General features: G+C 34.4%; 9 protein-coding genes and 1 long non-coding RNA gene across 15 annotated transcripts; 5 read left to right on the forward strand and 5 right to left on the reverse strand.

Moving 5' to 3' along the window:
* Window positions 1-5,082: 5,082 nt before the first annotated feature.
* LOC113494193 (WW domain-containing protein C660.06) lies at window positions 5,083-11,338 on the reverse strand. Of its 2 annotated transcripts, none has more exons than XM_026872402.1 (3): window positions 11,177-11,338; window positions 6,149-6,380; window positions 5,083-5,602 (listed from the first exon to the last, which is right to left on the reverse strand). In XM_026872402.1, exons 1-3 carry the CDS (start codon window positions 11,306-11,308, stop codon window positions 5,445-5,447), a joined length of 522 nt encoding a protein of 173 aa, XP_026728203.1. In that variant the 5' UTR covers window positions 11,309-11,338; the 3' UTR covers window positions 5,083-5,444. The 2 variants fall into 2 exon arrangements, with proteins under 2 accessions (XP_026728203.1, XP_026728204.1); XM_026872403.1 differs by lacking the exon at window positions 11,177-11,338 and adding an exon at window positions 7,794-8,266.
* A 10,239-nt stretch (window positions 11,339-21,577) lies between these two features.
* On the forward strand, window positions 21,578-30,593 carry LOC113494071. Of its 2 annotated transcripts, none has more exons than XM_026872209.1 (3): window positions 21,578-21,587; window positions 26,732-26,784; window positions 27,499-30,593. In XM_026872209.1, the coding sequence occupies exons 1-3, from the start codon at window positions 21,585-21,587 to the stop codon at window positions 29,624-29,626; spliced, it is 2,184 nt and encodes a 727-aa protein (XP_026728010.1). In that variant the 5' UTR covers window positions 21,578-21,584; the 3' UTR covers window positions 29,627-30,593. The 2 variants fall into 2 exon arrangements, with proteins under 2 accessions (XP_026728010.1, XP_026728008.1); XM_026872207.1 differs by lacking the exon at window positions 21,578-21,587 and adding an exon at window positions 25,751-25,907.
* Window positions 30,594-33,029: 2,436 nt separating this feature from the next.
* On the reverse strand, window positions 33,030-34,494 carry LOC113493860 (glycine-rich cell wall structural protein-like; the record flags this gene model as incomplete). Its single annotated transcript, XM_026871891.1, has 1 exon — window positions 33,030-34,494. A coding segment is annotated over one exon (1,308 nt), but the record flags the coding sequence as incomplete, so codon positions are not given.
* Window positions 34,495-46,343: 11,849 nt separating this feature from the next.
* Window positions 46,344-47,349, forward strand: LOC113493923 (phospholipid phosphatase 5-like). The gene has a single exon (XM_026871957.1). The coding sequence runs from the start codon at window positions 46,476-46,478 to the stop codon at window positions 47,343-47,345; it is 870 nt and encodes a 289-aa protein (XP_026727758.1). The 5' UTR covers window positions 46,344-46,475; the 3' UTR covers window positions 47,346-47,349.
* Window positions 47,350-48,029: 680 nt separating this feature from the next.
* LOC113493919 (protein disulfide-isomerase A5) lies at window positions 48,030-60,231 on the reverse strand. The gene is made up of 12 exons (XM_026871951.1): window positions 60,005-60,231; window positions 58,113-58,357; window positions 57,331-57,538; window positions 54,936-55,064; window positions 54,613-54,713; window positions 54,186-54,337; window positions 53,102-53,232; window positions 52,528-52,689; window positions 51,956-52,097; window positions 51,345-51,547; window positions 50,955-51,129; window positions 48,030-50,440 (listed from the first exon to the last, which is right to left on the reverse strand). Exons 1-12 carry the CDS (start codon window positions 60,035-60,037, stop codon window positions 50,187-50,189), a joined length of 1,935 nt encoding a protein of 644 aa, XP_026727752.1. The 5' UTR covers window positions 60,038-60,231; the 3' UTR covers window positions 48,030-50,186.
* A 561-nt stretch (window positions 60,232-60,792) lies between these two features.
* LOC113493924 (triosephosphate isomerase) lies at window positions 60,793-63,550 on the forward strand. 2 transcript variants are annotated; one of them, XM_026871958.1, is made up of 6 exons: window positions 60,793-60,889; window positions 61,389-61,524; window positions 61,724-61,835; window positions 62,252-62,361; window positions 62,451-62,657; window positions 62,957-63,550. In XM_026871958.1, the coding sequence occupies exons 2-6, from the start codon at window positions 61,414-61,416 to the stop codon at window positions 63,161-63,163; spliced, it is 747 nt and encodes a 248-aa protein (XP_026727759.1). In that variant the 5' UTR covers window positions 60,793-60,889; window positions 61,389-61,413; the 3' UTR covers window positions 63,164-63,550. The 2 variants fall into 2 exon arrangements, with proteins under 2 accessions (XP_026727759.1, XP_026727760.1); XM_026871959.1 differs by having other exon boundaries at window positions 60,802-60,894; window positions 61,394-61,524.
* LOC113493922 (putative fatty acyl-CoA reductase CG5065) lies at window positions 63,443-85,970 on the reverse strand. The gene is made up of 8 exons (XM_026871955.1): window positions 85,371-85,970; window positions 67,525-67,721; window positions 66,832-67,140; window positions 66,558-66,753; window positions 66,144-66,342; window positions 65,571-65,810; window positions 65,039-65,296; window positions 63,443-64,576 (listed from the first exon to the last, which is right to left on the reverse strand). Exons 2-8 carry the CDS (start codon window positions 67,717-67,719, stop codon window positions 64,405-64,407), a joined length of 1,569 nt encoding a protein of 522 aa, XP_026727756.1. The 5' UTR covers window positions 67,720-67,721; window positions 85,371-85,970; the 3' UTR covers window positions 63,443-64,404.
* Window positions 85,971-87,014: 1,044 nt separating this feature from the next.
* Window positions 87,015-98,866, reverse strand: LOC113493925. The gene is made up of 6 exons (XM_026871960.1): window positions 98,643-98,866; window positions 91,738-91,938; window positions 91,459-91,521; window positions 89,257-89,385; window positions 88,555-88,628; window positions 87,015-87,518 (listed from the first exon to the last, which is right to left on the reverse strand). Exons 1-6 carry the CDS (start codon window positions 98,667-98,669, stop codon window positions 87,425-87,427), a joined length of 588 nt encoding a protein of 195 aa, XP_026727761.1. The 5' UTR covers window positions 98,670-98,866; the 3' UTR covers window positions 87,015-87,424.
* Window positions 94,277-117,412, forward strand: LOC113493921 (serine/threonine-protein kinase OSR1-like). Of its 3 annotated transcripts, none has more exons than XM_026871953.1 (14): window positions 94,277-94,503; window positions 97,470-97,568; window positions 101,200-101,251; window positions 103,204-103,390; window positions 103,755-103,879; window positions 104,120-104,213; window positions 104,493-104,637; window positions 106,020-106,185; window positions 106,464-106,611; window positions 107,060-107,262; window positions 109,411-109,614; window positions 111,348-111,436; window positions 111,910-112,114; window positions 112,465-117,412. In XM_026871953.1, the coding sequence occupies exons 1-14, from the start codon at window positions 94,418-94,420 to the stop codon at window positions 112,537-112,539; spliced, it is 1,878 nt and encodes a 625-aa protein (XP_026727754.1). In that variant the 5' UTR covers window positions 94,277-94,417; the 3' UTR covers window positions 112,540-117,412. The 3 variants fall into 3 exon arrangements, with proteins under 3 accessions (XP_026727754.1, XP_026727753.1, XP_026727755.1); XM_026871952.1 differs by lacking the exon at window positions 94,277-94,503 and adding an exon at window positions 95,225-95,340; XM_026871954.1 differs by lacking the exon at window positions 94,277-94,503 and adding an exon at window positions 95,824-95,997.
* A 7,094-nt stretch (window positions 117,413-124,506) lies between these two features.
* On the forward strand, window positions 124,507-130,731 carry LOC113493926. Its single transcript, XR_003400614.1, has 3 exons — window positions 124,507-124,768; window positions 129,050-129,186; window positions 130,530-130,731. It is a non-coding gene; the product is annotated as an uncharacterized LOC113493926 (long non-coding RNA).
* The last annotated feature ends 1,578 nt before the right edge of the window (window positions 130,732-132,309 follow it).

Consider the following 132,309-nt stretch of genomic DNA (forward strand, 5'->3'; position numbering starts at 1 on the left):
TTCACATCAGTGAACCAACTACAGAACAGATTCCCGGCTACGTTTGGGTATGTTCGGAGTGCGGCATCGGAACCGACAAACGATCCGTTCACGGTAATTAACTCCCATGGTCCAATACCAACGCATTTTGCAGCAGCACCCGATCCTACGTCAGCGCTATCAGACGGAATCGAGACTTTCGGTGGAAACATTCAGAGTGAACCATTCGCTGCATCTGATCCGACTCAAAGTATTGGCCTGCCGAGCGCTCAGCCATCAGCTGAATATCCAGTTACATTCCAAGCTGATGGCTTCGATGGACAACTGAACTCGTTCACAGGTACGGATGGCACAGACGCATCATTCATTTCGAATGAAGAGAACGGTTTGTCAGATGACACACCAATATCATTCACAAGGGAGGCTGGGATACAACAGACAACAAAAACTGGTAACGTAGAATCATTAGTATATTGAAACCACAAAACACGTGAGGCTATGAAGTGAAAGAATACTTAAGAATTTACTCACCCACGTATTTACCAAATATTTTTAATCCATATTATTCACTAGAGAAAATATGTATCATGTTATTGGTTTAAGATAGTAACTAGTTTTAGGTGTTATGTAGTTTTAATCAAACATTGTTAACTAGTTGTAATACGACCCAATATCTCAACAAGTGTGTTTACTGTAATTGTAATTTTCGTGTAATCCATCATACCTAATTATTTTATGCTACTTACGCTAAACTATATCTTGATATCACCCGACTAGTTTTGGACTCAATAGTAATAGTAAAGTAGTGCTAGGCTTGTTCCCATGGAAGGGAAGGCTTGTTTGACTACCACGCTAGCTTACGAGTCTAACCCAATAGAATAAAATAAGTTACGGACTCCTCAACTCTATGAGTGAAAATCTCAAAAACGTGACCAATAATTAAGTATACTTACTTCTTTAGGTTTACATTGTTATGTATAAGTTTTATAACTATCTATTCAGTTATCGAAAGCTCTTATGTCACCAAGCCACTACATTGTAATTTACTACACCCCAAATAGTAAACGACATCGGTTAGATTCGACATGCCCCAGATCCGGAATTGCGCAAGAACTTGAAAAAAAGACTGTTAGAGTGTCAACGTAACTGTAACTGAGTAATTTAATAAGAAAAAAGCAATCCTTACTTAAGTGTTGTGCAATCAATAAGAAACTATTCAATAATTGTATCCGGTGAATACAGTGGGTCGAATTCCATTATTACTTGTACGAATAACAATAGTTTGTAATAGAATTTCAGGTGGAACCACTTCCTTGTTGGGAGCCTTTGTTTCTCTCTTCTTTAATCTTTCCAAATTTATAAAACTTTTGTTTGTTTTCATTTATGTATAGTAATGTTGTGATTCTGTTAAAATAAATAGTGATAAAATGGTTTTGTTTATTTATTTAACAATGAACATTGTTTTTAAGAGTTTCACCGAAACCGAATTATGACGGGTTTGGCTTCTAATATAATCACAGACAGATGCGATGAGAATGTTCAGGATTCTGTGAGCGTCTTTATTCACAGTCAAAAACAGCGAGTAGTTGAGTAAGTATATAACTTACCCTTTAATATAATTATAAAAGCTAGGTTTTTCTAATAACACACTCGCATCACGCGACTAAACTGCCGTACTGTAGCTCGCTTTAGCCCGCCCATATATTCCTTTGTTTCACAAAAACGTAAAAAATAATCCCAATGAATGAAGATAATGAAAACTGACATAAAACAAAACCCGCTCACAGATGTCATCGACATTTCTCACGCTCCAAGGGAACGGAAAACTATTGGAGAAATTGCCACAAAACATGTTCGGACGTTTCCAATGATTTGTTTCTAAAATAAAGCATTATTATAACTTAATGTTTTGTTATGTAATTTGTATTTTCGTTGCATATTATTAAGGTACAATTGAAATAGGAGAATTTGTTGTTAAATTTCAAAATATGCAATTTGTAGCTGATGAGTTACGGAAACACAAGTCTGGCGGGATGAATGAAGACATCGTCTTTGACGGAGGAAATTGCTTGCGGATGCTCTGCGCGCCTCTAGTAAATTTTATAGACTTACAAAAAACTGTTTGCAAAAGACCCGTCCTACATGAATGAACCTTCCAAATGCCATTAGTGTTTAATAATCAAGTTTGATATCGTCAATGTATGACTCGAAAGTTTTGAGAAGTTAATTCAAGCCCACACAGGATTGCCTTAATAAATTATGTTTTTTCTTTAATCAAATGTCATATCCAAAGCACTATAAGTACTTAGTACGAATTTCCATGATTTTGAAGGGCTTGGTGCCAAGAAGATGTCTTATTTCCGACGCCTTGCGTTCGTCTACGTAAGGCCTTACTATACCTAGTAACTCATTTACTACGATAATGCCTAGCAAAAAGGAAAGTGAAGTAATTCAACCTACTTTATTTTTGATGGCAATTTATACTTTTTTATTCACCAGATATTATTTATTCCTAAATAAATGCATAAGACACTAACAATCGACTTCCACAAAGAAGGCAATAAAAGTGAAAACAGAAATGGTTTATTGCGTTTAAGTAAAAAAGGAAATAGAACATAATGTTATGTTACTACGAATCTGTATAATATACTGCTGACTATCGAGCGTCCTTAACTGACAAAAACCATATTATTAATGAGGATCACAGGCTTACTAATTATGAACTATAATTATAAGTCCACACGAAGAAACCGCCAGGAAATACTAAGGGAAAAAACTGTGGTAACTAATTTAGTACGTGATCAAATAATTGGCTTGAAATAAACAAAGCGGCGACAGCTAATTAGAAAATTAATATCGAACGGCTATTATTCCCGGTTAACGATATTATAAATCAGTGCATGAAGACCGAAGCGTAATCAATCGCTGTTGTGTGACTAAGCGTGGACTCTGATGACTAACATTCGAAAATAATATCTCAATCCGTAAGACAGCATATTTTACTATTATTCAAAATTTAGAAACTTGCACTCAGGTAGTTATAACCAGGATTAACACATAGGATAGCTTTTATCCCGATTTTGTGCTGCCGAGGGTATTGTTTTATTGGTAGCGGGCAGGCTTGCTCACTAGCCTGCGGGCAGTAGCTAGTTTTCCATAAAGGTTAAGAGAAGTTTAGTGTAATTTCCCTTTAAGGACGTAGTACCACCTCTTAAAGTAATATAAGCAAAGAGACGTTGCTCTACTTTATGTGGCGCACTGCCACGGTTCAACAACTGCAATTGTTGCAGTACTTGAGAAGGTTGTAGTAGATCATCTGCCATCGCTATAATCTTTACAGAGTCAACTATCCTGAAACTTTGGCAAATGCAAAGGCAGAGAAGAGCTGTTTTTGGTTAGTACAAGCCCGATATATCTTGGCAGATATCATTTCAGCTCAAATGAAAAACATTAGATTAAGTGAAACTTCTCTTCAGAATTTTGAGTAAATATGGTTTAAAAAAGCAAATTGTAGATCACATATGATATGAGTGTTTTGTAAGGATGATAAGGAAAAGAGAGACCTGCAATAATGATATAATTCAATTGGTAAATTAAAAAATAAAAGTCATGAAAATGTATTTTATTGGCTGCTCTTGTATTATAACATGTTGAGTAGTTAACTAGAATTTTGTGTTTTTATTTGACTAGACCGTTTCATTGCGTCGATGAGCTAATTTGTTCCTGAAATAATTAACGATTTATATATGTTACAAAAACTTATTTGAGTATGAATTATGTCTTTGATGTATTTGGCCAGAATACATGTATAAAAAATTCCGAATGTTTAAAAATATGGTTGTATTTCGATCACAGAACTAATTGAGATTAAGAATATAATATGTCTGGTTAAAGAAGCAACATAACAAATTATGCCATTATCACACTTTCCCGGTTAACAGTTCAAGGATCGAAGTTGAAGAATCAAAGCTTCTGAGTATTTTTTATTAAAATCTATCTGTCCGATTGATAAATACAATAACTACTAACGCAATGACCTCAAATATTTTTATGACTCTATGTCCTGGACTACATGGAACCTGACCACGTGGAACCAACCAACCATATCTCACATTATAGAGTGGTGATATTTACCAATCCGTTTCTCATTTTTCTTCATTCGGTACAGTTTCAGAATCTACTAACGTTTTATGTTAACGGTGGGACATTTTATATATTTTATGCCCTTTTTTACGTCAAACCCTGTGAAAAATTTTCTCAAACAAAACAGCAAAATGCTTAGTTAGTTTATAAAAATGTCTCTAATTTCTAGTCAACTGTTACCCATTCAATCCAAAATGATACTCCTTAGTCGGACTGGTTGTCTGGCTTTCCTGCTTCTGTCTACCTGTAAGGACTGTCAAAGAGATGTATATAACAGCCGGGACCCACAATTTAACGTGCCTTTCGACATGAAGGAACTCGGTACGACATAAATGGTCACCCACCCACGGATCGTCCGTATCAAGTGTAACGTAACCTGTGATAGTACAACTAGTGCAACTGAAACATGAATTCTTCAGAGTCGTTACATTGTTACGAATAAGCTTACCAAAATTTTATGGATATCATAGACAACAGTTGCCTAAGTAATAGTTGTTTGCTGCTAAATGCTACGAAAATAATGTAAAACGTTATGCAATCAAACGAATACGTCTTGTAAAAATAAGATAAAAAATCATGTAGCAGCACGCGTGCAACTTCCGCATCTTGCTTCATAATATATGAACGTAATAGAAATAAAACAACTAACGCACTTAAGGTTCCGGAACTAATTCTATGTAGGAAAGAAAAAAGAAATAGTTTTTATTAGCTTTGTGAATCCGGGCGCGGAAAATCACAAAACGAACAAAGATATGCTACGATAGAAAGTGACTGTCACTGTTTACTTTTTATTGCAAATACCAAACACTGTTCGTTTATTTTTATAGTGTAACATTGATACTTCTGTAGAACTTATTAACTATAGTTCAACACACTTTGTCATTTCAAGAATAGCTTTGCAAAAGTTACAACTTAGTATTAACGGACGCGTAAAATAAATAGGGAAAATAATACACAATGCAGATGATAATACTTTAAATAAACATCGAATATAATATTAATAACAATGCCCCTTTTACATGGGATATACTTCACAACAATAGTTTCTTAAATCTAGATATGGGCTAAAGCTAATACACAATCAGACGGATTATAGGCTACAGTCTCACTGTAAAACGAACATAACAAACTTACACAACGATGTAAATATAATGAGGATTATGCATAGGATCCAGTCCTCCTACATCGAGTTAATACTAAATTCGAAATCACAAAATCTGTTATCATTTGTACTGATTTAATGTACCCAAAATGTGACAGCGCTTGGAGCTTGCCTGATCAACACTTTGGTACAACTTGCTATAAATATACTGTGTTTTTGTTTAGTAGCCCCCAAGACCTTCATCCCCTCCAAAATGTTCATCCTCTCCGCCTGATAGTGCATACCCTGTGTGGTCTCCAGCTCCACCTTCGAAGCTTACAGGGGAGTCCCCATATCCACCTTCCGCTTGTGTTTCCTCAGCAGCACCCCAACCGTGACCTGCAACCATTACCACTTTAGTTCCCAATCAAGTTACACATCTATATTTCACTGTCCCGGCACGTCATTACAAATACATTAAGAACATTCTCGTTATTTGTAATGTTGCAATTGTTTTCCACTATAAATTGCTTTCCTTGGTCCCACGATTTAAATGTGCTTTTCATTTTATCTGTCCCTCATCAACAGGTAGCCAATTAAAATAAATTGTAAACGTTTATGTAGCTACGTGTTCAGGTTTAAAAATATGGCACTTATTAGCTCTGATAACTCCTTAATGTAGAGGTAGTTTTAGCACATCGCTTTTTGAAGAGTCGAAATGCCTCCATCCAAATTTGACTAGATAGCTGGAACTTCTAATATTTCCTTCTAAATTTACGTTTCCTCTTCGCTTATAGGACTTGCATTTATTCTATGAGTATACAAAATAGCACTTTCGACATTGATAAATGGCGAGACGGCACCCTCAACTGGGCGTATCGGCGTCTCGCTTTCGCGTCTACAATCTTACGATATCCTGGTGAAGAATATGGAATAAAATCGTACCTCCTCCGAAATGAGGAGCTGGTTTCGGTTCCCCGTAGGTGTATCCGAGGACCTCATAGTGGTCATCACCACCGCCGCCGCCGCTCTTGTGGTGAATGTGCTTCACAATGGTGTGCTTGTGATGATGGTGCTTCACGAACAGCGGAACGTGAATGATGACCTTCTTGTGGCCGCCGCCACCACCACCGGCTGCGATCAACGCTACCAGCTCGGACACACAGACAAGAGCCACCTGGAAGGTTGAAATAAGGTTGTGATGAATGAGACAGAAATGTAAGGATTTTTATGAGAGTATATGATCAATTGTTCAACCTCACTTTAAAAAGGTATACCGCCTAAACTTTAGAATTGACGTATCTCGTCATAGCGACTATAAAATCATGAATTTTGAAATGGATTGGAAGTAAATAACACCGAGAGAGTGATTATTTTACTGAAATGTAGAGCAAAATCGATAGTTAAGGCGAATAATTTATTAACATTTCCTTCCTCAAAATTGATAGAAAAGCGATTTAGTATATTTAGCACCATCTGAGGCAAACCGATACTCGTTACAAAGTATTGTTAAGCGTTTTTAATTTATACAAGAGGCATGAAGTTTTATTTAAGGTAATAAAACTTCATGCCTCTTGCATATTGTTCACACGTTTTATACCATAGCATGTGTTAATCGTGGACAATAAATATAAACGAACTAGACTTGGAATATTAAAACAAAATCGCAGAAGCAAATCTTAGTAAACATCGCAAGGCAAAAAGGCAAAGCTTTTTGAATAACAATTATTAGTAAAACACAAAATTAACACAATATCGTAATGAAGTAATAACAAATAAATATCAGTCGAATAAAAACAAAATATTGAATAGAACGTGACATTCGAGACAACTTTCTAACTTACCGAGTATCGGTTGTACCTCAGTCAACAACACTGAATACATATCCCCTTTTCTAGCTCTTTTCACAATAGAAAATAGGACGAACCAAAACGACATCGATTGTTTACTCGATAATTTATGCCCTCGAGTATTTGCTACGATTACAATCATAAACGCTACCCGCTTTTTACATCATAAAGATTAATCGATTAATGGAAATTAGCATCGAGATATAATGAATCGATAAGTTTTTTGACACCTACTCAACTACAATAGATGGGAAATTACTGAGATGATGATGGTGAGAGAAATTGTGTCGAAGTTCTTAATAAGATATCGACAGGTTTCTATATAGATCACAATTCACAAGTGAAGCAATGCTGATTGGATCGCAATCAGCTGTTGTTTCTCTAATATTTTTTTTTGGTTTATTTTTAATAATGTTGGGACATAGCTGTCAATGTTAACGTTTTCTATTTCAACGAACTGTTTGTTAAATTTGTTACAAAGGATTTCAAATAATTTTAGTTCTGCAAAACAGAACCTAAAACAAAATTTTTTGCCAATATGTTTAAATTAAATTGTACACTTTTGCAGAAAGACGATTTTTTGATGAATGGTTCACACACGCATTATTATATTATATTATACGTAATAATATGATACAAACGTAACGGATTTTGAATGTAAATATTTTGGGGGGTAGTTATGAATGGGGATGATTGATGAATATATGATTTATGATTGTAAATAAAAAAGTATAACTCACCAATAATCGGGCAGACATTGTGTAAGATAGACCGGTGAGTGTCCGAGCGCGAGTGCAGGCAGTTGGTGTGTGATAAAGAAATTTTAACAAAACTCCTTTTATATCGCAACGTGGTCGCGTTTCGCGACACTGCCTCTCTGCGACTGCGATCTAATGCGCGCGCGATTCCAACCAAGCCATTTTCGATTCTATTACAATCAATCAGAATTCGAAAATTGTAGTGCACCATACTTTTATAGCACGGAAACAGATTTTATGCAATTCAACTCGTAATCCCCAGCATTAAGATTCATATTTGTGTAGCGGATACGATGCGATGATATTATATCGTCAAAACTGTATTATTAGAGTAAAAAGTAATTTTACATTGTGGAAGTAGAGTAGATATTCGTTTGTGTTGGGCAGATAAAAATGTTTGAGATTCGTATCGAGCTAACGCGTTTGTGTGAAGGGTGAGGTGCGTCTTGTACTAATTAAAGAATCTGTGTCAAAGATATGGAACTTCCGAAAGTAAAATCAGGGATTGATGCATCAATTGAATGTAATCTTTAGTGCTATTAGAATATAGGTCTTATTTGGATGCAACAATCATAATAGTTAGCCAAGGTCTAAAGAATGAAGCCAGGGCCTTGGATCGGTCACAGAGGGCGTGGGTAGCTGGTACACACTAGGGGAGCTATCCAACAGGATCCCGTTGATTGACACTCCCCTAGTGAGCTGGATTAAAATTGCACACTCAATTGTCCCTATAGATACATGCATCTTTAGTACAGCACCACTAAAGGCTCGTTAAAACAATATTATCAAATTTTGATAAAAATACTATGAGAAAACCTTATTTGCTGCTGTACTTAAATTGTGTTGCTCTAAAAGCGAAAATGTTTTTGTTTAGTTTTTTGATGATGAAATAACACTTTTCAGGTTAAGAACGTTTAAGTTTTCAGTTCTTTTCTCAAGAAGAAGAGTAAATTAGTTAAAATGTTGTATGTATGAATTTGTATGCGCGAGATGCTGATTCGAGCCCTAACTACCACTGGACTTTTCAAAAGTTATATACACTTTCTTCTTTATTCTAAGATACCAAACTACCGTTGAAGGACAATCGTGGGGAAACCATTATTCCAAAATTCGAATCTGCTATCGCTAACCCATACGGGAAGACGTCTGCACCCAAAAGTGGAACGGAGCAACACATACAAACATATTCTCTCTATTATTCAATGTTGTATCCCATAAATCTTCTCAACAGATTGCATTCCCAAAACGTGATTTATTGCGTGATCAGTCTGCATGCAGCCTATGCTCTATATTTGCGTCATACAATCGGACCCCAACTGATTGGATTCGCTCCATCCTTCTCAAGTCTGACATTGACACCCTATCAAGCAAACAGCTCTGGAATATTCCAGATACCTTTTATCCTGCTATCAAAATAATAAAAATCTAAATTTATATCGTGAATACTACCAAATTAATTACTGTTAAGTTATCCGAGAGTGACGTAAAAATAAAACACAATCCTTTCATAAAGTTATAAGATGATTAAAATGAATAAATGGAAGAAAAAATAAGGAAGCGCAGTATGTTGTAGTAAGCTTGCAGTATAGGCGCGAGCGTGCCGGCGAATGGCACTCGAGACACTTTTACTATCATTACAACGAGAGGGAATCTGATGACTTTATTAAGACAGCCATATAATATTGCGATTATCATTCTAGAACATCTTGCACATCGCAATTAGCGGTAGTAACATAAAGGGACATTTTTAACATGGAATGGTTTGTTTTGACAAATCACCGATTTGGTTGACAGGTACCTACGACCAATATTCATTAAATACGCTGATGCCGTAAGAAAAAGAACATCTCTTTGAACAAAATTATTTCATATACTGACTCTTCTAAAAACGGCTATTCTAACAATAAAATTAAGTAGTTCGTTTCGGAAACTACTATTCAATTCGTTCTATCTCAAGAAGCTTCTTGCTAAGCTTTTGAAAAATAATATTTAATTTTTGGTTTAAAGTCCTTGAAATCCAGCGTAAGGCAGTGTCCGATTTTTACTGACTAAACCTACCCATGTTCCTTTCCTTGCCCATTGTGTAGCGAAGCCATCAAGCATTTTAGACTGACTGAATGACGTTGATATGTTTTACTGCAGATGAGTATACGTCTAAGGAACCTTATAATAATATTAATACTTATAACCTTTATACGTCCCACTGCTGGCACTGTTTTCCTTCACCGTTAGTCAGCAGTATCTTAAAGTAATTAAGAAGAAATACGTATAACTTTAAAAAGTTGCACTGTTACTTAGCTCGCGTTGGGATCGAACCTGCACATAGTGCAAAGAACCGCAAGGCCACCACGACACCTTATACAGCTAACTTTTTGCAAGAATTTCTACCAATACCTACTTATTTATGCATGTTGCAAGAAACTTTAAAACCAAATAAAGATCTGTCGCAAGTCCGCTATTGAACGACAGACCTATTAGCATTGTAATAGCAAGTTAATAATGTAATTTAGTTAGTATATGCTCATGAATGGTGATATCGAGTATTATCGAGCCCACGGCGCAGTCACTCAGCCGAAACGTCTGAAGCATTCGACTCGAAAGAGTTTCCTATGTCCATTTAGAAGGTCAATTGAGGAAATACCCATGTTTCCTAACCTAACCTCACAAAAATAGTTTCACTAGCCTGAGCACCTGTTTTATGAACACACGTAGAGAGTAGAGCCAGCGACGCGTTACTTCGATACATAGATAAGATCGTTATCGCCGGGTAAGCATGAATTTACATACATATTGTACGATAAAGTAAAATATATGTTTTATGAAAAGGAAGTGCCTTCGTAAACGCTTCCTCCTCAAATGTAAGTCGTGATCGCTGTCAGTGACACTTGCTATGTAATCTGAGGGAATTTTCCTTAGTGTTTAGGTATTACGCATTGTCACGTATAGTGTTAGCGCATCAATTTTATGTCGGTCAATGGTTTTACACTATTGTTGACGACAGCAAGAACATGAAAGCAATCGTCTATTTCGATTAAAGGGTTTTCGAAAAACCTTCATGGCTAGCTTAAAGCTTCAGACTTAAATGAAACGAAAGAATCCGCATAAGTTGAATATAAGATAAACTATTAATTTATTTAAAAAAATGGCTTCTAAATTACATAAAATTATAGACACAGTCCCGAAATCTACAATTTCGGACGTCAGATTTCTACAATCCGCCTTGTGAATATATTTTAAACATAGAAATAAATATAGAACACTTGCCATGAAAACAAAAAATACTGAATTATTGAACTGCTAACAACTGCGAATATACTAGTATGCTAGAAGAAAAAAAGAGAAATAGTAGTGATTGTAATACCTACCGATGTTGATACGATAATTACACGGCATTTTGAACTTGCAACGCATAATGTATATTCATGAACTAAAATAAAACTAATTGAATAAATACATGCGCTACTTATGTATGCTCCAGTTATGTAACAAACTTTCATTGTAGCTTTGTTGTCAATGGTTGACAGATACCTGATACACAGATCAAAACTGAAATAGGTAGGCTACTTTCAGTATTAATACTATTAATATAACGAAGATGAAAACTTTATATGGTTGGACATATTAATCTCAAATTATACTTGGTTCGAGTTGAAAATCATTTTTGTGCTGTCGTTTATAGAGGAAGGCTATACGTAAAATTTATCACCTGCAAGAGCAGCTTTAGATCTTTAATATTTAGTCAATTTATTGATCAAGAGCATTTTCCAGAAAAAAACAACAAAATCAGGCCGCGACGTAGGTAGTAAGCTTAAATTATAAAGCAAAAGTAATAATTTTATTTTATTATACATAAGTTATTTAAAACAGAATGCAGTGAATTTAACATTAATTAAAATTCATGCACTAGGAATTCCGCTACCGGCTACCTAAATAATAAATTGCTTTTTAGTTACATCACACATCTAGATTTAACTGATGCACTCTCTAAATGTTGGCTAGTGCACAACAATATTAATTGTGAAGGTAAGTAGAAGCAATACGCAAAATCATCATAATAATATGCATTATTGAAATGCTGGTTAAAACTGAGCTTGGATCCTGGCTCCAGTTGTCAGATATTACAAAAATATTAGGGTTTAGTTCAATAAAATAAGGTACTCTTTTTATATGAGGTACATTATGATAGACTATGTTACTTTAATTTGCCTTGTAGTGCCTAACATCTCTATAAATCTTAAATACTTATTACGGTTTAAGGTAGCAATCTAAGGTACTATCGCACAATTTCTCGCTCGATAAGAGTTATTTAGTGTAAAATGTAGAGGTACTTATGCTTTATGTAAGAACCTTCTTTAATAAAATAATAAAGGGCCGTATGTTTAGGTTTACCGGCCGAATTGAGTACCTCCTTATATTGAAATCGGTTAAAAATAGTTTGTAACAGTGCGATATGCTGTCTACTTCAAATGAGTATTGTAAAATCTAGTCGTTGACTTCTTATGGTCCGATACATATCTCAACTAAAATATATATAAGTAGTTTGTTATCGAAACTATTCTGTCTATTTAAACGCAATACTAGTAACACTGAACAAGCATGCCCGAGCAAATTTTATAATTGATAATCAAAAAACATATGACAACTTCACAAGAAAGAGCCCAGTAGGTACGTTTTTCAGAAGTGCCTGATGTTTCACAAAGTCGTGTATTTTTATACAGAGTAGCATCTTTTTTAATAATTATTACTTTTAAAACCCGCTATACCAGGTCTACCTATAAATAAGTGTGACAATGGACACTGACTTACGAAAACAAATGCAATACACCATGAATACTGGACTCTACATTTCTGCAACATAACATTGTCATCACAGAAACTAGTACAACAAATCATCATTACAAGGATATCCTCCGGTACACACTAGTAGCCAACTTACATAATAAGAGTGTTAGGTAATGCTGACCACGTCCCATTACAAACAATTATAAGCAGAGCATTCACCGCTCTGACTGATGCATCGTTTTGTCCACACATACAAATAAATGCTTAGTGTGTGTTATAATTTCGTTTAATGCGCTCACTGCGTACATCCATTCACTAATCGTTTAAAATAGATAATTCCGGAACGGAATTAAAAATCGCCAACCTTAAGCTTAAATTTCCAAATTATTTAAAATCAAAATTGATGGCTATAGAAAGAAAATGGGTTGTTTAGGACAAAATTGCAGACAAAAGAAACGAAAAAAATCTTAAGATGGAAAAATTAAGTATAATGTTTTCAAACTGTGACACTTTTAAAGACCTAAATTTAAAATTCATTTCTTAACGTATACAAGTCTTATATTTCTATCATGTCATGTTTATTTAACATACTAATTTATTTTCTCAAACTTTACCTAATTTAGTTTTAAAGCAGTAACTTAATATTGAATTCATAACAAAAATCTCTATACTTAAAAGAAACAAAATACATCTCGATATGATAAGTAGATTTCATCACTTGATAACGCGAAGGGTATCAATTACCCTTTCTTTAGAAGAGCGCATTATTATGAGTAGTCTTTTTAAACACACGGTATTTAAAGTACACAGCGTCCTGCATACCAATATAATCAATAGTCAGATTAACATGGCCGGCAACCGTTGAACCCGTGAGAGTCGACACAGGCTCCGGTTTTTGGGATAATGTGGATGTGGCATCTGGGGGTTTTAGATAATCTCGGGCATTCTGACAAATTGTTTTCTTATCCACTCTTCTATAGTACATTCTTCAAGAATTTTACTATTCCGTTTAAGCTAAGAGTAGCATTTTGATGTTTTCTGCAGCATGTTTGACCTATAACTTAGGGAGTGAATGTGACATATTTCATCAATTGTTTAAGTTTTAACGACATTTAACGCAAAGGTAATTGGACAAACTTTTACGATTTTCTGATTGTCTTCTGTACTATTAAGGCAATACTATCCTGAAATTTAATAAATTTCGTATTTGTGTTCACATCGTTGCCTTAAAAATATGACTTTAGGTAAAACTACTCCTATTTCAACTTAATTATATATGGTGTTGCAGTGGACCCCAAAGTAAGCTTAACTTAACTTTCCGCTACATCCTAAAGTTATATTATTACTGGTGTAGGAAAGAGATGCCGCTCTACATTGTGTATTGCGCTCTCGCGCTTCAACTATCATAATAAATGGATCTTACTTTATACTATATGTGATCTATTTTGTAACTTTAAATCTTTTTAAAAATTATCACAAGTTACGTATTAAGTATTTGAGGAAGCCAAACTGTGTCATTGGTACAAAACGGTTCATGTTTTACTTTTAACTATCGCCGAAGAATGCATTGAGCTTGGGATTATTGTAATATTTGACACGGCAGTAAATTTTAATAACAGTTAATGTCAGTAGGTCATAAAACAGGTATAAACTTAAGAGGAGTTAAAAAAATATTGTTTGTTAAATATACACTGCTCAGATTTATTATTATTATATTTCTGTTCATATACGTAATACGAGTATAACTAAAACTAGACCATGTAGAGATAAAAAAAAACAAGTGCACAGGTTAAGCTACACTTTGTGGGTCCGTGGATGGGTGACCATCTATTTCATAAATACTTATGAAATAGATGGTCACCACAAGGATACCCTTGTTTTGGAAGTCAGTACAAAGTTAGAACGACTGACTACCAATCATAAGGAGTAAAGGAGGGCATAAACCTAAGGGGTATTGCGTTGCCCAGTTAACAGAGGTTGAGGGGGTCAGATAGGCTGTCGCTCCTTGTAAAACACTAGTTGATTGGAAACCGGCATCAACATTTTAGAGAAACATTTTCGTTGTGAATTTCACGTATATGAACTCTCTATTCAACCTCATATTTACAACGAGAGGTAGCCTTATTAAGAATTCGAACGACCAACATTTTCAAACAATTCTAACAATAAAAGTATCTTCAATTAAATAAAATAAGTGGGTCTTAAAACTGTATATTACTTCCATATATTCCGTTTATGACGCGAGGTGGGTGGTATATTGTTATTCGAACCCGTAGTGGGTCGTAGTCGGTACCCCCCGTGAGGTCCAGGTCTCTAGTGTAACGTATAATATCGTCCGATCTCTCAAAACTATTATAATTAATTAAGCCACGAATACGGCTGACGGTAGTCATTTGTTGAATGGCAATGACAGTTTTATTACTTCATAAGGAATGTCTTTTCTAACGGTACTGGTCAGGCGTGTTTTCTTTTCGGGAACCTTTGGATACAGACATTAAAGTGATGTCGATTTAAGCCGATTATATAAGGATGTACGAGTATGAAGAATTTATTGTAATTCGTTTGGTTTCGTGGTTCTTGTGGTCTTAGATGAGATTCCTACGAAACATCGACGGACCGATGAAATCAGCTGTTTTAAGGAATTTGAAAAGCAAAATAGTGATTATTTATCATCTGAATTTTGAATGTGAAGCTTAAGATTTTTAATCCATTTTCACAGTTTAACTGTATGGATTAAAAGTGCTTCAATAACCCAATGACCAGTATACAAGTAGATACAGTTAAAACAAGGCTCTAAAACTGAAAATAGCTCCACCTATAGTTTCTCCAGCAAAGTACAGCGAATGCTTGCAAAGCGAAGAAATCGAGAGTTAGTAACACAGTTGGCAAGCGAAAGTATCGGTATAATTTATAGCAGTGTTCATAGATGGCACCTGTATCGTTTTGCGCAAGAGTAGTTAGAGTTTTTAACGTATATCTGTGATCATTTAACACCAAAAGAAGCATATCTAAAGCTTTTATTAGTATGTTCATTGAACGATTAGGAAGTAATATGTATCTTTAAGTAGGTATTTCAAACACGGGCTTATTCGTTAAGGCGTTAAGTTATTCATCGTTGAATTATTATACTCACAAGAAATACGTAAACAAGATTAATCTAGTAATATTAAATGTTTTATAGTATAATGCAGACTTTTTGTACCAATTCAGTAGACAGCAGATATGCACAATATACTGTTAGAACGTTATACGTGCGGTAGTGTCCGGCCCTTACACCCGCTCGACGCGGCTGGGAGAGTCGGCGGCGCGGCGGCGGCGTCGCGGGCGCAGCCGGCTCCGCTGGAACGGGCAACCTAAGGAAACGACCGACAACCCGATTTACCGTAACACAAAAAATGTTCAGATAAGCCGACTTTCTAATAAACCCTACTAGACAAGCGAGCCTTTTTCCTTATACATAATAAATCTTAAGGAGTCCTTCTTAAATGAAGCGGTTCCCAATGTTTGATAATTGTGTTGAGATAAAGTATTATAAATTGTATTCTCGGTTTCATTATAATAAATATAAATTGTGGTGTAAAAAATATCAAGACATTTATAACTGTACAGGATTGGGGAGAGACGATCATTTATAAGCCGATGTTTATAAATATTCCGGGCGTTGTGTTTTGTTACTGTCGTTTAAAATCATTTAAAAGTAGATACTCTTTACTGAGAACATTAAACACTTCTGAATGTGCAACGTATATTTTAGGTACCACTAAATATTAGGCTATTTAATAAAAAAAACAACATCTAAAACATACTTATGATCGTACCCACGCTCTCAACAACAGAGCACTTAGAACGAAAGTTTTATATTCACTGGCTGACATTTTAATGTGGCCTAATAATCAGAAAAAAAAGTAAAAAACGCATGGAGTGTGCCGGTGGGCTTCAGCATGGGCCCAGATTGATGCCTCTCGTACTGCGTAGGCAACTCTTATCGAACCTTTTTTACCTTTTTATCTTTAGTTTGAATATTGCCTCTCGTAATAAGGGCTCAGGACCGTTAAAAGTTGGGGAATGCGCGACCCAGTGAATGAACTCCAATATCCACGTGTTTCGATTATGGATACGGTTTTTTTAATGAGTGTTTGTTTCTAAGATGGAATGCGTCGACGCTGTTACCTCCGTTATTCTTCCTGGAATCGATACGTATCTACGTAGTTTTAGGTTGTAAATTAAATAGAGACAAATTGATAGACCTCAGCTTGTTTTGGGTGATAGAAAATAAAGACAACAGGTTCGTTGTATTTTGTATCATCCTGTTTACTGATATTAGTATCAGTCTCCTAAAATTGGTATCGGCATACTTAAAATATTGGTGACTAAGTACTTGTATAAGAATTTCAAATTGAATGGTCAAGTAAACAGCCTAACAGTTTCTTGATAAATCGCGTGCTTTCATGGCAGTATTCACAATCGATAAGTAATCTTTTTCGTCAATAAATAGTTGCTTCTGAAATTATAGCTAAAAATTGTAAAATTAAACTGCTTATCTGTTACTGAGAAGTATTCATTCATTTAACTTTGCTTTACTAACCTCCTTCATTGTTTCTCCATTCAAACAAAGAGCAAGTAAAATTTGTAGCATTATATACTTAGGTATAACAGTTATAAGTGCAAATGAGGTAAATATGTCACAAGAAGATGATTTTTTTTCATTCAAAATCAATTGGAAAGCATGTGATACTGTTGGTAACTTAATTGATGGAGACACATGGCAAGTATCCAAGTCCATTTGGAATAAAAACAATATAGAAAAACACAATTTAACGCCGCCTGTATTAATCTTCATAACAATGAATATGGTATTGTTATCAGACGCACAAACGGTTTAAAGAAAAGGGTTTTTGAAAAAATCTCTATATTATTATAACGAATGCATATTCAATTCTATACGTCATTTTTGATAAATCTCTACATCCTGAATAATAATTGTCAAATGATATAGTTAAAATATAAATTACCACTGGCTACTTACATAAAATTTCTATTAATTTATTTATGTGATCATACCTCGTCGCAATAAATATGCAAATGTTCCTTATTTCATTCTTTGATTAACATCACCGTTGTGACCGTTGTCTTGTTTTAAGATTTATCTCACGAAGCAAGAAGGTATTAAGACTGGATTAATTTCAGGTGTTTAAATAACTAATCGGTATTTATTATACTAATTTTATTCTCATAAGGCTTGTATCTGATTATTTTATGAAATGAGAATTATTAAAAAAAATATATATTTATCATTGTCCACGCACGCTCTTTCGCATCCAACCTTTTCGTGCTATATTTTTTATACACCTGTCAATCTCATCCCCGGTCTGCCAGGATTTCACCATTCAAGTCTTGGCTCCCATTCAATTATAAATTTACTCCACCTACCGTCATCACATCTAGCTAAGTGTCCAGCCAAACTCCATTTAAGTTCCGTTACTCTTTTCAAGTTTTCGAATACTTTACTTAGATATTTATTTTTAAATGCTTGACTTGTAGACTTTGTAAATTGTTGAGTGTGTGTTATTCGCGGATAGTTGCGTGCGCTCACCTCGTATTTCCTATAGTTACGCCGCGCAGGTGAAACTCATGAAAATGCGCTACCGATCAGGGAAATGCGATCGCGAAAGTGATTTATTAATTCAACCAAAAATTGCTTTTGCTAGTCTAGATAGTAGAGGAGCCGCGATGGTATCGCTTTGTTGTACATTTCGTAGTTTATCAATATTTATTTAAAAGTATAATACTTTTAAATAATTCCTTGTAATTCTGGCACCCACAGGAATGTCGTTGAAATTGTTTTCAATTGAATTTATTTATTATTTATCATAGAGTGATCCGGTTAAATAAATTGACGGAATAAAACGTCTTTACTCGCGTTACATTACTAATGATGATTTAATAACCTAGTCCTTGAAAATGAAGTAATTTTCGAAAAATATGTACTATAATAGAAGTAGAAGATAGAAGAAGATGTTGCCATCTTTAGGTACTGGTAGCTCATTCAATTTAATTGGAAAATCTATACTTACTCTTGAATACAGGCGAACAATATACATACGTTTCTAGGATACTTTTTGGAGTATTGAAAGACAACTCTACCAGCGGCTTCGACCCCCATACAAAGTCGCATCACTGAAGCGTGGCACCAAACTGAACTGGTCCAGATAACAATTTGATAGTTGCATGGGTAATAAAAACGTTCAAAAATTGGTCACAATTACCTTGGTTACTGCCTCGTAACATTTTAATAGCGAGTGCCCATTTACTGTGGGAAGCAACGGGAGAAATTGTATAATTTAGAGTATAGGATTTAAAAAAACACGGATCTCCTTGTAGTCTAACTATTCTTTGTTTTGCCTACTTTATTTGAAGTATTGTTTTCAATATCTTGCTGATTTCTCACCCAAACAGGAATGTCACGCGCGCTTAATACCTCGTATATTATGCCCTTGCATGTTTTTTTCTAGTGGGACAAGCCCAAAAACTTTACGTCATTGCAACTCTTTTAAGCCAGGACCTGAACCTAACCAACAAATACCTACCACCGAAACACATGACCTCGCTGTGTAGTAGATTATTTCGTACATTGGGACCCGCAACGAATTAAATCAAAATTACTGAAACGAGAAGTTAGTGACGACGTACGTATTAATAACTATGAAAATTATAGATCAGATACTGCTATAATTAAATCCACATAATGTTAAAAATATCCTTACACCGCAACCACACTTTTGAAATAACCACGAACTCTACTTAACAGTCGTTTCGTTAATATACTAAAATCAAATAACAATTTTCAATATATTTATATATTTGCAAAATACAACAAAAAAACTGTATTATTATTTCCGACAATCCGCAATTTATTTTTGAATTCATCGTTCCGTTACAACGCTAATAAGATTAGTAATTATGCCAGTAAATAATATAAAATACGTGAAAACTGTTTTCAAATATAAATGAGTATGTATTGTATTAGGAAGGAAAATGGCTAAATGTTTTATTAAGCTTCGACGTTACCTGATGCTCGTTGATAGACAGTAAGTGAGCATTGCATAGAAAGTGGGAAGCCAGGCGTTTGCACAACACCTGTATAAAAACAACTTATTTATGCGTATGTGTTATATTTTAACGATTTTAGTATTTATGTGGGTATGTAGGTTAGATTTATGAGTTAATTATGGTTCTAAAGTATGTTTGGAGTTGGATGGTTCAATATTCAAAAGAAGCCAGCTGTCGTTAACTTTTTGTGAACTAACTATCATACTAAGGACTGGAGCCGGATTCCGGAATTAAATGAAAGAACTAAACACAGTTACTAGTTGTATCACCTTGCAACCCTGAGGGTCCTGCACAAATTTTTATAGTCTACAGAAAAAGAAATGGTTTGGGTGACATCTCACTTAATTGCCTCGTATTTCAAATCGGTTATTCAATCTCACAAAAAGGAAACAAATAAAAAAAAGCAAAACTTTTTATTTCAGATACCTACGTATCACCGAAAAATACCAACTCAATATGAACTCGAAACAATAACATAAAGACGTCTGTATCACAAATAAAAGCCCTTCAAAGTCGTAACAAATAAATTACACGTTATCAAACTTGCCGTAATACTGGGTAAGAGTTACATAACACGTCGCATGTCTCACACGGCACAAAATAAACGCTTTGTTACACGAAGCTCTACCACAATCTATTCAAATATTGCTATTGTAGTTGTAGAAACGTGATAGAGCTCTACACTCCGTAGAGCGGCATCTCTTTCCCACACATGCAATAGTTTTACTTTTGGAAGTGGTAGGTGGAGTCTGAACACTTAATACAACCGTTTAAAACTGATAATCGTGTGTGCCGGACGTGAAAGTGTTGTGGGAGACCGACTTGAAGCGTAGCGTAGACAACTTGACATGGAGTATTAAGTCAGTGGAGTGGAGATCTGGATTTTATAATTATATTCGATTTCTGTTATATTAGTTCTCTTATCTTTTATATTACGGCAAAGTAAAGATTTGTTTGTTGAGTTCGGTCAAATAGAGTCCTGACAGACCAACAAAAACTTTCATTATTTCACGTATTTTAACTAAAATTCTTTTGCAAGCAATCTGCTTTAATGAAATTAACTTCAGCGTCTTAATTCATCGATCTTTTAACACCAATTTAAAATCTAGCAGTCAACTTTAAGCATGTAATCATCTAAATTTAGTATAATTTCACCCTTCTCCATATATTCAATACTCTATGTTTATAAAGTAAAGCTGCAAGCTAGAGTCGGGCTGGCCGGTTTGTGAGGCGATCCGGTCAAGCCCTTACAGTACAAAATACGGCTTTAGAATGTAAACGACCACGGAAACGATTTAAGGTACACGAGAAAGTGACTAGTTTAAGTCCAACTATCGTTACAATAAATAAGGCTCTATATATCTTTGTATTGTATGAACTGATGTTGTATCGTGTAATACACTTGATAATAATTCTTTTTTTTTTTTAATATTATAAGAAATCAAACAAGTTCATATATTAAACATCAAGTCAAAAAATTGAACAACATCTTCAAAATTAACAGCAATCGTTGTTTGGCCGTCTAAATTAATTTGTTCGATCTATCCGGTGTATGCAAAACATAACCGTTAATGGTAGTTTAAGGTTTTAAATAAATAAATAACATAGGAATTAAAAACAACCCTTGTCACTCAAGGTTTTTTTTTATTTCAAGGTAATTACAATACAATATAATAAGAGAGCTCACAGCTTTTTTAATATGGGTAAGCCTTAAGTTAACATAAAACACGAACATTATCTAAACAAAACCATAAGAGCAAACGTGTGGTTACATCTTAGGAGTGCATTTAATAAGTGCACTAACGGTGCTCAGTAGAGCGTGCGCCAGCGCAAGTCAAGGCTCCCATCCACGGTCATGGATAACTGCTGTGGTTAATTCTAATGGTACGTAATCGTTCCTTATATCTTCATACATGAATGTTGAACAAGCCATTCTACATACATAAATACCTTTGTTTTTATGGAGGAAGTTGGGAAGCAGTTGCACATACATTGCATAAGGGATTCGCTTCAAGAACAGGTAAAATGTTTTAGGATCATTTGGTTTAATTATTTTAAGAATTGTTAGCGAGTAGAACGGAAGTAAGATGTAGACATTGGTTTGCGTTATTGATCTTCATACTATTGAGTACCTGGTGAAATGGGGTGTAGACATCAGATTGGTAACAATGATAGTAAAATAAAAGGTTTACGTGAATCATTAAGATTTGTATCAGACCGCAACATAACAGCCGCTGTACATGTATCCGATTTATCAGATCCTTTTTTTATTGATTGCAAGTGGAGTTCAAAGTACAATATTATATCTAATATATTAAATTCCTGTGTCACGATGTTAGTTACCGTGCTCCTCCGAAAGAGATCGACCGATTCTTATGAAATTTTGTATACATTTTGGGTAGGTCTGAGAATAGGACTTTCTTTTTTCCCCTAGAACGAATTTATATGGCAAAAGAACCTTTTCTGGGACAGCTAGTTAAATAGCAAAAATTGTCGGATGGTATAAAAGCCTTATACGACAAAACCGACCAATAAATCGGAGACCTTCTTGAGAAAACACTAGACGAAAGAGGTTATTAGCCTTTATAGTATCAATAGCATGTTTATAAAGCTGTCAAACAAATGATATCGTTCCTTTTTCAAGAGTAATTTCTGTGTCTAATGACGTCATCCATCATTCGTCTAATTTAGTGAATGGTGCAGTTGCCAGCAGCGTTTTGTCTCACGGATGTGGACTGTCAGGCCTGCGGTGTATTATTTATACACAATGATAAACTAGAGCACAAATTAAAGGCAAACAAAATGCAATTAGTTATGTAAATAGGTAACTACTTTGTTTGTTTATGAGAATGTTTGGGCATACGGAAAGGAGGACACACCTCCATCTGGTCTAGGCAAGCTCCTAAATAGTCCTTAGATACTGTGGTATCCCTCAAATGCATGGAATGATTAGTTATAATTATGAAATTTATTCCTGATGTGATGAACTTGTCCCAGAACACTTCAAGAAAATAATATATGGCGAAAAACGGTTTGCCTGATGAGCTAGTACCTATGTATGTAGATAGATATTATCAATACAGTCTGCCATACATCTAAGCCGATATTATCAATACAGTCTATGGGAATAAAAATTGGAAATGTTAAAGTTGTCGGTTTTCTCTTTGATTCCATGGTCAGTTCTCGCATTAAGTCTAATTACGCAAAGCACTTACAACAAGATAAGCATGAATTATTTATGCTTCCCATAATTGCGTTATTACACACTTTTCTAATTTCATGAAGCACCAAGTTAGGTAACTAAGAATAAAGAAATGCAATCGTTACAAAAACAAAACACGAGCATTTTCAATTGTTACCTAATTGTTACATTAGTAATATCGACAATGATATAGCGATTAGAAACAGCTTGTTAATCAAAGAGATACGTAATAGTGCAAAGTTTCCTCGAAAACAAACGATTTGTTAGTGTTACGAGTTAAAATGCGGATGCAGATAGCTTGCGTGTGCTAACGATTGCGATCCGTTCCGAAGTAATTTGTATTAGATCATGTTCTTAACTCAATTTCTTTCTCAAAACATTAATATTCATCAAATTTAGTAGCCATCTTCCTGGTTTAATTCAAAAGTTGAATTAAAAAACGTAATTCACAATAGATAATAGAATAGAAAATACTTCTTCTGAGATAAAGATTTTGTGTCAAAATGCTTTTTACATGTTTTAAATTTGCTTTGAAGTAGTAAACGTGTTGATTTTTTAACAATTTTCTAACATTCCAACTTGACGCCACAAATATTCAAAATTATTTGAAAATACCATATAGAAGGGAAACTTGTGCACTCGCCAACCCAGCGTTGCCCTAAATTTTAGTCTTTGTGTTAAGGCAACCTAGCGACGCAATGATATAAAACGGTAAGTAGGTGCCAACTTAGTTGTTGATTACGAAGTTGCTAACAACACCGATACGTCACGCCTCATTTGTACAACACCAGGCGTTCAGCCACTTAATAGTTGTTGTGCAAATTAACTAACCAACAATTTATATTTCACGTTTTTTTTAAGTATGATTTATTGATTCATACTTTAATTGTACATTTATTATAGTCATACTTTACGACGACGCGACGCATTATTTCCTAAATGTAGATAGTAATTGATAAGTACATTTTTTTATGCAGAGTCCGTCGTTGCATTAATAGCCGCTCGGCTGTCAAGCGTGGCGGCTTAAGTTTTGAATCATAGGCTCTAGGAATTAATTTCCTAATGGAAAAACCTCTTCCCCTAAGTAAATAACTTTAGATTGCATGGTTGGGAAAATGCTGATTGGACGACCGAACTAATACAAATGACTGACAAATTAACTAAAGGTGGAAATAATTGTAACAATTACGGGACGGTTGTACTATGGCCTTTGATATTACCTATGTAATATTACTTCAACTTCAGCAACAGTTCTAATAGTTAGTAAAAACCGACCTTTAACTTAAAATTAATGTCATATTTGTGGAGCAAAATTAAAACAACCAATGCGTGTATTTGTAAAAATTGGTGCCAACACATAAGTGTGCATTCGTTGACAGGATTTACTTTTGACTGGGGCATGTACAACTTGGGACTTAACCAACCTTAAAATTTATATCTGCTATAATAGAACTTGTTCTTTTACTCGTTATTTTTTTTACTACAGAAGTAAGCGTTGAAGTGTGCAGATATACTATTTTTTTTATTTGTCGTCTTTATCTATTCACACCATAACGCATATCTTGTCAAAGAAATAGTTTGAATATTGAACAAGAGGTAGGTATAAAGAGAATAGTTCAAACGATATAGAACGAATATACGAATTGTCCACGTTTGGGGACCGTAAATAAAACGGAGATGCACTCCAAGGATTTTAGCCAGCAGGAGTCCAGCCAAGAAGTGCAAAGTGAGTCCATGAGGATATCCAGCTTGTCACGAAAAGAGTAATACTAGTCGAGTGTGAGCCGTTATCACCTCGCAGTGTTTTATAAAAAGGGCTGAAAAACATGTCTGTTGTATGGGAATCTCCTTAAACACTTTAGTCGTTTTAGTTTTTGTGGTTATAGCGGTAACAGAAGCATCTACCGTTCCAATTAATAATCATGTTTCGTGGGATAGAGCCTGGTGAAACTCGGAAAATCAGCAGAATCTTGGTAGGTAATATATTTTACGTAGAATCAGGTGTATAGTAAACTCCATTTACTGGTTAAAGTGAAGCTGTTCAGTAATTGCGTTTTTATTAAATATCGACTGGTCATATAAACTATTCGCGAACATACGAAGCTTAGATACGCCTTTCTCGGGTTTTCTGCAAAGCTCTAAGGTTCCTATAAAGCCTTAAGAAAATCAAAGAATTGTTCTGTATTTTCGACTGTTGTGAGCAAACTTTTTCTATATTGGGTACCTACATATATGATATGATACAGGTTTCTTAAAAAAACATCACTTATTGTGACACACACTTATTGTGTTACAAAAACATCGCTTTGTAAGCTTACGTATAAACATAATAGCTCGCCATTAGGGCATTAAAAATGTTGTTCTTATGGAGTTTTCATCGATTTTTACCTTCTACTCTCTTAGTTTTACACTTTTGGAACAATGCTGATGATTGTGAAAGCAAGCTAGTTTAGCTAAGTTTTCAAAAGCTTTACTACCTTTGGTATTTAATTGTTTAATTACTTAATACTTATTACTAAATTTTTATTGCACTCCATATGAAGAACTTATGATTGATGTAAAGAGAACTTTTCTCTAAAGATGTGTCAAGGGAGGCAACATCGGATATTATTCTAATTAAAGGACTACCATATATTTTATTAATAGATTTGTTACGAGTTTTGCTAGCTAATAATATGCTTTCTATCGTCGATTGGATTAACAAAGTAATGATATGATCGTCCGTCGAGCCGTCAACAGCGTTGTTGCGCTGCAGTGTGCAAGCAAAGTGCAATAAATGTACGATGCGATACGCACACATGTGCCGTACGGGATTCTTTCAGGCGTGAAAATGAATGTTATAAATAATCAGGCGCACCGCGAACAATTATCATATGAGCTTGAAGGCCAGTGCAGTTTCCACTAGTGCAGTATTTCCAAAAAAATATATAAAAAAAATATAAATTTAAATTGTTTACATTTGTGTCTCGTCTGTCACAGCGGCAATGGATTGGTTGAAATTGGTCGGTATCTCGTGAACCGTTTTTGTTTTTATGTGATAGTGATGTGCTGGACTGTGCTTTAATTGTATTATTAGTGATGAAACAGTGATGCTCATTATATACTGGGATGTGTCTGTGGAGTATAACGGAAAACTTACAATTGACAAAAAAAAACTTACATTTTAAATATACCTAGTTAGTTGTAATTACAAAAAAGTTGAGATGTTTTTTAAATCGTTTTTTGCCAAGGTCGAAATGCAGTGCAACATGTTCAATAAATAATTAAAAAAAATATCAAATATGAAAATTTGATATTTTACTTTATCGTAGCACATAAATAAATGTATTAAAAAAAAAGATTATAAGCCGATTAAAATATAATAAAAAATCTCTAGAAGAACATTCATATTATAAAACTGTAATAGATCGATGGCCATAGATGGAGATAGATAGAAATATTAATTTAACATAATCAGTTTATTTTTCCCCATTAGTGGCAATACTGCATGTACAAATTTGGGGAACATAGAAATGAAAACAAAAAAATAATAATTGGCAAATCAATGAGATACAAAACTGTTAACTCACGAGAGATAACTTAATTTCTTGGGGTTTATTGAGTAGCCTCAATCATGAATAGTATCTATAACATAATGTGGCAAAAGCAATTAAGACCTACTAACAATAATAAATAATATAATATAAATAAGTTAAAAAAGATTTTACCGATACAAGTTCCTATAAACGCAGCACTTGTTTTTTTTTAAAGTCCCCACATTTAGTATTTAGCAAATAAATACTTATCTAGTTATCATAAGGTTCAATGTCCTTTCTTTTATTTACAGTTCGCTCTTCTGGTAGCTGTAGCGACAGTCCAGATCACGGCAGATGCGCCTAAGTAAGTAACCCTTATTGTATTTATTTATTAATCAATAATAAAATACAAGTCTTTAATAATGATCTGCCTCACTCACTCTCAAGAAAGCATTAAAAATATTATGCAATTATATTTATATTTGCTGGCGAGTCAATATCAGATCTGTAATCATAAGTAATACGAAGCCCATTTTATTAATCAGTATTTAGCTAAGTAAAAGATACAGTCTCTAAAGAACTGGTTATAATATGTAAATTAGAGACGCTAAGAAGCCCTTATTAGTAAGCGAAAGTGTGTTTAATTACTAGCACCGCGACTTAATCTGTGAGCATGGTCAATGTCAGTGTGTCGGCGACTGTGGTAAATTGTTATGTTTCACCGCTTAGCGCTAATTTCTTGAGCGTTGCACTAACTCCAACCAGGCGCATAATAACCGCCTGCCTATTAGAAAGTGCAAGTCAATTCTCATCGCTATCGTCAACTATGTACAAAAAAAAATGAATGACACAAGTCAAATTGTAAGTCGTATGTCGAGTGTGACGAAGTACGGACAGGTAGCGGCGCGGTGCCGCGGCGACGTCGCGATCACCGACAGCGAAAGCCGCCTCCGAGTCACGCGTCATGCCATTGACACTGCACTAGACGGAACAACAAGCATAAAAACAGCCACTCAACATGCATGCGATCGATTACTTCACGACAAAATACCGGCACTGTTGTTTTTTCTTGTTGCAGGAAAAAGATCCGCATACATCTACCACAAAAGGTGAAACATATACACCACCATAAGAAAATCTATATTACCAATCATCCAGCATCATCCCAATATGCACCGGCTTTCATGCCAAGCGCTGAAGGCGCGGTGGCTATGCCGACCAACGTCGCGGTGCCGGCCGTGGCGAACATGTTACCCGAACTGTACGACGAGTCGCCGACCCGCTTGCCCGGGATCACCTCGGCGGCTTCCAAGCTGCTGCCGCTGTACCGTGCACGCGGCTACTATGGCCCTACGCCGCAGGAGTGGGACGATCAGGAGTACGACCTAGCTCCGCCCCCTGAACCGACAGACAGCACTTACTTACCTACAGGCTTTGCAGGCCCATCAGCTGCTCCGGCTGTACAACCAAATTATCCACCGAAAAGAGTCAAAATAGTAAAGGTGAATGAGAATCCGCGTAAGAAAGCTCCCAGAAAGGTTAAGCCGAAAAGAGTTTTAGTACGGGGCAAACCAGGCCAAGCTGAGGAAGAGCATCCTGTGTCCACCTTTCATGAACAATTTTATTCAGACCTTGATAGTTCTGGAACAATCCGAAAAGTAAGGAAGCCGCAACGAGTTGAAAAAATTATCGACGGTGATACCGAACACATTCACACTTATAGTGAAGAACATATTCACAAGCTAGTGTTTGACGACGGGTCCAAGCTTGGAGTAGTCGGGATCGACCCCGTTGGCAGCATGTCTGCTCTCGCCGGCGCACACCCTCTAGTTCCTCTGAAAAATTCTCATGCGATATTAGCGTTGCCCTCTGATCCACTAACTGGTTATACTGCAGTCGGCTCCATGGGAACTCCCTCACATCTAGAGTATACATCTTATAATCCACGAGAAGTTACTCACGATCATATATTCCATGATCACGGAGAAATCCCTTCCGATGTCGATATTACTAAAGATCCTTTGGCTTACCCGCCGAGAATGACTTACAACAGTCAGGGTTTGCGAATCGGGCTAGGACCCCATAAAGGACTCAAAAGCAAGTATTCTCACAAATATTTGAGATCACAGCAAAAACCAGGACACCTCACGGATTTTACATACTACGAAAACATATACACGCCCTACAACAAACTTCGTAATGTACAAAAGCCAACTATTCCAACGCCTTATGAGTCTCCGGAGCAAAATTTAGAGGATTACAGGCCTATTCCCCACTTTAAAGTGAAAGATAAGGCAAACTTCAAGACTCGTAATGTAGTACCAGCACTATATTTTGGAAACGGAAAACAAGTGTCTGACTACCGACTACAGCAGGCCAGCGCCTCGGCCCCCTACTCAGTGTCGTCCACCGTCGTCCACGACTACAAGCCAAAGCATTACCCAGGCCAGGGAGTCGAAGCTGTGAGCCTGTCTAAATTCAATAAAAACATTTACAACTATCCAAATACCTATGAATACGATTCATTTGCTTCCTCATCAAATCTGTTCGGATCTGAAAATACTGGTCTAAATTATCCAACAAAAAAAGGCAAAAAGAAATCCATATCAACACAAAACATTAGTTTTGGTGGTTTAGATCATCAGACAACAGTTGATCACTTGGAAGATTCGGGCGTGTCAGCAACTTCGCTTAATAATGTGCCCTCAGCTTTTGAAAACTTTAACAGCTATGATCAACCGAAGGCTTTGGAATCGGCCCCTTCGACTGCTTACACGATAAGGGAAACTTCTCCAGTACACCCGTATTATACTTCGATGGCAGTAAAAGCTCTGAATGGGGAGCAGGTGTCATTAGCTGAGGCATCTAATGACAATTACCAGTACGCTGAAGCTCCGGTACCTTCAACAACTCCCTTCATAGCCACAGTAGCGACCACCACGGCTCCTCCACAGGAATACTATGAGATACAGAGCACTGACACTATCTCCACGGAAGCTCCCACTTACGATACTAGGCCAAGAACGGCACCTAAAGACAAAAGTTCTGAAGTCAGTAGTTTACATAAAGAGCCTAAGCCCAGGTACAAAATCATAGCATTGCAATCAAAAGAAATGCTGTCCACGCATGAGTCTGACCACTACTACAAACACAGTGCGGACGCGTCGAGCACCTCAGGGAAGCTGAAATATGGTGACAAAATATGAACTCTATTACATCGGAATTAGGCCTTTATGATACAGTGCTCTCGAGCTCAAGTTTATTTAAACGAATTAGCAGGTTAAAGACGTTTCTCTTACAATTTTTGAGCTATATTGAGAGCCATTTCTTAATTAGAACTTAGTGCTATTTAGTTTTATAAGTACGTGATCTTAAGTCTGTGTGTCGCACTGAATGCCGTGAGTGATGTGAGTTTTATAATCTGATACTTTGTGAATATTTAATTATTATTTATTCTATCTTGTATAGCTAAAATAATCAAGATATGATTATTGGTTATACGAAAAGCGCGAACGACGATGGTATTCATGCATTTTATACGAATCTATAGGCGAAGTTTAAATATAATGTACATAATATGAAGTGAATTTTATTTACAATTAAAAAAAAACTACTTGTGACAGTGAATTTCGTGTTCACTGTTGTTAGCGCCTGAGTGATGCCACTACGGCTTCACACTAGTGTCATTCATTGCTCTGTATTTTAAACAGGTGTTCAACTTTCGAGAAAGCATACGTGGGTAAGTACTTTGGAAATGTATTAGAAAAAAGTGACGAGTAGGTACCACACTACATATTTATACTAATCTTCTAACTGTCGACGTATAAAGATACGTTCCTATTTATGCGTGTGCAATAATTACATAAAATTTACCAAAAAAATCCTGAAAATTTCCGGCCACGTTTCAACGTACATTGTTATGTGCTCATAAAAATGCTTACTTTTTAATTGTCTACTTCAATCATAATGTGTTATTCCAGACAGTCTATCTCCGTGCACAATTTTATTAAAATACATTCAGTAGGTTTCGCGACAAAGAAGCTGAGAGCAAAAAACATCCTAACACCCAAACAACTCGGTTTATAATTTAGTACGATTTCAGTAAATTGTAAAACAATTCATTCACAAAACGTTTTGCCATCCTAACTAAAGCATAAATGAAATTTAACTATACCAACATCTCTTATTTTCATTTGATCAATAAGAACGTCAATATATCAACTGCTTATTTTAAAATGTTAGATACTTAGATAGGTAGGTACTTTCCTTTAAAACTTAGTAATACAGGAATTTTCACATTGATACTTCCTGATCTAGTCCATACTAGTAAGTGTATAGTAAAAAGTCACAAAACAAATACAGTCAGCAAAAAAGATCTCTAATCACGATCAGGATTCACAACCTGAACGTAATTAAACGCTATAAATTATTACAGGAAACAAATTATCTTTCGATTAAGAACCATTGACAACTTGCGAAACAGATTGTCACAGAATACTATTAAATATGAAATATATGGCAGTTGTAAATCCGATTTTGCCGATCGCCTTTTGCGCACTATACAAAGCTGAGATCGTAAAAGCAGTAGGGAGCTTTACGCGGAAGTTTTCCGGTGAAGGGCGGACAAACAAGGTTTAGGTACTTACGTAACGGAACAGCTGAGATCTACTCAGTCTTGATCGCAGAGGTTTTATTACTTCTTATTACTCAATACTTTTGCTGTATCATACCTATTACGTAATATCGTATTCCTAATACGTATTCATAGTGCGGTCTAGCCATATTAGTGTTGGAGCTTTTCGCCATTTAATACAAGCCTAATTCCGGAACATTGAGATTCTTATGTAAGTACGTAATCATGAAGACTTAAATCGGACTAGTAAATATTAATAGCTCGGGACTCGCGACACTGAGGAATATGTATGCTTAAAAAAAAACAAATAGATAAATTGGCTATTAAATTCGAAGTACAAATTTTACTCGTTGAAAAAATTATGATCGCAGCAACTTGATCTCACTTTTTTGTTTATTGTTTTGTATGACGGTAGTAAATAAACAACATTTTTTGTCAAAATGTCAACAGAAAGCTGGACAGACAGACAAGATTGACAATAAGCGGTGTCCGTGCGTTTTAACCCTTCGTTAACGGTACACTAAAAGAGGTTCTAAAATAATAATTTCATACAGGATTTCGAGATTCATTCACAGTGTCTTATAGGTTAGGTAGGTTATTGGTTCCAGACAATAGTAGTATAATTAGTATAGGTTTTCGTAGATGGATAAGATGAATAGTTACACGTATCTATTAATGCGTAGGCGCAAAGCGTTTTATAACATCCATCCATATTATGCTAAATCATAGGAGAAATCCTGATCTCCAAGAGTGGAATTTAATAGAACCATCTCAGGATAAGTAAGTACTAAATATTACCTACATATAAAATGATCTGAATACATTTTAAGGGTCCTAACTTTCCCTTTAAGAGGCAAACAACAAAGTGAACTTTTGTTCGTGTTACAGCACGAGCGAAAGAGGTCTACACTAGCGAACCGGAACGAGGAAATTGAATATAGAGTTAGTAACGACGACCATCTTCCCATGAAGATTAGAAAACGTGATTGTCTTGATTTTCTCACTCGAGATCAATAATGGCAGTATGGGTACAGTGGTTATTAAGAATAGACGAAATTACTGATTATTATTTTTAACGTAACATAAAAATCGGTCAAGAACTATTCGATTCTATCCTTAGGTACTGAGGGTTCGGTACGTTTAATAGGTTAAAGATAAACAAATCGGTTGGGAGATCTATATTTTAGTATCAGTTGTTATCTGTGAAAATTTTATCCGTCTATCTATCACGGCTTATGAGAAGTAAGCCTTTGGACCCTCATTAGGAATGACATTCGAAATCGTAACAGTTCCCGTACTATCGAAACATTGACAATTCGACGCAATTTTGCCAAAAAGTGACTTGAAAGACAGGCTTGGGGAACAACAAAGTAATCTTAACTCTCTTTTTACCTTTTCAGAAACAAAAAAATCCTAATATTCAGTTTAGTATGGCAAATTATTATCTCGATCGGAACTGAATGGACTGCAAATAAAATAAACAGGTTGCGTAATTAAAGTCTTCACACGTAAGTGAAACTCGGCTTGCGTGCACGTTCTTCCCGTGTTGGTCGTCAGCCTCATGCAACATTTCCTCTTAGAGCTGATTTAGACGACGCAAGAAAGGTCGTGCATCTGCGACACTTTGCCAGCGATGCTATATCAGAGACGTGCGTTTCTGCAATGTTCTGCGACTCGTTTTCGCAGCGTCTATATGCGCCTTAAGCTTACAATTGTAACGTAACTGTTGCCTCACCTCAATTAGTGAGCTTGTAATTGATCTGTGGGTCAGTGAGTGCTAAACAAAGCTCGGTGAAGACTTTTCTTATGTAAGAGAGATAGATGTTATTGTTCTAGTTATTTTTGATTGTAAGTTGTGTATACCAGTGTATTATCAGTGCAGAGCTTCGAATTCTGCTTGAATTAATTTTGTAGTTGTTGAAAACCAAATAGTTAAAATAGGTGCTTAATAGTAGGCGATCAAGAAAAAACAGCAGTAAAAAACATTAAATAACGTGTATTTAAACAAATCAACAATAACTTAGCCTAAGACCTATTTACAATTACTAAACTTGTACTATATAGCACCGGATTCTTCATCCATGGACATTTGAGGATTATGACTTAGTAGGTTTATTAAAACTACGGAGGTTGTTATTTCCGTTTGTGGTAGGGACCACCGCCGTGGCCGGCTCCTATGGCGTTCGTGTAGCTGTCACCTCCTCCGTGACCGCCACCGTGCCCTCCTCCAATATCAGCTAAGCTAAAGCCACCATGGCCTCCGCTGCTGTAGTCTCCTCCTGATCCATGCCCGCCGAAGCCAACACTGTAGCTGTCTCCTCCTCCGAACCCACCGCCTCCGTGGGAACCGTGGCTTCCTCCTATACTGTAACTGTCGCCACCCCCGTGACCTCCTCCATGGCCACCGCCGTGTCCACCACCGCCGCCGAAGGAATCGAAGCTGATACTGGAGTAGCTATCGTGTCCACCTCCGCCGCCGCCGCCGCCGTGTCCACCTATGCTGTAGCTGTCATGGCCCCCGCCGCCGCCGCCTCCGTGGCCGCCGATACTGTAGCTGTCGTGACCTCCGCCGCCGTGACCACCAAAGCTTCCTAACCCAGAGCCGTGACCACCGCCGCCGTATCCTCCACCGCCACCACTACTGTAACTGTCATGGCCTCCGGAAAAGCCACTGCTGTGGTCGTCATGGCCTCCTCCAAATCCACCGAAACTGGCACTGAATCCACCTCCGTGTCCACCGCCGTGGCCGCCGTCGTATCCACCGCCAGATCCTCCGTGGCCACCTCCGAAGCCACCACCGCCATGATCATGTTCATCATGGCCGCCACCAAAGCCGCCTCCGAATCCGCCTCCAAATCCACCTCCAATTCCTCCTCCAAATCCAGAATCATGATCGTGATGTTCTTCGTGGCCATCGCCATGGCCTCCGCCAAAGCCGCCACCGCCGCCTCCGCCGTATCCGCCGCCAAAACCTCCTCCGTGTCCGTGATCATCATGGCCGCTGGAGTGGTCATCTCCTCCATGTCCACCACCAAATCCACCTCCGAAACCACCGCCGTGACCACCGCCATGTCCACCGCCAAGGTCGTAGCCTCCATGGCCACCCACGTCACCACCTCCGTGACCTCCGAAGTCACCACCACCATGGCCGCCAAAATCACCACCATGGCCGCCTAAGTCAAATCCTCCATGACCACTATCGTGTCCACCATGTCCGCCTCCGAAACCGCCGCCGCCATGGCCTCCTCCGTATCCACCGCCGTGACCACCTCCGAAGCCACCGCCGTGGCCGCCGCCGTGACCGCCTCCATGTCCGCCGCCGCCCTTCAAGTGGTCGGCGAAGCCTCCGTGCAAGTGTTCTGCGAATGATCCACCGTGGCCACCTCCGTATCCACCACCGTGTCCGCCGCCGTGTCCGCCGCCGAAACCGCCGCCGCCGCCGTGGCCCCCACCATGTCCGCCTCCGTAGCCGCCGCCGCCGCCGCCGTGGCCGCCACCGCCGCCGCCATGTCCGTGGTCTTCGTGGTGCTCGTGAATCACGACTTCTTTGGAAGAGTGATGTTCTTCAGGTATGTGCACCCGAATATGAACACTGTAACAAAACAAAAATACATTCAAATACATCCACAAATTCTAAGTTATCTTACTCAGGGCATTATTCGCAGTCTTACAGTATTGTTAACACAAACGGTAATAAAGAACGTGATAATAAACAAGGAATGATAAATCGCAAAGCCAACAACAGGTCAAACGTGATATAGTGAAAACCCAGAGCAAGGGTAGCTCTGTCATTAAAAGACAATGGCTTGGTTTTCACCATTTACCGCAATGAAGAAGCGTGAGAATCGTTATAGAAATCTCAACCAAATTGTTCCATCCACTATGTTTTTGTGGTTACATTGACTTCTAGCGTAACTAATAGTTTACTTGTAAAAATATTATCCGTTAAACATAATTTAGTGATGGAGAAATTTGTTGAGATCCGGGAACATGGTATGATACTAACTGTTCATGTCCAAAAGTCGCCAGGCAGACACCAACGCTAGCCAGTAGAAAGCAGCTCAGCTGAAATTATAACAGTAACAGTAATTTAGTTTGCATCGTTACTTTCTTGAGTACAATCTGACCTCACACTGCTATATTTCAAACATACGTTTAATATGAAAATGAAAGTGGTCAGCTCGGTGCCGATTTGCTATAATAATCTCGTCAGATCTGAAGATAGTTGTGGTACTCATAACAATTGTGTTACATAAAAGGTACAAGCTCTATAATCAAAACTCTCTAATGAGAACTTCATTAAACTATACTAATGAAACATGTTCCTTCACAATTGTTTCCTCTCTCAAGACATTACTCCGACATTAATCATCTTTAATCACTCATAATTAAACAAATTTACGAATATATAAAGTCGAAATTAGTTATGTCAATCTTATCACTGTAGAATAATGTAAGCACTGGATTTGTTTAGACACTTTCTGAGCTATGAGTGTAGTCGTGATCACACGCGATGCAAATCAATGAACCAGAAATCCTCTCGAGTCCGGAAACAGTTCGCCGTAGCGTTAGAAGTGAGTTTACTCACGGCTAATCGGGAAGCCATGATGCTTGGGGAGTGAAGGTGCTTTAGGTCGCGCCTTCTCCGCTTCTCCTGATACTAAGCGAACGAACGAAACAACTCTTATGAGGTGCCACCAGCGAGGTAGCCTTTTATATTACAGTGAATGTACGCAACCCCTACTCCATACGTTAAAATATCATATTGATAATATTAAACTTGTAATTTAAAGTTGTCTATGTATGTGCGGGTAATATGCCCAAATATAAGCATAAATTTCTCCTACGCATAGATGGTAATCGCAGCGAATATAATTGTTCCCCGAATTGCTCCAATGTGGACAGAGTCAAGACAATAATGCACTGTACGGAAATTAAAGTTGATAAACCTGTAAACTTTGACTGCAGTAAATCATGAGGATGTAATTATTTTTTGCAACAAGCGATACTTGTTTGAAAATATTAAGAAACAAACAATATTATTTTCTTCGTCATTTTCCCGGTAACCATGATATAGAACAGCTTCAAGCTTGAAAAATCCCGACTACTCCCATTCCCACTCTTACCCATGCACCATAAATGTGAAATACCTATGTGTTATCCGACATATAATAATTACATTATCCAATGAAGACCCTAATCTGGATATCTGAAGAATCGGGAGTACCTACTCATTAATGAGATCACCCGACATAATTATGCAATTATTTCGATATTACGCTCGACGGACATTCCGGCCGCGTCCAGTATTACGTAACTACCCGTAACCATGAATGAAGTTCTCCCAAAGTGTTTTTACTTGTATAGTATTTTTCGTAATAACTTAAAAAACTTCAGATCTCAGCTGGATATGTTGAAAAGATCAAAAATTAAGTAAATGACCTCATTACGTCTAGAATATTTGTTAATTAAATTTAGAATGTAATACTAACGAAGAGAAATATCTATTTTTTTCCTTGTATTTATATAAATTAAAACAGCAACATTTAGATTTCGTTCACAAGTCATTCTTCGGATGTTCTTTACAAAAAATAAACTATTTAGATGACACCAGACTGTAAAAATTTACTTGACTATAAGTCATAATTTTTGACATTTAAGAAGCCATACTCAATTGTAGAACACGAGATTCGTTGATTACAATATTTCGGTAAGATTTTAAACTTTTGATCTACTGATTCAGTCCAGGTTTCGATATATCTTACTACAAAAACAAAATCTACTGACACTTTTTCATTTGAAACTTTGAATTCCGCACTCAAACACTAAAATGGGACCTTTTATAAATGCTCCGCTTTCTGTCCATTCATCTGCCCCGGCAGAAATAAATGAATGAATTATGATAATTGGACAAATTTATTTTTACGGCAAGTAAAGCTGAAGCTCCTATTCGCCACATTTAAGAAACATGGTTTTTGCCCATTTTACATTTAATGGTTCTTAACCCTTCTTGCGCGAGTCTGACTCGCACTTGACCGGGTTTTATTTAAACTGCCGACGTTGTCACATAATAACACTTGATTACTGGCATTCACGTAATAAGTAATGAAGGTAAAGTGTGACCGTAAATACCGAAAACAAAATTAATATTACATGATCTTTGATCGTCGTGAAAAAATCAGAATTTCAAATCAGTCGAATGGCAAATTTGATTATACCATGAGTACTCCAAACCGTCTTCTCTTTCTGAGACGTGTTGTGTGATGTGTTTTGACCTGACACAATATGACATTATGACGTTTTCAATTGGGTCACATTACAACAGCAAGCAGCCCGTGTATAATCACCAAACCTCCAAAAGACTCCTTCCTGTGGGTTTCTGCTCTTTTAACTTGTGTAAATTAAAATAAGCCTCTCCAGCTACGTGATATTTTGACAGCAAAGTTTAAAAAAACATGAATATATGAGGATGAAAAGTCACGTGACATGTAAAATATAACGAGCGTTTTTCATTAACGGTAGCGGTTGTCTCACTGTTAAGGGCCACCCTATTATATATCTAAAAGTTGTATCATTATGATAGTAGAATTAGGACGTCGCTCAGCGTCGTGTAATGCTAGACGTCTTGCTTTCACAACAGTAAGTCTAACTTTATGAGATAGTTGTCTTCCTGTAGTGAAATACGATTGAACAGGAAATTGGTCAAGAAAACTAATGTAAAGAGATATTTGGACCAAACCCAAATGTAGAGAAAGCCAGACTATTATTTGATTCCCTGGGATTTATTTCCGGTCTTGCCAATCGAGCGTCTTCTATCAAGGCTAACGATAGTTCTGGCAGGTATTCTTAGTCTCAATTACACATACATACATCAAATACTCATACGTAGTAATATGTCTACTCTACACATTGTAATAGCAATAATAGCGTGAACTTCTTATGATCGATCTTTATGCGTGTGCTTCGATTTATCATTGTGTGAAATTTACTCCGGAACACTTTCTTCGAAGTGTAAAATGCATTCAAGTTTCCGTATCGACATCTAAGTGTCTTTTAACTATTCTCGTTTTTGCTCTAGTCCCATTTCAATGATATTATTGCTTACCGATGTCCCGATACACTTTGAATTATGACAAAATAGTTTGTATCGACGATTCTCGTTCTGAGGATTAAATAATTATGAATTACTTTTATAATTTTCAATTAATGTAATAATAATTTCGTAATACAAAAGAACTAAGCTAAGTAAAAATTTGGCTTGAATTGACATGCGGTCTTTAACTGTCAAATCGAACGTAAAGACAACATTTTTGTTTCAAAACGAACCTAAATATTGATTTCCCCAGCCTATGGTGACTACCTTCGGGCAAAGGCCTCCCCCAAAAACTAATACAATGTAGATGGAATACGTAACTTAAAATTATTAATTACGTGTAGATATAATCCGTCTCTCTAGATATATCTTTATAACAACATAAAAACGTGTAAACGCTTAAATATTGCCAATCAAGTCATTAAGGCTCATGAATTCTGATTGACGACTAAAAAAGAGCAAAAAATATAACTTAAAGAATCGTAATATTACACATGTCTGTTTCTATAGTGGTCTTTACTTTGTGAATGAATGAAGAGCCTGTGTATCATAAAAAGTATTTAAGCTCAGCCCAAATGTTACCGAAAATTTTGTTAATATATTTTCACAGTTAAACCAAAGAAATCCACCATTGAGGTTGGCCAAAGGAGGTAGAATGCAGTTCACGCTACTCAAAAGCTGTCTGCATTCGAAAATTAAATTTAAATTTAGTTAAAGGCCACACATTATTACTCAATTTGGGACTCAAGCTTGTTATGGGTCAATTGCTTAGCGATCCAAAGATATTCAGAATACAATGAAGTCACGACATCTTTTCACATAATTAAAGAATATATTTGACTATGAATGTAAACGTTGCAAAACGTGCCATTACCGCCGCATTAACAATGAAAACTTTTATAAATGTTGGAAAGTAAAGAACCGGTCGTAGCAAGTTAGAAAAAAACGACAAAATAGACAGTTTAATAAAGAATTTATTAATTCACACACACAAGGACATTAAACACACAAAAATATAATTAGACAACACAGTTTTTAATCGTTTATTTAATCTCAAAACAAACTTCCTCAAATAATTCTGGGAATAACTATTATACAATGAGTTGATAAAGTGTGTTTTATAAATATAAAAAATATGCTTGTTCATGAATGTTAAGTTTATTAAATTAATTGCCAACCATCTTTTGTTTTATTTTTTAAGCCTGTACACCAAACTCAGCATTGTCTGATGTAACTGGGTTGCAAAGCCATCGAAATACCGAATACCTACCATAGAAGTATAGACCAAGGAAGGAAATCAAACACCTACGGATTCACGTAAAAATTAATGAAATAGTCGAGAATTTGAAAGTAGGTTGAGAGTAATGCTAATTCATTAACATTCGAAGATTATTGTAATAGACAGTTTGATTGAGGCAATTTGCGTACATTGTGAGAAATGCGGAACTTGGAGTCCAGTAACTGATAGGTCAGACTTCCCTATTAAGAGTAAGTGGTCATTCACGCATCACTTTAGCGCTAGTGCATTATGTGGGCATCACGATATTGGCGAATGATTTCTAATGTTTGTTCTCGATTCACCTTTTATATTGCGCATCAGACAATATTAACTATTTACTGATTACTCTACAAAAACGCTGACAAAAATTACGAAGAAATGCTCTACATATATTATCATCAGTCTCGTCAGCATGTCTCGATGTTAAGTAAACATGTAGTTCACCATTTAATCTTATACAGCAGCAACGTCAGCAGATAAATCTCGAACGAGACACACTAGCTTTTTGCCGTGACTTCAATCGCGAGGATTTCGACTATCTCAATATAAAGGGGTAACCTATCCCCATTTCAAATTACATCAAAATTAATGGAGCTTTTCAAGGTTGAAAACGACGCTTCCAAAAAAAAGGTAAACTTATGAACCTTATTATGGCAAATTTTTAGTCAAGGCCTGAGGAATGTTATAAAATTAAGTGTTACAGCAAAAAGTTATGTATGTACATGTTGAATCACCTCTGTACAGTTTACAATCAGCACGGAATCCGATAAAATCTGCTTGCTGCGCTCCCAAGTCATCAAGCACAGCTTGCATCATCAGCGGAAGAGCTGCTAGATTCTAAGTATGATGAATAATGTGTTTAAGGTGAAAGGGATAGCCACGCGGAAGGGATTGTCGTGTGAAGCTGTAACCTGGGGGTGTAAAATGATTTAATTAGTTGACAGGTTTCTAGACGTGTGTCAAGTAGATACCGCATGAAGGATCTACGATTGTTGCCTTTAAGTTTTCAGTCCTTTATGTATTGTAGATTGCAATAAGGTATCGAGTACGTGAGCCTATATAAATGAACGATTCAAAGGTATTTTTGTAAGTTGTGTATGATAAACTTCAGTTTTTTGTAACGTAAAACTGACTCTTTTTAGATATTATGTAGGGGCTTAGGACCTTGAAATTAAAGGACATATTTACAAGATGTTTTTTTTTCATTTTAAATAATGAATGTGGTCTATTATAAATGAAAAAGAAAGTATCATCGTAATATCAGAACCAGATGGTTTGGAAGAATATGAATACTTATTAAATACTTCTTTAATATTTTTTCACACACATTGAGACAACAGTCGCTAGTTCAGCTGGAATACCTACTTCCTTGAAGGCGTTTTATGCAACATATACATTCATTACCTACTAAATATGACTGGTGAGGACTGGTATACAATAAAATGTATCTGTATAGATATACAGGGTGTTATGTAACAGCCAAACATCAAGACCGTTGAGTTTACATATCACTCGACATTTCCATGGAGTGCTTGTTGCATGTTATATAATAACTACGCAACATTAAATTAAAAGACGAATCAATCAAACGCTGAATGCATATCGGCGTCTTTCTAATGATTTTTACAACGGCTGTTAAGGAACAGGGCCCCAATTCTGCTATTTACAATGGCCAATGAATGAATGGTAATTGGATTAAATTTGAAATTATTCCTATTCTCTTAAGCATTTTGACAACACAATAATTGGAACCTTGAGTGTAGGAAAAATACTTAAGAGAATACGAAAAGTGTAATTTTAAGCCAATTTTCATTAATTCATCAGCCATTGTAAGATAGCAGAATCGGGGCCCACTTTTGGGACGGAAAACTGTATGACTGATATAAGTTGTCCAAAAGGAGTTTGCGTATCCCTTTAAAGAGACATGTGCAATCGAATCACTGTACGAAGTGAGAAGCTCTTGTAGCCAAGCAATATTTCTACAGCTGACATTTCGTTTTGATAGTCACAAGACGATCGATCGATTCGACGATCAACGCTATCAGCTATCTATATGACATACGAATACGAAAAACCCCAAAAAAATTGACACATATTGCGCGATTTTTTTTAACGTATGTAAAATGATGCATCTTATGCACGAAGCCAGAAATATAATACCGAGTGGACAGATTTCAAGAGAACATTTCGCAACTACAAAACTACATATCCCAATAAAGGGACCGGTACAATTAACCGGTGATTATAATTTTAATAAAAGAAGCTTTATTTCGAAACAAGGAAAAAAGAGGTTACATGACGAGCGATCGAAATCACCGATTTGAATAAATTTATAATAACAGTTAGCTAAATTGGCAAGTGCTACTCTGTGGTTTACCCAAGAAGCTAGTAGGTAAGATGAGGTAAGAGAACAATACCTATATGTAATCATTCGAATTTCACACATTTATAGATACTGTTTTTGCGCTTTGGTTACCTTACGCCTGCAAATACTCTTGTGAAGATGATGTACCAGTAAAAAATTACTAATTAAAAAGTACAACGTATCTTCATTAAATAGAGTATAATTACTAATAAGTCTCTTAGAAATTTATTACCTAGACATAGACCTGTTTTTCGATATAACCATCTTGTTATTCAAATATCGGTCTAGTAAACCTTTATACCACGCTAGCAGGAAATGTTAAAAATGACTTGACAATATTTTTGTTGTACAGTCGACAGCAAAAGTGGTCAGTCATCAGAAATTCAATACTAATCAACGGAGTTCGCGTCAGAACTGGCGGGCTGGTTCTTTAATTCCCGTACTCAATACTCAAATTGTTTATTGCCTATATGCTTTATACAGGTGTTATGGTTAAAATTAGTAAGTTATAATATGAACCCTGCCAGGCATGGAAATATAGATACAGAGGAAACCATTATGAAATCACAATACACTTACGTTCTATGATGACTTTCATTAAATTATTACATGAAATAAATAAGTTATTATACTTAAATTTAATTTAATTTAATTATGCTTTTTAATTACTTCAACGTAGCGTAGAAATAGTTCTGCCGCGAACTCTGTTTATTAAAATTAAATTACTGATTTTGTGCAACAACTTTTCTTGTTGTCTGTACAGTCATATAATCATGGAACAATACACATTTGGACTATAGAAAGAGGTTACAAAATTAAACAACTGTCATTCATTTCTTCATTCAAACTTCACAACGTCACAACTTTGAGGTTGGTGATAATATTCATTGTGCGTAGATGACGTTGTTATATGACTTAATACATAATTTAGGAGATGGTACCTTATCTTTGTAAGCTTTGTATTGATAACTTTTTGGCCCTAGCTTTACTGTACATGGATTTAATAAAACAATTTGCAAAAATAGGACAAAAAATAAGTTCGTGGGTTATTTCAAATTATTTGGTTTTTGCTTCTTAATAATCTTAATTTTTTACATTTTATGCCTACTTTTAAAACTGCCAATAAGAAAAAATATTCTCATATCTTTACTACCGCCTACATTTTGCCGACACTGCTTACATAATTATAAACGTATACTTGCTTATATCTACTTATTTCCAATGAACTTTATTGTATAATAATATAAACACACTACAGTCACTCCTAGGTATTAGGTGCTTGCAATAACTTTTGTAGGGAAAAGATTCTCATAAACTTTCATGTAACTACTCCTACTTAGATACTTACTCCAAAGCGCAACCTGCATTATCAGTCCTTTGACGATGCTCATTATCTCTGTTCCAAAACCAATGCAGACAAAACTAGGTGTTATAATATTGTATAGTTTCTTTGGCTAAATCCTAGTTATTATCTAGCATTTATATGCAAGATTTTTCCTCGGAATTTATTTGAAATAGTTAAGTTTTATCTGTTCCCTTTTATTCAATCGTATATTCTAGGAAGTACTTCGATGTTCATAACTATTAACGTCTTTATAGTTATACTTTCTCTAGTTTAACCGCAACGCGACCCATCATCGCTTGATTCCAAGTGAAAACTTTGAATTATTACTAACAATCTATACAAATATACTTACACAAACATTCATAAGTATTTCAATACAAAACAGATACTCATCAATACTTGAAAAAGAACGTCGCATAAACCTACGGAACCAACTACTTGGTTACATAACTTTAATCATAGGTGTGCTTACAAAATGGTAAAACCCACACTTGTACGTCATAATCGAGTATCGTTCACAGAAAATAAGGAAGAAATTGTTCTGTTGTTCTTTTAAATTCAATAGAACAGGGTCATCAGGTCACCGTGATGCTAGTGTCGTGAATTGATTCGAGACGAATATCTATCAAACAGCTAGTACTGAAATATTCAAGTCTGAATGATATGAAAGTCTTTTTTTTTTAATGTTAAGCTAAGACAATTGTTTTAGTTATACCTATAGTGCAGTTCATTTTGATGTACCAAAATATGATAGGTCTTTAAGATGGAACCTGTCAGTTATGTTTCTATTATTTTCCCGTTTAGAAACCATGACTAGCACAAAAGGGATAGTTACTTTCTGTATTGTATTGAGGGTAAATATTATATATCTACTTATATATTTATTTCGAAATAAAATATTATTATAAAAATATACTCTAAATCTCTCATCAGATGGATAATTTTTTCGTTCATTAACCAATTCATCAAATCACATAATGTTCTACTGTTCTCATTGTTATCCAGTCGCATACAATACCAAGAATGACTGCATTAAAGACGAACTGCTTTTACATAGTTCAAAGTTGCACGATGACACAATCATACTTACATAACTTTGACCTTTCATTTTTACTATTTGGTGCCGGTCAGCGCTGTTATAGCTGTAACTAATATTTATCGGGTATGAACGATATGTAATGTGGATAGCTTATGCGATGACGCGGAAAAGATTGTTTAATATCTCACTACAAAGAACATTAAATTATATATATTTACTAGCTGACCTAGCAATCGTTGTTTTGTCTAATAAATTATTTCTAGTTGTATGTATTATTTAATGCCACATTTCGTCCAAAAAATAAAATATATTTTTTTAGTGTGAGCAACCCTTAACACTTAGGGGTATGAAAAATAGATGCTAGTTGATTCTCAGGCCTACTGAATACGCATATAAAATTTGGTAAAAATCGGTTAAGCCGTTTCGGAGGAGTAGGTACGGTAACTAACATCGTGACACGGGAATTTTATGTATTAGAAGATTAACAGTAAGTAACACATGGTATATTTGTAGATTGTAATCAAATAATTTTAGAGTAGGGAGGTACGCAGTAAACACATAAAATGAATTATAGTCCATTTGTTTATACATAAAGAAGGAAAAGAATCATGGTGTGCGTTTATATATAAACACACCTATTAAATAAATAAACGACTGATGTATTTCATAGGTTTATTTGACTTGGCAGGTACAATGGATTTTAGCCGCGTTTTAATTTCAAACTTAGGTTTTAGACAAAAAAACACGCTAAGTTTGTTTTGAGTAAGTATAGTTGAAGCTTTTATTTTTAGTATCAACTTTAGAGATATTATCATCATCCACGTCATCGAACGAATGGAGACATTACCGCTTTTTGCATGTCTAGACCTCATTACCGAGGCTTTTTATAGAGTTCATCAAAGTGACTTCTAACCTTTCACGGGAAATGTGCAAGAATAGGTACATGGCGATGAACACCACATCCGGGTACTACGAGTACCACAAAGGTAAGTGCAAGAAGTATTAATTAAATTGAGCCATTATAGAAAGAAAACAAAACCACAAAGATTTTGATGTCGTAACATGTTTACAAGTTTAAACATTCATTATGCATAGTTCCGTGTCTAATAAATAGATATACAGTATACGGTCAATGTTTACCAGTAGCCGAATACGTAACTTGATACTGCGGTTCATTGTCATTGAACTGCCGGAGATCTCGCAAAAAAACCCTCACAATAGCGGTACACGACCCGAAGATGCTCAAACGTGACCAAACGATTTTCACTCTTACTGTCACTTGTTGTAACGGACATAAGAACACGGTACATCTCCGCGAGTCATCTGACTTGATTTCAAGTTTGTGTTCATAACAAAAATAATTATGTCTGCGATTACGTGAGTGCAACTTACGTTCACTTTTATTTTTAGAGAGGAAGTTCCGCAGCTTGTATTTCATAACTTACTTGAGAAGCACGTGTGACCCTTGTTGCCTTAAAAAGCTCGTCATAAGTAGCTTAAATTTGACCTATATTCGAAATAAAGTACTTTACCTCTACCCATAACCCAATAACCTACTCTATATTTGACAGGCGACTTATTGTCTTTCAAAGATCAACCACCCTGATTGCCACTCCAAGTAACATAATACCTAAGTTCAAACGGGTCAAACATTTATATAAAAAAGGTAATTTGTTTATAGTATAATATGTAATACACATATGTATCATGTTACCTAGCATAGGTACCTACTCTATATGGATGGAATGAGATACAGAACTGGTCGACACCTCGGAGACAAAGTAGAAAGCTGCGGCCACTGCACTTGTGGGAGGAGGAAATATGGAACCTCCAGTTTACAGGCTTAAACAGGTTCCGTCGAGCATTTGCACAATTTACTGCCGAACTTATGTCATTTGACTTACTTAAGACAAATGTAACGTATTAGAGTAAATGTGCCCCCGAATGAATTTCAAGACTTCACCAATCTTATAGACATATCCTGCTTTTGGGAGGACTTTAGGTCATTTCTTTAAGTTTTCGTACTCAAAAAAAATGCAGTTAGACCAGTAATAGGTACTAGATAATTTTGTTTTCAATAGTTTATAAAGTTAAGATGCGAAAAGTTTTTAAAACTTTCTAAGCGCACCGCATTGTATGTGTGTACCATTATCTATGAAATAATGGGCCAGGCACGGACATTTTTATTATTGTTTCGACATCTGTCACTTTAACTACTATCATTGCAATAATATTTTTGTTGCATGATATCAAAATCAAGTGTAAACAAATGGATAATCTATTCCGAGTTTTAATAAAGTTATGTGGCCGGGAGTCCAGCACGTAATAAATAATTTACTTTTCGAAATATTGTTGCGAGTGGTTCTTCTGGCAGTGGTGTGTGTATGTCAGTTGAAGGCACAGCCACACATGCGATATATCAGCGAGGCTGAACTGCTGAACGAGTACAGGCGACCCCGACACGACTCCTACGTGCCAGCATGGGCCACGGTCTTCTTTATAGTTTTCGTGCCCCTCTTGTTTATTTGTACCCCCTGTATATTAACGAGAAACTACGTAGACATTACACAAGCCCTGCTGGGGTGGACACTAGCGCTTACAATAAACGCAGTAATCACAGAATCTGTTAAACTGATAGTGGGACGACCTCGGCCAGATTTTTTCTACCGCTGCTTTCCGAACGGGAAGATGACGCCTGGACTGCGCTGCACTGGCAACGTGTACGACGTGATGGATGGCAGGAAATCTTTCCCCAGTGGACACAGCAGCTTTTCATTTTGCTCACTAGGATTTTTGAGTTTTTGGCTTTGTGGGAAGTTGGGAACTTTGTCACGAAATCGAGGCCAGAGTTCGGGCATAGTTGTTTGTTTGGCTCCGCTGATGATAGCTGGAATAGTAGCTTTGAGCCGCTGTTGCGACAATCATCACCACTGGCAAGACGTTTTAGCGGGAGCTTTATTGGGTTACACGACATCATACTTTTGCTACAACCAGTACTACCAGCCTTTAGACTCGGCGTGGTCGGGTGACCCCTATGCGGTTAATATCGACCACGAGTTTTTTAACTCATGCAACGAAACGGAATGTTGCACCAAAGACCTTAAAGATGTTTGTCTTATGCTACATCTATGTAGCAAGAGAACTTTAGAAGGCAATAAAAAAGTCAGCTGAATAAGACGTTGTTTGATTCATTACGAACGAAAGTATGATCGCATTTTGCGATACTGCGTTGACGCTAAACTTAATTTTTCACGCACATGTTATCAGTTAAGCAAAATTCTCTTTTTTCTACTATTACTTTGAGCAGCAAAATACATTGCTTGCTGAGATCAACCTGGTACTTTCTTCAAAAAGCCAGCCCAGGCAATATTTTGCATTCATTTTTGGGTTTACTCGTATTTCAACACATGACTCAAGTTTCAAAAAGAATGCAGACCCTGAAACAGTTTCAACATTTGTCTCCAGGTTAGTCAGACAGAAAATGTCGTCAGAAAATGGCCAATTGACATATCTACTAGTCATGGTCATCACGGTCGCCAATTAAACCATAGTATATCTGTCTGTCTCGCATTTACGCCAAAACTACTGAACCGATTGTAATGAAATGTTGTACAGAGATAGTCTAGAGCCTGGACATAACCTACATTTTTACTGGAAAAAGGGTTGTAAGGGGGTCTAATGGGGCGTCAAAATTTATATAAAACTGGGTCATGGGTCATAGTCATGGGTCACCCATAGTTTTATATGTCACAGAGTATCTATAGATAGGTATCATCAGTATGACTTCAAGCAATCCAAGCACCGAGTGCCCATGAGAATCAAACAATTGGGTAAGGCATGCAAATAAAACACCCATCAAAATTATTATGGTTTTAATTAGCGAACATCCTAAGCGTTACAATAACTATTTACGCGACAAAATAGTTGCGAAGGATAGTAGAGTTATTTAAAAAAATATTTTAAGCTCGTAATAACTATGAAAGAACGTCCATCTTAACCCTGAAGTTTCGTATAAAATATGATTAAACACAATAATAGATAAAAGAGCAGCAATGCCTTCGTTTGAGCCTTGCTTCAATGATTAAAATCTTGCTTTATTTTAAGACTGTCAGGTCTGCAAAATTGATTACATTTTTTGAGATAAATATTTATTCTTAACAATAAGCTATTGAAGGACTAGGTTAAGTTGCATGTCTGTTTCTCTTTGTGAATTAGTCTCGTGAATTATAACGTATTTAATAAATGCATTACTGGTCTTAAAATAAATTGTGAGCTAGACAAGTCTTAATACTGACTGTTCAAAAATTCACATTAGAAACTTCAGAACCACAGAAATAATCATAGCAACTTAACTTAGTACTATAGACATATATTTAAAAGTAAAACAACTACCTTCATTGGAATAAAAACTGGAAGACTAAAAATATAAATACATTAATACGTATACTTGATTTGATTTTCTAACCAACAATATAAATACTGTGATAAACTTAATATCAGATACAAAACAATAGCTACAATACATATTCAAAATGGCGCTCACCTATCACATGGTTCATAAATCGACGTGGAAATATGCCAAATGTTAACTTAAGACTGTAAAATAAAACAAAATAATATTTGTAAGTACAGGGAATGTGTGCCCATGTTATTAAATGCTAATTCTTCAGGCGACAGACAGTTAAGTTATGGTTCTAAAACCGAAAAACAGTCCACCAGCTTTGTCGCTATACATAATGGAGAATAATAATAATAACTAAATTGTGATGACATACTTAACAAGAAATTCATTACATAATATTTTTATTTTATTTCTCTACACGTTGACGACGAAGAGCAATACAATGCGTATACTTATACATATTAATAAATAATAAATAGTTTGTAGATATCTATAAGACACTGAAAATAGTAAGCGCGCTCGTCGGTCCTTGACCTAAGAGCTATGGAAAAAGCGTTACAGAGCAACAATTAAAACCTTTTTATGTTACTTACTACAAGACAAACATCGATGACAAATACTACATTAAAGATATTTTTCATAATAGTTTATAATATAACGACAAACTACATAAATATAGATTATAATCTTGTTTATTCCATTGCTTATTTTTTTGATATTTTTCTCCATAATGAGACATTTAACAATAAATACTACTCTGATTGCCAAGGCCATTCGTAACAATCTTTAGTCTTCAACAATTAGTCTTTTGGAACCAACGATCTAAATACATTTTTTTTAACCATTTGGCAATCACTCACCGATGATTGGAATACACGTGCAGCTAGCACTTAATAAATACATTGACTGAGTAAATACTACTTATATATCATAACTATTTACTATTACACTTAAGTACCGATTAATTATCTGTTAAACTGTTGACTACAACTGCGACATTTACGTAGATTATTATGCGTTATACGTATAGTAAAGTATTTTCTACACACAAGTAATATTGACTAATATGTCTAAGTAGTTTATAATTGTATAGAAAGATTCGTATATAATTTCATTGTTATATGCCATTGACTAAAATACAGAAACAACACGTACATCAATAACGTAACTATGTATTAATAATAATGAATATTCATTTTGTAAAATTTTAATAATTCATAGAATAATATGTATTCATTAGTCTTTTAGTAATTTTGATAACTACATACATATATTTTATTAGCAGCTAATTCATCTAGAGCACAACAAACTGCCCAAAATAATATTGCAAAAATATATATATAGATATTATATATAAGTATATATATAATAGATCTTAGAAGATAGAAACTAACAAATTACGTGTATTGTCAATAGTCCGAAAGTCTTATAGTTCAATTTGAGTCGCTACACACTGTCGAACAAGTGAAGCTTATTATATAATACCGAATACACGTGAAGTAGAACATTCACAGACGAACAATGATGAGAAAGAACTTTCCGAAGAGCTTAGCTCTCAGTACAAGGCGTCCCGTGTATATATTAAACTGGGCGCTAAGGAACCACTTGGATCACAACTCGTCTTTCACCTTAGCGTATTTCTTGCAGAAACTCAGCATGTCCGCGGTAGACCGGTCGCCAGTGTACTCGGCCAGCATTTTGCCATTGGCAAATATTTTGTAGGTCGGGAGCGACTGGATGCCGGCGATGTCGGCGACCTTGGGGTTCTCGGCTGCGTCCACGGCGTACACGTTGATGTCGCTGCTTTTCAGCGATGCAGCAAGTTCACTGAACGCAGGCTTCGCTTGCGTGCAATGCCCACACCCTGTTGTTTTAAAATTAATTAGTAATATGCCTTATCATAGTCATACTGAACATAACTTTTTATCAAATCTTTTAGAAGTATTCACTAAACAGTGCTCACCAAAAAAAAATCAAAAAGCGTTATTATTTATATATTGTAGTCTGGTGTTTAACTTTAAACTAACCTCGACCACGGTCAAGACCCTCAGATTTAACAAAAAAACAATCTTGCGCGAAGCCTTTGTAATGTTGAGAAAATTACACGGTCATTACATGATAAATTATTCTTTATTACACCTGTGCTTTATTGTGCTTGACAGATTAATATCATAACAATGGATGACAGGCGTTTTTAAATGAGCTTCTAAGGTCTCTACTTTTATGATTTAGACCTTGTTTAAGTATATTAATTGCAGCAAAATAATGAATTGTTAGAAATACTGGTTTCTGAGCTAACCATTATCTCAAAAAGTGACTGATTCTGAAAAATGTTATGAAACAGGTCAAATCAGTTATAAAAACAGTGTGTAACTTACATGAGGCGAAGAACATTATGAAGCTAGGTTTAGACGAAGCTATAATCTCTTCGAAGTTGGCGTCACTGATAACTGTCACGTCTTGCCCGAAGCCAGAAGCTTGAGCTGTTTTAACCTTTTGAGAAGTCGGACTAGTGCCTATTTGGCTGTGTATAAACGCAACAAAATCTGCTTCCTGTAAAAATAAAACATCATGACATACTTACTATATTTTTTTAGTTATCACATAAAATGAAGAAACTACAGTTGCTTATTTCACTACCAAAATATTTAATAGGAAAATAAATTGAGCAGAAACCTATTTTACTAATTCTACACATGTTTAACAGCAAATACTCTTACTGACTACAAAATGTTCGGAATAATAATATTAATATTCGGAAATAGTACCTTTCTGCCACCGGTATATTCTTTGACAGTCTTATCGAAGTAGCTAAAGTACTTGATAGTGGGGTATCCCTTGACGTCGTAGGTGGCGCACAGGTCTCTCTCAGCGGTACAGTCGACAGCACCGAATGCGACCATGAGCTCATCGGCAAACTTCTCAGCTGCCCTTATAAACTCAGGCTTAGTGCTTTTGCAATGACCGCACCCTGTGAAAAAATTCATTATTTTAATAGGGTAGACTACATTGAAGAATAATGTAGGATATGTGTCTGTTTTCTTTAAATGCTTAATATACAGTTTGTCTGCACGGATAGCCGAGTGGTTGAGGTCACCATAATAATCCTACTTAGCGCGACGTGTCGCTCAAGCATTTGTGTGATCAATGAATGCTTGTCCTGAGTCTGGGTGTCTTTGTGTATCTGACTTGAATGTTTGCGAACCCCCCGCGACACAAAGATTAAATACATGAATACGGAAGTCGATAAAAAAAAAGCATTTGATAGAAATTTCGGATGTAAACACTAATTGCCTCGTCACCAGTAATCTCGCTTTAAATTTTAATGCCCCGATAAAGACAAAAATAAGTTCCAGCAAGCGACAGAGGGTATACTCACAAGGTGCATAGAACATAATGATGGCGTGTTTGATTTTGCGTAGAGTGTTTCTGAACGACGCGGAGTCGAGGTGGCGCACGGGCGAGTCGTCCTCAGCCCACGGCTTCTCCGGAGCCGGCGGCGGCGGGGGCTCCTGCGGGTCCTGGGAGAAAAACATATCACTAAAGTTCCAGGTAAAAGTCAGTTCGGGCTGATAGTCCCCGGACGGATAGTCAGCCATAAGGCACAGAAAAACTTAATTGATGTTTTAGAATTGAAGAGTTTTTTGTTAAGAGTAAAATATTATTGTTACGTGTATGCAAGAAATCGCATAAAAGTTAAGTGAAAATGCTTGAATATTATGTAAAGCATAAACAAATTTAGAGAAAAGAAGTGATTTGTAAACATGTACAACAGAAAACATTATTTGTACCAGAGGCGGAGGTATAAAAAATGTACAATAATAGATTATAATAATTTTATGCGATAACATAGAGCACAATTTGCAACCAAACAAAGATTTGAAAGAAGAGCATTATATATCTGTAAACTAAAAGCTTAATTTTATGTTAATATAAAAATAAACTACATACCTTAATGAAATCAACAATCTGATCTTCTTGCCTGGCATGGCCAGCATCAAACTTAAATTCGCCTTTATTGAAGTATTTAAGGGTAGGATAGCCCTTCACTCCAAAACGGGAGGCCAAATCAGGTTGTTTAGTCGCATCGACCGCTGCCAATATGCCGTTGATCTAAAATGAAATAAACAAGTATTAGATAAGTGTAGATATCTAATAAAGTAGCAAAAAAGGTTGTGGTTTTGTTACCAGTTGGTCTAGCCGAATTAGGCTAAATCGAAAGTACTAAAGCACTGCATTGACAATGCTCTTGTACTGAATACAAAGTTTTATCTGTTTTCAAGAAACGGTTGTAGTTTAGCTACCAGAAAACCATCCACCATTGATTTTATACATACAAATAATGGGACGAGAAAGATTATATTAATGGAAGCTTTTGAAAAGATACGAGTACTTGTATGTTTCTTACTTATATGGATAGAATATGCAAGCTCAAACATTCCTTATATGGGATTTCTGAACAGTGGAACATTGTCAGAAGTCAGTACAATCGAGCAATCATTTAAATATTATAAATAGCACTTACTTTTTCTGCCTTTATCTTAGCAGCTGCCTTTTCGAACTCCGGTTTAATACGCTTGCAATGGCCGCACCACGGCGCGTAAAAAACTACTAGAGCGTGTTCAAATTTTGATAATGTGTCGTCAAAATTGCTTGCTGAAAATATAAGAAAAGAAATGGTTAAGGGAATTTGAAATTTAGTACCTTAAATTCTAGTCGTAAGTTCGTCAGTTATTAGCGCAAATTCATCATTGAATGACGGGATCCAATAAATTGGAAATGTAAAACCACATTTTTCTCTTGACTCTCCAAAACAACATTTGGAGCACTTAAAATTATAGATGGTAAGGAAAAAATGCACTAGCGTTCCAGCACTTGATCCAACATCATCCATATTTTGTCATGATAGCCCATGTCTTTGTATTAAACAAACATTGTGGAAAAGTTTAAGATTGTTTACAGTTTCAAGAGCTAAATTAATACATTTAAACTCAAATAGATATAAATAAAATAAACGTATCTGTATGTCGATTATTTATCAATAAGCAAAACCTTTAAACCGTTTTGATCCAAAATATTTTATGAAATTCTTCATATCGTTTTATTACAATATTACTTTGTGTCTTAATATTTTTCCAAAATAAAAACCTTCCAAAATAATTCATCAAATGTCATTATTGTCACTTGTGACAGAAGGTGTCAAATTAAAGATGTTATTTCATGTTTTCATTCCTTTGTGCTAGAAAACCAGTAACCTACATTTACCCTCACTGCATAAATCCTTTTTGAGTATTTTGGAAATATCTCCAACAATATTGTTTACTTCTTTTAACAAGAAAATGAGTTTGATTGTGAAGTTTTTATTTTTAATTTAAACAAGTATTTTTGAAAGTTTCAGTTAGTAAATAGCATCTATTTTTAATTTTCCATTACAATATTTGGTCGCGCAATTACATAAGTATTTTAGGCCACAAGACGCCAGGTCAGCGCTGATGCGTCAATTTAACTGACGATCTCAAATCATTCTCCAACACAATATGATGTATGGTTGTGAATTTGTTCTATACACCAGCTTTCCTTGACAGCAAGCAGTAGAAGTACCAACTAACCTGTTAAATGCACAACATCTGTGTCATCAGACCATCCTTCATCAACAACCTCCTTTTTCTTCTGCTGCATAGCACTCGAGGGATCCCTCATAAAATCTACAATCGCCTGTTTCTTGTTCTCACCATTGTACGGGAATTTGTATTGTCCCTTTCTACAATAAATATAGAAATATTAAAAAGCTTAATTTTAAAGCTAAAAATTTTTGGTAAGTCATTCAGCAAGTATTGTGTGTCTAGAAATGATTCATTTTCTTTAAAGCAAATGCTTTTATCTGCAGCAGCCTAAATATTATTTATGTATATAATATTCTCCATTTTATTTATGTAAATAAATTGTGTCAGGTCTCAAAGTATAGCACATTCGGAAAATGTAGTGAGAACTTGGTAATATCCCAATATGTCAGAAATCAATACTAAAATAACTTACTCATAGAACAACAAAGTGGGAAATCCTGTTATGTTGTATGTTTGTCTTATTTTGGAGTTTCCTGGTTTTGAAACATCAATCGCTGCGAGGAGAGATTCGCCCTGAAAAATAAATAAAGTAAGTACATAAGGCCGTATTATGTAAAGCTTCCGGGTACCAGAGTATTTAGTATCTTATAATAATACAATAATCCTTAGTATATATTAAATAAATAATCCTTATTATATTATAATAATCCCACAGCTGCCAGGCTTCTACCCAGACAGGGAGGGTTTGAGCTTTAACCACTCACTAGCTCTTAGCCTTTAATTCTTAAATCTTACCTTCAATTCAGCTGCAGCCTTTACATACTCAGGCTTCAATGTCTTACAATATCCACACCAGGGGGCATAGAACATAATCATTGACTTTTTATAAGCGCCAGCTCCTTTCTTCAAGAACTTTGTAAGAGCCTAAAAGAAAAGTAAGTATATTATATATTGTTTCAGGCACATATAGATAAACACTGCGCCTGCTAAATAGTATGACTGAAAATATAATCAATATATAAAATACATAAAAATAATGACACCTTGTAATTAGCTAGTAATATAAGCATGTTGAAATTTTCATTCGCTTTAGTATATTTTAGAACAACTGCAAGAAGCGTGAAATATAACATGAATTTTATTAGACCAAGCCGTCACGTTTCATATTTACAGTACTGATTACAATACACTTAATAGAAGCCGTTATAAAGGCTTGCTGTGCATTGGAAGTGTTGTGCGTATCTTCGCAATCACGATGGCCGCGGTTCGAAACATTGCAATTTTTGAATACCTACTAATAAAATCAGTCCTTAAAATTCATAATACATGTACTGTTTAAATGTATTTAAAGGGTTTGAAATTTTAACGAGTCGAGAATTTTATATAATCATAAAGTTTAAACAGGTCCCGGTGCATCTGTTTTAAAATTATTTATAAAACTTGCATTATCGTCACGCCATGTTTGTTGAAAATACGATGGAAGATAACAAAACAACAACATTTATAAATGAATGCGATTGGAAGGAGAACAATAATTTTCTCATCATTATCATACAAGATAGTCATGTTAATACTACAGTGTATTCATAACATAATTAACATATTGTATTAAATGTTTGTATTACTTTAACTGTAGTCTGTGCCACTCATATAATTAAGATGTACCATAAATGTTAGGTCTATGATCCTATTAGTGCCATGGCCCCAATTCTGCTATTTACAATGGCCGAGGAATGAATAAAAATTGGCTTAAAATAACACTTTTCGTATTCTCTTAAGCATTTTTCTACACAATAATTGAAAATTCAGTGCGGGACGGTACACTCAAGCTCAATACAATTAACTTCCAATGTTGGTATTGGCAAAATGCTTAGGAATAATTTCAAACTTAATCCAATTGCCATTCATTCATCGGCCATTGTAAAATAGCAGAATTGGGGCCGTTCTATTTTTTTTTTGTTGGACTTGAGTATTTGTCTAAGCCGAATACTATTATGGTGTGTCACAACCAATCAGCTTTAAAAGAGTATAAAAACATGAAAAAGATAAGAATTTAATCACCACAAATTATTATTATCTCACTTCGGAACGGACCACAATAGGGCATAATTAAATTGATATGATTATGTTCCAAGAAGAACTATTCAGCATTGATTTAATTTTTATATCAGACTTACAATTCTATCAATATAATGAACAAAGAGATTTGTCAGGTAATTTTAGATAATTCAACAATAATTATCCATCCATTCTCAACAGCTACTCTCATGTGGTTGAAGGTATTGTCTAGCAGCTGATATTGAAATACATTATTAGCCTACAGAGGTAGCAGAGTGACTTAGGAAAAGCATTTGATCCACGAAACGTTGTTTTGAATCTGGATGTCAGCATGCCATGAATGTTTGTAAAATTCCCCTATTACTTTACAAGCTCTATGCAAATTAAACTGTGAGACATAACTAGCCAGTCATAATATTTTACATTCGCCACGCTTCAGCACTTACCAAACGCTGCTATACACATAAATAAAATAAATAAATAAATAAATGCGGACAACATCACATACATTGTTCTGAACCCAAAGTAAGTTGCTAAAGCACTTGTGTTATGGAATTCAGATACAACGAAGGTACCACAAACACCCAGACCCGAGACAATGTAGAAATAAGAATTTTTACATTGACCCGACCGGGGATCGAACCCGGGACCTCAGAGCTAGCGACACCTTGAAACCGGTGCGTACGCCACTCGACCACGGAGGTCGTCACACATTTAATGCACTCATTAATTTTACAGCTGAATAAATGAAATTGCTGTGTTTAATAAACTTTAATAGGCACATCCATTAATTTTCTGCACCATTAATAAGTGGAAAATCTCAATTTGATATGTTTTTGTTATATGAAGAATTTAGGACATTATGTGGAGCTTATTTTTCATTTAGTTAGGTGTATAACGAGAGTGTTTATTACATTATATAAATATCTAAAGTATCTATCTCTAGTAAAATTTCCTATGCCTAATTCGTATTTTATCATTATTTTAATGTGTCTCAGTAAATTTCATTGAAATTCATTCAATCCTTCAGAATTAAAACTAATATCAAAGAGGTTTGTATAAAGATAGTTTCAATGTGAACACTATATCGCTTGCCCGTCTAGAAACATTAGACAATTGAAAAATTACACACCTCGCTATCCTGGAGATGGAATATGTCAGTGGCAGTTGAGTCCTCATCCCACGGCAGATCTCCAGTGGGATCTCTCAGGAAATTAGACATTGAATTAATGGACTCGTTTCTGTCGTAGTCCTTATGATATTCACCATCTTTGTAGTGTTTCAAATAGTAAGGTTTCTCTGTAGATATCTTGAGTTTCTTACACAACTTCTTGCCTTCACTGCATAAAAATATATTAATGTTTTACATAATAAAATAAACATGTTGTAGACCAGGTACTGCATGTGTAAAATAATCTAATAAGTCACATACAAAACAATATATTGGCTTCCATATTGCTTATTCAATTTAATCAATAAAAATGCCATGATAAAACGCATAAAATATGGTGAAACTTATAGAAGTACGTTATGGCTAGTAATGTAACTCGACAGTAAAGAGTGTACTGATAAGTGACGTCACATGAGATTTCAACTCAATGTATTATTTTTTGTTTATATGACAAATAAAAAAAACCTAGGATGTTTCCTGAAAATCTTTCTGACCGCATAATTCACGTATTTTTTTAAGTGTAACGTCTTATTATACAGAATATACATTATCTTAAAAATGGCCAAGTATAGATAAAAGCACTGATACTATCTACAAAATGTTTGCCAATTGCCCATATTTATGTTTAATAACATTGTATTTTAAATTAAAGATCACCATTAGATTTCAATTGTACAGAACACAATTGGTTTGTCAAAAGGATTTCTGGAAAATTAAGGAAAGAACAATCTAGAACTACTTACCCACTACTGCAGTCTATAATGGCCAGTGTAGCCTGACCCTTCATAGCATCCGCAGTAGACTTGAAAACATCTAGTACAGCTTGCGAACCCTTCAGTTCATTCAAATATAATATCAAAACATTAGTCTTAGTTCTTAAGAGCTTTTTCATATCCTTAACATCGCTTATATCTGATAAAACTGCTGTTCGCTGTTTCTTCGCAGCAACTACGGTTTGTGCGAATATGACAGCAAAGATTAACAGTACCTGAAAAAATTACATTGTTATGTTCTTAGGCCGCATAATAAAAGCTCTTTTTGTGACCAAAATGTTACATAATTTCTTATTTAATTATAATCAAAATAATTCACACTTATTATGCCATAATTAAATTTCCTGCTTTATCTTTCTAAGTAATATAAAATACTTAGTAAATTATAGTGCAAACAATCACAATGAAATGTCAACAAAAGATTGCATGATTGCTTAGTATTGAAAGACATCTATATGTATGTATGTGTTTTCCAAAGTGTCAAGACTTGATTTTGTTTTTATATCCACCAATTAACGAAAGGTTTAAATTAAATATGTATGCTATCTTCACAAAAAAGCAGTAGAACTAAAGAGCAAAATAATTTGTTTTAATATCAATGGCCTAAACCATACAGAATTTACATGCATATTTGTTAATTAAACATTGTGGCTTCAGCCTCAATTGTGTTATGTGTAACTCAGTAACCCTGTAATTCTGTCAATTCTATTAAGTACTCTTAGGATGATTGTTTGTTGATGTCACTTCCTACCTTTATTTTATCATAACATATTGTTTCTATACATGCAGGAAATAATTTTAAGTCTTCAGCAAGCTACTGGCCAGGTATAACCATAACAACATGACTTTATCAACAATTTGTATAACAAAAATATTTGGGAACACGGGAGCATCAATTTAATCTACTCTTTTTATCTCAATCCTAAAATGCGAGTTTAATAAAATAAACAAAATGAATAATAAAATATTCATCTATTTTCATATATCAGGATTATTCCATAAATATTACAAATTGTACTATGGTAATTTATTATATGATTGCTATCGGTAAAATAGGGAAGGAGCCTTTGGTGAACCAAGTTCATACTTCAGGAAGTCCTGTGGGTCTTGAGGGAGCTGGGAAGTTTGAAGTAGCCACCCATAAACCTTTTGGACATAAGGGCTTAACAGGAGGCCTTCAATAAGTAAGTAACATCTAAGGAATCAAGGCTCGGTGCATGGACTACAGCTTTACATACACGTTCCGGTGAATCTTCTCATCACCTAGGTGTGATTCTAAATGAGAGTTTTCTGTTGTCAGAATGTCCTTTATTTTTCTGACTAAGGCTACTATGAGCACAACAACTTGCAATAATTTATAGTTGCACAATTCTCTGAGGTGCATTGTTTTTCATCTGAATTAGATGAGTTATTTGAATAAAAACATGAAAAATCATTTAAAATTGATGTATTTGACTTTTTTTTATATTGGTATATGTTACTTTTCTGACCGTAAATATAATTGCAATGAAAAGAGAGAGAAAGCGACATTTCTAGAAATGACGACGCAATTTAAATGAAAGCTCAAATAGACATTATCTATATAGATTATGCTATTCTACAGAGCAAAATTTGACTGATAATTAGCTAGCATCGACTTTTGCATATTGTTCGGCTTTCTATGTAGGTACCTCCTACACAAAACCTGTTTTCATTACACCTACAGCTTTAAGCTTAGTCAAAGTTCAAAACTCGATTTCCTAGCTGTAGCAGTTATAAATAAGCTAACTGAAACACTTGAATATATGTTAAATCAGTTATTTAAGAGAAGTAAGTGACTTTCAGAGAGAAGTTAGACAAAGTAATAAAATAATAATATTTACCCTCCAAAATGTTTCTCGGTCCATGACCCTCATTTTAACACCTAATATAAATACTTTAAATTGTTTTTAAATAAAAGTAATTTTATGAACTCCACTTTGTAGATTAAAAACATTTATAGTTCACTCAGCCAGAAATGATTCCTACCCCAAAGAGTCAAAGTGGCTCTATATGCCGGAGATAAGGATTGATGACATTACACTATATAACTATCTGACTGACAACTATGGAACAATATGCCAAGTGTTAACCGTATCAAATATTTATTAAATTTCTATCAACGAAATGTATCGATTTTTAAAAGAAAAATCTAATAAATTAATTTACTGAAAAATGTCTTTTGTAATGTGTTTCTATGACAGTTTACTAAAACGGATCATTCAACTATAGCAATTTAAGGTCATATTTCGACGACAAAATGAAGTTTTAAGAATTAGGTATGGCAATGTTACTTTGAATTACTGAAATTTAATTTTTATTTGGCTTTATTAAAATAAAAACTTTGAATCATTTAACAATACGGTAGCAAAAAGTGGACACAAGCAATTAAGTATTTCCATTATCAGTGAGCAGTCGCTTAAACACCTAGATATTAAATATTGAAGATTAAGAATAAACCTCAATGTCACAGAGGTCACAGCAGCTTCTTAGTTTTCGTTGCACAAGAACTAAATGTTGTGGCGTATAGTCACTCCTTATTGGTTCAAAACGATCCATTCGTTGCTTCCGTGTTTTGATTAGTGAATTATAAAGTTTCTACCCAATGCGGGGCCACTTGCTAGATTGATTATTTGCTTAAATTGTTGGAAACATATTTCGCCCGGTTATATACGATTACGGCATTCCAGTTTCCCGCTAGCGTTACGACAAGTGTTAAATATTAGAAATTGAAGTAAGTACATCAACAGTAAAGTTAATATTCATCTTAATAATGCTAATATCTACAAGTTGTGGTCTTATCAATAATATTTCCAGTTTATTTGTATTTATCTGACATGAGCAATATATAATCCAGTTCTTTTATTTCAAAAAAAAAAAATTATTCCTGAAAATACGTATTATATCCGGTCGGTATCTTAATTATCAGAATACCACTTAAGAGGTAAAATACCGAACTCATGTGAAAAGAACCTAAAAGCCGGTTCTATCGAAAAAAGTTTCTTGCTATCTCTTTTAAATTGAATTCTACCTTACTAATTGTAATATTTTATTGAGTCAGGTTGATGCGGTCAAATAGGTCATATAGGAGTCAATGTCACAAGAGTTGCATTACCAATGTTATTTAATAATAGTATTTATCAGTATACTGCCAGCTAGTATAATGTAAATATTGTCATAGTTTGTCAAATACTTACACATTAATGGTAATAATCCCATTTTTTATTTTCTAGATACGTATTAATCAGTCAACATGGGTCGCAAATTCGTTGTTGGAGGTAACTGGAAGATGAATGGTGACAAGAAACAAGTGACGGACATTATCGAGACACTGAAGAAAGGTCCCCTAGACCCAAATGTTGAGGTAAAATTCGCTTATTAAATTAGAAGGCAGTAAACCTCCTTCCTTGTTTGACTGAAAGAGTATGCATTAAATTCTGATACATGTTTAAAAAATATTTTCCTAATCCTAATAGTTTTAAAAAGATATACAAAATAACAATATTATTGTTTGCCAGTATGCAAAGGTGAAGAGTTATTTCAATGTTTATCTTTATGAACAGGTTGTAGTTGGTGTGCCAGCGATTTACCTGGCATATGTACAAAGCATTGTACCCAGCTCTATTGAAGTTGCCGCACAAAACTGCTGGAAAGTTGCAAAGGGAGCTTTTACTGGTAAGGAATTCACTACCCTTATTCTAATTTTTCTTCCAGACTTTAACATCATCATACTTATTTTACATGACTTCATGTGGTCCACATAGCCTTACGTTGAGTTGGAAACTGTTACAGAAGTAGCCAGAAGACCCTACTATCTTTTTATTATAAGCTGTTTTTAGCGGGCGACCTAGGAAGCGGTGGCTAGACAACCTTAATGCTTACTGCGCAGGCTGGTTCCATGCGGCCCAGAATAGAGAGTCGTGGAGGGATTTGGGGGAGGCCTTTGCCCAGCAGTGGGACAATGTGGGCTAGAGAAAAAAAACGAAAAGCTGTTTTTACGAATTTTATAGGAAAAAAATTCTCCATTAAATGACCAATAGCCTTACTTTTACTTAAAACTCGCATGTTTATGTTATTTTTGTCGTTTTTAGGTGAAATCTCTCCAGCAATGATCAAAGACATTGGATCTAACTGGGTTATCCTTGGACATTCAGAAAGGAGAACTATCTTTGGTGAGAAAGATGACCTTGTTGCAGAGAAAGTAAGTACAAGCACTTATAGGTATTTATCAATACATATTTTAAATCAAACTTGTGTAATATTTTACTTATCAATGGTTTATTTTCTCAGGTAGCTCATGCCCTTGAGAACGGTCTGAAAGTCATTGCTTGCATTGGAGAGACTCTTGAGGAGAGGGAAGCTGGCAAGACTGAGGAAGTTGTGTTCAGGCAGACTCAAGCTTTGGTGCCAGCCATTGGCAGCAATTGGGGCAATGTCGTCCTGGCCTATGAACCCGTGTGGGCCATTGGCACTGGCAAGACTGCCACACCTCAACAGGTAAGAACAAGACTTAAAACTAATACCGTTCTGTTATAGTATTTTGTAATTGACTGAACAAAGTGATTTTACAATATTAACAGAATTAATTGGGTTTGTGTTATATATGATAACAAATATAACTAGGTATGAGTAGTTTGTCCACAGCTGTAATATCAATCACACCTTATCAGTCCAATGTTTACATTACTTGAATAATGTGATAGATATAGAGTTATTTTTATAGTAACTGGACTTGGAATTGCATTTTGTAGCTTTAGTGGTTTGCGATGTTTTAACAAAGTGTTTGTTTATTTTAGGCTCAAGATGTCCACGCCTCCCTGCGCAGCTGGCTCGCTAAAAATGTGTCGGCGGATGTAGCCGCGTCAGTCCGCATCCAGTACGGCGGTTCTGTGACCGCAGCTAACGCCAAAGAGCTGGCGGCCTGCCCTGACATCGACGGCTTCCTCGTCGGCGGCGCCAGTCTCAAGCCAGAATTCGTGGACATTGTCAATGCCACCAAGTAAAAAAATATAAAAAAGAAACAAAAATCATGTTTGCTTGCGTACAGATTTATTTGCGTGATGCTCGTTGGATGTAAAAAGAAATTGTTGTTACTTTGCTGTAAGTTTATTTATTAGTTATATGAAAAATCACGTTCAATATAAGATTATAATATTTGCTTTTGCGAATGAAAGAGACTTTTTCGAGATTTTAACATGTAGCAAGTAACCGATGGTTATCATAGCCATAAGAAAATAATTTATGAACAAAATTTTTCTTTTATTAATAGTTTATTTTGTGTATTTATTTTTGAACCAGCTATAAAAACATGTATTTCTAATCATTCTAACCTCTGGGGTTAAATCATGAATTATGTTTTATTGTACACATATAATTTATTTTCTGGAAAATTAAGAATCAAACGTATTCTAAAATATACTGTAAAATATATTTTATTTGTTTTAATTCTATCTCCTAAAAACCTTGCTCCATAAAAAACTACATTTATCACATTATTAAAACTATCAAAGCGTTACCCGAGTTGTTGCCTTATGCCATTACTCTAACATTTATAATCTACCTTAAACATAATTGTGAGTATTTAATCAGCACCATTTTTCTTACAGTTAAAACCTTATTCCCTCATCTTGGTATTCTTAATTCTTATATTTTTCCGATGTTATTAACAAAACGTCTCTGTATGCGAATATGAGTCAGATGTGCATTTAATCTCATTAAGCGAATATACTGTCCTTGAGTTAACCTTAATCACTTTGACATGGTTGTATCACATGGTCTTATACTTTGAACTGCGTATAAAAAAATCTTAATAAGTACAAAGCTTATTAAAACTAAATGAATTCCTCACTTCCATGTACTAAAAACGTACTTATATCACGATTTAATATCACTTATAATTGATTGCGCTGTTTTTTTTTCTTAACATCACATTTTTTTAAGCCAAGTAGCACATTAGCAGTTTAAACCTTAAGCATGATAACCTCTAGGCAGTGTGTAGGTACCTACTCGAGCAAATTCTGCTTAGCTTAGTCTCAGTACATTCATGGACTTCTGGAGGTATATGACCTCCTTAGTGCTGTTGGGAAATGGGAATCGCGACGGAGCTCTTCACTGCGTAGCGGCATCTCTTCCACGGCTTGTTGTACTTATGCTTATAAACTAAAAGTGTGATCAATTAGGAAACCAAAACCAAATTAAGTACAGCTGCACTGAATACCTATAGTTGAAACTAGGCGAATTCGATTTAGTTCAGTTCCTCTTCATTCTTGAAAACTGCACGCCCTAAAAATGGTAGATGCTTCACAACCGGTTCCCCATACGAGAGTACAGTCCTGATTGGTTCAAACCAAGCAGCTAGGAACGATATCACGAACAGCCAGAACATTATTTTGACGAACCAGTCCAATGCGTAGAGGCTGGAAAAAATAGGAAAATTAGATTTAATATGTTCTTATTCTTAAGGCCCTTTGGTGATGGGTAGTAGGCAAAGAGTAGCATGCTGATACCATTCATCTTAAATGCATTTTAGTATAAGATTGTGCCTGATAATTATTATATATTCAGTTTTGTAAACAATCCATGTATTGAATAAAAACAAACATTTAACCATTATCAATGTTAAGTAATTGCTGGGCCCCGATTCCGATATTTATATACAATGGCCAATGAATGAATGGCAATTGGATTAAATTTGAAATTATTCCTATTCTCTTAAGGATTTTGCCAATACAATATTTGGAAGTTGTATTGACCGTGAGTGTACCGTCCCGTAGTGAATATCCAATATTGTGAAAATTTACATTTTAAGCCAAATTTCATTAATTCATCGGCCATTGCAAATAGCAGAACTGGGGCCCTGGTCTAATTAATGTACTTACAAGTTGTGATACGTCCTGTTAATTGTCGTCTTACTAGGATCTTCTTTAAGACAAAACACGCGACCTCCTTCTACACACATTCTCATATATTCACTGCGATCGGCTTCCGTGATGTCTGTATTGAATATAATCTGTTCTTCTTTGCTAAGTTTCCCTTGAACACTGTCGTAGTTAGGGCATGGGAAGTTCCATTGCCGCATGGTGAAGTATTGCAGGACTTCCAAACCTTGACTAATTCTGTCTTGGATTCGTATCATTCTGTAAGTTTGAGAGATTGATAATTAAATATGGTATTGGCCTAGTTATTGGGTCTGTTGTCAAACTTTCTTTAATATTTGTCATCTATTTATTGATTGAGTATTTAATATACGAATTCTCTAGCAAGAATGATTTAATGTTTTCACTATAATCTAATGAATAACTTAGCCTTTTCGAAATTAAAAGTGCAAATATTTAAAGTCAGTCTAGTATATTAGTAGGTATTTATAATTTTCACAAACTAAAAAAGAGTGTTTCATAAAAAAATACTCACATTCTCTTCTGTCCAAGTAAAAACAGGAGAAAATCAATAAGATAGGCTGGCACTAAGTGGTAAAAAATTCTTCTAAACTCGTGTAAGATTGGGTTTGTGGTGATATCACCATTAGGATACCACAGGGGCCACGACAAGGGGTACAGTCTTCCGTATTCCTTAGCGATGGTCAACACGTCACCCCACGTCGTCGGCTTCTGATGCGCGTTGTTCACGTTATAAACTGGTATGGATTCAGGTCTAGAATTAAATAGCGAGAGTTTTCATTCTTTGAGTACAATAAAGTAATATTTTTTCCGAAAACACTGGACCTCACAAAAAGGGCTTTAAATTATTCAGATAATAATTAAAAATATTTGTGAATGAATTTGGTTTTCGATTTAATTATATGGTGATTAGGTTGTACATCCTATTTAACTGTCATTTAGATTCTTCTAAAACTACAATGGCAGCGTGAGAGTAAACTTGTCTAGTCAGATAGGTTCTAGGTTCACGCAAATGACTACTACCATCTGAATCTGGAGTCTGAACTATGAAAGGTAAATCATCATTATAGTAAGGTTATACACTCACTTTTCCTTGCGAGTTCCTTCCAGCATTCCTATTGCTATAATTGCATTGATAGCTATATCTACCGGTACGACTTGTGCTACCAGGGAGCCGTCACACAACATACTCCTGATCACACCTTTGCCGGCACCCAGCATGACTCCTACGGGTCCGTTCAAATTGTCCACCCAACCTGGAGTTGGTTCCTTAAGAGCAGGGCACACTAGAACACAAAAAACCGTCGACTTGTGATTTTTTCGTGAATATTAACAGTCCAAAATGATTTGTCCTTACATTCCATTTGACAAAAACTAAGCAAGCTTGAAAGACAAGGTGACTTTTTGCAAAGCATCGTCCTTGAATTCGGCAGCAAGTTCATTGATACCAGATGAGGTTCAACAGTAATAATAATTCATTTATTTACTGAATGAAACGTACCAATGCTAGGCCGAGCGATGACCACGGGTAACTCGTCGTATGACTGTGCTACTATAGTTTCGGCGAGCCTTTTAGAAAACGTGTAACAGTTGGGATGTGGACCCAGTAAGGACGGCGTCAGTAGAGCCAACTGCTCATTGGTTAGGAACTCAACCAGTTTCATCACGTTTTCAGGCTTAGCTGGTGGTGCAAAGACCTAGAATATTAAGGAATTTCAGAATTTAAGCGGTTTTTGTGCTGTACCTACTTACTTAATTTTCATGTATAAACTTACTTTTTCACCCAACACCTCGTAATCAGGGTAACAAAAAGCTGTAGAAAGGTGTACGAAGATAGCCAGCTGCTCAAATTTCTTCGCGATGTCCAAAGCTCTCTGAGTGCCACAGGTGTTCATATTGACATTGTCTTTTAATGGTGCCTCCAATCTCAATGTAGCAGCAAAATGAAATACCACCGACACTTCTTTAGATAACTTTTTTATGTCGTCTTCGGATAATCCCAAATTATCAAAAAGGACATCTCCTTGCAACGCCTTGATTTTCTTCAATTGTTTAGGATTTTCCTCTCGTAGGCGTTCGAATAGCTGCAAATATAATAATAATGTAAAAATAATAATTGATTATAGGTATTATCAACACAACCAGAACGAATTTTGTTGTGATAAAAGATTTATCTAAAAAAACATGGTTTCGTTATATTTCAACTAACTCCTGAACAATAAATTTGATTGAAGTTTTTAAAAACTACTGACGTAAATACAAGAAAGAGAGATTATACATTAGTTAACATTTTGTTAGTCACTTCAAAAATAAAATTGACGGAATAGAACCCATCCAGTTCATTATTTAAAAAGAGCAAAATTTTTCCTTCGTTGTTGCCAGGCAATACATGGCTTTCCCGACATTCAATGGAAAATCGCTAAACTGAGCTATAATTAAATACTTTTTCTTAATAAAGTCTTAGTTACCTTCAAAAGTTGCAGGTCTTCTAATCTCTGTGCAACAGACTTTCCTCTCTTGGGTCTTGTGATAATGTAGATGTTGCCAATGTCAGGTACAGAATACAGCAGTTTCTCTATCAATACTTTTCCCATGAACCCAGTACCGCCCGTTACTAAGATATTTCTACCACTGTAGAACTCGCGAATTGAGGTAGACGCCATTTCTGAAAGAGATCAAAAATAATAATGATTATGTGATCAACTGTATGACATTAATTACTTAGCAGTTGACAAAACAGTTAAAACAGTAAGTTAGGTGCATTTGAATGATGACAATGTTTCACTTATTTTACTTGGTTAACATTTTTTCTGAAAACTTTTTTATAACTAAGTACCTACTAACTTTTTCTATAACTTACTAAAAGGGTTTAAGTCCAGGTGGCCTAATTCGTTAAGGTCAATGAAGTAAGGGTCAAATCACTTGAGAGTAGTTTTATGAGTCAGATCAACAAGTTTAAACCTACGAACTTTTACGGTATCTAATTGCGATTTTGTAGTTTAAAACGTTTATGTCAACTTTTAAGGTATGCTAGACAAATATTTGACAGCGCACACTGAGAATACCTACTCTGAATTCTAGCATGAAACATGAATTCACTTAATAAAGTAGATAGGTTTGAATTTTATTATTATGAAATAAGAGCTACAAATGCCAAACCGTTGTATTGTTATAAATTGCAATAATTGTGTTTTTTTCAACAAAAGTTTTCTATTTACTAATATTAAGATAGCTTTTCATGGCATGGCACGGACTCTAGGTTTCTGTTCAGATTTGATCGCTTTGATTTCGTCTCATTCTTAAGTTCTAAATTATTCACAGCAGATATTGATTGACACGTATCGTCGACCTAGAAAAATTACACTATATTAATCTACAGCTGTTTCGTAACATATCTGTATAAGCGAAATTTAACCTTATGGTAGTACGAATAGCAGACATTCAAGATTAAGTAACGGTCGTATTGCCTAATGTCACTACGCGTGAAGGTTAAGTGGTAAGCCGCATTTTTGTACATTATGCAGTATGAAATACTTGTGCTGCGCCTGAATCTGAATATAACTTACCAAATATTCATACATATCTTATTTGGCAATCTGAATTAGAATTTTAAATTAACTAGAAAAATAATTTGTGCAAGGAATGCTCGGATGCGTTTTGTATGCTTATTTAGAAATTCTAATTTTAATAAAACCTTTTTATCATAAACCTACTTGGCTGGCAGTATGTTCCTACATTGTTTTTCTTCCAACTCTATTATTATACTTTCATCGCCAAGACTTTGCCATGCAATGTGGATAATTCATAATAATCAAAGCAAGAGTTAATTGTCATGTAACAACTTAATTATATCTTTGCATTTTTTATGATGATACGATTGTCCTGAAAACGCTGCGTTAAATAAATTAAGGTATTGCGAAGGTACATTATCCTCGTATCGTAAATTAGTTTCTGTTTGTAATAGTACACACTCAAAAATAACATTTATTTAATTATTTTCCCGTCTATCTGCTTGTTCTGGCTAATCTCTGAAATGGCTGAACTGATTAACCGGGACTTTTATTTGCAGGTAGCTGATGCAATGAAGAATAACTTACTGTACTTAAAGAATAATAACTGCTACTCTCGGACTATTTGGATTTTTTTTTTTTATTCCACTCGTATGTAGTCGCGGTTACAGCTATTTATATTCATAAACGAGTTGGTACAAGTATGTAGAAAATTCTTTTAAATTACGAACTTGCGTTTTATGTTATGTTGAGACATTGACCTAGGCCTCCATATTTATTTTTAGATGCCAAACGGAATCATAGCGCAACTGGTAAATTCAACAACCTTGGTATTCTACGTGTACGCTAAAGTAATGAGTACACAAGTAATTCTATACACCATTTGTTTAAGTTGATGCTTAAAACGGTAAACAATCCTGGTGTTTTATTTAGCCAACACATAAAATTAACAAGCGACTAATTTATTTCATTGGCATATTTGATTTGTAATCTTTTTTTTGTTTAACATTTTTTTAGGTTTTTTTTAAGTTTATATAATAGACAAAAAGGCTCACGAAGATTGTTTAATTTCGAATTAACCACTATACGGATACGGACTACGGACTGTTAAGTATTCTTAAATGTTCTTATTTTCTTTCATAAGAACCTTCTATTGATGGCGAGCCGTTCACGCGTGATGCTGTGACCAAGGGAAATAACATTATTTATTATAAATCCCTTTTACCCCAGGACTATTCCGGGATAAAAACGCATTGTTTTTAATTTGACTGAAATAAAGCTTGATTAATACTGTTTATTTATTCCTACTAGTATGCCACATAACACGTATTTGTGCTCGCATCTCCGCTTCATGCAATCTTTCTCCATCCATTCAAGTCCCTTTCACTGCCGAACGTTCTCAAAATAGTAAAAATAAAACCAATTGTATAAGAGCGTGACGCTGTATATAACTAATAATAACTGCACTTGCGCAATGTCTTTCAATAAAATTAAAAAAGCATTCTACAAAAGAGTTGTACCGTATAAGCACTCATCAAAAGACAAATATGATGGGCTAATTATTGTTGTAGGTGACAATTATGAAACCAAACGTAACTAAGTGCCTAAGGTAGGAAGGAAATCGATTCGCTCAGTGCAAGGATCTTGCAGTAATTGCTTGTACTGTATTCTAATAAAATATTGATATGAATGAAGGTGTACCCTGAACACATGATAAATAAATATGATGTAGCGATCAACCTATCCGTAAACGTATTATTTTTTATTTAATTATTCCTCACAGATATTTTTACCACAGAGTTTATTGCGAAAAGTACTAAAGTACTACTTGACCAAAAATATATTTTATCATTATGCAGTAGTGTTATGAGGGGATGAAACTGCTTTTTGTCAACTGCGCAACAACATACCTACTGATAAAGGTAAATGTAGACAGCATTACTTCTTGGGTGTAGGCTTATCATAAAACGGCCGAGAAAGCCAAAAATTACGGGATTGTGATACTTTGTTTTTAGAGCAAGACATGGTAATTCGTCACACTGTGCACCGTCAATCAAGCGTTACCTAGTAATAATAATGATAAAAAACGATATTCCACATTAAAAATTAAGAAATTACTCATTAAGAACTATCAACAAACATACTTGCATTCTGGGCCCCAATTCTGCTATTTACAATAGCCAAACTCATCATAAACATTGAGTGTTCCACTCCGTACTAAATTTCAATTAAAGTGTTAGCAAAATGCTTAGGAGAATAAGAAAAGTGTAATTTTAATCAAATTACGATTAATTCATCGGCAATTGTAAATAGCAGAATTGGGGCCCTGAACACAAAGGCCCACTATTGACACCCAATATCAGCCACTTATGTCCCTGTCAGTTGGTAGACATTTCGTATAAAATAGGCAGAACCCTAGTACACATATTTTCTGTTTTGTGTTTATGAACAATTTAACAAGTAACTAAGACCATCATAGTTTCCTACGTTTATCTAGCTAATTAAAGACAAGATAATAAATACTTAAGGACAAAACATAATAAAATTTATTTTATTGCTGTAAATACACGGCTAACACATTATTATAAGTAAGTTATCTGATGTTGGAAACGAGGACAATTAAGAAATGTCGCGTCTATTATATTAATCTGATCCATTGTAGCTTCCTATTTCTTTGCTCTCCTGACAATAGTCACGATGTATTTAACCGCAGTGTATGTGTGTATAGTTCACTATGGGATTTTATTTAAACTTTTAAGATAGAATTTCCAAGAGCCTAGAAACGGTGACGTGACTATGAGTGAAATGATAAGTCACTATTAGGTCAAAGACAACCGAAGGACAATATCACTTACCTCCGAAATGCTACTGAATTCCATCCCTATCACAACTGACGCAATAATAATTTCGAAGGAACTTGAAGTTGTTATTGCATCAGAAGGATCTGTCGAGGAATCACGTAGCAGATACTGGCTGCACTGCGACTATATCGTTAATGTCGTACATTTTAACTACCTAGTACGGTACTTTATGAAACTTGTGGTTTAAGCTATCGATTACCATGACCACGACCACTCTGGTTAGAGTGATATAACGGAGAATAAATCTTTTGAAAATCCTTGTTTCATAGAAAACTCTATCGATTAAATACGCGTCCCAACCTTTTATTAATGGGTGAATATTTACAAGCTAATTAATCAGCGTAATTACTAACAAGGATGATGCAAAAGCTGCTACTAAATAAGAGATCTACCCAAAATATTAAAAAAGCTTAAATTCCTAAGTGCGGGAGTGTATTTTTATTGAGGTTTAAAAGCGGTCTCTTATAAAAATTGATCTTGAAAGGTTTTGCGTGGTTTTATGGTAATAGTACATGTGAATAATATTTTAGGTAGCAACAGAAATCCTAGCTCAAATTGTACAAAAAAATCCCAGTTCCATCAGCCAAAGTAACTCAAACGAAGACAAATGTGCTAAAATAACAAAACTACAGTTTCCTTTAGCACCTTAAAGGGTAGGTAAACTTGAGTCAAAATACACAATCTGGAGGTTAAAATGACAGATCTTATCTCTACGTGGAAAACCTTTTTAAGTATTTAAACGGAATAATTTAAAACAAACAATGCCATTTCAGGAGGTTCTTCTTATTCGTAGCGTTAACGATATTTGCAGTCATTCAAAGTCAAAAATGTTATGATGTTAAAAACGACCTTTTGTCCAGTTATTTTGGTAATAAGCATTTGTTTCGGCAACCGGTCATTCGCTTTGATCGTGACGAGGTGATAAGGCTCGAAGTACTTCAAACCGCGAGTACTTCAAAGCACCGAATGTACCAACACATTGCGACATCCATGATTCAGTAGTAAAGCAACATTTTTGCGTCACAATGTCACGTTATGTGGTATCTATTGTCATTCACATTTACATACAACATGACAATTAAGAAGCTTAACTTACGCAAATTTGAATCGACTGCATGGATAGTCAAGTGGTCATAAAGCCAAACCCAGTGTGCGTGCCGTATCTCGGGTTCGGTCCCCATGGTGGACAGGCTTTTGTGTGATCCATGAACGCTTGGTCTGAGTGCAAGTGCATCTTTGTGCAAGTGACTTGGTGGTTTATAAAACTGGCCGTGGCACAAAGAATGAACTCTTTTATAAGGGAGCCCATTAATTACAATAATAATAAAAAAGGAACAGGCCAGTAAGTCCTATGAACCATAAAATCAATGCAAAAGCGATTCAAAATATTCAACAAAAAAAGTATTTTCAAACCAGCCGTCTACTATTAAAACCACATTTTTTCCTAATTAATCGAGTACAATAGACTTCGCTTACATAACAACTTTTTGTAGGTGTCGAAAATATCAGCCAATACACTTTCTAACCGTGAACAGTGATTGTAGAGTCTCGTTGATCACCGACGTGAAGAAACGTGTATTATAGATAAAAGTACTCTGACATCCGCCCAGCCTTGGGTGTTACGTAATAAGTTTTAAGGCGATTTTGATGACTGCACAATGAGGGAAATCTCAGCGCTCTTTTAACGTAATGCGATAATAAGTCTAACAACGAATTCACTTCACACACTACTGCCAAAGATGCAAGTCATTCAACAAAATTTAGAAATGTTTATGAAATTCATGCTATTCTACTTGTACATTATTTGTACAAGTTTATAAAAATCGATTCAGCAACTTGCATAATCATAATTGTATTGGATTGGATATAGCTTAATGATAATAGGTATCTTTGTATTAGCTAGTATTACGATACGGCCATGACTTTAATTGCAGATAACTAATAAACATGAACATTATTTACCCTTTCTGGATTAATTTTGGTAGATAATGGTGCATGACGACGTCATTGTAGAAAAAATAATAAGAGATGAAAAGTGTTATTGTAAGTTGGAAGAGTCAATCAAAATATATTTTGTGGAAAAGGTTCTTTTCAGACGGATACGGCATTATTTCGTCAAAACAATAGATGTTGAAATAATTAAGGTGTAGATAGACTTACATTAAGTGAAGTAGGTACTGCTAGGAGAATGGCCCCCTACACGTCTCTTTGATGTTGGATTTTGAAGACGCTTAAGCTTGTGACGGCGCATAAAATATAGAAAACCTGATCCCCAAAAGTGTCAATTATCTACTGAATAGGCATTAGTAAAGTAATCAACGTTCTCATTAAATAGTTTTTCGTTGAATCTAGAAATTGACCCACAAATGTTTGCCCTTGTAATGTGCATCAAGTCAAGTCATCAAGAACTTTTGTAAGCCCGAACACCTACGCAAGTTGGCGAGTGTCTAGACATAATAAGCAACTTCAAATATGTCAATGACTTTCATTTTTAATGAGTCATTCTGACTACGAAGTTAACACACCGAGACGCATTACCCAGAAGCTTTTGAAATAATGGTTGTCAAAACATTTTTTAATTATAAAGATTTACATAATCAAGGAGTTATGTGGTTTTAGATGAACCTAAAAAGAGCCGACTTTTAGAATAACTTTAAAATATCTGATTTTTTTTAACGAAATGTCCACTGAGTTGTCATTTCGTTAAAGCCGCCTAGATATACGAAGTGACCGCCTTAGCAATTGGGCTTTTACACTGGGCAAGAATTCTGCTATTTACAATGGCATGTATTGCGGTGAGTTCCACCCCGTACTCAATTATCACTTTTAATTATTGTTGGCAAAATGCTTAGGAAAAAACAAATTAAATCTATTTCCATGCAGTCATCGGCCCTTGTAAATAGCGGAATTGTTGTAAGATGCAAGAATTTATTGACACAATTTTCGCCTACTACACTTCGCATACTTCTAATTCGTGAATTGTAGACCGGACGCGCAATTGAGAGGCTAAACAATATAGCTAATCAAATATCTCTTGGATGTATTGAAACCATATTAACATTTTAAAGATGCATGAGACACGCAATCTTTATCAGACGTTCTTGATATGATATGCAGCATATTCTTGGGGTTAACAGGTCTAAACTTATTATGAAATAAAATCTGAAACGAATACTTCTAAACCGACTTCAAAACTTCGGCCTGGTTTTTTTTTATTTAACGTGGCGTAGCTGTCGTTTTGTTCATTTTGAATTCGGTTGTGTTTGTTGTTAAAAATAAAATATGTTACTAATTCTTCGTTACAAATCATTGGCTTTTGAACTAAATTTATCTTGGTCGGCCTCTCACAAAAGTCGCACTGGAAATGGCAATTAGCTTCAATTCGCTATTATCACTTTTAGAAATTCGAGTAGCGACAAATTCAGCATCCATGATAGTCGGGAATATTTAGTCCGGAGGTGAAGTCGTTTCTTTACGACTTTTACGAAATCCACATAATGGGCTCACATTTACACAGTTTTCCCAAACCGAATCTAAACCGAATATATACAAATAATTAGCTTAATTAAATAAAAAAATCGGTAAATATTATTTATAATTCGATGCAGATTGGTCTCTTAGTATTGATCACGCAATGTTTTATCGTAGCGTGATAAAAATGTGTTAGATACCCTACCAACATCTCTAAAGTAAGATTGCAGCATAACGTGAAAGAGAGACGCCGCTCTACTGTATAGAGGGCTATCCTGCTTCCACATTTATAATTATCGTAGTAGAAGGTCCCCGTACCTTAATGAATTTAATTTCATCATTGATTGATTGAAGATTTGTTAAATACGTACACTTATTGATCAAGACAGGTAATGGTATTGACCTTTAAAAGATTTTGCAAGTTTTTTGTATCTACTCATACAATTTTTGTATGGAGGAATGAAATATAAAATCAAAGGTAATGGTTGTTTAATAGACATGGCTGGGTTTATATGTATGAGTGTACTTGTTATTATCTAGCTATGTTAGCAGTTTCGTATGCTTGAATAAGTCGCTTAAGGCAGTATTATTTTATGTACTTACATATATTTTGATAGATATTTTCTCATGGTTCACTAAATTCGCGTATCTTTTTTAATTTCTGACCTCATCGGAATGGATCAAACACTATCTTAATGTTAAGTAAAGCTTACTTCAATGCATCGGAAAATCGGATAAGCCATTGCTGAGTTCAGACGTGCACAAACGCACAGAATAAAGATAAAAAATAACAATAGCTTCGGTATCGTTTATAGACACATTTTACAGATTTCACTTTCACTCACCATTGATTACATTATTTCATTATAGATTTCGTTATGGTTGTGAAACTAATCAAACTGAATGATCCCAAACTGGTTAAATAAAAACTGGGACAAAACAAATTTTTCAAAGATTCGTGGATACAAGAGTTATGTTTAGACTATATATGTATGTGTAACTATCGTTATAAATTATTTTTGTAATAAAAACTAAATGACCACAACGTTATAATTTAATGTAATCTTGATCTGATATGATAATTAAATAGGCACTCATACTTAATTGTTTGAAACGCAATCATTTACCACTCAAATTGAGTCGTAAAACCTAATTTAATGTATTATTTTGGTACAATTACATGCACATTTAACGACGTAACGATATACTCTAGATACTTCATTATACTACACATAGAACTACCATAATACTGGTATTTGAGGTCATTCATTTAAAACAGTCTTAAATAGGTATGGTTAAAAAATAATTCAATTAAAGACATATAACAATGAAAATTGGCTTTGACAAAGCAGCGAATACCTAAGGTTGCTACGGTAATTAATATCTAATATGATAACGTTTTTCAGCGTATTTCATGGATCACCCTAAAAACGATCTTCTTTTATTTTATTGTACTGGATTCGCCCGCTGTTAAATTCGTCTCGGGCGAATCTGCCCTTAAAAAATATCCAATATTGAAATTAGTTTATTCGACAAATCGCGACGAATCGACTACTAAGCCATAAAATTTAATTCACAAGCTCGTAAAACTAATGAAATAAAAATATGAGTGTTTTCATAAACTTTAACACGTAACGTTTATGTATAATTAAATCGATATGTGGAACACGCATATTGGTAATATAGTCTTAACATGCAAATAATAATTCTTGTGCATATCTTACGTGTGGAGTATTGTCATAATACCAATATATAGGTAGTAATTTTATGTTTAAAATTCGTGATAATAAGTATTGTTAAAGCAAATTTAAGGTGTCTTTCAAGGGCCTTTTCTCTTTAAGAGGCATTTTGTTTCGTAAAAATATTCTAGAGTTCCATACAATAAGTGTAAAAATGGAAACCTATAATAATAAGTTTCTATTTTAACCTCCATTTTATTTAGGCTCCACTATCTTTCTGTCAGACATACAAAGACAGTTGAATATATTTTGCAGATGATGTCTAAGTATTTAGGCTACAAAATCATAAAAATAAAAATGGAGTTTAATCATCGTGACAATGACATTTTGATTTTCTTGAGCCTTTTTGTACGGGACCCTCAGTAGCACGAGTCCGATCGCGCTTGGCTGGATTTTTCATTTGGTTCTTCTCATATTTAGATTATACAATATCTACTTTTTATTGCATCCAGTTCAGTGACTTTTGTAACCAGTGTACCTACTAGTTTGAATGGAGACTAATCTATAAATAATTGCGATGATCTTTGTCATAGAAAGAATACACAACATTTCTAATAAACCGTGAGCTGCTCGAAATTATTTGTGAAATGTATTGTAATGAAATCTTTTTTATTTATTTGTATTTTTGAATGTTCAGTCTTCAGACTTTCAGATAGGTTTTGAAAGGGGCTCATTAGGATGTTATTTACTTTTTAAATTGCAAGTATATACATTTTTTTTCTTTTTTCTGGTGTATTGGGCAATGGAATTTTACTTCTTGTTTTTACGCCACACCGGTTCAAGTAATGTATTCGGCCAATTGCAACATTATTTAAATGAACACAAACGGAAAGTTTGGTGGAAGTTAATTTAGCTAAGAGTACGGGGTCCGATTCTTAAAATCAGTGTAACGGATCAAGAAATCAATTCTTTTAAATGTAGGTTATTTAAATTGAATGGTCCTTACCCTTAGTAATATTGAGAGGTAACTAAGAAATAGATGCAGAGTTTATTGATTTTCTTGCTATATTAATTTCAACCAGGGTTATAAAACAACTATTATCTAACGTCATCTATACCTAAAATACAGGTTATAGTTATTGAGGCTGTGTTTCTAAGACGAAAATGTATCGTTGATTTTAAATGCCCTGTGCATTTAAAATCAACGATACATTTTTACTCGTTAATTGCATTATATCATAAAATTCTATTGCGAACGATGATTTCATATCCAAACAAAAAGTGCTTTAATAGAGAAACATTCATTTAATCTCGGTAATTGGTGAGATGTGGGCCAAACTAGCGTGGAAAATTACTGTGGGTTGGCAATGGAAGGTTTTAACAAGAGTAGGGCTATTTTTGTGAGTAGAGCAATTTGTTAAGTAAAGTATTGCTCGGGTAAATCTGTTATTAATTGAAGTTGAACGAATATAAATATGAAATGGAATGAAACATAGATTAATCAAAATTATTGCAGATTTTTAATTCCGTCGTTTAGCAATTTTCGACTGACCTCGAATACGAGAAGGCTCAATTCGTGGGTATTTTGTTTTATTTTTACTTTTGTTCCCTTAGAACTTAAGACTTTTTTTAATTAACGTGAAGTATACTGTCTTTTGATCCCTTTGTATCTGTATTTCAGGTTGACTTATTTCATTCAAGTTTTCCTGAGTAGTTTTGATTTGAATTCGGTGTGTGTTTACATTGTTATCAAAATATTATCTTCTATTTTCAATACCACTTGTATGTTTCATAATTTGTTCACATGTACTGGGGTCTCAAGTCTCTGTTTACGTATCAGTATTTTGATTTCTCGTATCAAGCCACCATTGTAGTATCTAATCAGTCGCCTATAGAATTAAATGAACAACTGTTCATTAAGAATTAAAAACAAACGACCAAGCGCGAGTCGTACTAGCATACGAAGAGGTCACTCCATCATTAAAAAAATATAAAATCCACCTTTTTAAATGACTATTAAAATTTTATAAAAATCGGCCCAGCCGTTTTTTGTAAATTGCATTGTCATCGGCTTTGATGTCATCCTGAAAATTTCACCCTGCTAGCATATCGGGAATGCTTCAAAATTGAGTTGCAAAAATTCAACCTGAACGACAAACAAACAAACAAGAAAGTGAGTGTATAGAAACGTGGAAAAAATGGAGTTTACAAAAACGTGGAGAAAAAATGTTTATTAGAACCTGTTCAAATGTTTATTTTATGCATTTTTATTATTTAATATGTCTTCCTATCACTCCTTGATATACAAGCTGGAATAAACGGATGGACGAGCGGAGCCTTAGTAATCGGTTGTAATAATAAATACCCTTTGAGTACAGAACTCCAACTGGGATCAAAGTACACAAGATGCAATTAACAACAAGAAGTGTGCTATCTTGACCGATGCGACATCGTGACCGAGATTATATAGTGAGGCTGTGACGTCGGAAAAACCCGTTTTCCAATGAACTCGGTAACATTGTTAGTAGTCGATAAGATGATAATTAAAGTTCAACAGGAAAACTCTTGTTTCGTTATAAGATTTAGAAGATATGGTAATATGTTAAGAGTGTTTTGATTAACAGTTACTTTCGTAAGTGGAAAATGGTGGTGGTCTTCAATTGTAAACATAGTAATTATTATTAATTTTGTTTCTTTTGACATTGGTATTAGCATTCTAGGATAATGCTGATAACACAAAATTGTTTTTGACGACTTTGTATAGCCTAGTCGTTATATATGTAACTTAATATGTAGCGTACGCAGAAGCTGTTGTAAAAAAAATAGTCCTAAGGCCAAACTGCCTGCACACTTGCACTGTACCAAATCGGATCGAAAAGATAATTGTAAAAATTCGACTTCTCCATTTAGAGGAGTTTTATGTTGGAAGGTTTTTTATGAAGATTAAATTTAAAAATCTGCTATCATCGCTAAATAATACTAATTACAATTATTTTTTATCGTTAATCATATCCGCTTGTAACTAAAATTTGAGTTAAGACCGATAAATAAAAAAAAAAAACAAAAATACAAAAAGGTGAACTTCGATCTTAAAGTTTCTTGCTTTGAGTAAAACAAAAAAAAGGTTTAATTTAAGCCTTTACAACATTACATAGTATTTTAATAATACAATACAGAGGAAGTGGCTTGCTGTTCGTTCAAAGGGACTTATCTCCGCAAAGGTTAAAACGATTTAATTCGGGTTTTTTGCTCGCCGATATGTGGGATCGTGATGAAGATGAAATAAGTATATTATAATGTTATTTTAATTTTTGTGTTTGCCCGACCTTTATTTATTTACGAAAAAAGTGAACGTTCTTAAAAAAAAAACTATGCAAGTGTGAAACGTACTCGCGAACTTACATGTCATTCTCGAACATTCTAAATGAGCTTTACTTACACGACTACAGAGTAAAGGTAAAAAAATGCTTTCTACTGTAACGTAGACGAAAGTTCACTGAACCTTGCTTAGTTTTATAAAGTTCATTGACTGCAGACATTGCTTAATGGTATGACTGGATCACCGGACGCTAGACTTTGATCTGAATTTTGGACAAAAAGTCAATAAGAACGAAATGTTCCTCTTGTGATAATATACCTTTAGCTATGAGGATTAATATTAATAAACATGCAATAAAAATATTTGTGTTTTTATCTTTACAAGTTTATACTTTTTATTCTGCCCAAAAAAGCTCTTCATTGCCAACGAGTAAATTGCTTTCAAAGCTAGTGTTTTTATCGCATACAAAACGTGTACGAGCTGTCGATAAACTAAAAGAGAGAAAAAGATAAAATACAATTACAATTATTTTAGGACTGGCTAGCGGTGATATAGGTTAGAAGTGCAAAAACGTTACCAGCTTTCAATACATAAATCGGCTAAAAGTAACCTTTATAGCTTAGTTAGATACCGCCACACCAAAATTCAACGAAATCAGTCCAGCCGTTTATAACTGAAGAGGTTACAAACAAGCACATACAAACACACTCACATGATTATTTTGATTTATTTTCGGCGGGAATTTCCCATGATAGATTTAGAACCATCTTCCGCAATTTGAATACATATCATGTTACGTTACTTAATACTACTTAATAATAATATTGCAGACGTGCACCAAAAAAAGATACCGCTCTATGCCGTGTAGAGCGATTCCACAACTTTTATAATGTTACCTACTTTAGTCCGTCCATACTGACAGTCACTTTTTGGTCAGTTTTAAGACTTCCGTTCCGTTTCCGTTGACTTGTTGAAGAAGGTTCTTCTTACGCTATGGTCGTCAATATGCAAGAGCCAATCGTAAATATATGCCTGAACATAATGCTCTTAAGCCAGATTGATTCATAGCATATCTAGACTGTAATAATTTAGGGTATAGTATGTGTCAGTATTTGCCTTGTTCTAGTTTCTTAAAGAGGAAGTGGTGGCAGACCTTTGACTCATTAATCTTAAAGGACGCATTTTATCCTAAGTTAAAAACATAGCTATTAAATAATACTTAACAACATGTCAAATTATATTAGGTACATTGTCGCAATCGTTGATTTCGTAAAACCAACAGTTATTAATAAATAACATTGAGTTTGATGTTGTTTGTGTGACAATAACAATAGGTAAATGACCTTATCAAATTTGACACGATTTTTAGCGATATCGTAGGTCATAACTTATTACTATAATAAGTCTAGACTATTTCTACACACGTCACTAATAATATATTTTTTTCTAGGCTGCGATTGTTTATGTATGAAGGGAATTACGGTTCCTGTTATAGTGGAAAAGGTGAAATACATGTAGAATAGAATAGAATAAATTTATTAAAAAAAATATATAAAAGCTCTTTATAAAAAAAAAGTCTCAGTATGTTTTGCCTCACTTGGCATACAAATAATACATGTATTTACACACTTATGCCAGATACATTTAAATCATCCAATCAAATTTAGGACCTTTCTAACTGCTGCTAAAATGGGCAACATACATCGTCTGTAATAATTACAACTGCCTAGTTATCACCGTTCCTGAGATACAACCAGGGCCCCGATTCTGCTATTTTACAATGGCCGATGAATAAATGGCAATTGGATTAAATTTGAAATTATTCCTATTCTCTTAAGCATTTTGCCAATACAATAATTGGAAGTTAATTGTATTGACCTTGAGTATACCGTCCTGCACTGAATTCCCAATTATAGAGTAGAAAAATGTTTAATAGAATACGAAAATTGTCATTTTAAGCGAAATTTTATTCATTCATCGGCCATTGTAAATAGCAGAATCGGGGCCTTGGTAACTTAGATAGGTAAGAACAGGCAGATAGCGCAGCCTTCGTAAGAACTATTTCCGTATTCGTTACGTTTTTAATCTTTGTGTGCGAAAAATAAACATATACGTAAATTACATTCGCAACTGCAGTAAAGGAGAAAGGTTAGGCATCGCATAGAAACTTATATGGATTGTTAAGCAGTTTTTTATTAAAAAAATAACTTTAATTCGCTGTGGCAATATGTATAACTAATGTAAGAATGAGATCATATTTACATACGGATGTTATTATACCTTATTTTTACTTGTGTAGGTAATTATAGACCTGAATAAAAAATACAAAAAAAGAAACTTTTTCAGCTCATATTTGCGAATCACATACAGTATTAATGACAGTAGAAAAAAAAATGTTTTTGGTTTTACCAATACAATTATTGTGGTTTGACACATGCACAATAATACCCGGTGTAAGGACCGATGTCAACTGTTGCTTCAAGATTTCACGACACGGATATTTTAGTTTTTCACCGGGTTTATGAATAACTAACTGTTGCCCGCGACTTCGTCCGCGTGGTTAGATGATATAAGTTAGAAATTTTTGAACGGAAGCCCTCGAACAAGAGTAATTTTCCCTGTTTTTTTCCACATTTTCCATTGTATCTTCGATCCTACTAGTCGTAGCGTGATGGTAGATATATAGCCTAAAACTGGCTAAAACCTTCCTCAATGAATGGCCTATTCAACACAAAAAATATTTTTCAATTTGATCCAATAGTTCCTGAAATTAGCGCGTTCAAACAAACAAATAAACTCTTCAGTTTTATATATTGGTATAGATAATAGCTTTCTCGCTTAAACAATTTTTTTCCACCATTTATTTTTTTAGAGTTTCTTTCAAGAAATAATTTATTTTATCTTTAAGGACTTGTGCATACTTAACTTAACACTTAACTACAAAAGGTTCGAAGATATCGTAACTGCGTGCAGATAATAGTATTTTTAATTACCGTCGTTCTATCATAAGTACATGTCGTGAGATAAATTAACGTAATTAAAATGTATTAGATATAATGATAATCAGATTCTTGACTTCTTACACGAATGCACGACAAACGAGTCTAATGAGTTTAATGGTGTATGTTGTTATGAATTTTCCAAAACAAAGATTTGAGTAAATAGTTTTAATCTGAGTCCCGTTTACAGATACATCTCTAAAATGTTACCAATACTTCAGGAACTCTTGGAATACCCCTTGTTTCGCTTTTTTTCAGGCGACAGCAAAATTTCCTGTTTTTAATATGACCATCTGCTTCCATAGGAGTCAATCTATTTGAATGCTAATGGTTTTTGCTTAAAAGATTAATCCTGTCGCTTGATGCAAATTGCAACAGGTATGGCATTGTGTGGGCACGTGGGATGATTGACATAGCTTCGCGCATCCCGTAACCAGCGATACCCTGCCTAAACTATTTTAGCAACCAAAAAATGTCCTCTTAAAATTTACCTACTTTTTCACTTACATGTACATAATTTATGAAAAGGTAAATTGTGTTAAGTGCTCGAACAAACATATTCGGTAAAAACCCCTGAATCTTAAAAGTTTACCCATTATCAGACTGTGTGGCCTTGAGGAAAGGCGAAGCATCGAAAGTTGTAGGTTCGAGTCCCGCCAGGGCCAGTGATTTTAAATTTTGTTTTTTTTTTCATATTTCTTATAAAACCGATAAACTTATCATACGTAAGCTTTAAGTTAACTAACAATCAATTATTTTAGTACTTAGTGCTGTTAGAATTTAATGCTTGTTTGTTTGTAAGTCAAAATTAATGAATCGACTATCCTACTACTATTATAAAGGCGAAAGTTTGTAAGTATGGATGTATGGATGTTTGTTACTCTTTCACGTAAAAACTACTGAATGGATTTGAATGAAACTTTACCACAATATAGCTTATACATTAGAATAACACATAGGCTACATTTTTTGAGGCTCTAATGTGAGGTCGTAAAAAAACGCATTTTTTGCGCTTACATTGCAAACGCTGACTGAATCCTACAAGATAGATAGATAGAAGGCAGGTATACATTATAACTTATATCTTCTAACCACGCGGACGAAGTCGCGGGCAACAGCTAGTCACTTTATAAATCAACTTTCAAAACTGTTCATTGACCTGTTGTTCAATCACTTTCATTTGAATTTAGTAACTTAAAAATAAAATCCATCAGTAATGTAAGAATGCTTACAAAAAAAAACTTTTTTCAATGTACAAGGTTAACAGAATATGTGGATATTAATACAAAATGCCGATCCAAGGTTTCGAATTGTGTTTTGATTGACATTACCTATATGTACCTACCTATTTGTATACATACATACTTACATACGTAGTTGCAGGTATAAACGAATGAAAACTTGTGTTGGGGGTCAAATATATCAAAGTAATTGACTGCTTTTTAATATTTTAAGTAAGTACGCAAAGAAATCATTATTTAATACAAACAATCCAAAACTTTACATTATAAGCATGTAGGTAATACATTTGTCAGTTGGTCTAGTGGTAAGTGGCCCTGACTGATATACTGGAGGTCGTGGGTTCGATTCCCATCCAGGACAAATGTTTGTGTGATGAGCAATGGTCATTTATTATATGTCTGGGTGTAATTTCTGTACGTGTTAAGTAAAACATTTATCATGTTTATCAGATGTCTAGTACTCATAATGCAAGCTTTATTTGGTTTGAGACTAGATGGCGTTGGGGAGTATGTTATTATTGGATGATAATATCTAAAACCCGTTTTTTAAACAAAGGTAAGTTCTTCGCCTCACGAAGAAAAAAAATAGTAATAAGACGACGATATGTTTGCTTATATGGTTTCACTGTCAGTCGGTATAATAAAAATATTACCAGAAATGGACCAGTAAATCGGGTACCGTGTTAGTACGGGCCGTTACCATACAATATAGAGTAGTACCGCACGATAGAAAAAATCCATTCAATTTTTAATTCAAGGATTGAAATCAGAAGAAGTATTTGAAACTTAATGTCGTTCAAGATATTTATTACTATTGGTTTTTTTTTATGAAATTATAAAGTTTATTATTACTAGTTTTATAACCTATGTTTACTAACAATACAATTGAGGCACGGAACTCGTTCATTGAACAGCAAACTGAGAAAACTCATTTACATAATGACACACACTTTGCCATTAAAGAGGTGTCACGGTTAAAGAAAACTTGAGAAAATGATTGTTTTAATTTGTTGCGAATTTCGTGTACGTAACGTAATCATAATGTGACTTACAAAACCCAGTGAACTTTGTAGTATACAAAGTCATTGAAATAATGAGCTACCCAATGTTTGATTGTCATTTGTTAACTTCCAAAAAAAATTGCCAAACCATGACAGCAAATTGGTGAATTTCTCTGTGATTGACCCTTCACTTATACAAATGATTGTATATCAAAAACGATCAAACGAACTTACTTCTTTTTCGTTGATGTAGAGCGGAGAAAAACACGATTTCGTGTGACGGTCACGAGTGGTGAAGCAGACAGCCTCTCGCGCACACCTGCCGCGGCAGACTGATCGCTGGCGGGCCGACCTCGCCCCAAGATAGATGATCGCATAAGAGATGGTACAAGAACAACCATAACACAACGCTACCCAGTGCCAAGCACCTTGATGACGACGAAACCTTCGCAGACATTTTTAATGAGCTCGCAGTACTTGCTGACACCTCGGCTGCGGTTGCACACGCATTCAAGCACTGCAATCTACGCCGACCGTCTAGCAAGAAAAGTTTGCGGCTAATATATAATTATATTCGATAATCATACTGTTATAGATTGGTTTTGCAACTACAGAATTGGAAGACAATTATAAGGATTTTAATAACCTCTCAGTTACTTCATCTAGGTTGGCGTCTACATCTACAAGATTGTATGGTATATGCTGTATCCGTACTAAACTTCACAAAAAATCCCCTACAGATCCTTCCCGATTCAGACTCTCACCTCAACCAGATCTTGTCTTAAACTTTATTTTTTCCCCAGCTTCGCTTAGCCAAGTTACACCAGTATTAAATTGGGACGGACCAACGTTACTATAAAATACAGTATGGAGATTAAATACTTGAAAATGATTAAGATTAAAGGTTTATGATACTTCAGTTTTCTCTTAGTATTCGGTCAACGTTGATGTTAATGTTTGCTTGTCCACACTACGACTCAAGCGGTTTGTCTGCAGCCTGGCAAATGGAAGATTGTGTCAATAGCTAGGTGTTAATTGTTTTGAAGGTAAACACACTGTTTACGTCGAACTTCCAAATAAAACAACACGTACATTAACCCATACTTTATTTACTCTATCTTTAGTAATGGTATACGCATAAGTCTCGCAAGACATGCGGGTTTTTTATTCATTTTTCACAATGAGTGGAGAAATATTTATCACTTTTATTAGACGTAGCAGCCTGATAAATAAATATCGTTTTACATTACCATTGTCAGTTAGAAGCAAGATTATATAGAGTAAATTGATAAATAGAACTGAAATTCGAGTACTCATATCAATGAAATCTGCATAAAATAAAATAATTATAAGAAACATGACACCTCACGATTAAAATAAATGTCACAAAGGATTCACGGTTTCTTTATCAATTGGATTTTACGATTTCTAACTGAGCAATGGAACAATAAAGTGCTGCGTACTGAATAGACGCCAAGATTGGCGATTAATCGATAAATATTTGCAATCACTCGATTCAGTTCGGCTCTGTTGATTTAAGAGATTTTGTATATGCATTGGATTGAAGCCTTATGTTTTTTTTATATTATGTGTGTTTTTTTATAATTCTAGTTTGAACATAGACCCTAGTATCGATTAGAATAGTGTCATAGTATCTAATATAACCGCAGGTGAAAAGGACTGGATTCATGCAGTTGAATACCAATAAGTTTTTACGTTTTTCTTTCAAATACAAAGGTTTTGCATGGACTGGATGCTGAAGGAAACCGGAGAGGAGGATTGAGTGTTGTCACGCAAATTGAGGGAGGCCTATGTCCAATGGGGACCGCGATAGGCTGAGGTTATTGGTAGATTGATTGAATCAATTTAAACATTATCTGATACCTTTGATTATGTTACTTTTTATTGTTTACTCAATTAATTATAATAAGCTTAAATATAGCGTATAATATACAGGTATTAAATATACGACTGTCGTAACATTAACGTTATATTTATTTATATTCATGGATGTGTTTACGTATCTAAGTGGATACGCAATGTGAGTTTAACCGCACAGGCTTACACAATAAGTACGGTACACTAAAATGTTTGTGAAGGATGTCTAATAACTTTTTAAATAATTTAAACAAGACTATGACTTAACTAAGAATACATTAAGTACATTTTTTTGTATAAGTTCAATTGACTAGATATGTATGTTTAAGTAAAATTTTAAATCAATTTCGCTCAGTGTGTTTTTTTTCGCAAGGTACTAATAGTCTTAAATTTTATCGATCTTCATTTGTTTATATCCGTAGTTTCATGTCTCCTAGTCTGTGTACTGGCCACATACACTCGCAGCCGGCTGGTATCACCATGGTCCTTGTCTCCCAACAGTCACTGTATAAAAAGGTTTTGATTAGATCCTGTTTCGCCAATATTTATTGATTTCAAATGTTAAAAGATTTAAATGTAGAATTCATTCAACAATAACTCCAATTTGCATTCAGTAATAGGTTAAGGTCCCTTATATCCATCTTTACAGAGAAGGCTCGAGCCATAATAAGTCTGAAAATTGGTCGATACGGATCAAAACAAAAAGAAATACACACAAATATGTACGTTAGTGTGTAGTTATATGCACTATGTACTCCAAACACTACATGATATGTACTCGTATTGATTTATAGGTATAATATTAATGGGGAGAATCGATCGATTGCCCATAATAGGCTAGTTGACAATGAACGTGACAGTCAATCAAGACGCTCGTTGTTTTGTTTGCTAACCTTTCGATTAACAACACAGCTCACAAGACTCACAACTAACTGAACAGCATCAATTGTTTCGTTTTCTAGTAATTGGCTAGTCATTGTCGTATTGTAGCTTCGATTGTACCAATGTTCGTACGTACTGTATGCAACTAAAGTCAATGAACACTATCGCATTAATAAGTTGATAATGAGACACAAAGTAGCTTAAATATTGATATAGTGTACTTATAATTAATTCCAAATGGAAACTTGCATACAGTCGCAGAAAGCCTGAAAATCTATTTTTTTGCTGTCCCTACATAGTAAAATTATACACAAAATAATGCTAGACTAGACTTGTAGATCTAGGTCAGTATTTATATTCTAAACATTGTAATTGCTTTAATCAATTGTGTAGGTGTATTGTGCAAAATATTTACACACAATTACAGACAAAAACAAATAATATTGAATTACAGACAAAAATCTTTTTAAATAAAATTGTTTCTCAACAAATAATTTGATAAGGTTGTTGCCTAAGAAAATATTAAAAAAACGAACTAAATATTGACTTTGGTCTAATATCATCATCGTCCTAGCCTCTCCCTAATTATGTTGGTACCAGTGATTTACAAGGAGCTTTTGACTTTGATCTAAAATAAAAATATCTGTTTATTTTGTACCTGGTGTATCGTCTCCTTGTCAGATGTATCGTTTTGTTCCATTGTACGCATGCGAACCCAAGACTCGAACAAATCTGAAACATTTGTGAAGCAAGGATGACTTACAAAACCCACTTAATTATGCAGTTATGCCAGATATTGGCAAAATCCTTTGAAATAGCCACTCCGTTAAAGTTACGTGCTATTGGCTAGACAAATATAAATAACGCCAAAATCCATTACCTTGGCTAAGAGTACTAGTCAAGCAGAAAATAATGGAAAATGTCCTTATTTGAAGGTCATTTGCTTATGAATTTATTTGCATAATTTGGCATCATCGGCTGCGTAAATGTGATGGAAAGCAAAGATGCAAGGTATTAACGTATGTTTTTATGAATATTATCACGGTTAATTATATAGATAGTAATAATTTTATAGGGATTACGCATCCTTAGTTAAAGCCCAGATGGTTTAGGTATTCCGCAACTTCAGTGCTTACAAGTACAACTTGTTGTGTGTTTATTTATGTACCTACTAATGAAAACGATGGCCACAACTTGATTGCTTACAGTCCAACTTTCAATACTAGTAAACCTCTTATAATCCCAAAATTCCGTTACATTTGAATCGACCTTTTTGCCCACTTGCCTACTACTGTTCTTGGTCTAATAGACCATGTGCAAGAAGAAATAAGTTTCCAACCCATCTCAAAAAAAACCTTACCTCATTAGTAACTCCAATATCTTCGTTTGAAGTACAACGCACTTCCTCGTAGTAAGCTGGTCTGTATTCGTATTCGTTTGTATTCAGTTTTTTAATTTTCCTCTCAAGATGGCAAATCGGATAATGTTTCTGAAACCAAAAAAGAAAATCATAATTTGGTATAACACTGGTTGGTTAAATGATCACGAGTGGCGTCCCTCAAAGACTCTGAATAATATTTCCTAATTTAATTAAATACCTAATTAGGTCCCCTGTTCTAATACACGACTATATTTGAAACTTATAAGCCTTACTTTATTTTCATAGATATTTTTAGTTTCTGAGATTCTTTTCTTTGATTAATCACTAAGTTTTATTTCGCTTTCATGTAATTTATAAAACTCTCGTGTCTCAGTCGCGGTATTGTAGTGAAATTCCTCCGAAACGGCTTTACCGAATCTCACGAAATGTGTGTATTGGGTTGATCTATATATCTATCCTGTCAAAATCTATTTTTCAGGCCCTATATTATTTTTATTCGTATGTAGGTACCGAGGTAGGTTGTAGGAAGTTTTTTTTTACAACATGAATTCCCTACAACTCTTAAAGCAAAATAACCGGGGCCGGCTGGTATACATGTAAAATTCCGAAGAACTAAGAACTTCTTTCTTAAAAACTCTTTGTTATTACCAATTAGGACTTCACAGATGGACGTCAGTAACAACGAATTATGAAATCGTCCTGGTCTGATTGAAATAACTGCAAGTATGCAATGAGGGGTAATTAATTATGATTCATTTATCTCTTAACTCCCAAGTGACCTTTTGTTGATTTATTTAATTATCAGCTCGGTTTTGAACACTATCTACTTTGCTTTAAATTTGGAGCGAAATATAAAAGTTGCCAACTTTGTTTTCGGTTTAAATTTCCTGTTTGTATTAAAATAAAAATAGTTGTATTTACTTAATTGGGAAACTTGATATTTAACGACTAAATCGTAATTGATTTTAAATTACGACGTTTTGATTTTGTTTACATTTATGTTTGTCGAACTGGAAAAACTTCTTAACTTCATTGCCAAAATGAAACTGAAAACAAATATTGATGTTTCAATGCCAATTGTCAGCATCGCATTAGTATTATTAATGCGAAAGTAATTGAGTGTGTATGTTTGATAGATCTTCACTGTTACATGAACTGTCACTTGTTATAATATATGAAGCGGCTGGAGCAATTTTGATGAAATTTCGTATGGAGGTAGCTAATACCTTGAATTGAGTATTTCCGACTGCTTGAAAGGAGTACAATATGTTTGCAGCGATAGTCGACATCCAGGTGGGCGAAGCCGTAATCAACAGCTATTGTACTTATATCATGTATCAGAAGAGTTGTTTACAATTCTACAGATACAAGACGGTTTGTTTTCAAATCTGTTAAAGTAATCGACGATCTCCTGCCCTGAATCCACTTAACTTGGGGCCGCCCCAGTTTAGTTAAATTTAAATTGAATTATCGTTTCCATTGACGCTTTAGCTTTTTATTTGTCCTTAAGTACTCCTTTCATTCTGCGTTGTAGTTCGTATAGACCAGACGTGGGATTCTCTATGACTTTTGGACGAAGAATAATATGGGAATATATTGTGTATTCTTTTAGCATCCAACTTTGAAATATGCTGTCAAATTTCAAAGTTGGATGCTAAAAGACTGAAACTTACTCTACGCGCGTGATCACTTAGTTTTAGTTCACTTATTTAAAGTGATAATATTGCACAAATAATTATAGGTAGCTTGCTGGGCCTAGTTCCATACAGCTAAACTTTAAGCATTGATCACCAAAATAGTTAGAGTCAGCGTCACTGCGGGTTGGCGATTGTAGATTCCAATATTATTGTTATAGTTTGTCAGAAGTGCCTTAAAATAACAAAGAACGTACTTTTAATCTTTTGATAAAGTCACATTGGTACTTGCCTGCGTTGGGAGCGAACCAGCATCTCGTGCAAATCCATAAATGGAACCGCAAGGCCTTAGGCCGCAAGGATTAATAAGTAATTTAAGTACAAAAACGTAATCAATTTAACTCTCGCGCTAAGAAATTTTATCCACAAACACTCAAGTCACATGCCCAAAGAAATCCGTTGTCTTTATATTACAATGATAGCACACTTAAGTGCGACTTTTATCAAGTGTCTATCAATACTCTTTGAGAGTAAATAAGGATCTTACCTGTGCACCCAACTGCCTTAGCTCCCGTGATCCTTGAAGTGTTTCAGTATACTCGGGTAAAAGCTATTAAAGAAAAACTATATTAAGTTACTGTCCATTTCATCTTATCTCTATAAAAGCAATTGGCATTAGAAGCATGGATACCTACTGAAAAAAAAACGGTTTCGTCGATCTAAAATTTGACGGTGTGATTAATAATGGCAAAGTTTTGACATCTACGTCAAAACAAGGAACTATCTTTATTGTAAATGTATTACATAATCAGTCATTTTTAGGTACCTCCGTCGAATCCTCACAATCAGCTTTAGAAGAAACTTGTTGCTTGATCATTTCGTGTTGTCTATTCTTCTCGATTCTGTCAAGAGCGGAGTTCAATACTTTATCGGGGTTGGGAATCCTTAACACATGTTCTATGAATTCTCGAGCTATGTCTTCATTCGATAGAGGCGAAGAGGCCAGGCAGATAGTCACGCATAGCGCCTGAAACAAAAAAGTACAATTTGACTATTGATTAAATATTGCTAAAAAAAATCAAGTGACTTAATTTAATCTCGACTTAATTTAAATCTATAAAAAGACGAAAGTTTTTTTTTAATAAGGAATTTATTTATGTTTATTGTCTTAGTAGTTATAGTTGTTGGTTTTATCTGTTCTAGTTATTCTTAAAAAAATATTTTCAAACTTTTTTAATCAACGGCCAGTTTTCACGACATTGATCTATACATAGTATAGGGAATAAAGTACTGTTTTTTTAATCGCCCCATCCATAGTATGGTACCTACCCAAGGTTTAATAGCAAACGAGTAAAGCATAATAATAAGATCAAGTTCGAGGCCATTAGGTCAAGAAAATAGTCCAGAGTAATATCCACTTAAATCGAATTAACTTCCAGTGCGCAATGATTTTATTTACTGCCTGATAATTTGCGATATACCGACTATGGATGCATTTATACATTTTGTGTATTCGTTTTATTGCCCACTGTGGCTTACTGAACTTAATAATAATTTCGGTATTGTAATTGTTCGTTCACTTAAATTCAGTAAAGTCAAGCTAAATGAAAACCTTGTTTTCAAATTCAAATTTATGACAGTGCAAAAATTTTAATAAAGGATAGGTAAAATTTAAATTAGAAAAAAGAGTAATCTGTTTAATTATACCAGTAGTGAAAACGTAAAAACACTAAAAACAAAACGTACACGTGCAAAACATTGTACAGGTCACAAGGAGTTAATAAAAAATTGACAGTATCAATTATTTTTCATAATCATATAGGTACTTAAATTAAATTTGGTGAAGTAATTAACTAAAGGTGCTAAAGGTAAACAATCTCAATGTGAAATTTACACAAAAATAACTGGAAATTTGAATAAGGAATGCTTATTATTGTTTACAACAGTTTTTGAACTGGGTTTTTAAACAAAAACATATTAAAAGGACACGATATCATTGTTAATTATCAGACAAAGTTATTTATAAGATGAATTAAGATATTGAGTACCTATAGCCAGTAACATAAAAAAATAACATCGAAATAAACTATAAGAACTTACTTATACAAAAACAGAAACTTTATTAAACATCTGCAGTGATTCCTTAGTTCTTTTAACAGAGAAAAAATATAGCAACGAATATTAAAAATAAAGTAGTATTAAATGTAAATAGACTTCCATGCGTAGGACACCGTGGCACCGCGCGATTCCCACTCGGATTTTTCAGTTAACTTTTATCTTTTTGTAATCCCAGCAAAGCTGTAGTTGTATACTTCCAGTTTAACGTGGCTGCGCACTTTGGGACAACACGTTATAATTAAAACAAGTCCTCCAATTATATGTTCTCTAAGTCAGTATAGTATAAATTTTAGGATCGCAAAAGTACAAAGATTACGAAGACTTGGCTGTTTGTCTGTCATAGACAGATGAAGTTAATAAACAATAAAATATAGAGCTTACGTACTTTGCTTCAAAAATCAACCAAACCACAAAAATCGGTAACATATTAAGACAAAATTTCCATTATTACGATAGAATTAGCTAACGGTACAGAGTATTGTATGTGAATTTATTAGGATAGGTAGGGCTTTAGATGAAGTGACGTGTGTTCTGTGTCAGCATCGACGCGTCACGTTGTGCGAGATGCTCAGTTGATTAGTCGCGAGTGGCTTGCGCTCTGATTGGCAGTCATTCGTAGAGAGATTCTGCTTCGGCCACTGCAGGATCCCAGGGGTTGACAACATTTTGTCGGGACTCATTTTTACTATTAGCTTCTCCCATTTTAGATATGTGTGAACTTCCTCAAGTATTTTTAGACTTCTCAGACAAAACGGTGAAGAAAACGACATGAAGTCACCTGGACTTCAAATATTGATATCTGAAATCGCCAACCCGCAGTCAGTTAGACTGGTGAAGCTGCTCAAACCTATGTAGGCTGGTATTTATGACACATGTGGATGAAAGACCAACAATGTGTAGGTAGGTATATCGACAGTATTTAGTGTCAGAACTGACTTGGTTCTGGGAATTCAAGAAATTATCCTGATACAGCACAGTTGACTTGGTTAAATAAAAATATTCTTTTACACTTAAAGTTCAGTATTTAGCTGGTAGTGGCTGTACAAGAAGAGAAACTTACCAATTCATAGTAAGTAAGACATTCATGATCATTGCCCAAATGTAAGAAGTCTCAACTTTTCTGATAACTTTTAACCTGTTCCATTCTATTCAAGAGAAAGAAGAAAGGTAACCCAAAAATGTAGAAGAATAAAAATGTTTTTTATAGACGTCTCTGTGATTGTCGAACCCTGCGGTCACAACTTTGGCCTGTGGGTTGCTCACTGTACGTTTTGCTCGCATTACGGCCAATTCGTTCGACGATGGCCCCTACATCAGTTTTGCCGTATTTTGCTATTCGTCTAGTGAATATTAGCTGACATGTTTTCTATGTTTCGTGGACTTTATGAATGGTGAACGTATTATTCCTGCAAGTTTCACACGAGACACGTATGTCGGCAGATATTGTAACTTTCAGAACAGTGCCGCGTAAAAGGTAAATCATTGTTTATTTACTTATTTAAATCAATAACTTGAAGTGGCGAAGACCTTGTTTGTATCATAATATTAACTGTGTTTTATTTATTCAGATGTTTTATTGAAAGTACACATTAATGCGAATTGCATGTATTGCTTTTTAATTTATTATTGTACAAGTTTACTTTTAATTATTAGTCAGGGTAGATTAAGTACAACATTTTTGAAATAAATACTAAATAATAGCGGTTTTATAGCTATAGGTGTATAAATGAATTTTACTGTATAAGATTATAACAATGATACTATGATCGAGTAAATACTGCCTTGCATAATTAGGTACTTTGATCCTGAATAGCGAAACAACTGTTGCTATGGTAATTCTGATACAGAAAAAATATTTTTGCTTTGTCGTGATTGTGAGAAAATTTACTGTTTAACAAAATGTACCGATGCTAAACAACAGTGAACTACAGAGTATTATAGATACTAGTGTTAATATTGCTATACCTTGAAACATATACAGGTGATAGTTAACTTGCTACGTTTATAATTATCGTGGGCAGAATGTACACCTACCTAAAAAAAACAACGTAATAAATAAATTTATCTGAATCCAAATATTTAAACTTGACCTACAACCACCAATAGTTTAGGTACCCCTAATGACTTTAAAGTATTTAAGAACACACCTTATATTTAACGACGCTATTGTTTGCCCTAACTGTGCGAATCTGAGTTCGTTGGTTTGATTAATGCACATTGTACATGTGAGCTGTGACGCGATCAATCGACATACAAGCTATGGGACGGATTCTATTCTGCAATCAATTGGATTTGTACCACTGTATGTGAGGTGAGTAGGTACCTACGTAGCTGTTTGATTCACGACGAAATAATCATGGTATGGTCTTCTTATGGATTCGTACCATTGTTGTTGAGGTAGAAGATATTTACATAAATAGCTACCTACTTGACTCGATCATTGCAAGGTCTTTATAATCGATTAAAATAATTTTTTATGTTTTTTTAACCCTCGACACAAAAATAAGGGTGATATAAGTTTGAAGTGTTTGTCTGTGGCATCATAGCTCTCGAACACATGGATAGATTTTGATGTAGTTTGTTTTGTACTAAAGGATGTGTGAGTGTTCTTAGACAAGAAAAAAAATGGACGAGCCTTTTAAAAGTTGCGGGGGTTGAGAGTTTTTAGGATCGCAAGATTAATTTTTAGTATTACTGTTTGTATTTATTTCATTTTTTGTTTTTGTTTTTGTGGGTAGATGTTTATTTACTGTAAGATTATTTTAAACTTACCCACATTTAAAGCTCTCTAGAGTTTTATTTCACTAAACGTTTAATACTGAACTGTTTGTATCTTTGTGGAGTTCATTGCATTTTGGTGTAGGTTGAGTTTTTTTATCTCTGTGAATCTCTCATAACCAGCAAAGCCAATGGAAGTTAATTGTAGCAGATTTTATACTGTTTTGGAAACAGCCCAAAGCGATATCAGGTTTGTGTTAAATCTTCTTGAAGTAATTATCAAAAAGTATTTTTGTATTTTAATACCTATAGGTTATTTTTTCGTTTTTCTTGGTAAGTAAAGATTTATCAATCTTTGCCGTTCCACATCTATAAACTTAGGTATATTTCAATAACTTTTGTCCAATAAATTATAGTAAATTACGGTTCCATGTTATTTGGTTGTTTCTATCAAGTCCAGCGTGTACTGCCGAGTTCTTTATTAATAAGTTCTTTATTTATTTTGTACAAATCGCTTGTTGTACATTATACGCAATGGGTCCTATCGCGTCCCATTCTGTTTCAATGAGGATGGACCTTACATCCTGCAAACAACGACATAATACCAATGGCACCTACGCCTCTCTGTAAAGTCTAAATTTAGCATTTGTAGTAATCTTTCAACAACAAACGTAAGAACGTCTTAAAATAAGTCGCGTAGTGTCTCATTATACATCCCACTCACATATCTATCTAAAATTCTGTTCGGATACCCGTCTGTTCGTCCAAATTCGTCAAGTAGTAATTTTTAAATAGTATTTCTTTAAATTTTACATTTTTTTTTTATTCTTGGATTGAATATCTACTGGTGAATCAACCTATATCGGACTAACTCACTCGAGAGCACGGCCGAGAATATGTTGGCCTATTACAGAATAGCCTAGACAAATGAACAGCCACTTGTTAAGGCTGGAGAACTGACGCAGTCTTTTGACGTGATGAGACAAGACGTCAAACAAGTCGAAGGCAACTTCTGGGGGCCAACCGTTTAAGTATTGTGGGTTCGGAAGAGAGATGATGTTCGATGACGTTCTATAATTATATCACTTTATCCTCTGCTTAGCTTAGTAGAAGCAGACGTTTGCTTCTGGATCGTGTGACTGAATGCACATGTTTTGCACTATATTAGACATAGAGTATGTATTGTATGAATAACAAATTGCATATTATTAATGTTATAAATGAAAATTCCTTCCAATGTTAAGTCGTAATCTCTGACGTTATTACCCTGATAGAAAAGTCTATAAAATACTCTAACGGTTCAGATTTTCCTCGATAAGGTTTTCACGGTAAGTTACGCCTATTGCGTAGATGTATTTTAAATGTTTCATAGATTATATTCTTAAACAACGTCTACATTGTAAAATTGATTTTATAATAGAATTGGTTTATATATCGTTCAGTGACTGACGGTATTCATTCGCGAATAGACTTTATCGAAATAATATTATTTGATAATGCTGTGATTTGGAAAATACTTAGTGGTTTACTAATTGTTTTGATAATGGTCTCATTTTTGGTGAAGTGGTAAATTATCAATTTGATTTTGTACAAATAATTGAAATTATTTCTGAACGAATCAGTGTAAATAATATATTTCTTAAAAAGTTTCCCTGTGATAGGTATTGAATTGTTATTGTTTTTTTTTCTTTATATAATAAAGGTGTATTTGTCTGTCTTCAGCTCGCGTTTGGCGGAGATGCGGAAACATCATGGCACCATCAGAATGGAGCCGGTGCCGGAGACTGGAGGCATGTTCAAAATCACACAAATACGATCCGGGTAAATACATATGTATTTATAATTTTATGTAATGCTGAACAATTAACTCCTGCTCTTGTAGTCTGAGCAATTAAAGGAAGATCGAAGACTAAGCAATATTGTGTTTAATAGGTAACATTTGTTATCGTTGAGGCTGTAACATGCAACAAGCCCTATGCAGTTATAAAGTATTTTTATGAAATTATAACGCTTTGGTGTGAATACTTTAACACTGTTTTAAAAAGGTACTAAAAAGGTTTAGAGTCAGTTTGAATAGCCAACAAGCAGAGCTATTCGCAATTGACGCGCTGCGGTCAAAAGCTAATAAAATTAGTTTAATCTGGAGACCTTTACTTGGACTGTCAGTCCTAATAATGTGAGCTCAATTTGTTTTGTGTCGCCCTCTCGAAGCCAAGACCTTGGCAGCAAGGATAGCGTCTACGTGCCATCACATATTTTATTTGCAAGCTGACAGTCGCGCCACTTATTGCTATTCATAGTCTACTTTTAAGATGGATAGCTTTACAGGAAATAATACGTTAGTCTATCTTTAGCCTTGATTTTAATTTAACATTTTCCGATGTTCCTGTTCTCAGTTAGTGTCTTTTGATTCGTATTCTACAATTTCGTGAAATAATTAAATTTTAAAAAATATCAAAATAAATTCTAATATTCCGTTATGTCTATTAATGATAGGAGTATTTTGTTGTCTATTAATTAAAAACTCAGGGGTAGAAACAACGAGGAGTTGGATAAAATACTCAATTGTCATTTTTGGTTTCTCGGTAATAAAAATTGTAGACCACACATTAACAAAATTACAACTTTTTTAAGGGGTTTAAATGTCCAGCAATTTGCAAGCTTTGTTGTGATATAAAGTTTTGCGTACTTTGATATTTTTTTTATAGTAACTATCGTGAGAATGATTCATTATTAAATGATGTCCAATGTTCCAACCGGAGTCCTTAATCATGAGCTGTTGGTTGGGACACCGGTTGTTTCCGAAACTAGTCGGGCTACCCCGATAAATACGCGTGAGTAGACCATCATTTAATAGTGCTTTGATACGCTAACACTGAAATAATATTAGTTTACCTTAATAATGAACTGCTTCACTGTCATCTTGGGATGCGCACTTTCCTCCTGGGACTAGAATGTTGCTGATCCACAACTCTATGTTTTGTGAATGATTTCCCTAGTCCGAAGCTCTTTTTATAACACGAATTATCTCAATCGTCACAATTGACCGAAGTGTTTTAATAAAAATGTTGAAGTTAATCTCTACGATGGGAATAGTATGGATAGACTTTTATGATGAATTTAGAGAAGTTGTTTGAATAAATGGTCGCAAAACATAATTTAGATTTTTGTTTAAAATTAATAATCATAATAAATTAATAGTCTTAAGTATAACAAAACCAAGATGATATAGCTTGTTTAAGCTATTTTATGGGTCATCTTTTCTCGCATCGGATTTCTTGCTTATTCAGAGCTGACTGCCAACCTTCGATATTAAACGTAAAAATTCATAGGTCGTTTAAGGATATCATATATTTTTTTAATCGGACATTCGTCTAAAGTAGTTACATTGCAAGCATTATTATAACCTATAAAATTTATTATACTGCATACATAGTCCTTGCTTGCTATAGGTAGTTTTTTTTTTAATTCAATTTTCCAGTCACGTACACGTATACAGAAAGCAAATTCACTGTCCAAAACAACAATTACAAATTCTGTCCATCGCCTTTAAATAATTTTCGCTAAAAATGTAGTCATGTCCATACTAAGGCGGCCAAGCAAAACTTCAATTTTCTATATTAGTTGGTTTTAACACCGGGAGATTACAACGGAGTTATCAGCCGGGAAATTCTCTGATTATATCCGACAATTATACTGAAATGTCGTCCTCTAATTAACACAATCTACGTCATTAGCTAAATCAAAACAGGCAAAGCTTTTCATAGATCAGAACCTTTTATAAAAAGTTGAAAGTGTATTCTTTTCTTAGACATTTAATTTTGGTAATGGACGTTCGTAAATCCTTTAAGAAAAACGTTTGCGGTGATTTGCCAAAAATAATTGTCAACCTAAGTAAAGGATGAGACGGGATTTTGTTTGTTTTTATCAACGCTAGGTAAATAATGTTGTTTAGTAGGTATATTTACCAATTGTGTGTAGGAAATAAGAATGGTGACATTTAAATGCGTGCCCTGAGTTGCTTTTCACATACTTATGCAATTTTACCTGAATCGTCGTCTGTTGTTGAGCTAAAATTTTAGATGCATATATTATTATGATGACTGAAATATTACATAGGCGGTCCTGGTTCTGGAACTGGAATCGGAGTTCCGAAAATAAATGAAACAACGTATGCTAGCTCGGACCCGTTTGCTTCGTATTGACGAATACTTTATTCCCAAATAATAAATATATTAACTCAAAAGCTAGTTTTTTTTTAATTAGGTTGTTAAAATATGTATTTCATCTAGCTGTCCATCCAAATTGCTTCTAAATGCGTATGTGTCTAGCTGTCTTTCAAAATTGTTTCTAAATGTCATCTTACTCAATTCACACATTAATTTCTGAGAAACAAAAAAAAACGGAATCAAGGAATAACAGCCACCTCATACTTAACAAATCTTTTTTAATTAATTATAACAAATAAAATGATTTTATTATAATCCGGACACCTACCACCGTCTCTTTAATTAGTGCCCATTCCTAAACATAATGATAAGCATGTTAACACTAGTGCCATTTTTTATCTAGCCTACCTAGCCCTAGCTAAACCTTCAAGCTAGTTGGTAAATTCTAAATCTTACCCTAGTCATCCATAAAATAAACCTAAATTAAATCTAGGCAAAGATTAAGACTGACTCATACAAACCTAAGATAGTCTCGCACATTGTTTTTTTTTTAAACGTAATCATAAATAGCCAGGTTGCATTCCTATGAAATAATGGGTCATTGTTTTTGTCTTCAAAGCTTCCGCAAGCTCAGTACGAGGAACTACTTAGTTCATAGCGGTATTATCTACCTCGCAAAACCACATCAACAGCAAAAACTTGCAATAACGCTGACATTTGCTTTGTAATTTTTGACAGCGATTGATTTTGTAGCGTTTGATTGCAAGTTAGGTAACAAACACTGTTGCCGTACCGTTGCCGTATTGGTGCAGCAATCAGATATTTCTATTATATTATACTCATCGCGGGTCCGGTTGCAATAGGTATCATAATACATGATTTAATCACATACCAACATATAGGTCAGAATAGTTGGTGTACACGGTACTGGCATGTAAGTGTTATGTAGTCGAAACCAATAAGAATAATTAAAAATACTTATTTACTTATACCTAAATATAGTTCGTTATGACTAGGGAGCCGAGTGGTTGAGGAAGCAATGCCAAACGCTGTGAACGCGACTTGTCGCCGGTTCGATATCCGCGTAGGACAAAAAGTTTGTGTGATTCACGAATGCTTTACTGAGTGGTGTCTGTGTGCATGAGACTTGAATGTTTGTGATACCCCTTGCGACACAAGAATTCAATTCGTAACTTTGGGAATAGTTTAAAGAAACAGTTCTTCGAATATTCAATCATCTCTTTAATGTGTATAATATCTTATTAGTGTGACGTCATTTTCAGGGATATGTCGGGTGACATCGTGTCTCCGGGTGCACAAGGAGTATTCAGGCAGGTATGTTTCTAACTCAACAACAATGTTTTGTTTGATTTCAATAAATTAAAATAAAAACAAGTAGGTAGGTAGTTATTGACATAAGTATATCACGAACCTAGCTAATCCGGAACATTAATTTTAAAAGTAATGATAACACACGGATTGATGAACTCCCCTTTGTGGAAATCGGTTGAAAATAATATCAAAATATGTTTTGCTGTCTGTTGATGAAATTGTCTTTTCCCCTTATTCAGTAGATACCAGTTATTGCCACATGGGCTTTAGTTTACAACGCGCGGTGATTCCATTACCTTCCATTAAAATCAAGATAGGTAGGTACCTAAAAACCGCTGTAAATAAACAGTATTTAAGCCAATTTTCAAGCATAGTCCATAGACCCCATTACCTTTTTTCAGTAAAAAATTGCCTATGTATTTTCTTAGGCCCTAAACTATCTGTGTACCAAATAGATTTAGCGTGAAAGCCAGACAGACTTTTTCATTTTATTCACTTTGTATTGATTGTCTAGTTTATGCCCTTAACCAAAAAACATTTGTGGGTACTAAAATTATTTACAATAAAAAAAGGAAGGGAGGACCGATACTGGGCGTCGGGCACTACATACAAATCTATACTAATATTTTAAGTAGGAAAGATTTGTTTGTTTGACACGAAGAGGCTTCGAAACTAGATACTGGTCCGATTTGAAAAATTTCTTTCACTGTTGAGAAGCTATATTATTCCCGCTTAACATAGGGTAGGTATATTTTATTCCAAAAATATTAGGATTCCGTAAGGAAAATGCGATATTGTAACCTAAAGTGTTTTAACTTATATCTTCTAACCACGCGCACGAAGTCGCGGTCAACTGCTAGTTGTGAAATAAGAAGAAAAAGTGACCAAGACATTTATCGTTTCAATTAGGTATGATCAAAGGTTAACAATAGTGGTATTAAGCATTTTTATAAAACTAGGTATGTAGAACATATTTATTCCATGACACAGTAATATATTTACAAGAAAAAACAATTTAGTTCATATTTGCAATCTAAACAATGTTTTGGTTTACTTTTTGAACAACTGATTCAGCTCCTTAACTCCATAGTCCAAGCGTCATAGTTAGGTACTGTCAGGTTGTTTAACTATGAATCTAGTGGTATAATCGTTGGACTGCCAAGTAAAAGGTCGGAGGTTCAGATATAAGCACCACTCATCCAAAACATTTTCTAATTCATTCGCGTTTTTCAAAAAAAATATCAAATGCTGGAAATGGTGAAGGAAAACGTCATGAGTAAAACCCAGGTGTGTAAAATGTAGTACCTGAGAATGTTTCAGGGATGTGTAAAACTACGTCAAACGCCAACAGGCCGTTTGTATAAAAAACATTATGTCCTCATATCATAAAAATCGGTCGAACTGTTAAATTACACACACAAACGGACACATGTTAGGAAATGTAGCGAGTAGTGATTTACATCAGAAATTTATTAAGTAGGTCCAAAATGAATTGTAAGTACAAACTAAACGTAAATGTTATCGGTACCTACATAATATGACTTGACTTAAAGATAAATTTCGTTACTACGAAGATCAGACCAGTTTTCGTTATTAATAAAATAATATACATTCTTTAATATATTTGACAGCGAAATTAATATCTCATAAAAATTAAAGATACATAATATAGGTACTTAATAATCAATCCTCCGAGCCATGCTTACACTCGTTCTAATCATTTACAATGAAACTCTTAATTATGCCATCTATTATGGTTTAATTGTTAACTTCTGAAACGATTGTTCTGGAAAAAGTTTTCATCGAAAATAATAGATGACGTTAGTGTAGCTTTACAAATAAAGTTAAAAATAAATTTCAAAATGTTTTAATCTACCTAAAATGTGTAAAATATAATCGTACTATATTTAATGATATTGTTCTGAGTTAGCATTATTTACTTTGTGTATAATCAGAAATCGTTCGGAGCATGCGATCGTCAGATAACCGCATTGTCGTCATATGCGCGAGCCGCACGCCTCTCGATCGGAACAGCCGCGGCAGGTATCGGAAATTTATTCACTCGCAAAATGGCGACTACTGCAAACAACTTGTGTCCATGGCCCAATAGTCAGGATGATTATGAATTACGAGATGTTATTGGTAAGTGTTTTATTAAATATTTAATAACTAAAGATTACGATACATTTTACTGTTATTCAAAAGTCTAAATAAATTTACTATAGCCTTATTCAGTGTGTGAACTAAATAAGTCAATCTGTCAAATTCCATATGATCGACATATTTCAGTGATTTCTTTGGAGATTTAATGATTTTGCCTTGTAATTAGTATTATTTACAACAAGGATTATCAGAAACACCGTGAACATTTATAAAGTACTGCTTATATGTTTGGAAAATAAGAATGACAACATTTGCATTAGACATATGAAGGAAATAACTAAAAAATAATGTAAATATAATGTCTCTTGTGCATAAATATAAACTTGAATTATTATGATTTTAGGTGTTGGGGCCACAGCAGTGGTCCATGCGGCTTTCTGTAAGCCGCGTAGTGAGAAATGTGCCATAAAACGTATTAATTTAGAGAAATGGAATACATCCATGGATGAACTACTAAAGGAGATACAGGTAAATAGTGTCAATGCCAACATGTTGATATTTTGTCATACCAGTTATAATGAAATTGTCTTGCCTTCTCTTAGTAAATACTTGTAAAATTTTTAACAAAATTGTCATGGACTTTAGCGTATTAAAACAAGTTGAAGCTGTACAAACAACTTGTAGATAATTTTCATCATTATTCTTATTTAAATGGTGTGTAGTGAGTTCAGTTTATAACATGTATTATTATTATTTATTTCTTTACAGGCTATGTCAAGTTGTAATCATGAAAATGTTGTGACATATTATACAAGTTTCGTAGTGCATGATGAATTATGGTTGGTGCTGAAGCTTCTTGAAGGTAAAGCACCATTACTTTTACTATAGCCTGTAAAAATATTGAATTATTTATCAACCTTTAAAGACTTTGCTTTTGTATATATTTCTTATTTTCCCGGCTTAAATCAAATTATTGTGTATATTTTTGCCGGCAAATTAAAAAATAACTAGTTTTTCTTTATTAGCCTATATTTGACAACCGTTGTTGAGAAATGACATACCAGTCCATAACTTAATAGTCTCACAATTTTAACACTGAATTTTTTTTATAATGTTGTTCTAATTATGCATTATGTTGTAGGTGGCAGTTTGCTAGATGTGATAAAACATAAGATGAAAGTTGCAAACTGCAAGCATGGTGTGTTTGATGAGGCAACTATTGCCACAGTTCTTAAAGAGGTCCTTAGAGGATTAGAATATTTTCATAGTAACGGACAAATTCACAGGTAAATTAATGTGTTCATTATGTTTCTTTAGACCCTTGTATAAGGTAATGCTTTTAGTGTTATAATGTGACCAATTGTGTCCACAGTTATGTCCATATTTGCTACCAGTTTAATTTTAAAGTTGGTGATAGCTCTAAAATATAAATTTCAATAAAAAAAATCCAAAAGAAAATGTCTGCCAATTAAAATATGATAAATACATTCATGTTTGCCATTGAATTTATATTGAAACTACTGTTTTTCAGTTGATGTAATTCTTAGTTATAATTGAATTGAGTTTCGTTGATCATTTTTTAAAGTTGCTGTGCCATATAAGTTCTATAATTGTTTGCCATGACAGTTACAAATTGCTGCTGGTAAAAGTTATACTATGGAAAAGAATAAATATAAATATTTTGATAAATACTACAATGTTGTGTAAAGTCAGTTATTTAGTTTTGTTATCCAACAAGAGTGATTGATTGCTATGTGCTTTTTCACAATATTCTAATCTTAAATAGAGATGGCTAATTTTACCTACGTGTAATATGAGAGATGGATAACACATACCATTAAACCAACAATGTGTTGCAGAAAATATGCTATAATATTGCACTTTAAACAAATGCACATGTTTTTGCGAAAGTATCTACGATTTCACGCCGTAAACAGTCACATGACCTCATTTTTGCGCTAAATATATTTCAATAACAACATAAAAGGCTTTCTTTGCGAATTATGCTTCTGCAACATCGTATTTCTTCTCAAATTATGCGTATTTTGCATTAAAGCTGCTATGCAATTGCTTACGAGAATTTATACTTATGTTATTCCTTTTCTTGGTAAGGCAAGTGTTACATTTCATTTCTGTGAACTCTGAAATACGTGTAATATCGAGTCGCTGAGATCGTGTTACAGTCCGACGTTTAAATAGATCATAGTTTTACTTGCGTTTCTAAACCATGTATGTACTTACTTTGTTTATGTGATTTGAATGTTTATGATACCTGCTTCGCTGGCTTTAGGCATCGCTTGAGCGCAAGTTTTAATGGTAGTGTTATGTATAATCAGCATCATGAGAAATGATGATAATTAAGATTAGTAAACCGAGCTTATTTATATATCGTGGCGCCCAACTACTTCTTAGATCTAACCGATACCTCATCAAATCATTACTACAATGAGTCGTACTGTACTCGACAGTGCGTTTAACAATATGAATACAAAAAAAAATGGAATAGCTATGCGCACACTATTTAATTTTAAACTTTCAAATCTGTTAAGTGATGCACAGGCGATTTTGTTAATTGCGAAATGTTGTACGCCAACGCTCATTGTTATTCTGTCTAGATAACATCATTTTTTGTTGCAATAGTTTGATCACACAAGCATTGTCATTACAGGGATATAAAGGCTGGAAATATATTGTTAGGAGAAGATGGTACCGTACAAATTGCTGATTTTGGCGTGTCCGCGTGGCTGGCCACGGGCAGAGATATATCTAGACAAAAAGTTAGACACACGTTTGTGGGGACTCCTTGTTGGATGGCCCCAGAAGTTATGGAACAAGTGAGATTTGTATGATTCTAATGCTACTAATATCTATTATTTTAGTTTGTTTTGTTTTATTAATCCTTAAGGATGTATGGAAACAACTAAAATAATGATTCAGTCATTTTCTTGAAAGCAATCTTTCTGTATCTGTATTCATATGATTTCTTTAAAATATAATGAATACCCATTTTTTTAAGTCTTCAAATCTAAATGACTGATTCAAGAACAGCTTATAGTATTAATAATTTTTCGTTTCGTTCACACCAGTCTTTACCTACTTTGATAACTTTCAGGACCATGGATACGATTTTAAAGCGGACATTTGGTCTTTTGGTATAACCGCCATAGAAATGGCAACGGGAACGGCGCCCTACCATAAATATCCACCAATGAAGGTGCTCATGTTAACTTTGCAGAATGACCCACCCAATCTGGACACAGGTAAAGCAGCAATATTACTATAGGAGATATACACGAGAAGTTAAAATGCCTATCGCCTACTTGATAATATCAATGGCAGCATGACACTTAAAGGTGACAAGTTACCATACGTCATTCCTGAATATGCCTGTTAGTGTTTAGACTATGTGCTCACATTGAGAGAACTCATTTAAATATTCGCTCCATTTGACTTCAGCGATTTTGCATTTTATTTATAAACAATTTAAGTCAGTTTGAACTGTAGATATGAGATAGCATTATTCTACAATCCTTCAGAAATCATTCAAGAACTATTTTAAATGTCTATATTTGTGTTTTCACGTCATATGACTGCAACGTTTTTGCAATACAATATCCTTATGAATAAAATATAGTTATGAAATATTCAACAAAGTATTTTTCCAATAAGAAATTATTATTAACAAAATTGACATGTTTGTATTTATAGGCGCTGATGAGAAAGAGCAATACAAAGCTTATGGAAAGACCTTTAGGAAAATGATAATTGATTGTTTGCAAAAAGATCCATCAAAGAGGCCGACTGCTACTGAACTACTGAAACACCCGTTCTTTAAGAAAGCGAAGGACAGAAAGTATTTAACACAGACGTTGGTTGCTATTGGACCTAGTATGGAAACTAGGGTGCATAAGGTAAATACATTTAACAGATTGTAACTGAATGATGTATTCTAATACAGATTCATACTTTATACTTGTATCGTACTATCGACATCGATATTTAAATAATTTTTACAAGATTTGAAAAAACTAAAGTAGTGCTGTTTGAAGTACCTTAAAATTTACAGTATCTTTCATCTTGGTACGTATCTCAAAACATTTTTTTTTATGTGGAAATAGATATGGTCTTCTCATTCAAAGTCGCGAATAATACTAATTTTGAAATAAACATAGTATTGTAATTAAATTACGAAGTGATAGGAGCTGAAGTTAAGTGGATAGATAAAATAAAATAATACTTATCGAAATCAAATTGAAATCGAAACTAAAAGATTACGGAATTTCATGGAGAGAGCTCTGTTTTTGCTGGAATATTCCATTGCATTAAAATGGCTATCAATTTCTATTAATTTATTACCGTCACTGACAAAGCCAGGCTTAATGACGTCATTGAAATGCGCACTTTTTAATGAATCAGTATAGTTACGTAAATAAATTGTCAATAAATACCACATGGGTATGGCTAATAGATAAACCCATGACGCAGAGGGATAATCATTTAGAAGTTTATTACGTGCTAGTAATTATTGGTAATAGCATTTGAACTGTATAGTTGTCGCATGATAAGCTGGACAAATGCTTACCTGGCTTATTATCTCCACAAAAGGAAATTACACTGTCGCCTACCATTTCTCTATAAAATTAACATCTTACCTAAGGACTGCGGTTGCGTCCGAAACAAGTCGGGCCCTCCCGATAAATACGCGTGAGTAAACCGTTACAACCGTTGACGGGTAGAGAATGCAACAGGCTTTAATTTTGCCATTGTACTTGTATTTAACAAATAATTATTTGAATAGATATTATAGAATTCTTATTTCTGGCCTTTATTATCCGTTGATATGTGCTTTAGAAGTATTCTAAAGAAACCACTAACAATCGACGAAGGCAAAAATCGTGAGGAAGTCTGGATTTCAAATATTTCGATAGGAAATCGCCAACCTGCAGTGTAGTAATATGCTGAGCAATGCTCAAAACCTCTTTCTCTATTCGGGTAGAAGCCTGTGTCCAGTAAGATGTGTACAGGCATATTTTAGATGTATTATCCAATTGTGTTGCATTTATGAGTAAAGGTTCAAGGTCCAACTCTCTTAGTATACTAGCCTATTTGGCCATTCCTTTAAAAATCCATCCCATGTCGTTATGCCAACGTGTCCTAAGCTCTGCTCTTACCCCATCTTTACCCTGCACGCGAAACACGTGGCCGCGTATATGAATATTATAATTGTGATGTTAGATGATAAATAATAGCAACAGTAAAAAAGTAAGCAGTATTTCTAAAACATGACGTACTAAATATGCTTAATCTCATTAATTGTAGTGTTCAGCATTTTTATATAAACGTTCTACATCAGCACATATTCTTACTTTGTTGAATCTGCACAATGCTACTAAACTGCAACAGTAATCTGTATGACCTTCCTGCTTCATAATGAGAACTGTAAATAGGAACATTAGTATAAATAATTATTATCATTGTATGAACATGCAATGTTTGCATTTTTGTATTGTGCAAAAATTGAATCTGTACGTATTCTGTGCTTGAAATGTAACACGAACATTTGTTTTCTAAATAAGTTGTCAAGATAAATAATAATATCGTTTTACACCGATGATTCGTAATACTGATGAGTAGGACTGATAATGATATGAAACTTATAAATGTTAATGAAAGGAAAAATGTCTAGTAAATGCTCGTTATTGATCGCATACAATATTTTATATGTAATATTTTTTATTATTATAGCATAGCGAGTTGGCCTTACACATCTTTCTATGTTCATCTGAAAATTATCAGAAATAAATGAAATTAAAATTAACATTAGTTATTTAAATTTGGATTGAGTAAATAACCAAAATAAGGACCAACCGCATAAAAAAGTCGAAAGAAATGATTTCTCAGAACAGTTTTTATCAAATTCGCTTAAAATGAAAGAAAAGGACGGCTGTGAGTGACGGTTGGTAACACCACCTACCTCATTCAACATATTCTATTACCACTAATCGATCTTAAAAACAAATAGATTGAATTTCAATTCTAAGTGAGTAATGTATTTTCAGGCAAGCAAACGTCAAACGGGTGCCTCTGGCAGGCTACACCGCACGGTGACCGGTGAGTGGGTGTGGAGCGAGGAGGAGGAGGAGCCGGCTCCCGAAGCACCGGAGTCTGATGAGGACGTGTCGCCAAACGCCGAAGACAAGAGGCCTATGAACCAGCTGCAGAAGGCCGACTCGAGTGGCAGCGATAATGAAGGCGGGGAAGAGGTTTGTTTTAATTGGTTTTGGTTTAATAAAGGGAGCGGGGGAGCTATGAGAAAGGAGTTAATACAAAGACGTAAAAAACTTTTTCCTCGTCTTAAATCTACTTTTTTAGCTTGTTATCTTGTCCATACTTGTGAGAAAAATTGTGTAGCAGTGCCGAGTCTATGACGCGGCCTCGTCCGACGTCTTTTCTTTTTGTACACGGTCAGAAATGAATCTCCCATTGAAATTTATTATGAGACCTAACAAATAATTTCTACATTAGAAATCTATTTAAGAACTACTGTATGACAATATAGGATTGCTTATAGAGTTGCTTATACAATATGGCAGTTTGTAAATCGGATTTATTTATCAATTTTTTGTTGCTTACCAAACTGCTGAACTAGCTTCAGCTCTTCTACAAGTATTTCTGTCCCACAATTAAAAAATCCTCCTCTTTTATGATTAACTTAACTATAACTAGAGTTGCCATTAAACTCAGCCATATCTGTCTGCCAAATAAATCAGTAATGCCCGTAAGTAGTAGCCCGTAGTAGCCCCTAAACAGTCACATAAGTAAGTGTTCGGGAACCTTCAAACGGTCCCTCTATCTAAATTCTGTTTCACCATGCTATAGGCTACTTACTCAAAGATCCCTTAGTTAGGTGACTATTGCAGAGGTACTGAAAAATCTTTTGTCGATCAATTATTCGGTTATTTTTTTTATTGTTATTTAGCCGAAATAATAAAAATAAAACATGTGATTTCAATCAGTTTATTTAAAATTGGGATCTGCACATTTTTATAATTAGATTAATAATAAAAAAATATTCTGCTTTAATTGTTGGCTGTACACATATGCATTTGACAAAAAAAGTCGCGGTAGCATTTTGACGTAAGTCAGACAGACCTGTTATTTTGAATGTTTTTTATGGTTTAATGCATAATGGCGGAAAAGAGAAAGCAGGTTGGTTAGGTCATGGCTCTAGCACAGAGACAATTTTGAATACTCGCTTTACAATTCTGCTGCAAGTTGAAATACTGATGCCGCCCTGCAGTATACCTAGATCTGCTATATATAGATAATAATTGATTGCCTGTCGCATAAAATCTAAGAGCACATAGTAGTTAGTTCATTGCATCGGTGCCACAAATTTATTTCTGTAAAAATATGATAGGTACACCATACAGATAGGCAGGTATGTAGATTGTTCAATTGTAAGATGCCCTTTACCGAATTCACTAAAAAAGGCAGTTATAAAATACTTTCCCTAGAAAACCTATATCGAATGATCTTTCTCATCATATTTATAAAAATCCTTCCATCTTTCACGTTGGATGGTCGCACGCTTCTATTAGGAACCTATTGAGACTACAGCTCCTATTGCTTCCACAGCTTCATAAAAGTTTGTGATCATTGTGGATTTTTGAATCGTGATAATCTCGGTCGATCACTTAAAAACGACAAAATACTGTCACCTAAGTGTTAGGAGGCTGACAATCCACCACACAATTATGAGGGCCCGTTTATGCTTTAGGTATCACTTAACCGTTGGTGAAATGAAAACAGTCCCTTATTTTGGTTTAGGTTGACACTTAAGTGTTATGTGTTGCGTGTTATTTTCTTTACTGATGAAAACGGGCATCAAAGCTTTAGAACACATAACACGACACCATTTGCATATTGTATTTATTCTCATTTGAGATTCAAACTTTTTTCGGAATTTTAGAATCAATTCTCACCTATTTTTCAGGAGCCACGACCGAAAGCAGAGGATGCGAAGAAACGTAATCTAACTGCGGATGGGGAGCCGCCTGTCATTAACTTAGTATTGCGATTAAGGTACGTTTGACTGTCGACTCCCGGTCTCTAAAAGGCAGATGAGCAATACGGCACCTTGACGTCAAGAGTTGCACAAAATGGTAGTCACGGCATGACCGATGCGGTATGCCGGACGTTTCTAATATTCTATCCTTCATTTGTCACTTCTGACATAATCCACGTACGAACTATTATAATGTCATATTCTATAGTGTATAGATTATACTAGATGTATAGATACTGCTCATAATCAGTTGTTACACCAGTTTCATTGGTGGAGCACAGGTAATATAAAATCGTGTTTTCCTCTTTTTTTATCCGGCAGTAGTGTTATCGAACTTACAAAGATAATAGGGTGGCGATCTCGTGGTGAAAAAAGCCTTCATCGGTAGCAAATGCCATTTTTGAAAATCATGTCATATAACGTTGATTCCCACGCCAGCTCCTCATTGTGGTTGAGTTGCATAGGTTTAACTCCATAATTAATATTACAGGAACTCGCGCCGCGAACTGAACGATATTCGTTTCGAGTTTATTATTGGCAAGGATACGGCTGAGGGTATTGCGATGGAGCTGGTGTGCGCTGGTCTGGTGGACCCTCACGACTCTGTGCCGATATCGATGAACTTAGAGAAACTATTGGACGCCCAAGTCACCGCTCAAGTTACCGCGCCTCCCAAGGCGGTTACATTCCATTTGGTAAGCATTCATTCAACGGTTAAGTCTCAGATTTTGGGAAGATACTTTGACAAAGATTACACTTTTATATCATGCTGTCTTGGTCACTAACAAGCAGAATGACAGAGACAAAATTACATAGTATAGTAGACTTTTAAAGTTTTTTTTCTATCATCTTTTAATGGATTGACTCAAGAACACAACGTTCGATGCAAATCAACAGTGATCAAATTGAATACTAATGAAAATAGTTCGCGTCAGAACTGTGTGAGTACCAGTACAACCGAAAAAGATGAGCTACCCAAAAACTTGGATGTTAACTATTTTAGGTTATTAAAAACTTTAATCAATATTATAATTATTACTTACAGAACTCGGCTGGTCCCAACGAACAGTTCGACGACAAAACGCTGATAGGATTCGCGCAAATATCAATTATCGATTAAGGAAAGGCACATCAGGGTTGAACAATGTAGTTTCGGAGGCATTGTGGTTGGCGGCCGGCGTCTAGCAAAATGTACTTGTATTTGTTTATGGTGCTAAAATGTGAAGGCTTCAAAAGATGACGGTAGATTTATTTTTCAGCGAATTCTGTGTTAAAATTGGCCATTATTTTATTTTCCACCGAGCCAAAGAATTTTAGTCTTAAAACTTAAATAAAAGCGTTGATGTGTAGTTGGTAAGATATTTTTGTTGTCTTGTTACTATATGCGTCTGCATATTCATATTATTAGTGATTTTTTTCATTGTAACTAACGAGTCGCTGTTAATGTCCGTAAAATCTGGTTAATTTTAGGTCTAGAAAACTATTACCATACATATCTTCACGTGTTCCTTGCATCGTAGATTTAAACGCAATATTCCACCGTCTTTGATATTCTACCGGTTAGATTTATAAGTCCCTAAACATACATAAACATTTATTCATGCATTTTTTCTTAATCTTTGTATTAATACACGAAATACAACATTGTTAAAAAAAAATCGATTAAATGAGAGAACGTAATTCTATTTGAGAAAAAGACAAGCATTACGAAATCCTTCCCAAAAATACCCCTATTGATTTGTACACTACATCTTTGAGAAGTAGCGAAAAGTGGGCAAATGTGTTTACGTAATATTTTACTGGTTTTTGGAAGCAAGCTTCTGAAGAAGATTTCCTTTTCTTTCATATTTGCACCTTTAAATTTCCCATTTGCGCAGAATGCATAATCAGGCTCTTATTGGACGAGGAAGACCTCCGTTCACGTAGAAATTTTGTGCCAAGATGTAGTGAGCATTTAAAAGTACTGAATCTATATTTTACTACATTTTATTTCGAAGTTGGGAGTTTTTAAGCTTATCCTATCAATTCTTAATTACAATACCTTATGGCAATTACAGAAACATACCTATTCCGGTCAATTTTACCATTACCAAAATTATTTTACTAAGTTACATGGTTGTCCTTTCAAACTTGTAAGGTAGCCCATAACTCTTTAGAATGCCCTTCCGAATCATAAACACTCTCTCATTTAGGATTAAATAACCCTTTACTCGATAATGTACTTTGAAAGTGGTGTTCTCTTTTTAATCATTTTGATTTCTTTAGTCTCCCGCCTGCTTACGTTACCTGATGTTCTCAACAGACGTATAATGTTGCAATTTTAGTAACTCTTTTTTGGGAAAATGATTCTTTAACTTCCATTGGTGTGGACGAGCGGGCGGTTTCAATATCATTTCAGGCATTTTGCTTATAAGTAAGGATTAAATAGGTACACGAACGTTCTCTTATGAGTTTTTTTGTATTATTATTATTAGTAGTTTGTGAACACTCAATGGCTATTTACAGGGAAATGTCTCTCGTATTTCATTTTTTGTTCCTATACTGAATGATTCTAAGTTCGGACATAATACTTGAACAGCGTTGTGTGTTAAGGTTTCTGTTTTCGCCGTGCGTTGGTGTGTTTACGTGTGACGATGTTTATAAACATGTGGTCATGCTTGGCTAGCAAGACTTCGAATGAATAACGATTTCCAAGGCTAATGCTATGCAAGCATACCCGTCTTTTTCCTTTTAAACGGATAAATTGCGAGATTTTTGCCTGTAAATAGTCAGTTAACGGCCCTAACACATTGGACTCGCCCCAAAACTTCTGACTCCAAAAATTATTAGTTTAAAACGAATTATGTACAAAAATTAATCATTTTAATACGTAATATATTTTGTTATTGTTTATACGAATTATGAACGTTTGGTTTCTTAATATTATTAGAATTTTAGTCAAGTAAATTGGTTATTTGTATTTCAGAAGTATACATGCCTATTATTTAAGGTAATGGTCGGTAAATTATACATTTATTTTAATGCCATATTTTTCATTGCACATGACATGATTTTCGTGTTTTGGTGCTTAACTCAAAATTTGCATATGTGGTAGTAAGATAAATATTTTAAATATCATTTTCTCGTAACATACTCGTAACATCAGTTTAGACTATAGCCTATAAAATATGTCTAGGATTAAACAAATTTCAGATTTGCATACATGTTTGACTGTACTTGTATGTCAGATTATTTCTTTTCCATGATCTGAATGTATGTAAAGTTAGGTTAGTGCAGTGGTGGTCTAATCAACATTAAAAAAAAATGTGTAGATCTTTACATTCCTTTTGATATAATTGTTACTTAAATTTAGTTGTAGAAGCTTATTGTCAAAGAATATGTAGTACTATTATAATGTGTTCTCCTATAAGGTCTTTTATAAAAATATGGTGGTAGGATTAAAAATATTTTCTACGTAAAGAAAATGTAGGTTACACTTTTTGGGTAAATGAGTGCGCTCAGCCTCTGGATCTGATATTATTGGTCTGTCTTCAAAAATATATATATTTTAATGTTGTAGAAATATTGGCTTCTTATATTTAACCTGAAAGCATCCATCTTCAAGTTTCAATAAGCCCTTTTTATTATAATCAACATTGTCAGTATTAGTTTGTACTTTGCCGTAGGAACTTCAAGTATTAACAATATTTCATACTAATTCGCGTCATGTAGGTTTTATATTGCGTTTGCTGAGTTCCTACATTTTTTTATGGTCACCACTGTCATAGTATTATAATGTATTTGCACGTAGGTTTGTAACTGCACAGGTTTTATTCGATATGTACCGATATGTTTGCACACTTAGTACCGTATGATTCAAGTTGTCTGTTTATGTTTAAATGATTAAACAGTATACAGACTTGTGTAATGAGTCAATATTTATCGTCGTTTAGCTATAGTGAGGTCGGCGCAGGCGCCGTTCGAAATGTGACAAAATAAAAGACGAGCGCAAAAGCTTTGAAGACAACATACTCTCAAAGATTGAAGAACGCAATCCGATTTGTAAATTATTAAGACAAACTGAGGTCAATGTGTTTGATGTATTGGGAAACTATTTCCACTCACAGAAGAGATTTTAAGCAATATCATTGTAGTAGATTATTTCTTTGATGCTTTACTGATCGGTATCGTAGCTTTGTGTTGCGCTTGACCTCGATACAGACACACAGAGAGTTAAGATTCGGTTTTCAATTATCACAGAAAATCAGCGTTATGATGTATAAAACCCCCTGGTGGAAATTTGCTGAAATGGCTTATAAATGTGATTGTGTTCTCCAACTTTTCTTGCTAATTTCGTCAAAGGCGTGAAGGCAATAGGTCTTCTAACTGTTTATGCATCAAAATAAGTTTTTCGCCTTCGTCAAACTTGTCTTGTCAAGTTTACTCTTAATTAAAGGACTTTCCTGATTTAACATTAATATTTCAGCTCTAATTGTATGAACAGATGGCCATAATGAGAACTAAGAGTTAATATTAATTTTGAATAAACGTCGTTGTAATTACTCATAGGCCTATGAAGAATTATGAATCATCTAGTAATAATATATACGAGATTTTTGAAGTATTATTTTCTACAATCAATTAATTATTATTGTATAATTTACTAATTATAGTATCAGACGTACTTCCATTATATGTATATGCATATACAGGGTTATTAAATTACTAAAAATCTTTTGTTAATATAGTTTGCTTTTGGGCTTGTTACCGACACTGTAAATTGAACCTTATATCTACTTTATTAATTATGTTTCTTGTTTGTAAGCATATCTTTATACCGAAACATAGTATCGTGGTGTCAAATTGATTTTTGGGAAATAAATGAGAAATTATACGAGTTTTTAATGTTATTTTTAGTGATTTATGGTTGTATACATGCTTGGAGCGTAAGTGATGTCCCAATAATTGTCATGTGTTACTAACTATGCAATGTGTGTACAAATATACTAATGGTCTATCTATTAATACTTTCTCCTACTTTTAAATTTAATTTCCTTTATCAGTTTAGTTGTAAGAGATAGGATTTACCCTAATAAGGCTGGCCTAATGTGTAAGTAGGTAAATAGTGACGCTTGAACTATCGTAAATCTTGGTGATTTGATTACAACTATAGTTAGGTGGCGTATCACACGAAGACTGTTTGGATTAGTTGAAAAATATTGATATTGATTGAAGAAATGATCCGGGGCCGACTACCACATCTTAGAGAAAGACTGCGGTTATGAAAGAGAGGTCGATCTACACCAAGTAGTGCCTTTTCGCTTGACCTCGATACAGACACACAGAGAGTTAAGATTCGGTTTTCAATTATCACAGAAAATCAGCGTTATGATGTATAAAACCCCCTGGTGGAAATTTGCTGAAATGGCTTATAAATGTGATTGTGTTCTCCAACTTTTCTTGCTAATTTCGTCAAAGGCGTGAAGGCAATAGGTCTTCTAACTGTTTATGCATCAAAATAAGTTTTTCGCCTTCGTCAAACTTGTCTTGTCAAGTTTACTCTTAATTAAAGGACTTTCCTGATTTAACATTAATATTTCAGCTCTAATTGTATGAACAGATGGCCATAATGAGAAGTAAGAGTTAATATTAATTTTGAATAAACGTCGTTGTAATTACTCATAGGCCTATGAAGAATTATGAATCATCTAGTAATAATATATACGAGATTTTTGAAGTATTATTTTCTACAATCAATTAATTATTATTGTATAATTTACTAATTATAGTATCAGACGTACTTCCATTATATGTATATGCATATACAGGGTTATTAAATTACTAAAAATCTTTTGTTAATATAGTTTGCTTTTGGGCTTGTTACCGACACTGTAAATTGAACCTTATATCTACTTTATTAATTATGTTTCTTGTTTGTAAGCATATCTTTATACCGAAACATAGTATCGTGGTGTCAAATTGATTTTTGGGAAATAAATGAGAAATTATACGAGTTTTTAATGTTATTTTTAGTGATTTATGGTTGTATACATGCTTGGAGCGTAAGTGATGTCCCAATAATTGTCATGTGTTACTAACTATGCAATGTGTGTACAAATATACTAATGGTCTATCTATTAATACTTTCTCCTACTTTTAAATTTAATTTCCTTTATCAGTTTAGTTGTAAGAGATAGGATTTACCCTAATAAGGCTGGCCTAATGTGTAAGTAGGTAAATAGTGACGCTTGAACTATCGTAAATCTTGGTGATTTGATTACAACTATAGTTAGGTGGCGTATCACACGAAGACTGTTTGGATTAGTTGAAAAATATTGATATTGATTGAAGAAATGATCCGGGGCCGACTACCACATCTTAGAGAAAGACTGCGGTTATGAAAGAGAGGTCGATCTACACCAAGTAGTGCCTTTTCGCTTCCACAGCAGTCTAGCTTTAAAATGTAGTGGCTGGCCCCAGTAGGTAGGTACGAAATAAGGAAGCCGACAACTCGCTCTTAGTTTGGCTTTCGTATTCGTAATTCATAATGGTAGTTAGGAGGTGTAAACAAATTGAAAACACGGTGATAAGACAAAGCCATAACGTTAGGACTTCATTCAAGATTATTTTTTATAAGTTTAGCCATATATGCACCAATGTATATTAATTTTAGTTTTACACCTGATCCATTCTCATTTTAATGTTAATAATACTTCTTTCTAGTTTGGATCAATCTTCTACATATCTCACCAAATTGTATATCATAGTCTGAATCACCTTACCTATTAACTATAGTGTAATAAATAAAATAATGTGTCTCAGCGCCAATATACATATGTATGTACCAACACATTTGATCCAATGTTTGATACCAATTTTATTAACGTAGTAATTTCTGTAACAATAGTCATTATTGTTTTAAATCACCAGGCGTATTGGATAGCTCCATTGACAACGACTAAGTTAAAGATCAAAATATAATTTTCGATAGCGCTCTATATTCATGCACGAATGAATAGTTGAAATGCCAAGTAGGGGCTAAACATACGAAAAAGTCGGTATCTACCATTCAATACCCATCCCCTTTTTTTACCTGGGAAAATCCTTGTGAATATTCTCCGCCTTGGAAAACGCGGAGAGGAATTCTCCCCCTCTCCCTCTAAGACTTTTACCACCGGAATGCTCCCTTTCCTTACCCCCGTCCGTACGAAGGATCACGGGACCGCGATACAAACGTATCACCATCCCACGCGACCATCCCCACCGAATACACAACACTTCTCATAATTAATCCCTTTTTTTGCGATTTTCCTAACATTTGTCAACAGCTATCCAATAAGCCGGCACGCAATGAAAGACAATATTGTATTCCATGGGCCTAACCCTCACGTAGCGACAGGGTACCGTTCTAACATAACTCTACCGTTTAGACTACCGTATGCTTACGATAATACTAACTTAGAAACTACAGCCTTATAATAACTTAAAAAAAAATGTAGCTTCTTGTAGTTTATTTATCGAACATTTTATAAGACTGCTACAGCAGTTTTCTGTGGCATTTCAGACAAGGATAGATATTTTATTATGTATGTCCATCTATATAGTTAAGTTATATGCACTATACTTGTAGTAATTTTCGAATTTTCACCAGCATTTTTATAATACTTAAGTGTTTGCTTGAATGTTGCTTGCCAATTCTAAACTTTCGGGACAAGGTGATATAGGCTATTTTTGCATGTAATACTAACACTGTAATCTGCTTATGACTGCGATATGTAAATGTTTACCGCATAAAGTCTAGAAAACTGACTGGATATTTGTTTTGATACGCTGACGTCCAGTGGCGTAACAATATGGTGGCAATTCGGAAAATGACACGAATTCAAGATTCCCTGTACAGAATTGTAAATATTTATTAAGTCTTAGGTAACAAGCATGTCTTATATATGTTACCTAAGTCTAAATAAAAAAAAAAACCTAATCCCATAAAATTGCCAAGGACGTCGAGACGATTTAATTACGTGACAGCATCTTGGCAAGGAAATGCTCATGTTGCTTTATGAAAATAATTGTCCCATTTTTATCTAATCCCATTCTTGACCCGGGTCAATTGTAATGGACTTTCCGCGTTTTGGTGATATTAAAAACGTCTACAGCCGGTTTCAATTACTGGGAAGCTTCTCCCTTTCTAAGACATTGGCGGAAAATGGATCAAGTCGTCGTCTGATCATATCTACTTTTATTTCTAAAATTAACAATAGGCATTACTATGCAATCCGAAATGATCCTGGCAACGCGGTTTTACCTTTATAAACAACTAGAATTCGAGTATTTTGTCTACAAAATTATACTAAACAAGCACCTACATTAGGTATATGTTCCGCGAATGTAAATGAGAAATGATTATTGCAATCAATCGGTTTATTGAACAACGCAATAAATCAAATACGTGTGATTAGCTGAAATAACTATATTCAAACATAAACAACGGTATTGGTGCCGGATACTTAATTTTGTAACATGCTTATTAAACGTGCGCAGAGAGCGAAATCGTATCAAGCTTTATAAGCACATAATTCACAGGATTTCGCAGAATAATTGCCTTCAGCCTAATTATAATGATTTTAATCGAGTTTCATGTCTGATAAGAAAAAAATCCAGCCTCTTGTGCATCTGAGCCTATTTCGACAATACTTATTACAGTACTCTATTTCCAAAAGGAAAGAAGCTAATTTATGGCGCAAAATTCAATTACATACACGGGCGAACTCAGAGAAACATAGTAGTTAATAAAAACATCTATCTCAATAAACATGGACCGCGCAAGACGAAAGTCGTCAATGTCACGTAGATATTATAATAAATGCTCTATATTGTGCCTTGCTGTCACCGCTTAGTCTGTAGCATTAGATAAAATTAACTTTGCTATGAATGAGTCATGAGCATGAGGGATTGTAATTAGATGTTTGAAATGATGACGTAATTGGCAGTATCCCTTACCACACGTTGGTCTTTGATTTGCTTTATAAAAGGGTACCACCAAATCACTAAGTAAAAGTTACTAAAAGAAACGTGGAAGCGAGAAGGCACCTTTTATGTTGTAAGGTAGCGTCCCTTTCGCAGCTGCACTACTGCTTAAAGATGTGTGGTACATATACCTTTTAGGCCTAACATTGCTCTCTCGAAACTAATTGACCCAAATACTTCCGATTCGCGAGTAGGTATAATTAATTGGCTCTATCAAAATTATCGCTTGTAAACACATCAATAAAAATTAAATTCACACAAATACTCGACTCATGTTTAACGTATCTCGAATGCCACGCGTTGTCCGATAACATTTTACTTGTACTTGAACTTCTCATTACCTTGCACCAAGTACGAATTATTTTTTAAACCGCGGGTCATGGAAAATCTAAAACAAATGATAAATATTATTTGTATACGCTATTCAAAATAATTGGAAATAACAAATGCGTCAGTAAATTACGATGAGTTGAAGAAATAAATAATTTGTATTTCAACATTTTAATTTCACTTCTTTATGTACCTAATAAACACACCTATTAATTGATCATTCAGTAAAAATTTAATGACAGTATTACGCATTATCTTTAGAGCGCCCGGTGTCTCAAACTGTACCGGCTGATAGTTTGCCGATTGTTCAATTTGAAGATTATTAAAACTTATTTGTCGGGCGATAGTAGACGTGCAAGTTACCGATAAACCTTTCGGTCACTAAGAAAACCAGTCTGTATTGACTCTTAGACCAGCATTGTAGCGCGGCTTAAGCACGGTGCCATTGTTCCGCCCAATTGCAAGCGCGTCAATGCGCGGGTCGCGTAAGCAAACCATCAGCTTTTTCGTTCCATTGTAAATTGCACTATACGGCACCTAATTTAAAACTTTAATTTGTATAACTAATCAATCGCTGTGCTGTTATAGTTTGCTTTGACCTTTGCCCTCATACTGGAGTCACGTGTGCGAAAATGCGTGGTCAATAAATGTGGGGAAACCCCGGATTACTATAATACTTTCGTAAGAACAATAGTTCTGAAGGATATTATTATGTAAAGTTTATTCATTTGTAACATGTAGAGTAATTTCTTATGTGTTTAAAATAATCATTAAGGCACCTCACGTAAAAATAATCTGAAAACATCGTAGTATTTGTATTTTCAGTGTTCTGTATTATAAAATTGATGTTATGACGTGAAAATTACTGTGAAAGTTAAAAAAATCTCGTCTAGAGTTATAATTGTGAAATATGGTGTAAAACTGTTGTAAAATATTGATTTCCTTGTGCCTCGAAGCGAGGTCTCTGTCCATTACGATTTTGCATATTGTTCTAAAGAAGCAATTATATTGTAAAGTTAAGATATTATAATAAACACACGTGGAAAATGTATCTTAAATGCACATTACTTTGTTCATGTAATCGTCGTAAATGGTGCCTGAAAACGCACATTCTATTGTCGTCTTAATATTTCCGTCGCATTTTAATACTTTTTTGCTAACAAATATTGTATACGTAAAAGCAATTATGATTTTAATATTTATCGAGCGCTGTATTGTGTTTATAGGTACCATTTATTGTGTACAATCAGTATCTGTAAGTAAGCGGAATCCTTGTGCTGAAGTCATATTGTTAATAAATAAACTGTAAAGAATTTATTTCGTTTTTTTAATGCTTGCATCAAATGAGAAATTTTCCTGACATCACTTCATTATACTCAATTACTACTCATTGCCTTGGATTGCTGCCATTGCTCTTTGGCTATGCTGCTGTCGTGGTCGTTTTGCAACAACCACTGTGAATCAAACCGCAAAACTCCGAAACCTTCAGTTTTAACACACAACATCTCGCATTCAGATTATAGATTATTAACTAGACAGTTTTCTCCGTAGGAATACCAATTTTTTGTCAGCTTAAAAAAATATTTTTATATGATCTGTTAATTTCCTAAAAAAATATATAACAAAAGACGCTCCGACTTAAAGAAGCATGTATACGGTCAAGTTGAGTTGAGTCTCTTCTTTTCCTCAATTTTACTTGACTGGATGTGACCTGGGCGAATATATAAAAAATATTAGTCGCGATCCTTATCTCCGCTAGAAAATATAACGAGATATGCCAAAAAAACAAAACCAATCTGTGATTATGGTCATTATTTCGACCTTATGAACCTCTAGCCGTATAGTTCGGCGAATCCATCAAAATAAATGCCTTCAGTCTAACTGTACAGATATGTTAAGGTCATAGACGTTTTGTCAATTTCAGGCATCATTAACCATCAATAAATTCAATCATAAGTGACTTAACGTGCTACAAAATACTACGTCATAGAAGTGCTTACGTCATTATTCCCGCTGGTATTGGTTCTAGAGTTTTCTTACGCTCACCATATTAAAGTAATCAACAAAGCGTCGAATGTCTAAAAGTTTGGGAGCGGTGAACGCTTGGGAGATTAAAACTCGTTTTGGATGCTTATATTGTCTATGTAAGCATCCAAAACGACGAATGCTTGTCCTAAGTATTGGCTTGTGGTCAATTGTGGTGTCATTGTGCATGTGCCCCTTAATGAATAAGCTGATTATTTAAAAAACAAAATAGTGTTACCAAGTAAAAGTAGTCACATACGATTGAATCATGAACACAATTAATTGATGTTGTAAAATTGACAATATTATGAAAAAAGCCCACAATGGTCAATAAATGTGTGAACTCGATCGGACGAAGTTGTCGTTTGTCATTTAATATTGAATTGAGTTGGTACTTATGCAAATTAATTAAAGTTTTTAAATCATTCAGTTTGATATGGTAAATTTTGGGTCTCATCATCAAGGTTAAAATTAAAAATTGGTCAAAATTACCTACCATCGGTACCATCGCGGTTATTATGCGGATTTCTTTACAATGTTACCTAATTTTATAATTTTTTTTTATTTATACCAAATATATCAATGGAGCAATCCTAAGTTTTTATTTAAGAGTCGCGATCTCAGGTATCTATAACAAACTCTTAATATATTAATAGTAGCTGTTCTCGCTTCTTAGCCCGCCTTAATATTGGTTATAGCTAAAACATAACTTTTTCAACGAAGTTCAACAGGAGTAGGCTATGTGCCAGCCCAAGGTGTTGCGAACTTCTATATCAAATTACATTGAAATGTGTCCAGCCGTTTGGGCGTGAAGAGGCATCAAACACACTCACATATTTTACGCCACTTATAATGTAAGTGAAGAGCAATCCTTATGCACTACACAAGGTATCTACTTACAGTAGACCAGTAGAAGGAAAGTTTCGAAGTCCACAAAAAAAAAATGTAATCGGTTTATCTCTCTCTCATTTGCTATCTATAAAAAACGACGTAATTCACGGAAACTTTAAATATACTGCAGCGAATCTATAAACCATGACCCCAATTTCAAAGGCGATGGAGTTTTCGCAGTTTTATAAACATGTTTTGTTAAGATTAAAGAATGGCAGAGTAGGTATGTTTGATATCAAAGACGCTGAAATATGACGCGGGTAGGGGAGGGCGCGACGGATGTGAAGCGAAACTTGATACAAAACAGTTCCCGGAATTGTACCGCGAAGCGTATGCTTAATCTAGACTCTACCTACTATATGAATTGCTTAACAAAGTCGTCACATGACCGTAGGTCCACAGGTCACCCCCAAGACGACGACAAACAAATTTGTTCCAAGGTCAAGAGTGAGCTCGTTTAATCAAACGGTTACTTAATAATTATTCCTTTTACTATAAATGCTCAGATGATGACAAGAGCTTTTTTGAGGATGCTCAAAAATTTTGTCTATTTAAAAGATTGGAGAAATTACCTTTAAAAAATCGAGCAGAAGTATTCTAATACATTGCCAACTTCATGCTATACAATCCTGCATACAGTTTGTGTACAAGCATAAATCAAAACCAATTATAAGTTGGTAAGTAGGTATCCATTGGGCGCGATAACCAAAGCACGTGATTCGCCAGGTTTTTTCGCGAAAGATCTATGTTTAATAAACTTTGAACTAAGAGACTAGCTGTATTAATTTATTATGGAGAGTTGATAAGGAGGAAAGTGTGGATTGGAATGTATCAAGAAATAATTGGAGGAAAGTGTATGGAGCGAGTTGGATGCGTATATACTGAGAGGCGAGGCGTGTTGTTTATCATTACGGGTGTATATAAACGTGGGAGCGAACCGGCGTGCTCATACATTACCGGAATATAGCTCGCTAGTAATACGCAGGCGAATTGTTCAAGTTAATTAAAAATGCTTAAAATTGTTGTGTTTTCGTTCCTGGCTCTCCTGCTAGTGTCTGTGACGTCTACGCCCCTGGTACCACGGGATACCTTTGAAGGTAAGTGAAAAAGAGATTCGCTCTTTTACTATTTACCTACTTATTTTATTTATCTGTTATTTTTTATAATTTGATTTATAATATAAATAAGTTTGAATTGTTTTGTTTTTAATAATTAGTATAATTAATGTGATTTGATTCTTTATAATATAGAGATACTATAAGAGAGGCTAAACACTTAATATACATATTTTGTTAGGTCATAATTATATGGTAATAACTACTCTTCAAAAGCTGAAAGCGAATTTATATTTTAAAATACAATAACGTTAAACATTTTATATACAGATTTTTTTATTGTTGCGTGATACTTTGCTATTTTATTTGTCACCGAAAATAGGTAAGTGAGCGAAATAGATAAGTAATGTGTGAAAATAAAGCACTATTATCAGGCTTTTTGTAAGGAAGGACTAAATGAATATTCTATTATTAAATTTGTAGCTTTCAATTTAATTTAACAAAATATATCTGCTTCATTCATTCTCTGCTTGGGAAAATAGATATGTTTAAAAAAAAGCCGAATCGTAATTGTTTTTAATAAGAACATCATGCTTAAATAAAAAAAAATACTACCACAATTCGATCCGCAATTCGCTTGCTTCGTATTTCGAACATATAAGTAATTATGATGTAAGAGAAACTGTAGAAGGCGAAATAAATAAAAACAAATCTCAATAAATCAATATAGAGATAGTTTTACTTAGGTACCTATTTGCTTAGCTAACAATAATCATGATGTTCCTAGACTCCACTCCTGGCACATTAAGTCATCAAAACAAATGACTATGCATCGTAAGTTCGTGTGTACTTATAACAATAATAAATTCCCTATCGACTCATAATCACTGCAGATATACATATGTATAATAGACATGTAACAACTGTCCACATCACGTGAAATTATTTTCAAATAAACTGTGCCAGTCTTTATCAGTTGAGTACGTAATATGGTAAAATTTACAAGAATTGTTTATAAGTATATTATTATTTAGTGACAGCATGTGAGAACGTATTGATAAGGACGAGTTATTATCGAAAATTAACCCCCGTGATCTTGGTACTTGCATGCTTGACATTCTTCAAATACTTGCGTTGATATAACATCGTTAACGTGTTAAACTATTTTGATATTGAGACACTGTTATTAGGATAGGTATCTATATGTATATTTACCTAGGATTGAAGTATATGAGTTCACAATGAGATGAAAATTGACTCATTAACTTACTTTGTTCGTACTCGAATTGCTTGAAATATTTTAAAATGAGAACGAAAAATGTGTGCTGAAAAAGTTTAATGAGATAAATACTCCTTTGATAACTGTTTGCGTGACTTTTTACTTTCGAAACTCTTGTTTTTGCGAAAGCAAAGCTTTGCTACTAAATGCTTTGTTTGTTTAAATTTTCCGTCCCTATCTCACGTTACGTAATAAGACAATTAATGTTATTGACATTGTACGAATGACTTAAGGCACAGTTTTCGCGATACCCAAATATTCGAACCTCGAGATTAGATTAGCTACAAAACTTTAAAGAATGATTATAAATGGGTCAATGTCGTAATGTTGTTCCGTTTATATAACATCTTATAGTTTTAGTGAAGTATAACAGAACTGACATTGACCCGCTTGCCGCAAATAAAGTCTGGTGCGGATGTTATGACCGCTCTAAATAACTTTATGTACACTTTAATTTTCTCTTACGTCATTCGGCGAACCGGTGTTATGGTAACATTCCGGAGTGAAATAAAGGCTAATTTAGGCGAAGCGAGAAATATTACGCGGGTAGCCATACATTTCTGGCTATGATGCATCATTCTTGAAATCTGTGCTCTGCAGTGCCGCAATGAATTGCAACTCGTTTGATGTTTCTCACCTAGTCTAAATAAGCCATAATGCTTATTCCTCAGTGATACCATTTGACTGATTGGATTATGTGAAATATGATAGTCCGAAACCTTTCGCTGCATTATGAAATTGATGATCAGATTACATTGAGGTTTCTAACTAAAAAGTTTGTGTTTAAATGAAATAACAGTTGCAAATCATCAATGTTTTCGATGTAAGCTGATATGTTTGTGGTTAAATAATAACAAATTATGACGTATTGAGTGACAGAGAAGAATTGTTTTGATTCATATGTAATGTTTTGATTTATTTTTACCTACAAGTTTAGTATTCAGTAATTTAACTGTAAATAAAAACAAACCTTTTTTTTGTAAATGTTTGTATGTTCAGTCATATAAAGCATGCATAAAACATAAAACATGCAAATGTGGTCGATTCTGAAATTAAAAACTTGGCGTATTAATTCGTGTTAGAGCTTCATTAATCTACGGTTTTTAATTTAATAATAATTAGGAATGAATTATCTTACTTAAATATTTAAGTTGCTATTTATAAATAGATTAATGTAAACTTCTTGCTATCTTATGTTTTTTTTATTATAATTATAAATCAAGTTTTGCTTGCACTTTTTATCCGGGTACTCTTGTTTATAATTAATGTTTTAAAACAATAATACACGTTAAGCCAATGTCATTTAGGTCTATAAATAACAATTTTTATTCAATATTCTTCAACTATGATTTAATGCATATGGAGAAGAGACTCTTTACCGTGACAAGCAACATTTTCAGTAAACGGATTGATAGCATTGTAAAATAGCAGAATCGGGGATTCTATTTTTTTACAATGACCGATGTATGAATGGCAATTGGCTTAAATTTGGAATTATTCCTATTCTCTTAAGGATTTTGCCAATACAATAATTGGAAGTTAATTGTATTGACCTTGAGTGTACGGTACACTCAAGGTCAATTTACAATCTTTACAAACATTTTACCCAGACTGAATTTACAATTATTGTTTAAGAGAATACGAAAACTGACATTTTCAGCCAAATTTGACTGAATTTGGTAGTTGTAAATAGCAGAATTGGGGCCCAGGTTATATTTTATGAATGATTTCTGTTTTATTCATAAGTTGTATATACTAGTCATAGATTGTGTTTAGCGTCTTTGATTTTTGATTGATTTTAGTAAAAATCTCTCACACATTTTTTAAATATTCACTTTATGACTGACCAAACATCAAATCACTTCGACTTCTTTTGAAGTATCTAACTTCTAATGATCGTTTATCGTACATAAGAAATCAAATATAATGTGAGAGATTTGACTAATTAATCTCAAAACATCCTACCGTATATCACGACACCCATGTATGATGCTTTACTTGTTGGACCATCGCAGATCTAATAACGTAGATGCATTTGCTGATCCGCTTGCTACCACTCTACGCACGCGCTGCGGAATTTCTAATATTTTTAAAGAGATCTATATAGATCGACTTACCATCATGCTTGCTAAATTGTTTTCGTAAGGGTAAGCATGGACATACACGTGTAGAACGTCTCATTTCGGAAACAACTAGATCTAATGATGTATAATGGCTCTATATGGATACAAATGAAGAAAAAATAGAAATCATCATCATCATCCTAGCATAATAGAGTCATCTTCTCGTCTAACCGCATTCAGCTAAGTATTTTTCAAGGAGCGACTGCCTACCTGACCTCTTCAACCCAGTTACCTGGGCAACACGATGACCCTTAGTTAGACTGGTAAATTAAATAAGTAAGACCCATTTCGGGACCAACCGCGACAAGCATAGCTTAACCTATGATCGGGCCGATCACAGGCTGACTTATACAGAACCCTATGTAAAATACAATTGTTTCTGTATAAATCGCGGAAATTCGGTACTATTTAATAAAGCTCAAAGTACCTACAATACAATTTCGCATTGATTTTAGTACATTTCCGTTTTTCATAGATTAACGATATTTTTCCGCAAGGAATAAATTCAGCAGTGCGTGCTTAAGCTTATGTCCGCGACTAATGATATTGGCGTTCAGAAGGATTATTACATGTCAAAGCTCGTCATCATCATCTAAGCCGTTTAGACCAATAAAGACCGGTTTCATTTGTGTGACTAATCATGCTTATTGGGCTTTTGTGTCCAGTAGCACGGCTTAAATCTAAACTAGTTAACAAAATCGTAACGATATAATAATGGACCTTGGATATTTCGTTTACTCTATAATTATTAATATTAAGAATCTCGACTTTGATACAATGTTCAACTAAACTAAAACTGCGTCTATTAAATCATAATCTATTTTACTTTACTTTGTTTTTTTAGCTTCCCTTCATTTCAAATAATGTTGTCTATCTGCGTCGAACAAAATCTTACTTAAATCAATATTAATTTGTCTCCAGTTATTAATTTGGAGGAGCCATGCGTGCGACAAGGTGGTATCTGCGTTCGCATCGAAGATTGTGAGCCAGAGAACTTAGTAACGATGCAAGTGGACCTCTGCCCGGTGCAGAGGCACAAAGGAGTCTCATGCTGCTACGTAAGTTACACATTACGTATTACAAGATACCCGCATCATAGTCCACATACTCATTTTGTCCATAATTCGATTGAATGCAAAAATTATATAAAAATCTTTTGAGTAACTAACAAAGGAGTATTATCTATTTCAAGATACCATCATCGTTCTTACACCATTTTTTTTTCATAATTCAATTCAATGCAAAAGTCCGTCAAGACCGTTTTAAGGCACTAGGAAAGAAGATAAAAGATAACTCAAATTAGCTAAGCTTCTAGAAAAGAACTGCTTAAATATGAGTCATTTATTAAGTTTTATTTTTATACGTCAACTTTATTTTTTATTTTACAAGCAAACAGATTCAGAAAAAAAATCTCTCATTTTCCCCTTTACAGATTTAAGAAAATTAGTTTATAATTTTATTTCTTCATCCGATACTTCTCTAATAATGTCCGAATCCAAATAATATATCATACATTGTAGAATTCTTCCTATAAGGGATAAGATCATAAGTTATTTTTAGAAGTGTTTTGCTTATCACATTTTATTAATCACCTTTCAATGGTCACAGATAATATAAACAAATAATGTTGATTAGAATGTTACTCTGTAGTGTTGTTGAAACTATATCTAAATAATTATTTACCGGTCATTATTAAGACTTCACATTTTAGAGCGGGATTTTGTGCAATCTGCAAAAATAGATACAACTTCTTTAATACTTACTGGTTGTGTTCATGGATAGGTATAACATGAAGAAAAAAAAACAGAAATCGTTTCCTTAAATTAGAATACCTACTGCAAGCGATAACGGTTCACGAATCAAGACAAATCAACTGCCGCATGAAACAATAACAACTTGATTATGCAACCCTAATTACCAAACTTTATAATTACATATGTAATGAAATGAGTTGTCATAGTTAAACTATTAGTATCGTAATATAGTAAAGGCGTGATGAATAAAATTAAGCTTTGTATTTTCAGAGAAACAAATTGTGGTTATTTCGCAACTCCTTAATAATATAATATCCTTATACATATTTAATTAAAAATTATATCAAAATGCAAACGTGTTATTTATAAAATAATTTCTAGTGTAGTAGATTCTTATTAGTTTAACTGCATTGGCTTGAGAGGTCGAAAAGAGGGGCATATTTAAATTTTAGATTATAACGAGGTAAAATAGGCTGATAAGCTACAGCGGTGAAAAAAACTTAACAGCACTCCTATTAGAGAAGTCTAATGCATTTACAATTCCAGTGACCTGACTTTCCGAGTATCGGCGTGTAGTCATTTGTGCCTTGAATAACACTACAACTATGAACTAAATTGTTTTAAACATATTTTTTTCTTTGTTTCAGCTTTGAGCCAATGCCGTGGAAGCAGAACTTCACTATAATATAAGTTAAATACTTTAGATGCTAATGATAACACTTAATTAGTTATGTAAGATTCACTTATTTATTAAATTAGATTCAACTAAATTTTTTTTAAGATATAATATAGGTATTATTTCGAAATATTGTTTTGACTAAATACTTAAATAAATGTAAGTTAAATAGTTTCGGGTGTTTTTTATGTATTTCCTTCCTATTCAAATGTGAACAAAATGATGAAGGATTACTGAATGAATGAATGAGTGAACGATCAAAGTACTTGAATAATGAAAGTTATAAACCAATAATTAGTGAAGCACACAATTTTGTCCGTAGCTTAACACGTCGCATTAAGTATCCACAGAAAAATCGCTTCGGGTTCAGCTAAATTTATTTAACTTTTTATAGTAAACTAGCTTTTCGCCCGCGGCTTCGCCCGCGTCGAGGTCGGTTATATCGCGTTTCCAAAGAGAACTCTTCAAAAGTCCGGGATAAAACTATCCTATGTTCTTTCTCAAGGTCAACTCTATCACTGTACCAAATTTCATTAAAATCGGTTCAGTGGTTTAGACGTGAAAGCGTAACAGAAAGACAGACAGAGTTACTTTCGGAATAACAAATGAACATATACTCACACACGTTCATCTCTATATCTAAAATGTTGGTTGTAAGCATGCTAATGATCTTATACAAATAAAAAAAGGCTGTCTATTCCAGTTCTGCAGTGATCTTTGTTTTTCCCGGCCAACCGGGAGTCTGGAGTTGTGGGGTCTGGAGTTTTTTTCTAGCTTTACTTTCGAGCTTTTTTCTAAGCCTTCAATGGAATTCGATTCGTTGTTTTGCTTTGTAAATTTTACTTACCCTTAGTATCTTTTGGTCAGTATTCGTTTACTGTAGCATGTAATAGTCATAATAGAAATAAAAATGTGAATACTAAAGTCGAGATTTTTTTCCTAACCACTGAACGGATTTAGATGAAACTTGGTACGCAGATAGTTTATAACTAGGATTAACAGATATGATAGTTAGCCGTGGAAACAATTTCGATTTGTGGCTGGCGACAGTTTTTATATAAAAAAAATCAACATATATGTAATCAAATAATTACATCACACAAAATTTAAAGAATCTAATCAGTAAGTTTGTAACTCCTACAAGCTCAAACGGTGGAACCAATTTCAATTAAGCGTGGCGTGAAGTTAGTTGACATCTTGGACCTTCAGTAAAGCGAGCTATAGCTAGCTATTCCCGTCCTATTTTAACTGACTCATTTATTTAAAACTACTAGGGTTAAAACTGTGAATTGTATATTCAAATTTTTTGAACAATTAGCACTAGATCCTAAATAATTTTGATTCATTTTTCGGAGTATGTATCTAACTGCGGTTATAGTTTCTTTGCTGTACATAATAATATAAGTACGAGACATGTGTGTATATTTTAGGGACCATAAATAATTTAGTAACCTCGTAATGCAATCATAGCTTCTGCACTTGTGCTTGATGGATTTAAGTTGTGATAAAAAATCATTTTTTTCTCTGTTCACCAAATTTTACATATCTTATTTTTTACTTATACCTACCTATCTAAATTACTCGAGCCATCACATTATTATTATTAATTTATATCGCGATTTATTTTAATTACTTCACATAAAAAATAATAATATTAAATTGTACTAGTATTGATTGTTGCTCTAGAATAAACAACGTTCTTATTATGAATCGTGGTGTGTTAACAATACAAAAGTCTTTGTTCATTACGA

Source organism: Trichoplusia ni, chromosome 5, assembly GCF_003590095.1.
Source record: "Trichoplusia ni isolate ovarian cell line Hi5 chromosome 5, tn1, whole genome shotgun sequence".
In the NCBI taxonomy this organism is placed as follows: domain Eukaryota; kingdom Metazoa; phylum Arthropoda; class Insecta; order Lepidoptera; family Noctuidae; genus Trichoplusia; species Trichoplusia ni.

Bases quoted from the DNA above. Each gene is read 5' to 3' on its own strand.
- LOC113494193 (XM_026872402.1), bottom strand. From the start codon at position 11,308: ATGAAAGTTTGTTACATAACTGGAGCATACATAAGTAGCGCATGTATT. The intron at 6,381-11,176 runs GTAGGTATTACA...TCAACCTTCCAG, and splicing joins TAATTATCGTATCAACATCG to GTGGCTCTTGTCTGTGTGTC. The intron at 5,603-6,148 runs GTACGATTTTAT...TAATGGTTGCAG, and splicing joins AGCTCCTCATTTCGGAGGAG to GTCACGGTTGGGGTGCTGCT.
- LOC113494071 (XM_026872207.1), top strand. The intron at 26,785-27,498 runs GTAAGTAACCCT...TTCTTGTTGCAG, and splicing joins ATCACGGCAGATGCGCCTAA to GAAAAAGATCCGCATACATC.
- LOC113493923 (XM_026871957.1), top strand. From the start codon at position 46,476: ATGTGGCCGGGAGTCCAGCACGTAATAAATAATTTACTTTTCGAAATA.
- LOC113493919 (XM_026871951.1), bottom strand. From the start codon at position 60,037: ATGAGGGTCATGGACCGAGAAACATTTTGGAGG. The intron at 58,358-60,004 runs GTAAATATTATT...TAATTTTTTCAG, and splicing joins ACCGAGAAACATTTTGGAGG to GTACTGTTAATCTTTGCTGT. The intron at 54,338-54,612 runs GTAAGTTATTTT...TATTTATTGTAG, and splicing joins CCCACTTTGTTGTTCTATGA to AAAGGGACAATACAAATTCC.
- LOC113493924 (XM_026871958.1), top strand. From the start codon at position 61,414: ATGGGTCGCAAATTCGTTGTTGGAGGTAACTGGAAGATGAATGGTGAC. The intron at 61,525-61,723 runs GTAAAATTCGCT...CTTTATGAACAG, and splicing joins CCCTAGACCCAAATGTTGAG to GTTGTAGTTGGTGTGCCAGC. The intron at 62,658-62,956 runs GTAAGAACAAGA...TGTTTATTTTAG, and splicing joins AGACTGCCACACCTCAACAG to GCTCAAGATGTCCACGCCTC.
- LOC113493922 (XM_026871955.1), bottom strand. From the start codon at position 67,719: ATGGCGTCTACCTCAATTCGCGAGTTCTACAGTGGTAGAAATATCTTA. The intron at 65,811-66,143 runs GTGAGTGTATAA...ATTTAATTCTAG, and splicing joins GAAGGAACTCGCAAGGAAAA to ACCTGAATCCATACCAGTTT. The intron at 64,577-65,038 runs GTAAGTACATTA...TATTTTTTCCAG, and splicing joins AACAGGACGTATCACAACTT to CCTCTACGCATTGGACTGGT.
- LOC113493921 (XM_026871952.1), top strand. From the start codon at position 95,240: ATGCACATTGTACATGTGAGCTGTGACGCGATCAATCGACATACAAGC. The intron at 104,638-106,019 runs GTAAATTAATGT...TTGTCATTACAG, and splicing joins AGTAACGGACAAATTCACAG to GGATATAAAGGCTGGAAATA. The intron at 112,115-112,464 runs GTAAGCATTCAT...TATTACTTACAG, and splicing joins AGGCGGTTACATTCCATTTG to AACTCGGCTGGTCCCAACGA.
- LOC113493925 (XM_026871960.1), bottom strand. From the start codon at position 98,669: ATGACAGTGAAGCAGTTCATTATTAAG. The intron at 91,939-98,642 runs GTAAACTAATAT...TTTTTGTTTCAG, and splicing joins TGAAGCAGTTCATTATTAAG to GCGCTATGCGTGACTATCTG. The intron at 89,386-91,458 runs GTAAGATCCTTA...TTTTGGTTTCAG, and splicing joins TAAGGCAGTTGGGTGCACAG to AAACATTATCCGATTTGCCA.